Source organism: Odocoileus virginianus, chromosome 15, assembly GCF_023699985.2.
Source record: "Odocoileus virginianus isolate 20LAN1187 ecotype Illinois chromosome 15, Ovbor_1.2, whole genome shotgun sequence".
In the NCBI taxonomy this organism is placed as follows: domain Eukaryota; kingdom Metazoa; phylum Chordata; class Mammalia; order Artiodactyla; family Cervidae; genus Odocoileus; species Odocoileus virginianus.
The window spans coordinates 56,348,418-56,492,596 of record NC_069688.1 but is presented as its reverse complement, the minus strand read 5'-3'; the positions used below and the strand labels follow the sequence as shown (position 1 = coordinate 56,492,596).

The 144,179-nt window shown below is 37.2% G+C and overlaps 1 protein-coding gene and 1 long non-coding RNA gene across 6 annotated transcripts; one reads left to right on the top strand and one right to left on the bottom strand.

Annotated features, from left to right (window-relative positions):
* Positions 1 to 43,754: 43,754 nt before the first annotated feature.
* On the bottom strand, positions 43,755 to 143,775 carry TRIQK (triple QxxK/R motif containing). 5 transcript variants are annotated; one of them, XM_070477409.1, is made up of 6 exons: positions 143,649 to 143,775; positions 123,725 to 123,879; positions 89,260 to 89,367; positions 84,863 to 84,944; positions 52,083 to 52,168; positions 43,755 to 46,871 (listed from the first exon to the last, which is right to left on the bottom strand). In XM_070477409.1, exons 3-6 carry the CDS (start codon positions 89,302 to 89,304, stop codon positions 46,758 to 46,760), a joined length of 327 nt encoding a protein of 108 aa, XP_070333510.1. In that variant the 5' UTR covers positions 89,305 to 89,367; positions 123,725 to 123,879; positions 143,649 to 143,775; the 3' UTR covers positions 43,755 to 46,757. The 5 variants fall into 5 exon arrangements, with proteins under 5 accessions (XP_070333510.1, XP_020751969.1, XP_020751972.1 ...); XM_020896310.2 differs by lacking the exon at positions 89,260 to 89,367 and adding an exon at positions 86,946 to 87,149; XM_020896313.2 differs by lacking the exon at positions 89,260 to 89,367 and having other exon boundaries at positions 84,863 to 84,941.
* On the top strand, positions 104,925 to 116,436 carry LOC139038407 (uncharacterized). The gene is made up of 2 exons (XR_011491370.1): positions 104,925 to 105,070; positions 115,808 to 116,436. It is a non-coding gene; the product is annotated as an uncharacterized lncRNA (long non-coding RNA).
* Positions 143,776 to 144,179: the final 404 nt, after the last annotated feature.

Sequence of the window (144,179 nt, the reverse complement as noted above, 5' to 3'; positions counted from 1 at the left end):
ATCCCCATGGACTGTATAGTGCATGGAATTCTCCAGGCCAGAATACTGGAGTGGGTAGCCTTTCCCATCTCCAGAGGATCTTCCCAACCCAGGGATCGAACCCAGGTCTCCTGCATTGCAGGTGGATTTGTTTTTTTACCAGCTGAGCCACCAGGGAAGGCCAAGAATACTGGAGTGGGCAGCCTGTCCCTTTCCCAGCAGGTCTTCCCAATCCAGGGTCTCCTGCATTGCAGGCGATTCTTTACCAGCTGAGCTATGAGGGAAGCCCATTTGCAAAATATGCTGTCTAACTCATTTTCTAGTATGCCTCCTAAAATCTCCCTGTAGGCTTGCACTAATTCTCTGGTCCAGGAGTCTCCAAACATTTTTGAAATCTCACCACCATAATAAAAAGATAATTGAAAGACAAAAGTATTATATGTATATTATGTGTATATATATGTTAAGTAGTTAGAACAGGAAAAACAAGTTCACATTGGCGGTGGCTAAAAGACAAAGAAGGGAAAAACCTGTGAAAATAGAACAAAGGAAGGTCCAAGGACTGGAGTGAGGACCTCAGGTAAAACAAACAGCCCTCCTGGCTAGCACAGTTTACAATTTACATAGGGCAGGCTCAAGGGGAGGAGAAAAAACATATAAAATGAGGAGCCAAAGGGCCAGGGGCTTCTCTTCGTGTCTTTTGGGTCAGCCCACCCTCATGTCTCAAGGATGTATTTTCCTTTGCTTTCTAAATAATACTTTGTATGGAAATACAAAAAACCTCGAATAGCCAAAGTAATCCTGAGAAAGAAGAATGGAACTGGAGGAATCAATCTGCCTGACTTCAGACTCTACTACAAAGCCACAGTCATCAAGACAGTATGGTACTGGCACAAAGACAGAAATATAGATCAATGGAACAGAATAGAAAGCCCAGAGATAAGTCCACGAACCTATGGTCACCTTATCTTCGACAAAGGAGGCAAGGATATACAATGGAAAAAAGATAACCTCTTTAACAAGTGGTGCTGGGAAAACTGGTCAACCACCTGTAAAAGAATGAAACTAGAACACTTTCTAACACCATACACAAAAATAAACTCAAAATGGATTAAAGATCTAAATGTAAGACCAGAAACTATCAAACTCCTAGAGGAGAACATAGGCAAAACACTCTCCGACATAAATCACAGCAGGATCCTCTATGACCCACATCCCAGAATTTCAGAAATAAAAGCAAAAATAAACAAATGGGACCTAATGAAACTTAAAAGCTTTTGCACAACAAAGGAAACTATAAGCAAGGTGAAAAGACAGCCCTCAGATTGGGAGAAAATAATAGCAAATGAAGCAACAGACAAAGGATTAATCTCAAAAATATACAAGCAACTCCTCCAGCTCAACTCCAGAAAAATAAATGACCCAATCCAAAAATGGGCCAAAGAACTCAACAGACATTTCTCCAAGGAAGACATACAGATGGCTAACAAACACATGAAAAGATGCTCAACATCACTCATTATCAGAGAAATGCAAATCAAAACCACAATGAGGTACCATTATACGCCAGTCAGGATGGCTGCTATCCAAAAGTCTACAAGCAATAAATGCTGGAGAGGGTGTGGAGAAAAGGGAACCCTCTTACACTGTTGGTGGGAATGCAAATTAGTACAGCCACTATGGAAAACAGTGTGGAGATTTCTTAAAAAGCTGGAAATAGAACTGCCATATGACCCAGCAATCCCACTTCTGGGCATACACACCAAGGAAACCAGATCTGAAAGAGCCACATGCACCCCAATGTTCATCGCAGCACTGTTTATAATAGCCAGGACATGGAAGCAACCCAGATGCCCATCAGCAGACGAATGGATGAGGAAGCTGTGGTACATATACACCATGGAATATTACTCAGCCATTAAAAAGAATTCATTTGAACCACTTCTAATGAGATGGATGAAACTGGAGCCCATTATACAGAGCGAAGTAAGCCAGAAAGATAAAGACCATTACAGTATACTAACACATATATATGGACTTTAGAAAGATGGTAACGATAACCCTATATGCAAAACAGAAAAAGAGACTCAGATGTATGGAACAGACTTGTGGACTCTGGGAGAAGGCGAGGGTGGGATGTTTCAGGAGAACAGCATTGAAACATGTGTATTATCTAGGGTGAAGCGGATAACCAGCTCATGTTGGGTACATGAGACTAGTGCTCGGGCCTGGTGCACTGGGAAGACCCAGAGGGATCGGGTGGAGAGGGAGGTGGGAGGGGGGACTGGGATGGGGAATACATGTAAATCCATGGCTGATTCATGTCAATGTATGACAAAAACTACTGTAATGATGTAAAGTAATTAGCCTCCAACTAATAAAAATTAAAAAAAAAATAAATAAAAAAAAACAAAAAAAAAAAAAAAAAAAAAAAAAAAAAAAAAAAAAAAAAAAACATAATGAAATGAAATGAAATGAAGTCACTTCAGTCATGTCCCACTCTTTGCGACCCCATGGATGGTAGCCCACCAGGCTCCATCATCCATGGGATTTTCCAAGCAAGAGTACTGGAGTGAGTTTCCATTTCCTTCTCCATTACATGCATTACTATAGCATTATTTCACTAAGAAACTAAACAATGATTTAAATATTTATCATCACCTTTAATGAAATTATGTATAATACTAAGATGAGTTTCAAATAAGTTTAAATGTTAAGGAAAAAAAGGCTTGCTTATTAATAGATGCCTTAATTTAAAAAGTCTTTCTAATTATTAGTTTATATTATCATTAATATTTCAAGGCAAGATAAGGTTTATTAGTTAAATATAGTGGATGAAATCTACATATTAAATACTGTTCAGAATAGTTTCTAAATATTTTTCAAATTCTTTGGGGATTTAATTAGATTACCACAATTATTCTTTTGAATATGACCAACAAAACCCTGTCCTAACTTGTAAGAACTCTCAGCTTTGCCATTTTCCTATTGTTCACCTGTACTTATGCTACTAGGATTACTTTCGATTTTGGTTTTGTTTTTTTGTTTTTTTTGTTTTAATTTCTGGGCTTCCCTGGTGGCTCAGTGATAAAGAATCCAAACCTGCAATGCAGGAGATGCAGGAGACGCTTATTCGATTCCTGGATCAGAAGAATTCCTGAAGAAGGAAATGGCAACCCACTCCAGTAATCTAGCCTGGGAAATTCCACGGACAGAGGAGCCTAGGGGGGCTACCATCCATGGGGTCACAAAAGAATTGGACATAATGAAGCAACTAAACAATAGCACAACAAGGAATCTTGATAAGACACTTATCTGTTTTGTGGCAATGCTCATTTACTTAAAACAAGACAATATAGTCTTTAAATTTTTTTAATGAGGCACATAACAGCCCAATACATTGCAATACCTTGAAAGCAAATGAGAAAGTGAGGGCAAGGCTACAAGCCTCTCCATGTTTAGATGAACCCTGTATATTTACGGATAAATGACTGCCTGATATACAATACACCAAACAGAGGTGTACAAGGCAACCGTGTGTGACAGTGTTGAGTCCCATGTTAAATATTAATAAAGTTTCATATCTTGATCATTTTAATACAAAAAATACAAAGATGGCTTATAACATTTTCTTTGCAAACCCAGCAAATCATCTTGTGTACCACACTTTGATGACCACTACTCTAAATCACACCTATTTATATGGACAATTAGGGCAACTTATTCACCTCTCTGCATCTCAGTCATCTCCCAGTTAAAAATATAGTCACCCTTGTAGTTTCAGGTCCACATTACATAGTCCTCTTCTCCTTCAAAGCCTAATCAGTTCAGTTCAGTTGCTCAGTTGTGTCCGACTCTTTGTGACCCCATGGACTGCAGCACACCAGGCCTCCCTGTCCATCACCACTCCTTCAGCTTACTCAAACTCATGTCCATTGAGTCGGTGATGCCATCCAGCCACCTCATCCTCTGTCATCCCCTTCTCCTCCTGCCCTCAAACTTTCACAGCATCAGGGTCTTTTCCAACGAGTCAACTCTCCACATCAGGTGGCCAAAATATTGGAGTTTCAGCTTCAACATCAGTCCTTCCAATGAACACCCAGGACTGATCTCCTTTAGGATGGACTGGTTGAATCTCCTTGCAGTCAAAGGGACTCTCAAGAGTCTTCTCCAACACCACAATTCAAAAGCATCAATTCTTTGGCACTCACCTTTCTTTATAGTCCAACTCTCACATCCATACATGACTTATTGGAAAAACCATAGCTTTGACTAGACGGACCTTTGTTGGCAAAGTGATGTCTCTGTTTTATAATATGCTGTCTAGGTTGGTCATAAGCCTAACGGTAAGGAGTAGAACAGGGAGATAATTGAAAATCAAAGCCTCAGCCTGTTCAGGGATGTGCATCACCTCAAAAGTATAATAGTTCATAACAAAGATATATGATTGATAACCGAGGTCAACATGGCTGTCTCCTGCCCTCTCCCCAGCCCCAACCCCATGCCCACCCCTGACTCCCTGCCCAGGTCTAGACCTCAGAAACAGGAAGTAGTGTGGTCTGCAAACAGCCTCCAATACCTGCTCCATGTCTGCTGCTTGGAGAGCATCTCTGGCTCAGGGTGACAGCGGCGACGCTCACTATGTGCCTACAGGGAGCCCCAGTGGGCTCAGCGGAGCGCAGTGAGCTCTGCAACATGTCCTGGGTCTGTGAGTTCAAGGGCAGAGGGAGCTGAGGAAAAGCCTCATCTTAATTATCTCCAGCTACACAAATAGCTCAAGAGAACCAAGATGGAGTCTCTCTGCACGACTGAGGGGCAACCGTGTGTAAGTGTCGGGATGAGAAGCACTGTTAGCCTCTCCACAGGCCTGGAAGGAGCCAGTATGGACAGGAGAGAATAAACCCAGAAATGCCCCCCTTTAAAATTCCCCTGAAAGGCCCCTTCCATGGAAATATAAAAATAAAGGAGAAGGATTCCTCCCTGAAAAAACCACCTGGCAGAACTTGTAAAATGATTAAAGGAAGTGCACATGGAAAGCTCCTAAACGTGGTTATATACATAGCAGGTATTTTATAAAATTAGCTGAAAAAGTAAGAATAGTCCTTGAACTATATATCTGAACTCCAATGGGAAGAAGTTGCCAGTAATTACTAATAATGACTAATTTTTCCACAAGCACTTTAGTCATTCCTTGTATATTATTGCTATTATTAAGTACCTAACAAGGTTTGTTGGCATAGAACAATGCATTGCCTTGAATTGAAAATAGGCAGTAATTCAATAGAAAAAAAAAATTTATAGGCAGTGTAGAACCCCTTAAGTTGAATTAGATTCTTAAATATAGTACTTACAGTACCCTTGATGTAAGCTTTTTTAAAGCATTAGGGGAATCAGACAAACAAGGTCTATATTTTTGCATAGGGTGTTTTATGTTAAATGCTGCAATATTTATGTTTGGCACTATTCACTCCCTGGGAAAATATAGGCTGTGTGTCTTTTGTTCGCTTGATAGTTCAGACACACTGATACCCAAGGGCTTACTACACCCACAGATTTTGTCACAATACTTATATTTTGAAAAGGGATTTTTACCATTCAAAAGCAAGCCAAGACTAATTTTGTAATTGATGTATACTGTGAGATGTTATTATTTAGTATGTGTGAAGTACCTAGAATATGTGACATAACAATCTATTTTACACAGTAAAATGAGTTGCCAGGATCTGTTTTATCTCCAACCAGTGCCCAATTTAAAAACTCCTGTTTCTTTTTATTTTTCTTTCTTTTTTTGCCTTATTAAATTTACCATCAAAGAATCAAGAGCTTGGCTTATCTATCCAGTTCTCCTGCACCTATTTAGAACAAATGGATTCTGACTTCCTCGTTAATTTCAAAAGTTAATGTTTTGCTTATGGAACATTTAAGTATTCCTTTCTTCAAGGTATTCCTTTCTTAAAGCAACAATAGTGAAAGTCAATTAGCAATATTATTTCCTAGGGCTATGTAACACACCTGGAGAAGGCAATGGCACCCCACTCCAGTCCTCTTGCCTGGAAAATCCCATGAACGGAGGAGCCTGGTGGGCTGCAGTCCATGTGGTCGCGGAGAGTCGGACACGACTGAGCAACTTCACTTTCACTTATGTAACACATCAGTTTTTCCTCTCAGAAATAGCACAAGATAAGCACTTTCTTTTGCTTTTACTTGGGAAATGGAATGATGTTCAGTAGTTGAGAACTTAGAGCTGGAAAAAAGACTGTTTCCTAGAGGAGAATGCAGCACTCAAGGATCTATTGACCAAAGCTCAGATTCTAAGCAAAGAAGAAAGATGATGACTATATAAGGTTCAAGGCTTTCCAAGCATTCCAGAGTTGTACTTTCTCCACCAAACTGTGCTGGCATTATGTGTCAGGTGCTTTACAGATTCACCCAAATGCTTTTGCAAATAAAGAAACCAAAGCTCCTAGAGGTTAAGGATGTTAGTAATGTCGGGGGGAGTTTGTAATTTCCTTGGTTCTGTCTCACTGCAACAAAAGTTTGAAGTGATGGATGGACCAGTGTTACAGCCCCGTGTAATTTCCTCGGACAGACCAGTGTTACAGCTCAATTTTATTGGCAAGCAAAGGAAAATACATCCTCGAGGCATGAGGGAGGGCCGACCCAAAGACAGAAGAGAAGAGAAGCTTCCAGCCCAATTTTGGCTCCTCTTTTTATATGGTTTTTTCTCCTGCTCCTGAGCCTGCCTTATGTAAATTGTAAATTGGGCTAGCCAGGAGGGCTGTTTGTTTTACCTGAGGTTCCCACTCCAGTTCTCGAACCTTCGTTTGTTCTATTTTCACAGGCTTTTCCCTTCTTTGTCTTTTAGCCACCACCATCTGGACCCCTTTTTCCTATTTTAACTACCTAACAGAAAGATCAGGTAGTTCATAGATCATGCAGCAGGGACTCAAGTCAACTCATTCTATGCTTTTGCCACTAAACTATTATCATGTAAGAAAAAAGCTACACCCATCAAACCATCATTTGTGCTTCATTTTTACAGAAAGTCTAAGCTATTTAGATTCTAGTCCACTGCCACCTATCAGCACTGTTATCTGTAGGAAGGGATCACACTAATTTCAGTTCGATCATGCTGACTCAAAGGCATGCATGGGTTTATGATTACAAATACCTCTGTGATTCAAAAGGGCAATAGTTCTTCCATTTTTTCCAATCCATCAAGTTGACTACCTCAGAATAAAACACTCCTATATGACGTGTTGCATGCTGATAATAAGTTTTTAAACAACAACAACAGCAAAAAATGGAATTAACATTCATTATGCCAGGTCTTGTGCAAGAATTTGCTTTCATGATTCTGAAAGAACTTTATAGGAGGGTATATTAGGTCCATTTTATGGATGAGGAATTTAAGGCTCACAGACAACATGTCAGTTGACAAAGAACACAGAGAAGGCCAGCAGTCCAGCTCTCCTGACTGCAGAACGGTGGGGACACGGGCACAGAGGAGTGAGATAGTCCAGCTCTCCTGACTGCAGAACGGTGGGAACATGGGCACAGAAGGAGTGAGACAGTCCAGCTCTCCTGACTGCAGAACGGTGGGGACCCAGGCACAGAAGGAGTGAGACAGTCCAGCCCTCCTGAATGCAGAATGGTGGGAAAACAGGCACAGAAGGAGTGAGACAGTCCAGCTCTCCTGACTGCAGAACGGTGGGGACCCAGGCACAGAAGGAGTGAGACAGTCCAGCCCTCCTGAATGCAGAATGGTGGGAAAACAGGCACAGAAGGAGTGAGACAGTCCAGCTCTCCTGACTGCAGAATGGTGGGGACCCAGGCACAGAAGGAGTGAGACAGTCCAGCTCTCCTGACTGCAGAATGGTGGGGACCCAGGCACAGAAGGAGTGAGACAGTCCAGCTCTCCTGACTGCAGAATGGTGGGAACCCAGGCACAGAAGGAGTGAGACAGTCCAGCTCTCCTGACTGCAGAATGGTGGGAACCCAGGCACAGAAGGAATGAGACAGACTTAGGGTCCAGTCCTGGCAGTGTTCCTAACCACAACCTCGCCAGCCTCTGGACTCGGCATAGGGGGGTCAAGAAAGACTAAATTTCTCTCAATGGTTTTGCTTATGGGTAGTAGTTTCTTTGATGACTAGCTCTGTTGTGTGGCTTTTCAGAATCATTCTTGAGAGCTCTGCCAAGAGTCCATTTCCTCAGCTCTCAGGATGACTTTGTAACTCATCTACTCCCTGTAGAAAGTCCCTTCCTGCTTGAAGAAAATCAAGTGGATTGGTGCTCAATTAGAGAATTCTCATCAATACTCATGCAAATACAATGAGTTAGCAGAATTTGTGAATCAGACAGCATCATTTATACCCTTAGTACTTAATATTTTAGACTTTAGGCACTACAATTCATGAAAATGTGTAACCTTATTGTTGGTTTAATGGAGGGTCAGAGGGTTTGACTTTTCTTTAAAGGCAGAAAACCTGGTAAGAGATAGGACTAAATGGGGAAGAAAAAAAAAAAAAACCAAAGTAACAGATGCAGCAGCCCAGGATAAGATGGCAGCTCATGGATTATCTGCAGCAATTTTTCTTCTTGCTTTGTTTCATCTCTTTGCCATGTGTGTGAAAGAAAAACTAAAAAGTGAAAGACTAACAAAAAGAATGGGGAAGTCATGGACAAAGTTTTTTAAACAGAATAAAAATAAAGAAAAGAAAAATGCCATCAAGAAGTATTAGATAACACATCACACAGAAAGATTAAATATTGTTTTAAAATTATCTCTTGATGTTAGTTCAAGATTTACAAATGGATTATGAACTGAAGTTTAGAACACACTGGTCTAAAGAGATTGTGTCTCAAGGAGTTCCAATTCTTCCACTGTCTTTGGGAGATGCTTCTCTTTCCAAATTTCTGCCTTTCTAGCCTTCCACTCCCCCTGCCGCCCCCAGAGGCAGTCTTAATCGTGTGCTAGTAGTTGGAGTTTTGCCAATAAAATCAACCTGTCTTTCCAGCCCTATCTCCAAACTACCCAACCATTTAAACTTGTTGACTTTGACTTACCCCCAAGATTTCAGGAAACCAAATTATTAAACTAAATTGTGTCCAAACTCAATAAAGCAGCAATTCTTTTTACAATATCCCTGAAGAATAGCCATTAAACCTCTGCCTGAATAGTTATGTTAATGCTTTTGTTGCCTAATTAATTAAGAGAAGGAATTCAGGTCAGATGTGAAGAATAGTCAGGTATTCTTCCCTAAAAGCAATTAACCACTTGGTTTTAACGTTTATGCTCCTTGAAAACATTATGCTTATTTACATTGTTCTTCTTTATCTCCCTCCTGAATTCAGGTGTAAACAAAGTGATACAGTGTTTTCTGGTGCATCTGTTAACACAATATTAGCTTCGAACAGCTGAGGATGGCTGGACCTTAACCTCTACTTTATTTCCTCAAAATAACAGTTGTCAGATGCATACATACAGACATGACTATATAAATAAAACCTCAGAAATAAACATATGCAGAGAATCATATGCTCAAACTAAAATTTCTTAATACCACTCAATCAACTGATGTTTTAGTCTTTTCAAGTTCAAGTGATGATCAAAGATTTATGTCAATAACCTCAGATATGCAGATTACACCATCCTTAGGCAGAAAGTGAAGAACTAAAGAGCCTCTTGATGAAAGTGAGAGAGGAGAGTGAAAAAGATGGCTTAAAGTTCAACATTCAGAAAACTAAGATCATGGCATCGGGTCCCATCACTTCATGGCAAATAGATGGGGAAACAGCGGAAACAGTGGCTGACTTTATTTTGGGGGCCTCCAAAATCACTGCAGATGGTGACTGCAGCCATGAAATTAAAAGACACTTACTCCTTGAAAGGAAAGTTATGACCAACCTAGACAGCATATTAAAAAACAGAGACAGTAATTTGCCGACAAAGGTCTATCTAGTAAAAGCTATGATTTTTCCAGTAGTCATGTATGGATGTGAGAGTTGGAATATAAAGAAAGCTGAGCACCAAATAACTGATGCATTTGAACTATGGAGAAGACTCTCGAGAGTCCCTTGGACTGCAAAGAGATCCAACCAGTCCATCCTAAAGGAAACTGGTCCTCATTGGAAGGACATGTTGAAGCTGAAACTCCAATAGTTTGGTCACATGATGTGAAGAGCTGACTCACTGGAAAAGACCCTGATGCTGGGAAAGATTGAGGGCAGGAGGAGAAGGGGACGACAGAGGATTAGATGGTTAGATGGCATCACCGACTCAATGGACATGAGTTTGAGTAAATTCCGGGAGTTGGTGATGGACAGGGAGGCCTGGCGTGCTGTGGTCCATGTGGTCGCAGAGAGTAGGACCTGACTGAGTGACTGATATGAATTGAACTGAGGTCAGTTCATGTGGTCAACCACTTGCAACTACAACATTGCTGGGGGCCCTTGAGCGTTTGGGTATGCTAGAAACATATAAACTCACTTTTCTAGATTTGGAGCAGGAGTTACAAACTCAGAAGCCTACAGATGACTGAAATGAGTGACATGGTGAACAATGTCGAACTCCTGGGGAACCAGTGTCCATCTTAAGGAAGGCCCTACTACTCAGCACAAGCAAGGGTTTTCCATCAAAAGTGTCAGCTTACTTTTCTAGATTTTTCTACTTTTTAAAGAGAATCCAAGCAATTTTTTTAACAAGATCTATTTTTTAAATGTTGGACACTAGTGCAATTAAAAACACAAAAATAAAAGCAAACTATGGGCCAAACAAAATATATCTGCAGGCTCACACGTCTCCAGTTTGGTAAACTTGTTTTAGGCAGATGGGCTATTTTTCAGCTTCTTTCCTAAAACTGAATATTTATTTTCATTTATTTATATACTCAGACATGAGTAAGTTATTTCTCTAATGTTTTTAAAGCGCCTGAACTAAATTAGATGGAAAATGTCTTTGAGACAAATCATCTGAGATCAATGGCTGTTAGATACGGTGGTGGCATTTCTGCAAGATTGGGGTGCAATGGGGGAGTCAGAAAGAAAAGAAGTATTTCCTTATAGAAATTATTATTAAAGACAATCTTAGGGCCTCTGTCTTATAGGAGTTACTACAGTGATGGAAATATTCTATTTCTGCTCTGTCCAACACAAAAGTCACTAGCCACCATGATATGATAGACATTTGCCACTAGCACTTGAAATGTAGGTAGTACAAGAAGATAATTTTAAATTTTAATTCTACTTAAATTAATTTTAATTTAAATAACTCCATGTGGTTAGTAGCTACTGTATTGTACAGTATGGATCTAGATGTACATGTCAGTCTAGAATGCCTAGTTCAAAAGATACCACTCCTATGTACATCATTATACAAGTCTTCCCTCATAGCTCAGTCAGTAAAGAATCTGCCTGCCATGCAGGAGACCCAGGTTTGATCCCTGGGTCAGGAAGATCCCCTGGAGAAGGAAATGGCAACCTACTCCAGTATTCTTGCCTAGAGAATCCCATGGACAGAGGAGCCTGGCAGGCTATAGTCCATGGGGTCGCAAGAGTTGGACACAACTTAGTGACTAAACCACCACTATTTCTGCTTTATTGACAATGTCAAAGCCTTTTACTGTGTGGATCACAACAAATTGTGGAAATTCTGAAAGAGATGGGAATACCAGACCACCTAATCTGCCTCTTGAGAAACCTGTATGCAGGTCAGGAAGCAACAGTTAGAACTGGACATGGAACAACAGACTGGTTCCAAATAGGAAAAGGAGTACGTCAAGACTGTATATTGTCACCCTGCTTATTTAACTTATATGCAGAGTACATCATGAGAAACGCTGTGCTGGAGGAAGCACAAGCTGGAATCAAGATTGCCGGGAAAAATATCAATAACCTCAGATATGCAGATGACACCACCCTTATGGCAGAAAGTGAAGAAGAACTAAAGAGCCTCTTGATGAAAGTGAAAGAGGAGAGTGAATAAGTTGGCTTAAAGCTCAACATTCAGAAAACTAAGATCATGGCATCTGGTCCCATCTGCTACTGCTGCTGCTAACTCACTTCAGTCATGTCTGACTCTGTGCGACCCCATCCCTGGGATTCTCCAGGCAAGAACACTGGAGTGGGTTGCCATTTCCTTCTCCAATGCATAAAAGTGAAAAGTGAAAGTGAAGTCGCTCAGTCATGTCCAACTCTTTGGGACCCCATGGACTGTAGTCTACTAGGCTCCTTCATCCATGGGATTTTCCAGGCAAGAGTACTGGAGTGGGGTGCCATTGCCTTCTCCACTGGTCCCATCACTTCATGGCAAATAGACGGGGAAACAGTGGAAACAATGGCTGACTTTATTTTTCTGGGCTCCAAAATCACTGCAGATGGTGATTGCAGCCATGAAATTAAAAGACGCTTACTCCTTGGAAGGAAAGTTATGACCAACCTAGATGGCATATTAAAAAGCAGAGACTTTACTTTGCCAACAAAGGTCTGTCTAGTCAAGGCTATGGTTTTTCCAGTGGTCATGTATGGATGTGAGAGTTGGACTATAAAGAAAGGTGAGTGCCAAAGAATTGATGCTTTTGAACTGTGGTGTTGGAGAAGACTATTAAGAGTCCCTTGGACTGCAAGGAGATTCAACCAGTCCATCCTAAAGGAGATCAGTCCTGGGTGTTCATTGGAAGGACTGATGCTGAAGCTGAAACTCCAATATTTTGGCCACCTGATGTGGAGAGTTGACTCATTGGAAAAGACCCTGATGCTGGGAAAGTTTGAGGGCAGGAGGAGAAGGGGACAACAGAGGATGAGATGGTTGGATGGCATCACCGACTCAATGGACATGGGTTTGCGTAAACTCCGGGAGTTGGTGATGGACAGGGAGGCCTAGCGTGCTGCAGTTCATGGGGTCACAAAGAGTCAGACATGACTGAGCGACTGAACTGAACTGAACTGAACTGAAACCACCACCAACCACTAAATAAATTTTTGAACTGGTTTTATTGATTTATATGAATAAAATAATTTCATTTTTATAGTTTTCATAGTTTAAAATTAGTTTTCCATCCTTCTTCCGCAATTGAATTGTCAAAAATTATATTTGGTTAGCCAGATAAGTAATGATGGAACTTGATTCCTTCACTATTAATTTTCTTCATTATTAGTGAAGTTTATCACTTTATAACATTAAACATTTGGGTTTCTATTTTGAATTGTTCTGTTAATGTACGTTGATCATTTTTTTATTGAGCTTTTATTTTTTCTCTCTTCCTCATTCTTTCTCTACCCCTTCTTCCCGTCTTTCCTTCCCTTTTTCTCTTTTCCTCCTTCCTTCCTCCCTTTCTCCCTCTGACTCTCCCTGCCTCCTTCCCTTCCTTAATCATTTGTAGAAGTAATTTAAAAATTCTAGATTTTAATCTTTTGCATAGTATATGAGTTATGAACATCTTCTCCCAATCTATGTGTTGAATTTTCATTCTATTTATAGTGTCTTGCTTGATCAGAGGCTTAAATTTTTTAATGTAGTGTAATGTGTGTGCTAATCACTCAGTCATGTCAGTCGCTCAGTCATGTGCAGTTTCGTGAACCACAGTCCACCAGGCTCCTCTGTTCATGGAATTTTCTCGGCAAGGGTACTGGAGTGGGTTGCCATGCCCTCCCCTAGGGGATCTTCCTGATCTAGGGATCAAACCCATGTCTCCTGCATCTCCTACATTGCAGGTAGATTCTCTAGAGCTGAGCTATCAGGGAAGCCCATAAAAGTATGATATACCTAGCACTTATTTTACTGCTTGTGCAGTTTGTGTTTTATTGAAGAGATTTGTCTGTTGAATGAAATTTTTCTCATTATTTAAATTATTTTTTGTGGGTATTTAAAGTTTTAAAAAGTCATCTTTTACAGTCTCTGTTAGTTTGCCCTATTATTATAAATTTGGAGGAAATATAATACTTATTTTATCTTTTGTACATTTTTATTCCATCTTTCCAAGTATACTGTGTTTGAGAGCATTTAATTATCTCTGACATTTTAGAGCTAATATCTTTGAATATCTCTTAAACTTTCTATTTACAAAGATGTTTATTGATATTTCATGGATGTATGCTAAGTTGCTTCAGTGGCGTCCGACACTTTGTGACACCATGGGCTAAACCCTGCCAGGCTCCTCTGTCTATGAGATTCTCCAAGGCAGAATAATGGAGTGGATTGCCAGTCCATTCTCCAGGGGATCTTCCCAACCCAGGAAGCAAACCCAGGTCTCCCGCATTACAGGCAGACAATTTATAGTCTGAGCCACCATGGAAGCCAATGACATTAGCTAGTAGTAACTAGTAGCTGGAGAGAGATGCTAGATAGTTATGTTACTGCGTGCATGCTCAGGCATGTCTGACTCCTTGTGACCCCATGGACTATAGCTCACCAGGATCCTCTGTCCATGGGACTGTACAGGCAAGAATACTGGGGTGGGTTGCCACTTTCTCCTCCAAGGGATCTTCTCAACCCAGGGATTGAACCCATGTCTCCTGTTTGGCAGGCAGATTCTTTACCACTGAGCCACCTGTGAAGCCCAATTATTTACTCACCTCCATTTAGTTGAATGGGCTCCACCACTTCCTCATAGCTGACTGGTGTCTGTATCATGACCCCTTACACGTGTTTGGACATCAAGTCTTAAGTTCAACTGTGATTCTATTGTTCTATTCATCCCAATCCGGCACCTTCCATTGGTGTAATCGATGCCTCAGGCTCCATGACTCCTTAGGTATGTTCACGAAGTTGCATAATGTCTTTTTTTGCCTTTTACTAAAATGCTCCTATACTTTCATTTTGGCAAGGTTTTTGAAGCAAGATAATATAATGTTTACTTTTATGTTTTGGAAAGATAACTCCATAACTATGTGAAGAATAAGTGATGGACCAGGGCTGTACTTGAGGGCAAGGAGACAAGAAGCTGATGAGAGAGGAAGAGGGTCTGGGGAAGAAGAAATAAGGATGAAAGTTTGTGAAATATGCAATAGAGGCACTGAAAAGACTGCATCACCCAACTAACTGACTTATTTGATGTGAAACTCTAGATTTATTCACTTATGTAATTATTCAAAAGAACTAGACATGGAAAAACAGGCTGGTTCCAAATAGGAAAAGGAGTATATCAAGGCTGTATGTTGTCACCCTGCTTATTAAACTTATATGCAGAGCACATCATGTGAAATGCCAAGCTGGATGAAGCACAAGCTGGAATCAAGATTTCTGGGAGAAATATCAATAACCTCAGATATGCAAATGACACCACCCTTATGGCAGAAAGTGAAGAACTAAGAGTCTCTTGATGAAAGAGAAAGAGGAGAGTGGAAAAAGTTTACCTAAAACTCAACATTCAGAAAACTAAGATCATGGTATCCAGTCTCATCACTTCATGGCAAATAGATGGGGAAACAATGGAAACAGTGAGAGACTATTTTTTTGGGCTCCAAAATCACTGCAGACAGTGACAGCAGCCATGAAATTAAAAGACCTTTGTTCCTTGGAAGAAAAGCTATGATCAACCTAGATAGCATATTAAAAAGCAGAGACTTTACTTTGCCAACAAAAGGTTTGTCTAGTCAAGGCTATGGTTTTTCCAGTGGTCATGTATGGATGTGAGAGTGGGACTATAAAGAAAGCTGAGTGCCAAAGAATTGATACTTTTGAACTGTGGTGTTGGAGAAGACTCTTGAGAGTCCCTTGGACTGTAAGGAGATCCAACCAGTCCATCCTAAAGGAGATCAGTCCTGGGTGTTCATTGGAACGACTGATGCTGAATCTGAAATTCCAATACTTTGGCCACCTGATGGGAAGAACAAACTCATTTGAAAAGACCCTGATGCTGGGAAAGATTGAAGGCAGGAGGAGAAGGGGATGACAGAGGTGAGATGGTTGGATGGCATCACTGATGTGATGGACATGAGTTTGAGTAGGCTCTGAAAGTTGGTGATGTACAGGATAGCGTGGTGTGCTGCAGTCCATGGGATCACAAAGAGTCAGACATGCCTAAGTGACTGAACTGAGCTGGACTGATTTATTTTTGTTTTTATTTTCATTACTCTAAGAAGTGGACCAAAAAAGATCTGGCCATGATTTATGTCAAAGAATGTTCTGCTTACCTTTTCTTGTGTTTTACAGTACCTGACCTTACATTTGGGTCTTTTAAATCTATTTTGAGCTTATTTTTGTGTATGATGTTAGGGAGCACTCTAATTTCATTATTTTACATATAGCTGCCCAGTTTTTTTTTTGTTGTTGTTGTTGTTGAATAGCCTGTCTTTTCTCCATTGTATATTCCTGCTTCTTTTGTCATAGATTTGGTGACCATAAGTGTATTGGTTGATCTCTGGATTTTCTATGCTGTCCCATTGATTTATATTTCTGCTTTTGTGCCAGTGTCACACTGCTTTGATGATTATTGCTTTGTAGTACAGTCTGAAGTCAGGGAGCCTGATTATTCCAGCTCCATTTTCTTTCTCATGATTTCTTTGGCTATTCAGGCTCTTCTGTGTTTCCATACAAATCATATATATATATATCATATATCATATATCATCATATATATATGATATATATATATATATATAGTTCTAATTATGTGGAAAGTTCCTTTGGTAATTTGATAGGGATTGCACTGACTCTGTAGATTGCTTTGGGTAGTATAGTCATTTTGACAATATTGATTCTTCCAATCCAAGAACATGGTATATCTCTTTATCTATTTGTGTCATCTTTGACTTCTATCATCAGTATCTTATAGTTTTAGAGTTTTTATAAAACTATCTTATCGTTTTCCTTGTCACTTTAGTCAAGTGACAGGGGTTTAATCTACAAAATAGACAAATCCAGCTTATGTGGCTCAATATCAGAAAAACAAACAACTGAATCCAAAATATGGGCATAATATGTAAACGGACAGTTCTCCAAAGAAGACACAGATGGGTAAAACACACATGAAAAGATACTCAGTATCAGTAATTATCAGAGAAATTAAAATCAAACCTACAATGCAGTATAACCTCACACCTATCAGAATGGCCATCATGAAAAAATCTACCAGCAAAAATGCTGGAGAGGGTGTGGAGAAAAGAGAACTCTTCTACAATATCAGTGGGAATGTAAACTCATACAGCCACTAAGGAAAATAGTATGGAGATTCATTAAGAAACGAAAATAGAAGTACAATATGATTTAGCAATTCCATTCCCGGGAATATGCAAATCTGGAGAAAACCAAAATTCAAATGGACATTTTCACCCATGATCACTGCAACACTATTTACAATAGCCAGGACATGGAAGCAACCTCAGTGTTCATCAACAGAGGAATGGATAAAGAAGGTAATGCAAATCCAAAACTACAGTGAGAAACCACCTCACACCAGTCAGAATGGCCATGATCAAAAAATCTACAAACAATAAATGCTGGAGAGGGTGTGGAGGAAAGGGAACACTCTTGCATTGCTGGTGGGAATGTAAACTGATACAGCCACTATGGAAGAAAATATGGAGACTCCTTAAAAAGCTAGGAATAAAACCACCACATGACCCAGCAATCCCACTCCTAGGCATACACCCTGAGGAAACCAAAACTGAAAGACACATGTTCCCCATTGTTCACTGCGGCACTATTCACAGTAGCTAGAAGATGGAAGCAACCTAGACGTCCATCGGCAGATGAATGGATGAAGAAGCTGTGGTACACAGACCCAGTGGAATACTACTCAGCCATAAAAAGGAGCACACTTGAAGCTGTTCTAATGAGGTGGATGAAAGGAGTGAAGTAAGTCAGAGGAAGATAAATATCGTATACTGACACACGTATATGGAATCGAAAGAGATGGCACGCAGAATTTATTTCCAGGGTAGCAATGGAGAAACAGAGTACAGACCTGTGGACATGGGGGGAGGTGAGGAGGGAGAAGGGGAGGTGTGGAGAGAGCAACTTAGAAATATGTAAAGTAGAGAGTTAGTGGGAATTTGCTATGTGACTCAGGGAACCGAAACAGAGGTGCTATGACAGGTTGAAGGGTGAGATGGGGAGGGAGACGGGAGGGAGGCCTGGGAGGGAGGGGACATGGGTGTACCTATGGCTGATTCTTGTTGATCTATGAAAAAACCACAAAATTCTGTAAAGCTATTATCTTTCAATTAAAAAAAATTAAATAAAAAATAAAGATTTGGTATATATATTCAGTGGAATACTCAGCCATAAAAGGAACAAAATAATTCCATTTGCAACAGCGTGAATGGACTTAGAGACTGTTACACTGAATGAAGTCAGACAGAAAGACAAATAACACATGATATTTACATGTGGACTCTTAAAAAAGGGCACAAATGAACTTATCTACAAAAAGAAATTGAGTTACAGATGTGGAAAACAAACATGGTTATCAGTGGGTAAAGAGATGGGGAGAGATAAATTGGAACATTAGGATTGACATATACACACTACTATATGTAAAATAGATAACCAATAAGGACCTACTGTATATCACAGGGAACTCTACTCAATATTCTATAATCTATGTGAGAAAAGAATCTCTAAAAAGTGTATATATTTATTATATATGTACAAATTTCAGGTGTACACAAAGTGAACCAGATATATTGTCAATCAACTATACTCCAGAAAAATCATACCAAAACAGTGACAAAACCCACATCAGTTCAGTTCAGTCACTCAGTCGTGTCTGACTCTTTGCAACCCCATGAACCGCAGCACGCCAGGCCTCCCTGTTCATCACCAACTCCCGGAGTTTACTCAAACTCATGTCCATTGAGTCGGTGATGCCATCCAGCCATCTCATCCTCTGTCATCCCCTTCTCCTCCTGCCCTCAATCCCTCCCAGCATCAGGGTCTTTTCAAATGAGTCAACTCTCCACATCAGGTGGCCAAAATATTGGAGTTTCAGCTTCAGCATCAGTCCTTCCAATGAACACCCCGGACTGATCTCCTTTAGGATGGACTGGCTGGATCTCCTTGCAGTCCAAGGGACTCTCAAGAGTCTTCTCCAACACCACAGTTCAAAAGCATCAATTCTTCGGTGCTCAGCTTTCTTTATAGTCCAACTCTCACATCCATACATGACCACTGGAAAAATCATAGCCTTGACTAGACAGACCTTTGTTGGCAAAGTCAAGTCTCTGCTTTTTAATATGCTATCTAGGTTGGTCATAACTTTCCTTCCAAGGAGTAAGCATCCTTTAATTTCATGGCTGCAATCACCATCTGCAGTGATTTTGGGGAGAGTTAAATAAAGGACCAACAGAGGAGGCTTCTCTCTGAAAAATCTCTGGTCCTCCACACCAAGAGCAGTAGTGATCCTGTTGAGGAGCCCAGCCCAGAAAAGACAACTGAGAAACCTGGACTTGAAGGACAAATGTGAAGTCCTGACCTCCATCTCTGTCTTCTTTTGTCTTTGGACTTTCCCCTTACACTTATTTATTATTCTTTAAGCATTTACATGTTATCTTCTATCTAGGACCGGTTGTATGTATGTTGCCTTAAGGATCTGGTATTTAGGACCCACACCTCCTCCTTATAGCAGATCATCTGAGAGATTTTAGAAAAAGAGAATGAATCTCAAGAAGAAAATGTTTTAGTTCACAGTCTCAGAGATCTCAAGCAATGGATATGTTGGACAAGAGCAAAGAAGAATATTATTTTATAGTAATGCCTTTGACCAGCATACAGAGTGAAGAAAGAGAAATAGACATTTCCTGTTGCACAGCTGAAAATCATAACAGCTTTTTGAGGCGAACTACCTCACATTCTTTTGGTCCTATTTTCATTTCTCCATATTAGACAAATTTTTGAAAATATTGTTAGTTTGAGCTAGTTTTTAACATTTGCTTATCTTTGAATTTCTATTGCTAGAAACAGAAGAATGAAGAGATGGGGTTTTATTTCTTATTATACAGCCCAGAGTTTACTTTGATGTGAATTTGTGCAGGCAATAAAAACATACAGGGACATGATGGTAACCCAATATGTATTGTCCTCTGATCCATCTCTTTTGTCCTTTTCTGGAGTGAATAACAGGGACAGCTGCTTTTAGCACAAACTTGGCAATTCCCCCAGAAGAGGCTCAATTAGCAAAGGTGATTTTCTCTGCTGGACTACTGTTCCCCAAAGAGCAGTGGCAGCATTTCAGCTGATTTAGGTTATGACGGATGGGGATTGTCAGGTTCTAACTGTCAGTTCCTTGGATCAATAATATTGAGCTCTCCTTTGGGGTGTCCAAAACAGTGGGTGTGGCATAGATCTTCCATCCTTTTCTATAAGGAAGAAATGTCACATGCAACATTCCAGAACTCCCTTGCTTCGTTTTTCCATGGTCCTCAGAAATCTGGGAATTCAAACATTAAGTTTATCCTGTGCAGTGCAGAAAGCCAACACAATGAATAGAAGCTGATTCCTTCCTTAAAATGATGGCGTATCTTTTTAACAAGATAGTGAAAATAAATATCTTAGTAACAGAAAAATAAACCTATGTGTAGGCTATAATCTAGATAAAAGTCAAAGCTTAAGTTTATCTTATCTATGCATTTTTTAAATAGGAAAGGTGAATGACCAGGAGGGCTGTATACTTCTGAAATACCCTGAATAAGTCAAACTATAATTCTTTCTGGAGACGCACTAGTTATTATTTTTTTTTTTTTATTTTTTTTTTACTGGAGCTTCATCTGCTTTGTTCAGCTTCCCTGAGTCCAATGACCTTTTAGTGGAAACACTTGCAGCTCCTTGCCCAAAAGTTTCCCTGACCACAGAAGCATTCTCACACCATGGACAGGGCAGATTGGAAATGCTGAGTAATGATGATGGACAGCAGTGGGAAGGTGCAGAGCCTCACTTTCTCAGCCCCCTGGTGGGATAGCCCTGAGTAATACTCTGTGCAGTTTCCCAGCCATCCCAGGAGGACTGAGTCCCACACGTGGTTATCTGTTCACGAACACCTGTGTGGGCATCAGTCTCTCTCCTGTCTCCTTTCTGCACTCCCTGCTAGTGCTTCTTGTGGCTACTTCCTAAATAAACTACTTGTGTTCAAATCCTTGTTTCAAAGTGTACTGCTGGGAGAGCCAACCAGTGAAAAATAACAATATTTTTATGTTGTTGCTGTTTTCTGATGATAAAAATCACACTTGCCCACTGAAAGTAACTTAGAAGATGTAAGGTACAAAAAGAAGACAAAAACTGTCAGAACATAATGTAGGAGATACTATTAATTTTTTTTTAAATTTTGATGTACTTCAGTCCATATAAAAAATATAAAGTATTAGAGTTGTATTAACCATGCAAGTTTGTATCCTGACACTACCATCACCAAAAGGCATAATTTAGTAATAGATGTTTCACTTTTAGTAGTCTTAATTTTCTTATTGGTAAAATGTGTACACACACACACACACACACACACACACGCACACAACCAGATTGTTATAAAGGTTAAATGCAATAAAACATCAAAGTGTCTGGTGCAAAGCCAGTGGCTAATATCCACCGTTATAGTTGTTCTCCTTTTCAGGGATTTTCAGTGAAATAGGTGGTCTACCTCTGCTTCTCCCAGCCTATTTGGTGATCTCTCTTCAGATTCAAACTTTCCAATAGTTAAATATATATATATCAATGTTACCCAAAGTGTAGTTGAAAAAGTCACTGAGCATCAGAATTACCCAAAGAGTTTAATAAAAGGGAAATTCCTATAGTCTACCAAGTCAATCTCTGAAACAAGGCTCAGCATTTCAACAAAGCACCTCACGTGATTCTTGTTCCTGTCAAAGCATAAGAAGAAAATATTTAGGCTAAACTAATGAAAATGACTTGGGAGACCTAAGACAGTGCTCTCCCCTTTTTAGGAGTCAAACCCACCAGTGGACAGACCTGGATTGAGACTTTGCCTACTCTGAAAGATCATCACTGTTTCAAGTCTGGGTTTTGAAGCCAGGAAGACTTGAACTCAAGTCCTGGCTTTGCCCCTTACTTACTGTTAGATCTGGAGCTGGTTGCTTGGTTACTGTGAGCCTCAGTGTCTTCCAATGTAAAATATGTGTAATGATGGTAATTATTTCAGAGGGCTTGCGTGCGTGTGGCTCAGTCGTGGCCAGCTCTGTGTGACGCCATGGACTGGAGCCCTCGAGGCTCCTCTGTCCATGGGATTCTCCAGGCAAGAATCCTGGAGTGCATTGCCATGCCCTCCTCCAGGGGATCTTCCCAACCCAGGGATCAAACCCAAGTCTCTTATGTCCCCTGAACTGGCAGGCAGGTTCTTTAGTACTAGTGCCACCTGGGAAGCCCAGAGGTGCTGGGAGATGATTAAAGGTAATAATGATGTAGGTAAAGCATAACACCTCACCTAGAGGAAGTGACCAGTGAGTGGTTGCCATCTTCACAACTATTATCTGCCCCTGGGAAGGCACAGGCAGTATACACTAATAAAGCATTTCCTAAAAAAGTTTTAGCAGCTAATCTGTGGAAGCATCGGTTCCTCACTGGGACAATATAACTAGAAGATAAATCTTCGACTTCAAATTGGGGTGCCACAGAATTTACTATCAAGTTGTCAAATTTTTTCCAGGACAAATTCTAAAACCAATTGAATGCCTAGATATCAGCTGAAAACTGGGATCTACCCAGGTAAATCAGGAGACTACATGGTCGCCTTGCTTATAATTTAGCATTAATACTGCAAAAAGGCAGTCTTTGGAATGGAAAATCCTAATATTGCACAGTCTGTCATTTTCTTCTAGTATCTAAAAAAAGATGATTCCCATATCCCCCAATTGTTCAATAAATCAGTGCTAACCCTATGCTTTCTAATTCTGGATTAAATAAATTATTTCTTTGTTTAGCAGACTGTATTTGCCAAGAGGTGTTACTTTTTAGGTTATACTTCAATGCACGACAAATAATGTAACAGATACAATTGCAAAAATCATTTGTCAGCAGTTCATAATTTAATTCCTGTGACTGGAGAATGAGGTATGATGCCGTGGAGAACCATTATAAAAATTTAGGAGAGCTAGATTATTTGGGTTGTCATCCTGATGCCATCACCGGCTGGCTGTGTGATCACAGGGAAATCACTAAACTCTGCTGTGTTGCACAGTTCCATTAGCTGGAAAACGAGAAAAATGCCACTTGCCCTAAATCCTTCCAAGATTGGTAATAAGATCAAATGAGATGTCAGAGTAAGTGCTTTGAAAAAGTATGACAAAAGAACACTTAGTTTTAGTAAAGGATGGAGCCTCACTTTCCAAGAGAAAACACCCATATCTCCTTTTAAGCCACCAAATAGAATTGAAAGAGGCGATGTATAATTATAATAGAGCTCAAAAGATCTGGTCTCGTGGGCCTCATCCTCTCTGCTCTGCTATTGTTGCGGCAGATGATTAATCATCAGATTCTTGACTTCTCTCTTTGCTGACTGGCCACCCTAGGGTTGTAGCTACGTTTCAAATCCATCTTTGGGCTTTGCAGTGATGCAGGGCAAAAAGCCTTCCCTAGTGTTAGGGCATGCCAAAGCTGAACCTGGAACCCCCATTAGCCTAATTGACAGCATGACTTTCCCCTGGGGAGAAGAGTGATCATCTAGCTATTTATCTTGTCTGTAGGTTTATCACCACTGAGCTCAGGCAGAGATGCTTAAATATAAAAATGAGGTAAGGCACATTTTTGCCAGACTATGTGCCATTAAAGCCAGGTTGGGGGTCAGAAGCATGAAAGGGGAGCATCTGGGATCGCGGTCCTCTCTGTTGCCGCTTAACGTCTCAAGTGGCCTTGGCGTAAGGGGCTGCTCATGAGGGCACTAGGGATGTCTCTTTGTAATTGGGAGCAAGCTGGAGCTGCGTGGCCACTGCTACCCACAGAGCTGCTGCCTGCAAGCGGCTAGACTGCTGGTTTTCTGCGAGGCAGGAGAGGCCCATTAGAAGCATGGAGGGGCGGTTTAATTCTGCAACAAGATGTGTACAAATGTATGCCTCCTATTGAAACCCATGCAACAGCTTCCAAAGTTAATTAAAAGCTAATTTTCTAATGAGGTGGCAACACTGGCAACAACATGCTATCAGTATGAGAGCTGCAGCCAGCAGCCGGTGAGGGAACAGGCGGCCTCCTTCTTACAGGATGGAGCATCCTACCTGTACCCATTAATTAGCCTCCAGCTGTATTGCTTTAATACTAGACACCAGTATAGACACTCATAAAAATCATAAATTGCTTTGGCATTGCCAAGACATCATTGATACTTATTTTACAGTAGGACTCTTTCCAGCAATAACGTCACAAGCAGTGAAATCCATTCATGGAAGTATTAAAGCCGGGGGCAGTGTGAGAGCAACTCTGTTATATGACATGGGCATTTTAATCCCTTGGGCAATTGTTGTGTGTGAAACAGACTTGAAATTAGCTTTAATAAATAGAGAGAAAGTACCTTAAATTAACTGCACTTATGTTGATTTTGCCTCTTGTTTCGATTTCCAACACATAGCCAAGCAGGATGACTCGCGGTCATTATCCTAATGACATGGGCCTCCTGGACATAGTCAGAATGTGCCAGACACCTGTGGCCATTCCCTGCATTCCTCATAGGGAATGTATAATGATGTCATGCAAATAGATGCTGAGAACAACCAAAGAAAATGCTATGGAAGCGCTAGAATACTAGCTTGGTGGTTAAATTCTATCAAGAAATAATTGAAGACATACTTAGGGACTATAAGATAATCTAAGAAATTGAATAAACATGTATTATATACCCAGTCATGCTAGGCAGCAGGTATAACAATTTGCTTCGGATGTACTGCTGCTGCAGGAAGCTTCTTGCTGCCAAAGGAGAGTAATTTTTTAACATTCATCCGCTCGTAAAATAATATAGAGATTGGTCTTTTCAGCTAACTAGTCCTTATGTTACCTGGCTTCCCTGGTGACTCAGCCGGTAAAGAATCTGCCTGCAATGCGGGAGACCTGGGTTTGATCCCTGGGTTGGGAAGATCCCCTGGAGAAGGGAATGGCAACCCACTCCAGTACTTTTGCCTGGACAGTTCCATGGACAGAGGAGCCTGGTGGGCTACAGTCCATGGGGTCACAAAGAGTCGGACACGACTGAGTGACTGACTTTATGTACACAGTCCTTCCTCTTATTTCTGGACTCATTTTTATTCTCTCTCATAATCTCTCTTGTAGCTTCTGTCTCTCTCATTAACTTTTAGTCTTGTTTCTCTTTTTCTTCACTTTTGTTCTCTCATATTCCTAGCAGATGGTATGTCTTTAGTACTTATTTTTAAATTTCAGAGTGAATCATTACAAGGCAAGTCCAATATTGCATACTTTATTGAGTATTTAAGTAAATATTCATTAAGCATCTATTATGTGCCAGGTACTGTTCTAAGCCAGTGCTGAGGAACCACAATTAACAAAATCAGTGACACTCTATCTGTTGAGGAACTGACATCCTCATCTATTTCTCACCCATCAAAAAATGATCAATCAACGAAGTAGAAACTAATCACATTTAGCACATGGAAATACTGTAGCTTAGAGATATTAAGCTACCCTCTTACATTTTTGGAGCAGTTTCTCAGAGCTATTTGAAATGCTGTCTTTTCACCTTGCTTGTAGTTTCCTTTGTTGTGCAAAAGCTTTTAAGTTTCATTAGGTCCCATTTGTTTATTTTTGCTTTTGTTTCTAATATCCTGGGATGTGGATCATAGAGGATCCTGCTGTGATTTATGTCGGAGAGTGTTTTGCCTATGTTCTCCTCTAGGAGTTTTATAGTTTCTGGTCTTACATTTAGATCTTTAATCCATTTTGAGTTTATTTTTGTGTATGGTGTTAGAAAGTGTTCTAGTTTCATTCTTTTACAAGTGGTTGACCAGTTTTCCCAACATCACTTGTTGAAGAGGTTGTCTTTTTTCCATTGTATATCCTTGCCTCCTTTGTCTCTTAGGCTATAGTCCCGATTTTGTCCCAAATAAAACTTGACTCACAACTAACACATTGTGTGTTGTTTTTTCAGTTGACAAAAGAATTCCACATTGAAAAAGAAGAAGAAAAACTGTCACTGTTTGCAGATGACATGGTACTTTATATAGAAAACCTTAATGAGGCTACAAAACTATTAGAACTCATCAATGAATACAGAAAAAATTATAGAATACAAAATTCATATATGCAAATCTGTTGCATTTCTATACACAAACAGCAAGACTATCAGAAAGGGAAATTAAGAAAATAATTCTATTTATAGATGCATCAAAAAGAACAAAATACAGAGGAATAAATCTGAGGGGGAAGAAACTTGGAAAACTATGAGACACTGATGTAAGGAACTGAAGATGACACAAACAATATAAAGATATATCCTGCTTGTGATATGGAAAAATTAATATTATTATGATCATACTCTCCAAGGCAATCTGCAGATTAAAGAAATCTCTATCAAAATATAAATGGCATTCTTCACAGAACTTGAACAAATAACTGTAAAATTTGTATGGAAGCACAAAAGCCCCTCAACTGCCAAAACAATCTTAAGTAAGAAGGATAAAGCTGAACGTATCATGCACGCTGACTTCAAATTATACTACCGAGCTACAATAATCTATACAATATGGTACGTGGACAAAAGCAGACACATAGATCAATGGAACAGAATAGAGGGCCCAGGGCTAAATCCAAAATTATGCAGCCAATTAACCTACAAGAAAGGAGGCAAATATATACAATGAGGAAAAGATAGTCTCCCCAACAAATGGTTTGGGGAAAACTAGACAGCTACATGCTGTCAAAATCTAACTAGACTACTTTCTCACACCACATACAAAAATATACTAAAATGGATTAAAGACTCAAACATAAAACATGAAATCTTAAAACTCCTAGAAAAAACACAAGCAGCATGCTGTTTGACATTGGCCTTAGAAATATTTGCTTTTTGGCTCTGTCTCCTCAGGCAAGGGAAACAAAAACAAAAATAAATAGGACTATATCAAACAAAAAATCTTTTGAACAGCAAAGGAAAATAACAGCAAGACCTAAAGGACATCTATGCTTAGTTGGTCAGTCATATCTGACTGTCATCCTATGGACTGTAGCCTGCTAGGCTGCTCTGTCCATGGGGATTCTCCAGGCAAGAATACTGGAGTGGGTTGCCATGCCCTCCTCCAGGGGATCTTCCTGACCCAGGGATCGGACCCAGGGATCGAACCCAGGTCTCCTGCAATGCAGGTGGATTCTTTACCAACTAAGCCACCAAGGAAGCCCAAAGGTCCTCTACTGAATGGGAAAGGATATATGCAAATGATATATCTGGTCAGGGTTAAAATCCAATTGTACAAAGAATGTGTACAATTCAATATCAAACAGACAAATGGATTAAAAAATGGGTAGAGGAACAGAACAGACATTTTTTTCCCCCAAAGAATACATACAGATGGCCAACAGGTACATGAAAAGATCCTCAATATCACAATCACCAGGGAAATGCAAATCAAAGCCACCATGAGATATCAACTCACACCTATCAAAATGGCTATCGCCAAAAAGCAAGCGTGAGCGGTGATGTAAAGCAAAGGTGATAGTGCTGAACTGTTGGATGGGTATACAAATTTGGTGCAGCCACGGAAAACAATAGAGGTTCCTAAAAAAAATTAAAAATAGAACTACCATATGATGTGGCAATTCTACTCCTATGCATTTGTCTGAAGCAAACAAAAACACTACTTCAAAAAGATATATGCACACCTATATTCATAGCAGCACTATTTATAATAGCCAAGATATGGAAACAACCAAGCGTAAGTCACTCAGTCGTGTCTGACCCTTTGTGGCCCCATGGACTGTAGCCCACCAGGCTCCTCTGTCTGTGGGGAGTCTCCAGGCAAGAATACTGGAGTGGGTTGCCATTTCCTTCTTCAAAGTGCCCATCAATAGATAAATGGATAAAGAAGATATGATATGTATATATATATAGACACAATGTAATATTGCTCAGACATAAAAAATAATGAAATTTTGCCATTTGCGACAACATGCATGGATCTAGAGTGTATTCTGCTGAATAATGTAAGTCAGACAGAGAAAAATGAATTCTGAATGATTTCACTGATATATGGTATCTGAAAAATAAATGAACAAACACAACAGAACAGAAACACTCATCAATACAGAGAACAAAACAGGTGGTTGCCAGAGGGGAAGGGACTGAAGGAGATGAAATAAGTTAGGTAGTTTAAGAGAGACAAACTTCCAGTTACAAAATAAATAAGTCAGGAGTACGAAATACATGATGTGGGGAATATAACCAAAATAATGTGATATTTTGCATGGTAACTAGACAGCATGGTTATTATTTATAATGCATAGAATAGAAATATTGAATCACTATTTATATACCAGGAATTAACATAATGTTGAAGGTCGAAAAGCACAAATTTCCAGTTATAAGATAAATACATACTGAGAGGTGTAATATACAACATGGTTGATATAATTAACACTGCTATATGTTTTAAATATAGAAGTAGTTTAGAGAGAAAATCCTGAGTTTTCATCACTAGAAGAAGCTTTTTCTTTAATTTCATTATCTGTATAAGATGATGGATGTTTAAACTTATTGTGATAATTATTTCATGAGGTATGTAAGTTAAATTATTATGCTGTACAGAGACTTACATGGTGCTGTATATTAATTAGAAGGAAAAAAGTGAAAAAGTGAAATTATTTATATTAAATTTTCATTGCCTCAATACAATTATGATAGTCCTAATAAAGATAAAAATGAGAAAGTCTTTACAGATTTGAATCTGTAGGTGCATTATTCAAGGGAGGGGTGCCTCGAGCTTTCATCAGGTCCCCAAATCGTGTTCATTCAACTGGTCTAGAACCATCACTTTAGAAGTCACATATACCTTTAATGAGTGCTTTCTGGTGGATTTCAAAGCAAAAGGGTGCATTAAAAAAGAACAAATTGAGAGTAATATTTGTTCTTCTTTAATACTTCCTGAAAGCTCCCTTTAGAGGTATATGTAACTTCTAAAGTGATGGTTCTAGACCAGTTGAATGAACATGCTTCAATGCTACTCTGTCTATTCTTCCCACCCTCTCCTATACCAACGTGTCCTCAACTCTTTTCTCTAAGTCTGCATCTCCACTGTTGCCCTGTAAATAGGACCACCCTTACTCTCTGATGTGCCAGAAGGCTGCCTAAGTTGACTATTGTCAGCATGAAATATTATTGCCAGAAAAACTAAAGATATTTTATATCATTCCCTGGTTGGATTCGTTAAGCCGTAGGTTTTTCCTTTTGATGTTTACTATACAGTTTAACCATCTCCACTTGAAAAAATGCTACAATCATCTTTCTTCTTAAAACATTGTAAATATAAACAGGTTTTGACAATAAAAGCAAAGCAAACAAAAGTACAACAAAAAATTTAAAGAAAAAATTTGCTACCACAAATAAAGAACAGATATCAAAAAAGTAGCAGAGACTTTAAAGAATGCCATCAAGAAGTTTAAGTTCCTAAGTTCCTAAATGAATTGAAGTGAGAGCAAATTGATAAAGACAAATACAAAAAAGTTTCACTTATATTTCAAATAAGAGCAAGGAAGTTCCACATTGCCTGCTGCTCAGGTCCTAGTATATCAGTACTGACAGATGACAAGTAGAGAACAGACCTGGTAAAGGCTGACGATTTCTTTCTGCCTTAGTTGTCAAAGGAAGATGATCCTCAGATAGGAAAGCTGGGACAAATGCTTGTGAGAGGAAATCAAAGTCTGCGATCCATAAGAAGAATTTTTGTCTCAACTACATTCGTCTCTTAGTTTTCATGTATCACTTATTTAGAACTTTAAGGAACTTTAGTGTGAATTCGTCAGTCTAGTTTGGATATCCTTATGGAATCATGGGGCTTCTCTGGTGGCCCAGACAATAAATAATCTGCCTGCAAGGTAGGAGACCTGCATTCGATCCCTGGGTCTGGAAAAATTCCCCAGAGAAGGGAATGGCTACCCACTCTAGTATTCTTGCCTGGAGAATTCCATGGACAGAGGAGCCTGGTGGGCTGTAGTCCATAGGGTCATAAAGAGTTGGACATGACTGAGTAGCTAACATAGACACAGTGGAATCATGAAGACTTCCCAGATGGCACAGTGGTAAAGAATCCACCTGCCTATGCAGGAGACACAAGAGACTCAGGTTCCATCCCTGGGAGGGGAGAATCCCTTGAAGTAGCAAATGGCAATCCACTCCAGTATCCTTGCTCGGACAATTCCATTAACAGAGGAGCCTGGCAGGCTACAGTTCATGGGGATCACAGAGAGCAACTGAGCACACGCACGCACGGAATCATGAAGATGTGAAATTTGGGGAGACTCGAGGTGGACAAAAGGTCAGAGAATCTGACTCCAGTCAAGAGTCTAGGATGTGCTGTTTAAAAATGTATTTTGTGAGCACTTAAAGTGAAGGCAACATTGCACAATAAGTACCTATAGCAGGTTTATTTTCTTTTAAGCTAATGTTTCTCAAATAGAAGATTATGGAAATGCAGTAATCATATCTCATACCATAATGTGTTTAGTAAGTTCCTTATCTGGGAACACTTGCTTTTTCCTAGAGCAAACTACAGCATGACCTTATAGATGTTAAATATGAAAACTGGCAAACTCAATAGAAGTGGCATTGTTTATACGAATATGTCTTATTGACAGCAAAGATATTTAGAAGCTGAATAAACATGGTTTAAAGACTGGCTCTAAAATCAGACATTTTTATCTTGAAAACTTAGATTCATTATTTCCAGATCACGACCTTGAAAAATCACTTCACTTTTCTAAGCCTGTTTCAATGCAAAATGAGGATAAAAATATGGTTTACCTCCTGGGGTTCTGTAAAGATCAAAGAAAATGATACACATGAAGCCTACCAGTAGACTTCACTGGCAGAGTGTTCAATAAATGGTAGCTTTTATTGTTACTATTATAACTAGCTAGTAAAATATTCTAGTTTTGGTAGTTGTAAGCCAAAGCAATGCTTAAGGAAAAGGGGCCAATTCAATAACATGACAAATTTTAAAACCATCAAAAAAATTATCATATGAGGAATATTAGTAATAAGCCCTAATCTTCTCAGGTTAATATAATGCCTCATTAAATTGCTATTAGTAATCATTAATGTTAATTTTATTTCAGAGTGAGCTCTTCCAAGGTACTCAGATAACTGTGAAGTCATACATAATAAATGTGTAAAACATTATAAAAACATGTGAAATAACAGTATTGATGTACATATAAATAGTTCATTGAAAGTAACTGAAGAAAAGATAACCACTGTAATTTGCATATTTGTAAATTTGTTTTATATATTTTCTATATAAAAAATATATATATGTTTCTATATTTCCACATCTGGTTACTCAGAATATGAAGATAGCTACTTCTCAGGGATGCTGTGCCCTACCCATCACTCACTGAGTGGTTTCATCAAGCACAGTGTTTTCAACAGGACAGGAATTAATGTGCTCACTTCTTAATTTCAGAGTATGCTAGGAATTCAGGAAGTTGCTAACTAAATGGCATTTTCCTAGTGATTATTATTGTGCCATTATAATATCAGCCCATTTATTGAATCTCAGCTACCTAAGGCCAGGGCAGGAAAAGATGAATCAGTCATGTGGCCAGCCCACAGCCTGATGATAGAATATATGATGAATGCTAATTCTTGTTGGGCTGTGGTCAGCACCTTATTGAAGCTGAGATGCTCTGGGGAGAAAGGGACAGGCTATCCTAGTTGAATCTGAAAGGACTGGTACTACAGATCTGATAGTGGGTTGATGGTGAAAGCAGAAAAAGAATCCAGAAAGTAAGGACAGTGTGACCGAAGAGCAGAGAAGAAAAACATAGGCGAGCATTGGGGAATGAATGAATTCCATCCAATTTAATTAGATTGGAACCAGGGACTCGGACTAAAGACAGAGGTGTGCTGAGAGGATCATAAATGGCCCTCTGAGGAACACTGGCATTTTAAGGGCGGAGAGAGAAAAGGGAGGCTACAAAGAATCAGGAGAAGTGAAAAAGCAGGCTAGGGAGTGACCAAGTACAGTGACAGTTTAGAAGTGCTGGGGAGAGGATATGGCATCAGGTTGCAATTTTAAGTAGACTAGTTAGGGTCGGCCTCATCGAGAAGGTGTCATTTGAGCAAAGATTAGAGATGAAGGAAAAAGTCAAATAGACCTAAGTCAGTGCGAAGGCCCTCCGGTGGAAGTGAGTTTGGTCAAATCAAGAAGAGCCTGAATTGTGGCTCTGGTAGAGCAAGCTGAGTGAAGAGACGCTCCTTCTCCAAGCCCCTGACCTTCTTTTTCTCCGGAGCGCTTCTCGTCACCTGCCATATTATGTTTATATATTTGTACATATTTTTCATTTGTTCCTTTTCTATTTCTGCTCACCTACTCCTTCAGAATATGAGCTCTATGTGGACCAAGATTTTATTATTTTGGCTCACTGCTATATTTCCAGTTGCTAAAAAGTGCCTTACTTCTAGTAGAAATGTAGTAACTATTTGTTGAACGAATGAATAAATAATACAGCAATATGGTAGGCCTGTATATGTCTACATTTGTGCATCTTTTCATTACAGACAGCACAAATTTGGGTATTACTGTAGTCACAAGCTATTGAGATCTGAGAACAAACATATTGCATATTTTATAATATGAAAGTATAAAGTCTAGAAGGCTAAAAACTAATTAATGTATAGATATTATTAGGGTATATTTATGGATAATATGATTTTGGTTATTTTTTATTCATTTTTGTATTTTTCCTATAGCTATTATATATATATATATATATATATATATATATATATATATTCTAAACCTGTGATATTTGCTGAATTAACTTGAACTTTTGAAATAGAGAGAGGAGATCTGTGTATATTAAAGCCTCGCTTTGGGATCTTATTATAATTTTTGGTTTAGTGGATTATAATTGTAGTATACCTCCACAAGCCACAATTTAATGAACCTAGAGCTTCATTTCTAGCACCAAAGAGGATTGGAAAACCTGGAGCTCGATAATGCTGTTTTGTTTCATTAAATGTTCTCACTGCCTGTGTGGAAATAAATGTGAGTCGTCCCTGACAGATGATAAAAGGCAGCAGACATCATTAGTGTCCATCACAGGACTCCTGACACCTACTGGAGAGAAGGCTTCTGTTTGCTCATGATCAGAGGTAAAATCTTTCTACAGATTGATTTGAAATTACTTCTTAACTTCAGTGTTCAGATCTGGCCATGAAGCCGAGTGGCTTCCTATTCCAACCTTAAAAACCTTCTTCTGAGGTTTTAAATCATTTCAGCTCTATATTGCAGGATGTTTCAAGGGGCAACCATGCTCACAAAGGAAAAGGGCTCCATGAAATACTTTATTAGAATTTCAAAAAAGTGCCATCTCTTGAACTGCTCATTACTAGGAACAACCTGATGCCAAGCAATTTATGATTATTAAAACATATAATTTGCATTTAAATTAAATGAATTAATAAATAGCAGAGATTACAATAATGTGTTATATTTTCTTATTGTTTGCTGTTTTAATTTTTACACATGTTAAAATGAACAAAATTTATAGGTTTCCATTTATTTTTTACAGAGAAATTATTAAAAAAATATGAATTGGAGAAACTACTTAGTCTCTTATTATTTCCATCTTTTTCATGAGAATAGGTTATCATATTTGTGTTTCTTTTAAAACATGGCTTCTTTTAAAGAAATTTTCAAGATATTTTAAGAAATATCTTTTAGGAGATATTTCTCAGTATTTATCTAAGACATCTTTTTAAAAAGATGTATTGGAAACCCAAATATTTTGCTTGGAATTTCTTATATAAAAAGGTTTTCACATATTGATTAAATGATAGTTGCAATAACTAAACAGTTACTAGAGAAACTATTATGTGTGTGAAAAGTATACCAGGTACTATGATGAATATCAAAATTACAAGATCTCCCCCCTCAAATTATGGAGTCCATTTAGGAGTATACAATTAGAAGACACAAGAACATTTTAAAATTTAAAATATAATAAGGTCTATAGAAACCAAATCAAAGGTAGCTTTGTACATTTAACCTAGAAAATGAGCAATTTCAAGATTTATTTAAAAACCATGGGAATTGAGATAATGATATCCTCCTAAACTGAAATCTCTCACGTCCTCCACCCAATGATAATATCAAAATAAGAGTGAAAATACAATCACAAATGGCTCATGTGTTGAGCCTTACTAGGGAGCATAAAATTCCAGAATCAAGTTACCTGTAAATAGAAACATAAATACCACATTCCAACAGGCATCTTATGACTACTGTAAGAGACTGCCCTAGTGATACGGCGGTTAAGAATCTGCGTTGGAATACAGCGGATGAGGGTTGATCCCGGGTCAGGGAACTAAGATTTCACACACTGTGGAGTAACTAAGACTGCGAACCTCAACTACTGAGCCTGCACACTACGACTAGAGAGTCTGTGCACCACAATGAAAGATCTCACATGCTACAGCTAAGATCCAATGCAGTCAAGTAAACAAATATTTTTTAAAAGACTACTGTTAAGTCTGTGGGTTCCAAAATTAGGAAGCTTCAGTTCAGTCACTCAGTCACGTTCAACTCTTTGCGATCCCATGGACTGCAGCATGCCAGGCCTCCCTGTCCAACACCAACTCCCGGAGCTTGCTCAAACTCATGTCCATTGAGTCAGTGATGCCATCCAGCCATCTCATCCTCTGTTGTCCCCTTCTCTTCCTCTTTATAATCTTTCCCAGCATCAGGGTCTTTTCCAGTGACTCAGTTCTTCACATCAGGTGGCCAAAGTATTGGAGTTTCAGCTTCAGTATCAGTCCTTCCAATGAATATTCAGGACTGATTTCCTTCCGGATTGCTTAAGACAGACCATTTTAATGACACACCATTTTAACTTTTTAAAGTGGAGCACATCAACAAGTCATGGACCCCAGAGAAAGGAAATAATACTAAGTGCCAACATTTGAGCTCTGGTGTTTAGCACTTCACAGTAGCAGCTATAGGAGAAAGGTCTGAAAATGAGTAATACTGAAGAAGTTAGCAGTGTCAAAAGAGCATAGCTTCCTATAAAGAATCATAAAAGTAGAGAAAAGATTATGAGGAAGTAGCAGAAATGAGAAAGAAGGTAAAAGAAAAACTGAGGATCTTTCAGAAATGAAAAAGAAATAAGGCATGCCAATCCTGCCTGTCTCCCCTACCACTGAGAGCATTGATTGAAGAAACTGTCTTCAGCAGGCTGTTGTAAAGAGATGATCCTGGACTATAGACTCAACCCCTAAAATGACCAGAAATAGAGAAAAACTCAAGCGAACTACATACAAAGCTAATGGAAGAATAAAACAGAAAATTTAAATGAAAACACTTCAGCTGAAGAATTATCTCATACCAAAAAACAAACAAACAAACCAAAAATCAGAAGAATGCTAACACAATTTTTAACTGAACTAAATATCCTCAAATAAACATTTGGAAATTAGATGTAGATATGTAGATAGAGATGCAGATGTAAATGTAGATACAGATGTAAATGTAGATACAGGTATAAACTAGAAATAGAAAATTTAAAGCTTAAGACCACAGTGACAAAATGGGGAATAATGCAGTAGGAGCTGATTGATTTCAGCAAAGAAACTGGGAAAAAAAAAGCCCGACTCACAAATAAGAATTGAAAGGTACCCAAGGTATATAAGATTGTAGCAAAATTTACTGAGACTAGAGAAAAGCAGGAAAACCAGGAAGATAAAAGTGAAATCAAGTATTAAGTAAAAGGGTCAAGGAGAATATGGTGAAATGGAAGATGTGAAAAGAGAATTCAAAAATACACATAGTTGAAGTCTCTGAAGAAGGAAAACAAAACATTCTATAACTGATGTGAAAGTATAATCGAAGAAAACTTTTCAGAACAAAGAAAATATTATTTTTACATATTTAAAGGGCCCACTGTGTGCCTAGAAAACTAAAAAAGAGAGAGAGAGGGAGAGACACATCTTAGAAAAACAATTAGAATTCAGGGTATACAGGCAATAAGATCAAGTTACGCCCGTGGAGGGGGAATGGGGAAAGATGCCATTAAGCTTTTCAAGGGTCGCAACAACAACAAAAACAAAGCAGTCTGGGGCTACATTTTGAAGAAACTGAAGGAAAAAAATTGCAAGTCAAGTATTTGATAATCACCATATTGCCCCAAGTACAAAAGCAATAGGACAAAAAAAAAAAGGTTCATGGATCCAGGGAATACTTTACATATGAGCCCTTCCTCAGTTCGCTGAGCTTCATTCAACCAGGAGATAACACAGAAAACTTTGGCAAAAGAACTGATGAGTATTTCATATATTTTTAATTCTAGAGTTAAATTTAAGCATAAAGTATCAAAAAGGGTAGTGGCATGAGTAGAAGAATATGCTCTAGAAAAGTAGAAAGAAAACAACGAGAAATAGATGAAGGGAAAGACAAAGGAGAAAGCAGTCTAAGATTATTGACTGCTTTATAGGTAATAGACGAAGGTCAAGAATATCAGGTAAGCTTGACAGTTCACTGAGTAACAGATTATTTGTGAAAATGTATTTAAGTGTATTAAAAAATGTATGAATATAAGTGAAATCTCTAAATAAAAATACCAATGTTCAAAAATACCGAATTTTTTAGAAGATACATCAAATACAGAAATATATATATGTCAATACATTGGATTTATTTGCAAAATACAAATAATGTATATAAGTAAATACATTTGATTTATTTGTAAAATAAAATTATAAAATTATTTGCAGAGTGGATAATAATACTGAAAAAATGTGAATGGGTTTCACTCAGCTATTACCAACTTAAAATCCAAATAGGCTCATAAAACAAATCTGAACTCTACAACTGTAATTCTATGTAAAGGGCACACCTAACATACAATGATTCAGAAGGTTGAAATTATAGCTAGAGAAAGAACATATCAAAAAAACGAAGTTTGCAAGAATTGTGACATTTTTATAAAAAAACTGCAGAACTCAGACATAAAAACATCAAAGACATTCTATAATGCTAAAAGCCAAAATTCATAATCAAGATTTAATAACTTTGAATATCAATATACCAAATAACAAGACACCAGATAACAGAGCAACCATGCTCAAAAAGTAAAAACGACAGAAAATACAAGGTTGCCCTAGTCTAACTGATGGATCAACGAGTGGTCACATCTTCTTGATAACCTCCTCCAATAATAACAATGGCAGGAGGAGGTCCTGCTGGCATAGACTTGCATGTAGGGTAGAGTATATGGCTGAGCATCCTCCTTTTCTCAGGACAGGGCCCCACAACAGAATTATCTGGCCCAAACTGCCAGTGGTGCCAACACTGACAAACCCTGTTCTAGGGAATGGGGTGTAGTGTTCATTCATTTAAAAATATTTACTGTGGCAAAAACCATGGGTCTAGAGGCATTCTTGGCATTTGATATACAGCAATAAAACTCAGAATCTTCACTGAAAGACCTCAGAGTCTAGTTGGAGAATTATATAAATGAATAACTGTCATGGAATAAATTCTCTAAAAGACAGAATCATCACCTCACCTAGCCTTGAGTTGGAAGGGCTGGGGACTGGAAGGGGAAAGGCTGTAAAAATTGGGGAACAGAGAGGTCTTCAAGGATAGATAGGTAGGCATTTTCCAAGATTAAATATAAGGAAATGGTTTGAGGCAGAGGAAAGAAAGAAGGTGACAATGAGTACAAAGGGACATTAATAAATTACCTTCTCATTCCATCTACCTCATGCCCTCTATGCTCCAGCCACTCTTGGCTGCAACAGGCCAAATGCTAGTATGTCTTTATACTCTTTTATTGGTTTTCTCTCGCTTTAGAATACACTTTTCACTCTTTTGATGAAATCATCACCACTCCATCTCTGAAGATCATATGTCACAAAAGCAAGAGTATTGTTTTTGTTTGTTTGTTTTTCCTTTTAATGTTTATGGGTATGTTGCAAGCACAAAAACAATTCTGGCATGTAGCAAACGTTCATTTTCTTCAAATGAACAAGTGAATAAATCCCAAATTGTTATCAAGTCTAAGCTCATACCACTTGCCACATGACAGGCCAATAATGGAGACTCAAGTTGTTGGAGCAAGGAATAACAACTTTATCTAGAAAGACAGCAAACCAAGAAGATGGTGGGCTCATGTCTCAAAGAACCACACTGCCTGAGTTAGAATTTAGGCTTCTTTTATATTAAAAGGGTAAGGAGTAAAGTGCAATATTTCCTGATTTTTCATCAGCCCCCAAAAGGGATGTGTTAATTTCTTCTTCTCTCTAGTCATTCACAGGTGGGTCTGGTCAGGATGTTTCTTGTTGAGCTAAAATCTTTCCACTCAGTCGTGTCCGACTCTTTGTGACCCCATGGACTGTAGCCCACCAGGCTCTTCTGTCCATGGAGTTCTCCAGGCAAGAATATTGGAGCGGGTTGCCAATTCCTTCTCCAGGGGATCTTCTCAACCCAGGGATCGAACCCAGGTCTCCTGCATTACAGGCAGACTCTTTACCATCTGAGCCACCAAGGAAGCTATGAGCAAAGGTTAATTTACCTTAACATTCATTATCTGGGAGGCAGGATTCCCAAAGATGAGCCATTATGTGTAACTTAAGCTTATAGGCAATATCTTTAGTTATTAACTGGTAATATGATACAAAAGGTTCTTCCCTATTACAACATTAGTTCTTTTCTGAAATACTCTTTAATTCTTGCTAAATATTCTTCCAACACACTAAAACACATTTACAACACAGAGACATGTTCCATGTTCAGCTGCTTTGGTTGTGTCCGACTCTTTGCAACCCCATGAACCGCAGTCCCCCAGGCTCTGCCAGGGGGTTTTCCAACCCAGGGATCCAACCGGCGTCTCCTGTCTCCCGCATTGCAGGCAGATTCTTAACTATTGATCCACCAGGGAAGCCCAAGACATATACACATTCAAACAAAAGAGAACTGTATCACAATCACTTGTAATCATTTATAACTTTTTTGACCTCTCTCCATGTCAGTTAAGTATAAATACATGCTATTTTAGTGAATCCATCACATTTTATTTTATAGAAGTAACAAGACATTTAAAAAGACTCCTATATTGGACATATGAAAGAAAAGAAAGAAAGTGAAGTCGCTCAGTCATGTCCAACTCTTTGCGACCCCATGGACTGTACCCTACCAGGCTCCTCCGTCCATGGGATTCTCCAGGCAAGAGTACGGGAGTGGGTTGCCATTTCCTTCTCCAGGGGATCTTCCTGACCCAAGGATCGAACCCGAGTCTCCTGAATTGCAGGCAGACGCTTTACCCTCTGAGCCACCAGGGACATATACGTAGTTTTAATTTTTTGTTTCTTTGGTTTTTTTTTTTCGACATTATGAAGAATGCTTAAAGTATACATCAAATTAAAGAAGTTTTAAAGTACATTGCAAAAGTCCCTTCCAGAAAGTGTGTGAGATTACTATTCCCCCAAGCACTACATTAAAGAGACTGTTTCTTCACATCTTTAATTAACACTAGGTACTGTCTTGTGTGTTAGATTTTAATTTAATGTGTTATAAACCAACAGTATTTCCTTTATGGCTTCTGACTCATGAATCAATGCCCAGAAATAATTTCCCTACTAAGAGCTTCTAAAAATATCTATAATTTCTTCTAATACTTTTTGTCATTTCATTTTCACACAGAAATCAAATTCCGTCAGAAATTAATCTTGTTTTAAGTCATGGTTTAGGCATCTTTTAATTTTCAGATGGATATTCAGTTAGTGCATTTAATAACTAACTAATCTATCCTCATGGCTTATGGGAAACATTAAATGAATATTCATATTTTGATCTATTTCTGGACATTGCACTTTTTCTATTGGTTTGTCTACTTTTCCTTGACAATGATATTATTTTATGTATTATAATTTTATAATACACTTTAATATCTGATGGGTTAAGTTTCTCTTTTCTATTTCCAAAGTAGAAGACTATTTTTACTAATTCCTTTTTTAAAGTTTTATTATGTCACCCTGTAATGTTCTTTTATCCAATGAATCCTCTTCATACTTTTGCTGATTTTCTTCTAGATAATTCTAGAGTTTTGACTGCAATTGTAAAAGGTATTTTTATGCTATTATATTTAGCTAATTATTGTATAGGTAGTTAAAGCTATTGATTTTCACAAATATTTTTCTAAAAGAGCATGCTACATAAAACTTATTTTCTTAGTTTTCTAGTCAATCATATAATTTGCAAATATTATACTTATCCTCACATTTACTCCTTATTCCTGTTGTTTCTAAAATCTGACTAACTGGTTGTCACTTTTAGAATAACTTAAAATAGTGTAAAAGCATAAAGCTTTCATGATTTTAATAATATGAAGCATGATAACATAAATCTTATTTCAGTACTGAAAAGAACAAAGATTGCAATGGATTGAATCATATCACATGTGTAAAATCTATGCCTTTATAATGATAATACAAAAATAACACGAATAACAATGACACATCTTCATTGGCCACAGTTAAGAGTACTAAGTCATTATTCTGAAATTTGGATTTCTTTAAGCTGTTTAAGCTAACCAAATAATTGGTAAAAATTGTTTTTAATAATTTCACTTAACATATGCTAAAGGAATGTTGGAAAATCACCAGTTTGAAATGCCTAGTGATATTAATAACCTAGGCAACAATTATGAATGGATTAAAAAGCTTTAGGTAAAACCTTGATGTAAAACCTTATTTTGGAGGGAATCAGGTTACTAGCATATAAATCCAGTAACAAATTACAGCATTGCCATAAGTGAGACAAGCAGATATCATGTGTCTCATTAAAAAACAAATGACAACAACAAAATTGTCTGGATCTAATCTAACTTAAAACTTAACTTCTATTTTACAGAAAATAGGAAAACTAGAGGGAAAAAAATGAATAATAAAATGAAAAAGGCCAAATCTAGAAAGCTGAATATTCAAAAGGACCAGTAACTTGTTTTCTTCAGCAATCAAAGGCATGAAAGAAAGAGGGGTTTATTGCCGAATACAGTTGACTCCTGAACAATGTGGGTTTGAACTGCAGGCACCCACTTACATGGGGATATTTTTCAATAATAAATACTACTACACGATCTAAGGTTGGTTGAATCGTCAGATGTGGAGGAACCAGGAATATGGAGGGCTGATTATAAGTTATAGGCAGATTAGTCCCCATAATGTTCACGGGTCAACTTTATAAGAATTCAGGAGACATACAAACAAAGGTAGTACAGATCTTGACTGAAAACCTATCTTAAATAGATATCTTAGAGACAATTAAGGACATTTGACTCTTGCCTTGGTATTAAGCAATATGAGGAACTGATTAATATGATTAGCTTCCTAGTAACTAAAGAAAAAAAAAACCTAACAGAAAACAAAAACAAACAAAAATACCAAAGTACTTTCAGGAATGCATACTGAGATATTTGCAGGGAAAATGTCAGCATATTTGAGATTTGCTTTAAAATACCTCAGGTTACAGAAAAATGGGTGGAGTATATGAAAGAGTGGCAAAACACTGGTAGTTGCTGAAAGTAGGTGATGGGTGGACTGAGGTTCACTATACTCTTCTCTCTAGTTTTGTGTAATACATATGTTTAGTGACAGATAAAGAAAGCAGGTAAGAAGAAAGACAATAAAAAAAAAAGGGAAGGAGCAGTGATATTTCTAAGTAAAATGGTAGATATGAGAGGCAGTTAATATAGTACGCAGCAAGTTAAGTTAAGTACGACAAAGTAGAAGTGAGGTTCATACAAACAGAGAAGGAATGTTCAAGATTGCCGAGAATTGAGCAATTGAGGCAGATGGGGAGACGGTAAAGAGTAAGTGAACAAGAGAACTCAAATAAGATGCTGAGAAGGGCACTCACTATCGTGATCACAGATATGTAGGAGCTAGTGTAACAAGTAAGTTTTTAAATTCTGGGTTATTTCTCTTTGGTCCAACTCCTCTCACTTGTTGTTTTATGTACAGCATACTAATATGGGCTAAGACTATGACCTCCATCATTAGTCATTATACCAAGAATTATATTTGGTCATGTTTTATTTATAAAACTTTCTTTTAAAAAAACTGCTGCAATTTAAGAGAGTTTTTAAAATGCCTTTATCCTCACTTTATAAATATGAGAATAGGAAAGAAAAAAAAAAAACTCTGAATTTTATATTATCCTAGGATGTACAGAGAAGACAAGCCAGTGAAGACCTTGCCTTATCACATTGAATAGAGCAACTGCAGAAGCAATTTGTTACAAGCAGATGGATAGTTGAACACTGAAAAGGATGATAAACTAGAACAAAATTAGATATTGAAATCAATTTCTTTTAGGCTTACCATGAAACTTCAAATTTACACAAACAATTGTATTTGAAGAAGTCAGAAAAAAAAAATGCCATACTAAGATGGGTGCCCATGAAAACAGAACTTTACACATGCTATAGCCTTTATAGCCACCATTTACTTGGTTGGTCCAAATATTTATAGTTCATTGTTATGACTGCCAAAACTGGCAACCACAAGGATTGTTGTCTCAATTAGGACAGTAAACAGATTGTCTCTTTTTTTAATGAAAAAATCTAAAATGTAATACTTCACAGTTTAACATGTTTATTCATCTAAACGAGCTAAAAAATAATGGTGCGACATCTGTTCGAGAGGCATTGGTACCTCAAATTTTGGCTGCCTCCCCACCAATTTGGTTGTTGTTTTAAAAAATGAAGAATAGGAGGGGGTACTGTCATCAAAAAATCTTCTGGCATGTAAAGTATCTTATTTTTCTTGAAATAAGGATCTCATGTCTGCTGCTAGGGATAAAAAAAAATTTTGTTTAACAAGGAGGCACAATGCTGAATATGACAGCAGTTCAATTGTTTTAAATACATTTACTGACCCACTATAGATATTTCCACACTGGTACAGTTCTTTAAGCAACTCTCCCTGTTCCCTCTATATTTACCTGTATAGCTAAAACCTATACAAAATAGCAAAGTGTTTCTGTAGGCACTGGATTTATCTGCTACGATATTTTCTGTAGGCTGTACTGATTTTAGATATGGTGTCAGTGGAACAAAATCTAGCAAACATCCTCACCAGACTGCACTGGAGCAATTCTAATAAAAGAAGGCAGTGCTGCCAAGGGAGAAGGTGTGAATCTCCCCAGAGAAGCCTCAGGTAAGTGGAGAGAAGCCTCACTGCTGGTAACAAGAAAATAAAAGCTTATCTTAGATAGCCTCTGGCTCAGTAACCTTATTTATAGATGAAATAAGTTAACATTTAAAATCTGTTCAATTTCTAGAAGTTTATTTCTGAAGCTTATCTAAAGTATAACTTGATCTACTGAATTATCATGACTATATAATTTCAGAATCTGGAAAAATAAAGCATCTTCATTTTCACATAAATATAAGCATTATAATGAAAATTTAGTTTTATTTTCAGTAAGAGTGAAGATTTAGACTACGTTAATTTATAACAACGAATATGATTTTGAACAATGCTTAAGATCAGAATAATGTACTCCTGGAAAAGAGCAATATTTCTGTTTTACAACAGATCTAATGCTAGTTGTCTTGATCTTTAAGAAAACCAGGATTAAATGTATATGTGCCCCAATACAAGCAAAGATCATAAACGCTAAATGCTGAGTTGAAAAATATTGTGATTTTAAGTTTTATTTATTAAATGCAAATAATTTTAAACCATATATCACATGCAAAAACTGCACCAGGCTCTGAGAAGACTAAAAGAGATTAATTTTAACATGCATTTATTAAATATATGCAGATCACTACACTACTGAAATTACAGAAATGAATAAGAATATGTTCTCAGGACTTTGTAATCATCAGTTGAAATGGAAATATTTCTATTTTATGAAAAATTGAAAAAGATTAGAAAATCTTCAAGTATTTTGTCACCTTAAAACAACAAACCTCATACTAGTACTAAAATAGGCTTTTAGTACATTTGTTTCAAAAGAAATTCTAGATGAGGTAATATTTTTACATCTCCTCTCAGATGAATTTACATTTTCTTTATTTTGCATGCAAGATAAAATGCAGTAACCATTTTCACTTCATTCACAATATTTCCTAAGTTGTACGTTAAGTCCAGCTGCATTAGTTGAAATTATTTTTTCCTGCAGAAACAGCATGTTAAACAGATTCAAACATTCTGCAAAGTAATTACATTTTTCTGTTTTTGTCTTCTGAATTACTCTGAGTGATGAATTGTTGCAGGGGAAAAACCCACTCCTAAAATTTGTCTGGTGCCAGTCTCAGACTTACACCAAATACCCCTCACTATTCAAAAGTGTAGTGCCCTGAAGCTGTAGGCCGGATAACACCTTTGCCTTCAAAGATTCAAACTAGAATTCAACCTGGGATTTCTCTATAAAAAACTGCTGCTTTCTAACTTAGGTGAGTTTAAAAAATGTGGACTTCACAAAAATAGTGTTTTGTAAACATACACTGTCTCACTTTACCTGCTATTTATTAAAGTCAGAATTTAGCTCTTAGAACTTACTATAAGTCAGTCAGTCATACAAACAGACTAGCCATAGACTCAGAGTATTGGTAAAACTATGTAATGAAACTTGTCTATAATCATACTGTGTTTAGCCTAATATTCATTACTATCAAAAACATTTTCTCCCAAAGAATACCTCAACGGTAGAACAGGACAATAAATTATTTTTTCAGGGGAATGAATTTTCAAACATTTCTAAGAGTATAATCATGTATTTTAAATACTATAAATTCTGTTATATCTCACTTGGATAGGTATCTAATAAACAAGTATTATATATCCTTGCATTTAAATTACCACTGAAATTAGAAATAATCTTTATTTAATATGACTGCATTTAGCACCAGATGGGAGGGAAAATAACTAAATGAAAATTGTTCACGTAAATGTGATAGGAGTAAGGGAAAACAGTATTTCTTGACATGTGGCATGTCACTCAGGAAAGTAAAAGACCCATCATATCCAAAATGCCAGCTTGGATATTCCCTTGCCACCCACTTCACAAACAGACATACCACATGGCATTAAATGCTGCAACCTTTCCTAAAAATGCCACTTGGATTGGTCCACTATGGTGAGTGTATAGGAACTCTTGGTCTGTCTCTTAAGTTTGTGATTTCAAGGGGAAGAATCCAGTAAATAGCATTGGCTAAATTCTGCCCTCAGCTGTTTGACATAAAGGATCTATGAGGATACTGGATCTTTTGGCTGTTTTCACGCTGATGAAATAAATTATACTACTTGAAAAAATTCTATAGAACAAAATGCTATACAGCCACATTCAACTATCCCCAAAAGTCTCAAAGATATTTATCAAAACTTTGTTCTCTTGGTGAGTATGGCAACAATCTTAACATTTTATTTACTCTTTATAAATACACTATAAATCACCCTATGAACATGTTGCAAACTATTCATTTTCTATACATATTTATATAAGGTAGTAACTAATGACTCTGGTGTGGACACATACTTTTCCATTTTCTAAGCTTAATGCATTTGTGTGCTGTAAAAATATTTTAAAAATTGATTACCAGTAAAAAATATTGAATACATTAGTCATTATAACCCAACAAATGTAAAATACTTTGAAAAATCATATAAACAAAAAACTCCATATGCAGGTAATATAAGACACATATTTTCTTCTATTACTTTTCACAAAAGAGTCTTAATTGATTTAATTCCCAAGAGGCAAAGCACAATTTTGTAAAATAAGTTTGCATTGTTCAGATATGAGACAACCCAAGAAAGCGTTTCTGAGTAGGTAGGTCTTCTGCTATTACTGTTGTGTGAAAAAGACTGCACAATTAGATGACAGATTGTTACTCCCTAATAAGAGGGGCAAACTGATACAGCAAGCAGCCAGAACAACATAATTAAAAAAGGATTCCAAGTTTATATTAGTAGAGTAATAAGTTAATTAAAATCAAGATCAACTGAACTTTCTATTTACACCAGTTCAGACAGCCCAAGAGAAAAGGAACTCTATTTTAGAGACATATGTGACTCTTTGAGCTTCTGTCATCCAGGTGCCATTTCTGATGGAGCACATGTGCGCCGAACAGTTGGCAAAGAAAGAGAAAGATTACTGTAGATGTATGTGCAGATAGTCTAATGATATAAAATACGTCTGGAAAGAAAGCAGGGCTTCTTTGTAAAATGAAAAATTTCCCATGACTTTTCATTCCTTTTTAGGCGCTGAATGTGACTAGAGAATGCTTCTAGAAATGAGGATATATACGTCTACTCATGATATATACGGAACAAAATAGATTTGGTAATCTGCAAGTGATGGACTTATACACATAAATTGCCTAAGACATCCGAAGAATTTAGGATCTGTTTCCTATTTTATCAAAATGCACCATGAATAGGTTGCCTGTCAAAGTAGAAAGATTTATAAAAGTATCTAGTAGCACACATATTATACTACATTGCTAGGAAAGGTTCTTTTCTTGATATCCTACACAACTACTTAAAAAGATACTTCTGCAAACTGAAAATACCAGCAGAAAAAAATTCAAGATCTTGCCGTCTCAGTACTTCAGAAAGTATTGGTCCCTAGAGGTGCTTTAAAAAAATTATTTCCTTTTCATGCATTGATTGCTGCTCAACTAATCTTCATCTGGTTCCAGATCAGGGTCAACATCTGAGGACAGTCTGAGATAAAAGAAAGCATAGAAAGCCAGCAGGAGGGCCAGTATAGCTGCCAGCACAAGGCCAACTTCCTGAGGAAGGGAAAAAAAAAAGCAAATTTGAAATTCATGAAATGAGATTGGTTAACATTATCAGTTTCATGAGATTAAAAAAAAAGTTTAGAATGATCACATTCTTTTGTTTAATACTTTGTCATTAAGCGAAGAAACATTTTATGGTTGACAATACCTATAATAATGCCAAGACATCAGTGGGTGGGCTTCCCTGGTGGCCTGGAAAATCCCACGGACAGAGGAGCCTGGTGGGCTAGCAGTCCATGGGGTCACAAAAGAGTCAGACATGACTTAGTGACTAAATAACATCAGTGGGTATAATATGAATATATTCATACCTGTTATTACTTTCATTTAGCGTGTGTCTTTCTAATAGTAACACTAACATTTATAATTTTAATATATTTTCATAGTTTAGATATCAAACTGCTGGATGCAAGCAGTATAGTTTGTACCTACACAGTTTATCTTGCTCTGTATTTCTTGCTTCAACACATTTATTATTATTATAGCATTTGGATACAGACTCTAAAATGATCACTCCTTCTCTAATGGGAGGAAACAACTAGAACAAGTTTCTAGATTATGTCTCTGCACTAGTGCCACCTGGGAAGCCCACAGACATCCTTATTAAATATTATTTTGTTAAAACTCTTATTTTTAACTTCTAAATTCTATAGTTCACAACGTGGCAGAATGAAACTGAACACTCTTGGATCATGAAGCGTGATATGATACGATAGAATTATCACAACTATGAAGGATGGTCCTGGGTACTTCATTTAGTGATCTGATGCAGATTATATTGATGATGTTGAAATAATAGCCAAGAAGTTTACCACATACACAACAGCAAAATCATATTATTTTTTATAAAATCTATAAACTTTTTGTATTGATACATAGACATACCATGAAGGAATTTTCTCAATGTTAGCATATCACTTGGCTAAACAGAAAAAAGGACAAATAGTGCCAGTACAGTATCCTAAAGGGCTTAAATATTCCCTTCTAATTTTCACTTTCATATCACACACCTTCCTGACACTATTTTATGGAGAAACAATTTATTTGCACTTAATACAAATGTAGCTTTCATATGTCACTTAATAAAATTTTAAAGACAATAAAATCAATTTGGTTTATAATAAACATGTCATCTTTACCTGAATTTTGAAATTACAAGAGGATATTTTATATAGATTTTTAGCTTTATAATAACATTTTTTTGGATCTGAAAACTTCAAAAATAAATATCAATGAAAATCATGGGGTTGAAAGATTCAGTGTCAACTATTTTTGTAAGATTTGATTTCTAAATCTACTTTAATGAAGTCGAAACAAAACAAAAATTACCCTATCGATATAATGTCAAATCAAAGTGAATTTTCCTCTGTTGCAGTTGGAATACTTTGGCATCTCAGAAGGGCAGGCAGCAGCAGACAGGTTTCATTTATTTTCTTGTATCCACAGCTGTGCTCCCAGACCCATCTGGTTACACAGCTACTAATTTTAAGAGGATGTAATAAACAAGTGACACACAACTGCAAACTCCATCTGTTCCATGTAGTGGACAACAAAACTGTTCCACAGCAGTCACCATTCACAGTAGCTTAACACAAGAATAACGTTTCTACTCTCCATTGGAGGCCCTGGTCTTCACTCTCACTGATAATCACCTCTAATTGCTGCTTTTCAGCTTACAGTGTTTCACCCTCCTTGTACATTTTTAGAATATCCAGAGGCATAAAAGAGAGGTTTAAGGGTAGACAGTAGAGAACATTTATAGAACACAACTTCAGAGGATCTATTAATTCCGTTAAGCCTATTCACTACACTATGGTATGCAGGTGAGGCTCAAGAAGCGTTGGGTGAGGAGGCACAGCATTAGTTTTTGTCAAAGTGCCCTTTTCTGTTAAAGAGATTATCACTGTGGGGACTGCATGTTTGGAAGGTTAAAACCGTGGTAAAATTGGAAAATACTGCCTGCAGAATGCTGGTTATGCTAATCATAACTTATACCCCTAAGACATTTATGACTCTCCCCGCCCTTGGCCATTTTTAGCTTTAGATCAGAAATAACAAAAAAGGACAAAAATAATAATTAGAGGTGGCTCATGTTAGCAAGATTTGGTTGACATTTGAATATGTCATTTATAAAACAAATAAATCAAATTTTGATCCTTATTATTTTATTATAATTATTTTCTCAAATAAACTTAATAAACTACTAAATATAGATTATTTTTCCCTTATAAATACTAGGAAACAGGTATTCGTATTCTAAAATTTTTTTTTTACTAATTTGCAATTCTTGAAAAAAGTTTTCACATTTAACAGCAACCAAATAGCAAATATTAGTTGTGCAAATATTTTTTAGGTGGTACACTTTACTGGGTCATAAATTATTTTGTTTACATTGGTAAGAGACAGGAACCAAAAATAGCTTCTCAATAGAAATTAATTCCACACTTTGAAGCAGTCATATTCATGTCTTATTCTGAATCATTACTGTTCCTTGAATTTTTCTGTTGCTAAACATTCATTTATTAAAAAGCACTGGAAGCCCCTGAGGGTAAGGTCCCCTAATTTGCAATTTTTCTATCTCATATCCATGATTCCTCAATCAATACTGTTGATATTAGATGCTACTGAAATCTGGAAGTGGTTTCTTGCAAAAATTCCTCCAAAATCATTATGTCTTTTCTTTCCCTTCACAGGTTCTACAATATGGTAACACAATTTCTAAATAAATAATGAAGGATTGAGTCAGATTTATATAATTGATATGTAAGGTATATATTAAAATTATAGACTGCTTTGCAAACTTTACTGCAATAACATCCACAATATCTTCACAACAAAACCAAGAACACTTGGTAATATATAGTACAGTCACACAAGACAGACTTAGTTGAAGGAGGGGATCTTTAGGCCAATGACAAGCACCCAAGCAAAGTCTTATTTATGCAAACCAGTAATGGCTACTTCAAACCTATATTTATGTTAAGTGTTTTCATTGTATCATTGTATTATTTAACTCTCCCAACTATTCTGTGAGGTAAATGGCATAAAATCCATTTTACAAAGACTCTGCATCATTATTAACAGTAGAGGAAAGAAGCAAGTGATTCTAGGCCTCTTTATTCTGTGTTCAATTTTATCATTGCTCTTATTTTTCTATTCCATGCAGTTGTTCATATTTTCTATAGATTAAATTATTTGAAGAGCATAACAATGACTCCCTATAAAAACTAAGTAGTCAAGTGATAAAAGATAACATTACGGTCATCCTGTATTAACTAGGTAAGAGTCAAACATGTCTGATGTTCGTTAGTCCTTGGTTGCTTCTCTGACATTATCAGTATGGATAAATCACTCACTGGGGAAATTAAACAGCATTAAATGGCAATCCTGAAAGAAACTTCGTTATTTAAAATACTATGCTAAAATGACAAGGCAATCAAAGTTTGACAGGGCAAGCTAATTAGTATGCTAGACTTGAAATGTAAAACACCTCCATGGTTCTGATTCTAAAAAGTTCCCTGTCATTTTAATGGGCATTTCACATAAATGTTCAAGCAAAGTAAACAGTGTTTAAGGCTAAGGTTTTTGTTTTTCACAGGTTTACACATCAAAATGGTATGCTAGTTTATTAAAAAGGAGCTACGTTTCTGAGGTCAAAAACTTTTCTGTACATGCTTTAAATCATAAATGAAATCTAAGAACAATTTTTTTTTCATATAAGATAAATTCTACATTGTTTTGAAAAAGTACATTAAATGACTGCACTGTAGACTAGACTTAAACTAGAAATATGGTTATTTCCTCCAAGTAAACATAGCAAAAATTATAAGAGCAAATGACAAAGGAAGTGCATGGGAAAGTGGTATACATCAATAAATGCACGGCTGCACTGCTTTCCAAATTCTTATTTATAGTTTCTCATTATATTGTGCCACAAGTAGAGTGTGCTTCCTCAATATTTTTCTGACAAAACAAAAGCAAACTACTGTATTGTGAAAGATAAAAGCAAATGACACATAGCTTTCCTGGAAAATGACAAGACAATGCCCTCACTACAAAAGACAATCATCAGGTAACTAACTGCAAAATAAGGAAATAGGCACTGGTTTTAGAAAGTTTATGTCATAGAAATAAGTTTAAAGATGAATGAAATTTCATGTGAAATTAGAATAAAACTTCAAAAGATTAATCATCTCTCTTTTAAACAAAAAGGTGATTCACTATTTTTTTTTTCATTTAAAACCTACACACAGAACTAACTGAGGAGACTGTATTGTGAAAACATACCACAGCACACAGCAATGCTTGATCAAAATCAGCAATCAGGAGTAAAAAGAAGGCAGTGTTTTGTGATCATAATAGCAAATTCTGGAAGACAACCAAATATATCATCTGGCAGTTCAACAGCTGTTACAGCTTGGTAGTAATACCTTGGCATTTGCTATAAGCTATAACTTAGAAAAATTGATTTTTCATCTGCCAGATAAAAACCAAAATCTTTTAACATTTTAATGTTTAAATAAAATATATGTACTAGCCACTTTAATTTTACACATTTGACAGTGGAGCCACCAAAATAATTTTTCTATTTATAGTTTAATTTTACTCGAAATACTTGGCAGAGTTGACATGAGTAATAATGTAAATGTAATTTTGTCGAACTTCATTGTGATAGCACATTGGATTATCTGTTAACATCATTCTCAATAGCTTTTATCCTTCTTAAGCAGTTAAAACACTGGTTTTTTAAAAGAACATGTCTGAGAACATCATTAGAATTTCATCATCGAGAGTACTGACAACTAAACTAACACATGAGCAAAATTACGTATTTTAGTGATCTAAGTATATACAATTATAATTAAAATATAAACTACCATAAAATGAAATTTTCTGCAAATGAGAAAAGTTTTTAATCCAGGCCACATATATCATTGAAGTGAAACAGAAGCTACAGAAAAAGTAAGTTGCAACTTCAAGTGTAACTGGTTCTCTTAAGTGATATTGGGTCTTAATCTAAGACCTGATAAAATCGAAGGGTGTTTCTCATTAAGTAAATTCTTTTTAAAAGCCTCTAATTCTGGCATTTGACTTAGATTTTGAAATGTCATAAAACATTTAGAATTCAACATTTATGCAATCCATTTTAGAAATGAAGTGGCAGGCAATATATCAAATTTTAAAATTATCAAATATAGGTACCTTTATGCCAATTGCTGTTTTCTTTGCTTCTGCTTTTAATTTAGTTGCTCGTAAAATAGGTTTGGTTTTTTTATAATCCTGTTTACCTAAAAAGAAATAATTTCAGACAATGAGCTATAATTCAAGTTTCATAGCCATCTGAAATGTCAAAGAACTTTTAAATAGAGTAAACCTGCAACACAAAGTTGCAAAGTAATTCCCAGTTACAGAAACCATAAACTTTTCACCCTAAAAGGTCAACTTTTCTTTTTCCTACTTTTTCAGGAAGAAGACTTGACAGACATATTCAGTTTCCTGTGAAGTGAATATCAACAAAGATTAAAAATATATATATATATATATATCCCTTTAGAGAACAAAAGCAAAGAGCATCTGGAACATTTGGAGATAAATATGGAAATAAGTGAATATACATAAGATCCCATTAAATAGGTAAGGTTAACTGTCTTCATCCTGGAGAAGGGCATGGCAACCCACTCCAGTATCCTTGCCTGGAGAATGCCCATGGACAGAGGAGCCTGGCGGGCTACAGTCCATAGGGTCACAAAGAGTTGGAGACAACCGAAGTGACTTAACATGCAGGGAAACAATTTTGTCTTGGTAACTGAAGAGTAACAGTTTATTAGAAATTTTATTATGGATATATCAAATATTCAATAACCGATTTGAGAAATATCCTCAAGCTTTCTCTAGGTAAGATATTGAAGACTGATCTGTAAATAATTCACTTTCAATTCATTAGAAAAAAATAATTCTCTTTGTTATCAATGGAGGACAGAATAAATATGGCTTGATACATGATGCAGGGTAGCCATATTGAAATATTAGTTTCAATCTTCTTAACAGTTTATTAGAAATTTTATTATGGATATATCTCAATAATCAATTTGAGAAATATCCTCAAGCTTTCTCTAGGTAAAATATTGAAGACTGATCTGTAAATAATTTTCAATTCATTAGAAAAAAATAATTCTCTTTGTTATCAATGGAGGACAGAATAAATATGGCTTGATATATGGTGCAGGGTAGCTATATTGAAATATTAGTTTCAATCTTCTTTTCCAAATTTAACAACCAAAAATGAACAAAATTGAGTTAGAGTCACAAAATTCGCTTTATTCTGTGTACCATCTGGTGACCCCACTAATGAATAACAAAAGAGCTATTACACAGTCTGTGAGGAAAATAGGTTTAACAACAGTAACAACAAAAGCACTGACTAGAAAAATATACATTTTTTTGTTAACCAAACTCTTAGCTAAGAATTTAGTCAAATGAATGTCATATGTAAGCATATGTCATTCTGAGTGGGAATTAACATTTGACCATTTAATCTCTTTGAGTATTTTATATTCTTTTATTTGGCCACACTGAAGTAAATCTGAAAGCAGTTAATCTAAAGGATATCATCAAAGTGTAATGTGCAATATATTTCTTAATGAGTTTGCTAATGATTCAAAAGTATCTTTAAAATTCTATTAGATTTTTAGAATTAGAAATGGCAAGGAGAAGTGAGACAAATAGATTGGAATAATGAAGAAATGCCATATTTGTGTTTGTTAGATAAAAGTTATTTGTTACATAAAAATATTTGTTTGGCTGAAGAATTGTGTTTTTATTAAAGAAGAGTGTATGCTATTTCCTTAACTGTATGGTATAACAATCATTCTGGATCTATGAGCATCCAGAAGTCTAATAAATATTATTTGATGGTAGAGCTTAACGATCCAGAAATGAGCCAATTGTAAGAATGTATATCAAATGATCTAAATTTAAATTATGCAATGAACAAAATACAGAAAAATATTACTCTGACCCATTTTAAATTAGCAACATTTAATTTTGCTGAAAAAAAACCTTGACAAATATTCACTCTGATTTCACATCTCAATAGTCAAACTATTCATGTCATTATTCCTGCTGAGATATAAACAGTTCAGAACAATGAACCTGGTGACACATCAAATGTCTCCACTCATGGTTACAAAGCAAGTTTCTAATGAGAATCTAAAGAGAAATTTCATTATTATGGATATGAAGCTAAGGAGTCATTTCTTATATTATCTTATATATGCCCTATAATAAACTCTGGATGCAAGAGGGACAAAATAAATAAACAAAAAAGAATTACCTTAACGCATTTGTTTTTCATAGACATACAATATTTTGGATGATGTGTCTGTCATAAAATAGATACAAAAATGCCTAAAAGAGTCAATGTTAAAGTGGGATTTTATCATTCTACTTCACTTGCCATTGGTTAAATAATATTCTATTTCAATTCAACTCCTATAATCTCTTAAAGAATAATATTTATAGATTTATATTAAAGTTGATACAAACATTTGAAGCTATATTTATAATAAATAGTTTTAAAAATTATTGCACACCTCATACTTTAAAAAGTGCATCTGTCATTAATATAGCATTCTCTTTGCTGACTATGATATCCAAAAGTATATATTGCAAAATGTGGTTTCATTCTACTAAGGGAAAACATTTACAGGGACATCTGCTAAGTTCTTTGTAACTAAAACCAGATCTTTCCTTTATACCCAATTAGAATTTTAACATTTTAATTTTTTATTGCTTCAAAAAATACCTATGCCCACATGATCATAAAAATATAAAAAAAAGCTCTTGACTTGACTTACTTACACCTAGGAAAAAACACTTTTATATAATCTAGATTTTATATGTAGGCAAATTCTGAAATACAATTGGATCTGATTCTATCAATAACACAATTACCAAAGTAGCAACTTAGCAATTCCTCACTACATTTTATATGAGAGAAATTCAAGCCCATGAAGCTAATACAGGGTCTCAATCAGCTCATTTTTCTCTTCTCATTTTCACTAATCATCACATTTCCATATTTGAATTTCCCATGATATAGTTTAAGTAGCAAAAGTTTTCTCCCTCAACAAAAGCATCTCCATAATTTCTGATGGACTGATTTATGCCTTTTTCCAATATAATCCTACTATTTCTTTTTATTTTTAAATTATCATACAGTAAAGTCAACATTTGTTTCTTTTGGTGTACAGTTATATGAATTTTAATGCTTATATACAGATTCATGTAATTATTACTACAGTCTGGATATAGAAAATTTATATTGGGTTGGCCAAAAGCTTCATTTGTATTTTTCCATAACATCTTACAGAAAACTGACACTACCCTTCTACACCCTCCCTCTGACCCATAATTCCTGGCAACAACTGATCTACTGTCTATTTCTCTAGCTTGGTCTTTTCAATAATGTGGCAATAATGTGACAAGGGCTTTTTTATTCAGCATCAGTTCAGTTCAGTTCCTCAGTCATGTCTGATTCTTTGTGACCCCATGGACTGCAGCACGCCAGGCTTCTCTGTCCATCACTTACTCCTGGAGCTTACTCAAACTCATGTCCACCTAGTCGGTGATGCCATCCAACCATCTCATCCTCTCATCCCCTTCTCCTCCTGCCTTCACCCTTCCCAGCATTAGGGTCTTTTCTAATGAGTCAGTTCTTCCCATCAGATGGACAAAGTATTGGAGTTTCACCTTAAGCATCAGTACTTCCTATGAATATTCAGGACTGATTTCCTTTAGAATTGACTGGTTTGATCTCCTTGAAGTCCAAGGTACTCTCAAGAGTCTTCTCAAAACCAGAGTTCAAAAGCATCAATTCTTCAGCACTCAGCATTCTTTATGGTCCAACTTGCACATTTATGCATGATTACTACAAAAGCTATGGCTTTGACTAGACAGACCTTTGTCGGCAAAGTAAAGTCTCTGCTTTTTAATATGCTTTCTAGGTTGGTCATAGCTTTTCTTCCAAGGAGCGGGCATCTTTTAATTTTATGGCTGAAGTGATTCTGGAGCCAAAGAAAATAGTTTTTCACTGTTTCCATTGTTTCCCCATCTATTTGCCATGAAGTGATGGGACCGGATGTCATGATCTTAGTTTTCTGAATGTTGAGTTTTAAGCCAGCTTTTTCACTCTCCTCTTTCACTTTCATCAAGAGGTTCTTGAGTTCTTCTTCACTTTCTGCAAGGGTGGTGTCATCTGCCTATCTGAGGTTATTGATATTTCCCCAGAAACCTTGATTCCAGTTTGTGCTTTATCCAGCCCGGCACTTATGATGTACTCTGAATATAAGTTAAATAAGCAGGGTGACAATATACAGCCTTGACAAATTCCTTTCCTGATTTGGAACCAGTTTATTGTTCCATGTCCAGTTCTAACTGTTGCTTCCTGACCTGCATACAGATTTCTCAGGAGGCAGGACAGGTGGTCTGGTATTCCCATCTCTTGAAGAATTTTCCACAGTGTGTGGTGATCCACACAGTCAAAGGCTTTCCCCTAATCAATAAAGCAGAATTAGATGTTTTTCTGGAACTCTCTTGCTTTTTCAATGATTCAATGGCTGTTGCCAATCTGATCTCTGGTTCCTCTCCCTTTTCTAAAACCAGCTTGAACATCTGGAAGTTCACAGTTCTTGTACTGTAGAAGCCTGGCTTAGAGAATTTTGAGCATTACTTTGCTAGCATGTGAGATGAGTGCAACTGTGTGGTAGTTTGAGCATTCTTTGGCATTGCCTTTCTTTGGGATTGGAATGAACACGGACCTTTTCCAGTCCTGTGGCCACTGCTGAGTTTTCCAAATTTGCTGGCATATTGAGTGCAGCACTTTCACAGCACCATCTTTTAGGATTTGAAATAGCTCAACTGCAATTCCATCACCTCCACTAGCTTTGTTCGTAGTGATGTTTCCTAAGGCCCACTTGACTACCCATTCCAGGATATCTGGCTCTAGGTGAGTGATCATGTTTATCTTTTAAAATATTGCCAAATCATCTTCCAGTGTGGTTGCATTCACACCAGCAACAAATAAGAATTCTGATAGTTTTTCATCACCATTAGCACTTGGTATTATTGTATCTAGGTTCTCTCTTTTTTCAGTGTATGACTGCCCATAGTATTCCCTTATGAAAGTTAAAGTTGCTCAGTCATGTCTGACTCTTTGCAACCCCATGGACTATACAGACCATGGTATTCTCCAGGCTACAATACTGGAGTGGGTAAGCTGTTCCCTTCTCCAGCTCTCCAAGCTGGTTGGGGAGCTTCCCAACCCAGGAATTGAACTGGGGTCTCCTGCATTGCAGGTGGATTCTTTACCAACTGAACTATCAGGGAAGCCTATATTCCCTTACAATTCATGGTATAGTTCTAAGACTGATAATATACTGGTTTATTTTATTATTGGTATTGGTAATATTTTTCTTTTTTTTCCTTAATAGTCTAACTAAAGATTTTTCAATTTCATCAGTCTTTCTAAATAACAAGATTTGGGTTTTATTGATTTCTTTCTACTGATTTTCTTTTTGGTATTATATTTCCACTCTAATCTTTCTTATTTCCTTCCTTCAGATCCCTTTGAGTTCAGTTTGCTCTTCTTTTTCTATTTTTTTTTTAGATAGAGATGAAGGTTATTGATTTGAAACCTTTTTTATTAATATAGTCATTAACAGCTATAAATTTACATCTAAATACTGTTTTATCAGTATCTAATTAATCAGAAAAGAGAAGAAAAAATTATGTACAAAAACACTTGTAGATATATTTACCTATGCAGTCACTTTTATTGATGTTAGCTTATTTTTTCTTTGTGGATTCTAATTACCATCTTATGTATTTCGATTTCAGCCTACAGAACTTCCTCGAGTGTTTCTCGTAGGGTAAGTGTGCTATTGATGGATTTTCTGGCTTTGTTTATCCAAGAACACATTAATTTCTCCCTTTTTTAAAGGACAATTTTGCTTGATATAGAATTCTTGATTGACATTCCTTTGCTTTCAGCACATCGATTCACTGTTTATGTCTGACTTTCAACGATTTTATTATGTGTGGACCTCTTTCAGTTTATCTTACTCAAAATTCTGTGAGGTTATTGAATATACAAATTAAAGTTTTTCATCATATCACAGAAGGTTTTGGACATTATTTTTTCAAGTGTTATTTTTGACCCTCTCTCTTCTTCCTCTTATTCTAGAACTATTATGCGTAGACTTTTAGGCGGGATAGAGTCCTGCAGGTATCTGTGGCTCTATTCCTATTTAACTACATCTTATTCATTACTTTTATGTAATGTTTTTTAGACTGCATAATCTCAATATCCTCTCTTCATGTTCCCTGTGTCTCCTATAAGGTTAAACCTACTGTGAAGCCCTTTAAGTGAAATTTTTATATTTATCGTTATATTTTTTCAACTCTAGAATTTCTATTTCCTTATATACATAATTTACATTTCTATAATAATATTCTCTATTTGTTGAGACATCATTGTCATACATCAAGTCTTTAGACACGGTTTTCTTTAATTTTTTGAACATATTTAAAATGACTGATTTAAAGTCTTCGTCTAGTAAGTCCAAAGTTTGAGCTTCATTGTGGACAGTTCCTATCCTTTTTCTGTGTATGGACCATAATTTGCTAAATTTTTTTGTTCCATACTTTTTTGTAGAAAACAGATTTCTACAAAATAATGTTATGTGGCAACAGTTAAAAAATGTAAAATGGCAACTCTCAAAACATATCTCCCCTGTTAGTTTTTCTTTTGTTGGTCTTAGTGTTTGTCTGTTTGTTTAGCAAATTTCACAGGCTAATTCTATAGTCTGTATTCTTTGTCATATGGAGACACTTAGCTTAACATTCATCTAGAAACTGGATAGATATTTTCTTAAATGTCTTGAACCAGTAAGCCTTCCAGGTGTGTTGAAGAGATGTTTCATGCTTTAACAGGACATTATAATTTGCCTTAGCCTTCACTTCCTGCTAGCATCCTCAAGATCAGTAAGAAGTGAGAGTTTATAGCTTTCCCAGGTCTTTACTGGACATGGCATAGCCCTCCACAGGTTCATGACTTTCTAGATTCCCAAGAATCTGTATCAGGGATTTTCTTTTTTTTTTCTTTACCAGTATGTTATTTTCTTTTTTTCTTTCTTTTTTTTTCATTTATTTTTATTAATTGGAGGCTAATTACTTTACAATATTGTAGTGGGTTTTGTCATACATTGACATGAATCAGCCATAGATTATATCAGGGATTTTCAAAGACACTATGAACATTGCATTGCCCAGTCTAAAAAAAAAAAGAAAATTCTTTTTTTTTTTTTTTTAGCTCAGCCTCATACTAGTCCCAATTAGTAATGCTGCCCCAGGCAGTTGTGACATTAAATGCTTGCCATAGATTGTATTTCCCAAATGCCATCAGGAAAGGACACAGAATGAGCTATAAGGCAGGTCAAATAAAGATGAGTTCTGAGAATGGGGATATTCAGTGAGTTGCCAGACAACTCACTGTGGTCAAATAGTGACAGTTCTCAGAGGACAGGATTTGGGGTAGCCCCAAACCCACTCCACCTTCTACAGTGACTGCAGGATGCTATTTTTCATGACTATTATCACTGTAAGGTTGAGGAGAGAAAGATGGGACTAAGGCGAGTTGAACAAAACAAAGCTTGATGTTTTACTCAGAGTTGGCTACTTTTCTCAAATAAATATTCTCACACTGTTTTAAAATTTTTGTTAATTTATAGATTTTTTTTTAAAGTTGACTTTGACAATTTTCCCGATTATTCTGCTTTTATAGAAGAGCAGACTTTTTTAAATTTAATTTTTAAACTTTTTTACAATGTTTTGTTGGTTTCTGCTGTTCAGTTCTGTTCAGTCACTCAGTCATGTCTGACTCTTTGCGACCCCATGGACTGCAGCATGCCAAACCTCCCTGTCCATCACCAACTCACGGAGCTTACTCAAACTCATGTCCATGGAGTTGGTGATGCCATCCAACCATCTCATCCTCTGTCGTCCCCTTCTCCTCTTGCCCCCAATCCCTCCCTGCCTCAGGTCTTTTCCAATGAGTCAACTCTTCACATGAGGTAGCCAAAGTATTGGAGTTTCAGCTTCAACATCAGTCCTTCCAAAGAACACCCAGGACTGATCTCCTTTAGGATGGACTGGTTGAATCTCCTTGCAGTCCAAGGGACTCTCAAGAGTCTTCTCCAACACCACAGTTCAAAAGCATCAATTCTTCGGTGCTCAGCTTTCTTCACAGTCCAACTCTCACATCCATACATGACTACTGGAAAAACCATAGCCTTGACCAGATGGACCTTTGTTGGCAAAGTAATGTCTCTGATTTTTAATATGCTGTCTAGGTTGGTCATAATTTTTCTTCCAAGGAGTAAACATCTTTTTATTTCCTGCCTGCAGTCACCATCTGCAGTGATTTTGCAGCCCCAAAAAATAAAGTCTCTCACTGTTTCCACTGTTTCTCCACCTATTTGCCATGAAGTGATGGGACCAGATGCCACGATATTTGTTTTCTGAATGTTGAGGGCTTTTTTTTTTTTGAATGTTGAGTTTTAAGCCAACTTTTTCACTCTCCTCTTTCATTTTCATCAAGAGGCTCTTTAGTTCTTCACTTTCTGCCATAAGGGTGGTGTCATCTGCATATCTGAGGTTACTGGTATTTCTCCCGGCAATGTTGATTCCAGCTTGTGCTTCATCCAGCCCAGCATTTCTCATGATGTACTCTGCGTATAAGTTAAATAAGCAGAGTGACAATATACAGCCTTGACGTACTTCTTTTCCTATTTGGAACCAGTCTGTTCCATGTCCAGTTCTAAATGTTGCTTCCTGACCTGCATACAGATTTCTCAAAAGGCATTTCTCTGGTATTCCCCTCTCTTTCAGAATTTTCCACAGTTTATTGTGATCCACACAGTCAAAGGCTTTGGCACAGTCAATAAAGCAGAAATAGATATTTTTCTGGAACTCTCTTGCTTTTTCAATGATCCAGCAGATGTTGGCAATTTGATCTCTGGTCCTCCCACCTTTTCTAAAACCAACTTGAACATCTGGAACTTCACAGTTCACATATTGTTGAAGCCTGGCTTGGAGAATTTTGAGCATTACTTTACTAGCGCCTGAGATGAGTGCAATTGTGAGGTAGTTTGAGCATTCTTTGGGATTGTCTTTCTCTGGGATTGGAATGAAAACTGACCTTTTCCAGTCCTGTGGCCACTGCTGAGTTTTCCAAATTTGCTGGCATAGTGAGTGCAGCACTTTCAGAGCATCATCTTTTAGGATTTGAAATAGCTCAACTGCAATTCCATCACCACCACCAGCTTTGTCTGTAGTGATGCTTCCTAAGGCCCACTTGACTTCCCATTCCAGGATGTCTGGCTCTAGGTGAGTGATCACACCACCATTATTATCTGGGTCAAGAAGATCTTTTTTTGTACAGTTCTTCTGTGTATTCTTACCACCTCCTCTTAATATCTTCTTCTTCTGTTAGGTCCATACCATTTCTGTTCTTTATTGAGCCCATCTTTGCATGAAATGTTCCCTTGTTTTCTGCTGTACAACAATACAAATCGGCCATAATTTTATATATCTATATGTACCAATCACCTCCCTTTTGAACCTCCCTCCCTTCCCCACAACTCTCCCCTCTAGGTCATCACAAAGGGCCAGGCTGGGCTCCCTGTGCTACACAGCAAGCTAAGAGAAAGCTATCTTACACCTGCTAGTATATATATGTTGATGCTACTTATTCCATTCATCCCATTCTTTTCCTCCTGCACTGTGTCTACAAGTCCATTCTCTATATGTGTCTCCATTCATTCTATGCAATTAGGTTCATATATATATATATATATATACTATACCTGTATATCTGTTTTCCTCTTTCTGACATACCTCACTCTGTGTAACAGGCTCTAGGTTCATCCACCTCACTAAAACTGACTCAAATATATTCCTTTTTTATGGCTGAGCAATATTCCATCGTATATAGGTACAACTTCTTCACCCATTCATTTGTCAGTGGATCTCTAGGTTGCTTCCATGTCCTGGCTATTGTAAACAGTGCTGCCATGAACACTGGGATACATGTGTCTTTATCGATTACTGATTTTTAGGGTATGCCCAGTAGTGAGGTTGCTGGGTCATATTGTAGATTTATTCCCAGTTTTCTAAGGGATCTCCATACTGTTCTTCATAATAACTGTATCAGTTTACATTTCTACCAACTGTAGGATAATAAATGTATCAGCTTACAATTCCAACAACTGTAGGTTCCCTTTTCTCCACATCCTCTCCAGGATTTTGTTGTTTGTAGATTTTTTTTATGATGGCCATTCTAACCAGTCTGAGGTGATACCTCATTGTAGTTTTGATTTGCATTTCGCAAATAATTAGCGACATTGAGCATCTATTCATGTGTTTATTGGCCATCCGTATGTATAGAAAAACACACTTTTGAGGTCCTTACTTTCAATTCAAGAAATGCTTCTCTTCCATCCTTTTACCTTTAATATCATTATATGGGAAGTGAGTTTCTTATCTCCAGCCTATATTTAGGTCAGCTTATAAAATTTCGATCTGAAAATCCTCTGTCCTTTCATTGGTATGCTTAGAAGATACAGTTAATGAAGGGCTTCCCCAGTGGCTCAGCAGTAAAGAATCTGCCTGCAGGAGACACAGGAGGTACATATTCAATCCCTGGACAGGAAGATCCCCCAGAGGCGGGAATGACAACCCACTCCAGCATTCTCGCCTGAAAAGTCCCAAGGACAGAGTAGCCCAGAGGGCAGTCCATGGGATTGCAAAGAGTCGGGCATGACTGAAGCGACCGAGCACGAGCGTGAGCATTTAATGAAACTATTAACGCATTTTTATTTAGGTCTACCATTTTATTCTTCTTTTCTTTTCTTTCCTTTGATTTCCTTCTGTTGGACTGCTCATGCCCCTTTATGAATTATTTGAATATTTTTCAATATTACATTCAAATCATATATTGTATTTTGATATATCTCTTAGAATAATGTTTCAGTACCTTCCTAAGAGATTCTAAAATATACACTTATATTTTAAGAGTATAATTCAAATCAATATTTTATACAATTTCATATTTTAAACATATTATATATCATTAAAAATTTTAACATGCAATCCAATACATTCCATATTGTAATAAAATGTAAATAAGCAACACATTGTTTTGTAGTGCTAGATTTATTAGTTCTTTCCCCTTTTGACTTTTCTGTGCATGTATTTTATTGTTTTGGACATATGTCATAGGTTAGGAAAGTTGTTTCCATTATATGTAAATGACTTTTATTAATTCAAGCCTTTAAATGTCTGCAAAGAATTATACAAGTGAATATACTATTGTAGAACAGATGTATTTTCCTTAAAAATGCTAGGCAAGAGACTGGTGTCCCTGTTTGATGCATGTGCTTATTATAGCTTAACTGTTTTGCAATAAAAAGTGAAAGGCACATGCATAGTTACAACGACTATCATACTTGGTTACTGAAATTTTATGTTCGTGATAAAACCTGCAAGTTGTCCTTAGATAATACTTGTATTTTAGCTCTGGAATAAAATTTCTAACTACTCTTCTGTCAAATGTTGTATTCAGTTTAGTTGAAGAATAGCTTTAGCTAAATCTGTACTACTAAAAAGTTACATTATTCTCTGGGACAACCTTGAGGGGTGGGATTGGGTGGGTGGTGGAGGGAGGTTCAAGAGGGAGGCGACATATTATACCTATGACTGATTCATGCTGATGTATGGCAAAAACTAACACAATATTTAAAGCAATTATCCTCTAGTTAAAAATAAACCTTTGTTTTCTAAAGTACATTATTATTTTAACTATTTATTTATATTAAAAGAATTTTCTTGATATAGTAAAACCAAAACAAATGCAGGAATAAATGTAATGTTCAGGTTGATAAATGATGACAAATGCCACTCTTAATCCTCAATTTCAATTACCTTCATCAAAACAGCCATAACACTCTGTCTCGTTTTCTCTAAAGTAACTACATATTAAACTTATGAGATATATATATATATACTAATGAAATGTCATTTTTGTATGTTTAAAATAAAATTGTAAAACCAATATTCTAATAAAAATTCTATGACACGTAAAACAGTTTCTATGCCTTAGTAAGAATATAGATTCTATTATCCATTATGTATAATTCTTAAAAATAAATATTAATATATATTTAGATGACTATACTACTAATATTGCCAATACAAATAGAAAATTTCTCTGAAATCCTGACATTGAAAGTTAAAATTCCTTCAGTACTATCTGAAATAGAGTGTGTTTCTGTCAATATCTCATTATAAAGGTTTTCCTTTTGTATGTAAAATCTAAGATAATTATTAGGAAGAAATTAAAAAAGCCTTCCCCAAATATGCTAATGATATAGCTAAGTAATGTACTTGGGGCAATAAAACATTAACTTTCATGTCAATCACTGGACTTGTAGTAACTTATATAATGGGAAAAAACACTTAGAATATGTAAACTTTGCTATTTATGTTGCATAATAGAATTTAGCAATTTTCTTCAAAATTCAAAATAATCTGCATTTTAAAAATTAATCTGGGAATACCAGACCACCTTACTTGCCTCCCGAGAAAGCTGTATGCAGGTCAAGAAGTAACAGTTAGAACCCAACATGGAACAACAGACTGGCTCAAAATTGGGAAAGGAGTATGGCAAGGTTGTATATTGTCACCCTGATTATTTAAGTTATATGTAGAGTACATCATGCAAAATGCCAGGCTGTATGAAGCATAAGATGGAATCAAGATTGCTAGGAGAAATAGCAACAACCTCAGATATACAAATGATATCACCCTGATGGCAGAAAGCAAAGAGGAACTGAAGAGCGTCTTGAAGGTGAAAGAGAGTGAAAAGCTGGCTTAAAACTCAACAAACAAATATTGTATATTAATGTGTGTGTGTGTGTGTGTGTGTGTGTACATATATGGAATCTAGAAGGACGGCACTGATGAACCTGTTCTCAGAGCAGCACAGGAGATGCAGACATGGAGAAGAGACTCATGGACAATGTGGAGGAGAAGAGGGAGAGGGCGAGATGGGTGGGGAGTCGTATGGAAAAGTATACACCGACATATGTAAGTAGTGAGCCAATGGGAATCTGCTGTATGGCTCGGGGAACTCAAAGTGGGGCTCTGTAATAACCTAGAGGGGTGGGAATGCATGGGAGGTGGGAGGAGATTTAAGAGGGAGGGGACATATGTACACGCATGGTTAATTCATGTTGATGTATGACAGAAATCAAACCAATACTGTCAAGCAAACATCATCAATTAAAAATAAATATTAAAAAAAAAAAAAAAACACCTCAACATCCACAAAACTAAGATTATGGCATCTGGTCCCATCACTTCATGGCAAATAGATGGGAAAACAAATGGAAATAGGGGCAGGTTTTATTTTCTTGGGCTCCAAAATCACTGTGGACAGTGACTGTAGCCATGAAATTAAAAGATTTTGTTCCTTGGAAGAAAAGCTATGACTAAACTTGACAGTATATTAAAAAGAAGAGACATCACTTTGCTAACAAAGGTCCATATAGTCAAAGCTATGGTTCTTCCAGGAATCATGTATGGATGTGAGAGCTGGACCATAAAAAAGGCTGAGCGCTAAAGAATTGATGCTTTTGAACTGTGGTGTTGGAGAAGACTCTTGAGAGTTCCTTGGACTGCAAGGAGGTCAAACCAGTCAATCCTAAAGGAAATCAGTCCTGAATATTCATTAGAAGGACTGATGTTGAAGCTGAAGCTGAAGCTCCAGTACTTTGGCCACCTGATTTGAAGAGCAGACACATTAGAAAAGACCCTGATGCTGGGAAAGATTGAAGGCAGGAGGAGAAGGGAACGGCATAGGATGAGATGGTTGGAGGCATCACTGAAGCAATGGACATGAGTTTGAGCAAACTCCAGGAGATGGTGAAGGGCAGGGAAGCCTGGTATATTGCAGTCCTCGCCGTTGCAAAGAGTCAGATACAATTTAGTGACTAAACAACAATCTGAATTTAATGCTGAAAAATGGGCATTTCAAATAAGTAACATTAAAATTTTCATTTTCACACAGGAAATCTATATTATAAAACTTCTCTTTGAACAAATATTAGCAACTGATTATCAAGTCCCTATGACTGTACACATATATATTGAACAGCTTATTTTGGCTAGCAAGTAACAAAATATTATTATCTATAAGGAAATATAAAAGTTAAATCTGTATGTCTATATATCTATAGTATTTTTTAAATTTTTTCACCTGTATCCAAGTTCTTAATTACATGAAACATTATTTTTATGGTTAGCAGATAGAGTTGCTAGATTCTCTGAGAACAGTATTATAAATACTGTAATATCAGAACATATCACAATTTTTTTAGTTAATCTTATGCCAAAGAATAACTGACAATGTTCACAATTGGTCACAAGAACTCTTATTTTCTTAAACAGTGCTTTCATTCATTCATTAAAAATTATTTATTGAGCACTTACACTAGATAGAAACAGTGTTCAAGGTACTGAAAACAAAAGTTTGGCAAAACAGACCAAATGCCTGTTATCTTGAACCCTGTAAAAAGATGGATAATAAGCACATAAAAAGAATAGTTCAATTTGCCAGGTAATGAAAGGCACTAAAGAGAAAAACGCAGTTGGCAAGAGGCAGAAAACAACAGCAAAAGATGTACTGTTTCAGGTAGAGTGGTCAGGAAAGGCCTTCTTGATACAGCACTTGGCATTATCAGTTGATGTCACTTATCCAGATACTTGAACGAATTTAGGAAGTCATGTGGATACCTGTGGGAAGCAATTCCAAATACTGGCATATAGAGCTGTAAAGACTCAGAAAACAAGAACTTTTTGAGGAGGTCAAAATGTCACTGAAGGTTCTCAAGTCAGAAAGAGAACTTAATAGGTAATAAAATTTAAAAGTTCAATGTCTGATGTCAGGCTTATTGGTCAAATACCAAGTGTTAATATCTGAGTATACAGGCCCAAATAATGTCCTTGGAAATAGGCAAAATCTCCAGCTTGGTTCCCTGACATGTGACATGAGAGCTTTAGAAAGTAAGAGTGAAGTAGAAATATTATTCCCCTTGCTTACTAAAGTGGTAAATCAAAGGGAATGCATATTCCTGGAGAAGTTTCAGCAACTGACTATATCATGAAAAACTAAACATGCACTTACGCTGAGTATTCTCACAAATCTATTTATTTCCTCACTGTCTAGTTGGTCTTAGAGACTAACTGGGTAATCTTAAATCTACTATGGTAGAATTTTTTTTAATGCACTTGTTGTTTAGTCGCTAAGTTGTGCGATGTCGTGGACTACAGCAGATCAGGCTCCTCTGTCCTCTGTTATCTTCCAGAGTTTACTCAAATTCATGTTCACTGAGTCAGTGATGAACATGACTAACAATCTAACCATCTTGTCCTCTGCCACTCCCTTCTGCTTTTGCCTTCAATATTTCCCAGCCTCAGGGACTTTTCCAATGAGTTGGCTCTTTGCATCAGGTGGCCAAAGTATTGTAGCTTCAGCATCAGTCCTTCAAATGAATATTCAGGGTTGATTTCCTTTAGGATTGACTACTTTGATATCCTTCTAGTCAAAGGAACTCTCAAGAATCTTCTCCAGCACCCCAGATGGAAAGCATCGATTCTTCAGTGGTCAGGTTTCTTGATGGTCCAACTCTCACATCTGTACAAACAATTGGAAAAACCATAGCTTTAACTTATATGGACTTTTGTTAGCAAAGTAATGTCTCTGCTTTTTAACCTAGATACACAGTCTAGGTTAATTATAGCTTTCCTTCCAAGGAGCAAGCATCTTTTAATTTCATGCCTGCAGTCACCATCTGCAGTGATTTTGGAGCCCAAGAAAATAAAATCTGTCACTGCTTCCACTTTTTCTTCTTCTATTTGCCATGAAGTGATGGAACTGGATGTCATATCTTAGCTTTCTGAATGCTGAATTTTAAGCCAGCTTTTCCACTTTCCTCTTTCATCCTCATCAAGGGGCTCTTTAGTTCCTCTTCATTTTTTGACATTAGAGTGGTATCATCTGTGTATCTGAGGCTGTTGGTATTTCTCCTGACAATCTTGATTCCAGCTTGTGATTCATTCAGCCCAGCATTTTGCATGATGTACTACTCTGCATATAAGTTAAACAAGCAGGGTGAAAATGCACAGCCTGGTCGTACTCCTTTCCCAATATGGAACCAGTCAGTTGTTCCATGATCAGTTCTAACTGTTGATTCCTGACTCGCATACAGGTTTCTCAAGAGACAAGTAAGGTGGTTTGGTACTTCTGTTTAAGAATTTTCTACAGCTTTTGTGATTCACACAGTCAAAGACTTTAGCATAGTCAATGAAGCAATAGATTGTTTTCCTGGAACTCCTTTGCTTTCTCTATGATCCAATGTATGTCAGCAATTTGATCTCTGGTCCCTCTGATTCCTGAAATCCAGCCTGTATATCTGGAAGTTCTTGGTTCCCATACTGCTGAAGCCTAGCTTGAAGGATTTTGAGCATAACCTTGCTAGCATGTGAAATGAGTGCAATTGTATGGTAGTTTGCACATTTTTTAACATTGCCCTTCTTCGGGTCTGGAATGAAAACTGACCTTTTCCAGTCCTGTGGCCACTGCCGAGTTTTCCACGTTTGCTGACATATTGAGTACAGCACTTTCACAGCATCACCTTTCAGGATTTTAATAACTCAGTGGCAATCCATCACCTCCACTAGCTTTGTTCATAGTAATGTTTGTTTCCTAAGGCCCACCTGACTTCACACTCCAGGATGTCTGGCTCTAGGTGAGTGACCACACCATCTGGTTTTTTCAGTCTTTAAGATCTTTTTTGTAGTTCTATGTATTCTTGCCACCTCTTCTTATTCTCTTCTGCTTCTGTTAGGTTCTTACTCTTTCTGTCCTTTAATGTGCCCATCCTTGCATGAAATGTCCCCTTGATATCTCCAATTTTCTTGAAGAGATCTCTAGTCTTTTCCATTATATTGCTTTCCTCTGTTTCTTTGCATTGTTCATTTAAGAAGTCCTTATCTCTCCTTGCTATTCTCTGGAATTCTGTGCTCACTTGGGTATATCTTTCCCTTTCCTTTTGCTTCTCTTCTTTCCTCAGCTATTTGTAAAGCCTCCTCAGACAACCACTTTGCCTTCTTATTCTAGCAGAATATAAATATCCTTTCCATATGGTTACAACTAGCTAATTAATCTACCCAATGAGTTTTTCTAAATTCTGATCACAGATACCATAAGAGACTATATACCTTTACTGGAAGGAACAGTAGTATACTGTTTGTATACTAAATAAACTCTCCATCTACTGCTATAATCTAATTCTGAGGGTAACTGCCTTACCAACCTGCAGGACATCATGACACTGGTAAGACATAAGCCTTGGAAAAGATATGAAAACTCTTCAGATATATATCATTCATTCTTTTAAATATCATTCATATATATATACATTTATATATATATATATTTATATATATATAAAACTCATATATGGGCTTCCCAGTTGGCATTAGTGGTAAAGAAGCCACATGCCAATGCAGGAGACATAAGAGAAATGGGTTGGATCCCTGAGTTGGGACGATCCCCTGGAGGAAGGCATGGCAACCCACTCCAGTATTCCTGCCTGGAGAACCCCATGGACAGAGGAGCCTGGTGGGCTAGAGTCCATAGGGTCACAAAGAGTTGGACATGACTGAAATATCTTAGCATGCACGCATGCATTCATATATATGTGTGTTCATATATATATATACATATGAACATATATATGTGTGTTCATATATATATATGAACATATGAACATATATATATGAACACAGAAAACAGAGCATTCTATTAAAAATACAGAAGCTTGTCAACTAAATTTGATTCATGGAATTGCATTGATTTAGAACATATCAGCATTGTCTGCAAAAACTAAGTCAACTTGCTGCACTTGTGCCATATCTATCATTAAGAATGAAACATAGGCACAACTTCTTATAAAACTGGCATTACTTGATAATGTCAAATATCTATACATTTGATCCAAAGTTTTTCTACTGTGTATATATATTGCAGAGAAATTCTTGTGCCTGTGAACCAAAGAACAGACATGTCTGAAATTATTTATAGAAACTATAATATCATTCATAGAGAAAATACTGAGAATCACACAATTGTCAAAACCAAGAGAATAGGCTGGAAAATATTGGTATAGTCACATGATGGATTATTATAAGGCATAGACAATGAATGGACCATATCACCATTTATCAATAAGAATAAAACTCAAAAATATGATGTTCAATAGAGCAAGTTTTATGACAATATATACAGCATGATTTCATTTATGTAAGTTCATAAACAAAAAATACATTGTTTAACATGTACCTAGGTGGAAGTTTCATAAATGAAATTAACACAAAATCAAGAAAGTGGTTCTCTCTCACAAATACAGCGGCATAGAGGGTGTTGCAATTGGGTAAGTGCATAAAGTATATATCTGATATTTAACCTAGATAATGGATACATGGCTGCTTATGTAGTTGTCAAGCTTTTTAATCTATATGCATATTTTATGCATGGAGAGAACCTGAAAAGGTGCTAAGACATGGTACAGTAAAAGTTCTCTGGTAGATTGCTGTGCAAGTTCTTCTACCTCTTAGAACTTATGACATGGCATAGTCAGTGAAGCCTTAAGTGCATCTAGCTAACTGAGACATAGAAATAAGCCTTTAGTAGGTCCCAGTAAAAAAGAAGTGGCAGTCTCTAGGATTTTGAAACAATTCCATACACCCTTCAACAGGAAACAACTGCTATGAAACAACACCTGGATTGCTACCAAGCTCTGATGAAGACTGACTATCTGATTATGAGACTCAGGGACCATCTGGCCTGAGCTACCAGTCATGAATTGGGAGTCATCTAATTCAACAAAACATAAAGTTGTGTACCATTTTAGTAGTTTACAAAATGTATGTGGATGGTTCTTTAAAATATGCTGCACAATGGAAATAAACTGCTATTTTGGAGGTGGTCCTAAAACACTATCTATAAGGGAAATCCTCCTAGTGGCCAAAGTTTAAGTAGTACATTTTGTTGTATAGTTTACCTAGAAAGAGAGGTAACCTAAGAAAATACGTATTATTTTTTCCTGAATTGGAAACTGAGCCTTCTGCCTAATCAGTTTGGATTCTTCATGCCTATGAGTAAACAGTAAAATGGGGATTCACAGTGTTGGGTGGGGTAACATTAATTATTATAATAATGTTTGCTATCAAGGAAAAACTGATTTGTTAATACACAGTGACGGCTAAAAGAAACATGGAAAGCTGTGAAGGAACTCCTCGGTTAATTCTATGTATTACTATGACAAATGGTAGACTGTAATGACATAACTATACAGTCAACTGTAATCTTGGGCTTTTTAGGTGTCACTAGTTGTAAAGAACATGCTGACCAGTGCAGGAGATGTAAGAGACATAGGATCGATCCCTGGGTTGGGAAGATCCTCTGGAGGAGGGCATGGCAATCCGCTCCAGTATTCTTGCCTGGAGAACCCCATGGACAGAGGAGTCTAGGGGGCTACAGTCCACAGGGTCGCAAAGAGTGGAACACGACTGAAGCAACTTAGCATGCATTCTAACCAGGGCTTTCGTGATGGCTCAGACGGTAAAGTGTCTGCCCGCAGTGCAGGAGACCCGGGGTGGGGGGGGGTTCGATCCCTGGGTCGGGAAGATCCCCTGGAGAAAGAAATGGCAACCCACTCCAGTACTCTTGCCTGGGAAACCCCATGGACAGAGGAGCCTGGCAGGCTACAGTCCATGGGGCCGCACTGAGTTGGATATGACTGAGCAACTTCAGTTTCAGCTTTTTGTTCCTGCACAACTGTAATCTAGAGATGATTTAAAGCATACAAGAGGATGTGCATAGGTTATACACAAATAAAGCTGACCCTTGAACAATGTAGGGGTTGAGACACTGACTCTCTGCACAGTCAAAAATCTAGTACTACAAGTTGCAGGATATAAAATTAACACACAGAAATCCCTTGCAATCCTATACACTAACAATGAGAAAACAGAAAGAGAAATTAAGGAAACAATACCATTTACCATTGCAACAAAAAGAATAAAATACTTAGGAGTATATCTACCTAAAGAAACAAAAGACCTATACACAGAAAACTATAAAACACTGATGAAAGAAATCAAAGAGGACACAAACAGATGGAGAAACATACCATGTTCATGGATTCGAAGAATCAATATTGTCAAAATGGCTATACTACCCAAAGCAATCTATAGATTCAATGCAATCCCTATCAAACTACCAACGGTATTTTTCACAGAACTAGAACAAATAATTTCACAATGTGTATGGAAATACAAAAAACCTCAAACAGCCAAAGTAATCTTGAGAAAGAAGAATGGAACTGGAGGAATCAACCTGCCTGACTTCAGACTATACTACAAAGCCACAGTCATCAAGACAGTATGGTACTGGCACAAAGACAGAAATATAGATCAATGGAACAGAATAGAAAGCCCAGAGATAAATCCACGAACCTATGGACACCTTATCTCTGACAAAGGAGGCAAGGATATACAATGGAAAAAAGACAACCTCTTTAACAAGTGGTGCTGGGAAAACTGGTCAACCACTTGTAAAAGAATGAAACTAGAACACTTTCTAACACCATACACAAAAATAAACTCAAAATGGATTAAAGATCTAAATGTAAGACCAGAAACTATAAAACTCCTAGAGGAGAACATAGGCAAAACACTCTCTGACATAAATCACAGCAGGATCCTCTATGACCCACATCTCAGAATATTGGAAATAAAAGCAAAAATAAACAAATGGGATCTAATGAAACTTAAAAGCTTTTGCACAACAAAGGAAACTATAAGCAAGGTGAAAAGACAGCCCTCAGATTAGGAGAAAATAATAGCAAATGAAGCAACAGACAAAGGATTAATCTCAAAAATATACAAGCAACTCCTGCAGCTCAATTCCAGAAAAATAAATGGCCCAATCAAAAAATGGGCCAAAGAACTAAACAGACATTTCTCCAAAGAAGACATACAGATGGCTAACAAATACATGAAAAGATGCTCAACATCACTCACTATCAGAGAAATGCAAACCAAAACCACAATAAGGTACCATTACACGCCAGTCAGGATGGCTGCTATCCAAAAGTCTACAAGCAATAAATGCTGGAGAAGGTGTGGAGAAAAGGGAACCCTCTTACACTGTTGGTGGGAATGCAAACTAGTACAGCCACTATGGAGAACAGTGTGGAGATTTCTTAAAAAGCTGGAAATAGAACTGCCATATGACCCAGCAATCCCACTTCTGGGCATACACACCAAGGAAACCAGATCTGAAAGAGACACATGCACCCCAGTGTTCATCACAGCACTGTTTATAATAGCCAGGACATGGAAGCAACCTAGATGCCCATCAGCAGACGAATGGATGAGGAAGCTGTGGTACATATACACCATGGAATATTACTCAGCCATTAAAAAGAATTCATTTGAATCAGTTCTAATGAGATGGATGAAACTGGAGCCCATTATACAGAGTGAAGTAAGCCAGAAAGATAAAGAACATTACAGCATACTAACCCATATATATGGAATTTAGAAAGATGGTAATGATAACCCTATATGCAAAACAGAAAAAGAGACACAGATGTACAGAACAGACTTTTGGACTATGTGGGAGAAGGCAAGGGTGGGATGTTTTGAGAGAACAGCATCGAAACATGTATATTATCTATGGTGAAACAGATCACCAGCCCAGGTTGGATGCATGAGGCAAGTGCTCGGGCCTGGTGCACTGGGAAGACCCAGAGGGATTGGGTAGAGAGGGAGGTGGGAGGGGGGATTGGGATGGGGAATTCATGTAAATCCATGGCTGATTCATGTCAATGTATGACAAAACCCACTACAATATTGTAAAGTAATTAGCCTCTAACTAATAAAAATAAATGAAAAAAAGATCTAGTATTACTTTACTGTCAGTAGTCAGCCTCTCTGGTCCCACATCCATGGATCCACCCAACTCAGGATCCTGTAGTACTCTACTATATACTTATTGGGGGGAAAAAAATTCATGTAAGTGAACCTGAGCAGTTCAAACCCATGATGTCCAAGGGTCAACTCTATATTGCCATTTTATTTACATAAGGGACTTGAGTATCCATGGGGGTTCTAGAACCAATCCCCATGGGTAGCAAAGCCAACTATCTGTCTTTATAACAAGAAAAGTCACTTAGAACCTTCAGGAATGAAGATTTATGTTTCTCACTAAAGGTAAGGGACTCATCCAACTAAGAAGTTTGCTAAAATAGGAAGATCTAGAATGAATATTTGAGATTGGAGATCATAAATTAAAACCACTATGACCAGCTACAAGACTGACAATAATAACCTGAACCTGTAATTCCTTGCTTACTCCTAGAGTGTAATGCCTATCCTCTCTACACAACCAATTTCTAGGGAAAAAGAGCATTATAAACATTTAAATATTTCTTTCTCACAAGAAAGATAAAAGTCTAAATATAACTCAAGATCCTAGACTTGGAAAGTAACAGCCCCTGGCTTGGTTGGAAAATATCTGGGTAGCTTTAGAGAATCTTCTTAGATATTCTTAGGATTATTTCATGATAAAGAACAGAAAGTCAAATTTAAATAACATGAAAATGAGAGAGAAAGAAATAGAGGAGAGAGAGAGAGGATAATTGATTACTGTTGTTTCCAGGAGATAAGAAAAGAAGACTTTATTCCTTGCTTCAGTCTGGAGTCATGGCTATCTCTAGCCCTGACTCATTCTTACAAAACTAAGAGCAAAGTGGAATGGATACTTTTCCTTGGGATCATTTTAATAATCTGTATGCTCCGAAGGGTTGTCTCACAAGTTACGTCCAATGATGGAAAACTAAGATTCATTTAATAATATGTATACAGTTCCCAATTCAAGCAACTTTAACAAAGCAAACTAGTCTGTCTCTGATTTCTGCTGTTAAATATAAACTGAAAATTTATACTTGAAAACTCATCATATATAATCACCAGAATTTCCAGCTTCAAGTCTTAAAATAGGGATCACAAGTATCAACTAAAAGCAAAATAACTAAAAAAGAAAAACATTTATACCAAAGATATTTGAATTATGTATGCCTGAATTTTTCGATAGCAAATATGATGCCATACATTCTCATAAATTTTATTTATGTGTACTTTGCAAACAATCTGTGTAATATCTGCTTTTTAAACAGAATACTTTAAAAAGTCATTTTCATTTATAATCTGTAATCAGTAGGTGCTATGTATGTTAAAAGTTCCTTTCTTATTATTCCATATAATTAAAAAATATTTAACTTTAGCATGAGCACCATTTTTATAAAGAATCATAAGAACATATATTTAATAAAGATCATAAATAGTTTTGTACATCAACATTATCATTTACTATTCCTCATATTACATTAATTTAGGAAAGAACAGAGTAATCAATATGTTCTATTTAATTCAACATAAAAAGTTACATTTATGCCGTGAATTATTTTACACTTAAAGCAATAGTCAGTGTTAACTATGCCACAGTTTTACAGTCTCCTCAGTTTAATAAAAGACTAGATTAACTGCTTTTTGCTTTTTGATTCCTTCGTTTTGCCCAGAAACAAGACTGCATCTTTGCCCTTTGTTGGTACTGCTGTCTAAGCTCATTATCATGTGAATATCCGGTTATTGTTTTATAACTGTTCATTTTTCAGAAGCTCACCGCTTTTTCCCTTTCTTAGAGCAGGAGACTTTACACGAGCCCCACTCATTATCGTCGTGCGGCAGTACTGCTCTTCCTCTGCCTCTGCTGCTTTAAAAATTAATGCACTGTTATTTTCTGAATACTGCATAAGCTGCTTATGAGTACATTATGCTATCAAGCAAGCACATGCAGAAAAGCTTCCTAAACTGTTATTCTTTCAATGAAAATACAGCTGGTTCTGCTTCAAAGGCACATCTTTTCACCTGCAAATGGACTTGCTCCTACACTTATTCCTCAATTCATTGTCTTTTATTTGTGTCTGGAAATCTTTAATTGCCTTTAATTAGAAAAAAGTAAATTCAGTGCTTTAATCTTGCAAATACATTCAATCATAATTCTGTCTGGGATGAATACCAAGTTCTATTCACTGTCTGATCTCTATAACAAAGATATATAATTTATTGTCCATTTATATAGACCACACCAATTAAGATACAATAGAAAAGCAAAGAGATAAGAGTCAAAATATTTGAAAAGAAAAATTTGCAATCTAAATTTAATTACTCAAATGAATTATTAGAAGACGAGTTATTTACAGCATGCCAAAATTACTGACAAATAATAAAATTTGCTAATCAACAATAAATACTTTTATATTTCTTTCAACATTTTAAAATAATTTCTCATCAACTGCTCCAAATCCCTTCTCCCTTCCTTAAAAAAGCAAAAGGGTATTTGGAACCTTATTTTTTTCATATTATCAAAATTATACATAGAAGAACATTACAATTTGACATACAGTCATTTTCCAACTACTATAGGAACACAATTTTTAGTTATTATATTATGAATTACAAATAACTAGAAAATTCTTTGCAAAAACAAGGGTCAAGAGCCTTATGAAAGTCTATAGCAAGTTCCAATAGCTATGCCAGTAAACAAAACATCTACATTTTGATAGCTATAAGATTAATAAACTCACAAATCACATGATCACAAGCAAAATAACATTATAATTTTAATCAATCAAGTTGATAAAAGAAAATTATTACAAAAACCAGAAACACATAATACACAGATCTAATAGATTCTCCTCAGCACTGTATACCTTTATACTTAGCTAGTCATACAAAATGATGTCACATATTTACTTAAAGAAACAAAAAGAGGTATTAACTACAAAAATAATATTTGCGAAAAATATTTTTCTTTAAATTATTGAGGGATACTTGGGCTATACAGAGGAAACGAGTGAGTTCATCCTCAAAAACAAAATTCTCAGGCAAACTTTTGAAATTATATTACAGAGGCAACTCAAACAATGATAATTTTTCAAATTTTGGACAAAATAACTGGACATTAATTCTACATTGCAAAGGACATACCATTATTTAACGGCATTAGTACTAAAAAAACAAGCACTTTACTTTGGACTCCTACAAAGACAATGCAGTAAGTTGCTTATGACATATAAATTAACTTCCCAGAAAATGCATTAAAAATACTAACCAAGCAACAATTTATATGTGTAGGGGAGCAAAATTTACCACCCCAAATGTCTTTTTGGCATGCAGATCATTTGAGCTGAAAACAATCGAGGCCCAGAAACACTCAGGAAGAAACTTGGACCTTCTCCTACTTAAAAAATTTAGATAGAAGGTGTGCTCTAAGAATAGAGCTAGCACTAGAGGTATCCACAAAATACGTGGGGCAGTGTGGTGGGAGAAACTCGGTGGTGCCTGGAGATCAGAGTGAACTCTTGTGTTCCATTATCTCTGCCTGTCCGCCTGCTTAGTCGCTCAGTCGTGTATGACTCTTTGCGACCTCATGGACTGTAGCCCACCAGGCTCCTCTGTCCAAAGGATTTGCTAGGCAAGAACACTGGAGTGGGTTGCCATTCCCTTCTGTAGGGGATCTTCCTGACCCAGGGATCAAACCCAGGTCTTCTGAATCGCAGGCAGACTCTGCCTTCTGAGCCAGGGAAGCCCCCATTATCTCTGCAGGACCCAGAAAACATTTGTTTACCAAACCTTTGCTTTCCATCTTCATGTGAATTGCCTTCCTCTCCTTTGAAATCCGAAACCACCATCCCCAAGTCCTTCTTTATTTTTAGCTGAAGATGGTATTCAAGGTGAGGGTTTCAGCCATGTGGGTGAGTTAATTTTTCCCAGGTCTGTCCCATGTAAATGTGTTATTAAACTTTTGTTTGATATTTGTCCTGTTAATCTGTCTCATGGACAATATTATGAACCTCCATCCATAGTTATTCAGGTACTCTGTCTATCCAATATAATCCCTTGAATCTATTTGTCACTTCCACTGTATGGGATTTGATTGAGGTCATACCTGAATGGCCTAATGGTTTTCCCTACTTTCTTCATTTTAAGTCTGAATTTTGCAATAAGGAGTTCATGATCTGAGACACAGTCAGTTTCTGGTCTTGTTTTTGCTGATTCTATATTCATTGCACCTGAAGGTGAAAGTGAAAGTTTCTCAGTCGTATCTGAGTCTTTGTGACTCCATGGACTATACAGTCCATGGAATTCTCCAGGCCAGAGTACTGGAGTGGGCAACCTCTCCCTTCTCCAGAGAATCTTCCCAACCCAGGGATCGAACCTAGGTCTCCCACATTGCAGGCGGATTCTTTACCAGCTGAGCCACAAGGGAAGCCAGGCGCCAGAAGGTGGAGAGGCTCCATAATCAATCTGACTTTGGTGCTGACCATCTGCCTGTTGTCTCTCATGTTGTTGGAAGAGGGTGTTTGACACAATCAGTGCATTCTCTTGGCAAAACTGTTAGCCTTTGTCCTGATTCATTTTGTACTCCAAGGCCAAACTTGCCTGTGACTCCAGGTATCTCTTGACTTCCTACTTTCATTCCAGTTCCCTACGTTGAAAGGGACATCTTTGTTGGTGTTAGTTCTAGAAGCTAGTAGGTTCTTCATGTAGTTTTTTTAGTTTAGTTGCTAAGTCATGTCTGACTCTTGCGACCCCATGGACAGAGGAGCCTGGCAGGCTCCAGGGGATTCTCCAGGCAAGAATACTGGAATGGGTTGCCATTTCCTTCTCCAGGGGATCTTCCCAACCCAGGAATTGAACCCAGGCCTCCTGCATTGTAGGCAGATTCTTTACCAACTTAGCTACTTCATAGAACCAGTCAATTTCAGCTTCTTCTGCATTAGGGTTGGGGCATAGACTTGGATTACTATAATGTAGAATGGTTTGTCTTGGAAACAAACAGAGATCATTCTGCTGTTTTGAGAATGCACCCAAGTACTCTATTTCAGACGCTTCTAACTGTGAGGGTTACTCCATTTCTTCTAAGAGATTCTTGCCCATGGTAGTAGATGTAATGATCGTCCAAATTAAGTTTGCCCCTTCTCGTCCATTTCAGTTCACTGATTCCTAAGATGTTGATGTTCACTCTTGCCATCTCCTATTTGAATACTTCCAATTACCCAGATTCATGGACCTAACATTCCAGGCTCCTATGCAATATTGTTCTCTACAGCATCAGACTTTACTTTTGCTACCAGACACATCTACAACTGGGAGTTGTTTCCACTCTGGCTCAGCCTTTTCATTTCTCTGCAGCTATTTTTCTGCTCTTCTTCAGTAGCATATTGGGCACCTATGGACCTGGGAAGTTCATCTTTCAGTGTCATATCTTTTTGCCTTTGCTTACTGTTCATGGGGCACTCAGGCAGGAATGCTGAAGTGGTTTGCTATTCCCATCTCCTGTGGACCACGTTTTGTCAGAACTCTCTACCATGACCCGTTTGTCGTGAGTGTCCCTACATGGCATGACTCACAATTTCATTGAGTCAGACAAGGCTGTGATCTATATCATCAGTTTGGTTAGTTTTCTGTGATTGTGGTTTTCATTCTGTCTGTCCTCTGATGGATGAGGATAAGAGGCTTGTGAAAGCTCGCTGATGGGAAGGACTGGCTGTGGGGAGACCTGGGTCTTGCTCTGGTGGGCAGGGCCATGCTCAGTAAGTCTTTAATCCAAGCTTCTGCTGACTGGTGGGGCTGTGTTCCCTCCCTGTATCTGGCCTGAGTCCAAACTATGGTAGGGTAATGGCGACCTCCTCCAAAAGAACTTATGCCAGATGCCGCGCCTGCCAGGACTGCTGCTGTCAGTGTCCCTGACCCCACGGTGCGCCACTGCTGACCCACACCGCCGCTGGAGACGCCTGGCTCAGCCCTCTGTGGGGTCACTGCTCCTTTCTCCTGGGTCCTGGTGCACACAGGTTTTGTTTTTGCCAAGAGTCTCTGTTTCCCCATTCCTGTGGAAGTTCCATAATCATATCCCACTGACTTTCAAAGTCAAATTCCCTGGGAGGGGAGGGTGGTTTCAGTCTCTTTGCTGGATTCCCAGGTTGGAAAATCTGTTGTGGGCCCTAGAACTTTCACAACAGTGCAAGAACTTTTTTAGTCTAATTGCTCTCCAGGTCACGGGTCACCTGCTCAGTGACTATAATGGCAACCTCCTTCAAGAGGATGTATGCCCTACACCACACCTCCCAGGATGGCTGCAGCCAGAGCCCCCGCGGCCACGGCAGGCCACTGCTGACCCACGGCTCCACAGGAGACACTCAGACACCCAAAGGCAGGTCTGGCTCAGTCTCTTGTGGAGGCCCCCGCTCCTTCCCCTGGGCCTTGGTGCACACAAGGTTTCACTTGTGCCCTCCAAGCATCTCTGGCAGGTATGACTTTGATTTTACACTCAGTTGCACCCTTCCTACTATCTTGTTGTGGCTTCTCCTTTGCCCTTGCATGTAAGGTACTTTTTTTTGGTGGGATTCAACATTTTCCTGTGGGTGGTTGTGAGTTAGAAATTGCTAGGCAGTCAGTGTAGAACTCTGAGACCTAGGTCTTGTTTTCAGTACACATCTCCCTCCATTAACCTAAAATTATATCCTTTGTCCTGAGTTCCTGGAATGTGTCCTTGGTCAGATAAATTATCAGCACTCAGATCCAGGGAAGGGGAGTAATTAACTTATGTTCCATATGCCTGAGGGAAAAACAACTGGTGACCATTAATCTTAAGCTCATATATCTGGTCCATTATAAAATGGCCAGGGGAGGGGGGGCACTTAATCTGAGGATCATGAGAAGATATAGAGATGCTAAGCATCTTGACCTTTAAACTGACTGGACAGAAATAACTTGATTTAAGAACGGGAGCAAACCAAAAATGTACAGATTAATACTGGTAAAGATATAAAACTGCTGTAATCCCTGCCTTTGGGGGGACTCTGTACCCACTCTCAGTGTCTTTGCTGAGAGCTTTGTACTTTCCTTCTCTCTAATAAATCCTATTCACTTGCTACCATGAGTGTTTGCATGTTCGTGGATTCCATTCTCAGGCTCCACAAACAAGAACTCAGAATTCCCATTCCAGTTGTTCAGCAGCTAGTTGCAATCTGGGTGTTCTCCCAGGAGAAGATAAGCACACATCATCCTTCTCTGCCATCTTAAAAACCAAGTTCTAAAGATTATCAAGGACAGATAAGGAAGCTTTCCTAAGTGACCAATGCAAAGAAATAGAGGAAAATAATAGAATGAGAAAGGCTAGTGATCTCTTCAAGAAAATTAAAGACACCAAAGTAAAATTTCATGTAAAGATGGGCTCAATGAAGGACAGAAATGGTATGGACCTAACAGAAGCAGAAAATAGTAAAAATAGATGGCAATAACACACAGAACTATACAAAAAATATCTTAATGACCCAGATAACCACGATGGTGTGATCACTCATCTAGAGCCAGACATCCTGGAATGCAAAGTCAAGTGGGCCTTAGGAAGCATCTCTAAGAACAAAGCTAGTGGAGGTGATGGAATTCCAACTAAGCTATTTCAAATCCTAAAAGATAATGCTGTGCAAGTGCTGAACTCAATATGCCAGCAAATTTGGAAAACTCAGCAGTGGACACAGGACTGCAAAAAGGTCAGTTTTCATTCCAATCCCAAAGAAGGGCAATGCCAAAGAATGCTCAAACTACCCCACAATAGCACTCATCTCAAATGCTAGTAAGGTAATACTTAAAATCCTTCAAGCTAGACTTCAACGGTATGTGAAACAAGAATTTTAAGATGTTCAAGTTGGATTTAGAAGAGGCAGAGGAACCGGAGATCAAACTGCCAACATCTGTTGAATCAAAGAAAAAGCAAGGGAATTTCAGAAAAACATCTACCTCTGACTCATTGACTATGCTAAAGCCTCTGACTGTGTGGATCATAACAAAGTGGAAAATTCATAAAAGAGATGGGACTATCAGACCACCTTACTACCTCCTGAGAAACCTGTATGCAGGTCAAGAAGCAACAGTTAGAACCAGACATGGAACAACAGACTGTTTCAAAATTGGGGAAGGAGTATGTCAAGGCTGTATATTGTCACCCTGCTTCTATTCCAGGGTAGATGAAGCACAAGCAACAATCAAGATTGCCTGGGAGAAATATCAATAACCTCAGATATGCAGATTCTAGTGTTCTTGCCTGGAGAATCCCAGGGATGGGGGAGCCTTTACAATTATGTTACTGTCTCTGTCTTATTTGTTCTTTGCTCTTATACGTATGAATAGAACTAAATCAAAGGAAAAGTATGCAATGACTATGCGCACAGAGTCGGACAGGATTGAAATGACTTAGCAGCACCAGCAGCAGATATGCAGATGACATCACTCTCATGGCAGAAAGCAAAGAGGAACTAAAGAGCCTCTTGATGAAGGTGAAAGAGGAGAGTGAACAAGCTGGCTTAAAACTGAACATTCAAAAAACTAAGATCATGCCATCCAGTCCCACCACTTCATGGCAAATAGATGGGGAAACAATAGAGACAGTGACAGACTTTATTTTCTTGGGCTCCAAAATCACTGTAAGTGGTAACTGAAGCCATGAAATTGAAATATGCTTTGCTCCCTGGAAGAAAAGCTTGACAAATCTAGACAGCATATTAAAAAGCAGAGATATCACTATGCTAACAAAGGTCTGTGTAGTCAAAGCTATGGTTTTTCCAGCAGTCATGTATGGATGTGAGAGTTGAACCATAAAGAATGCTGAGTGCTGAAGAATTGATGCTTTTGAACTGTGGTGCTGGAAAAAACTCTTGAGAGTCCCTTGGACTAGCAAGGAGATCCAACCAGTCAATCCTAAAGGAAATCAGTCCTGAATATGCATTGGAAGGACTGATGCTGAAGCTGAAGCTCCAATACTTTGGCCATCTGATGCAACGAATTCACTCATTAGAGAAGACCTGATTCTCAGTAAGACTGAAGACAGGAGGAGAAGGGGCTGACAGAGGATGAGATGGTTGGATGGCATCACCAACTAAATGGACATGAGTGTGAGCCAACTCTGGGGGATGGTGAAGGACAGGGAAATCTGGCACGCTGCAGCCCATGGAATCACAAAGAGTCGGACAAGACTGAGTGATTGAACAACAATAATGCATAACAGAATCCTTAGAACAATTTAGTATAAGAAGAGGAATGAGACTTTACAATTATGTTACTGTCTCTGTCTTATTTGTTCTTTGCTCTTATACATATGAATAGCACTAAATCAAAGGAAAAGTATGCAATGACTATAGAACAGAATACTTTAGATTTTTAGTATGTTTACTCTTTAAAACTGATTATTAGACATAATTCAATTTCAATAAAAATCCTAGCAGATGCTTTATCTTTTCTATTATCAATGATGACAGAAATCAGAACAGTGGTTGCATATGGGAGAGTGGGATAGAGACATAGGAACTATTTGAGAGGATGGAAATGTTCTGTATTTTGATTGGCATATGTGGTTACACGGATATATACACTTGTCAAAATTCTAACAATTGCTTAAGAGTTGGATATGAATTGTTCCTGAATATGTCTATTCTTTATTCATGGGGTTTCTCACATCCTATTTGATCAAACTTCAACCTGGTAAGTCAATCCTTCTCTCTAAATACATAAATAACACAACAACCCACAGTATTACTGATACAGCATCCCGTAAGTGAAGGGAGGCTACAGTCCATAGGGTTGCACAGAGTCGGACACGACTTAAGCAACTTAGCATGCATGCATGCAGGGTTTAATCTTTTAATCTTTCTACATGTAAAATTCTAACTGGTTCTAAATTTTAAATATTTTCCCTTTGCCTGCATCTCCTTTGTTTTGCAGAAATATCTTCTCCTTTAGGAGTATACGTCATGTATCATATTTACAAAACAGGTATATAATCTTTTGGTACCAATTACTTCAACTTATTTTGACTTGTAACTTCTTTGTTTATCTGTTAGTTATTTAGAAGAATTTCTTAAACTATTTATTATTATAATTACTTTTTAATTTCCAAAGGGATGGGAACAGGTTAGAACAGGAAGGAACATGTAAGAAGAGAGGGTGATGGGGGGGCATCAAAGTTAACTTTTTTACTTTTAACTGGTTTTTAATTTACCACACTGTTCAAAGTTGCAGCTGTAGGATATCGCTTCTATAAAATCGAGGAGACTTGGTCATGACCTAGTATGTAGGTAATTTTTTGTAAATGCTCCATGCATTATTGAAAAGATTGGGTAGGAAATTCTGAACAGTCTAAATCAGAGACGATTCCTTTTATCTTTCTATGCTGATGACTGGACTTCTCTCCAGTTCACCATTTTACTAAGGTTAAATTTTAATGGAGAATTTTGAGGCTATCATATTATTGCCACTAACAGTCAACAGAACTGAAAGATTTCACAAGGATAAAAATAAATAAACATGATAATATTAAAATTACTGACTACATACAAGCATACAGCCTTAAAAATAAAAATAGAAGTCTTTTTGCTTTTACCAAATCGATAAAAACTGTAAGAGCTTTGAAAAATCCTAAGTACAAAAATATATTTCTTTATAGATAAATAAGGCTGTGCTTTTGTTCCTTAAAACCTCTGTGCATTCCCTTGTTATTCATATTCTGTGCATCATATGTATGAGAGAAAAGCTATTTTGATAATATCACACACACAATTGCTTTTATTTCTTCATCTTAATTCACAAGAATGTATCAAAGGGAATTCATTGCTTACCAATTTGCTTTCTGTACTGATCAACAGGAAGTTTTATAGTGGAGGCATCTTTTCTGCCCATCTTTGATCTCCAAGATGCCTGCTGCAAAGAAAGAAAATAATTATGATGAAGTCCTAAAAAAATCAAAAAGACAGTTTAAAAGCTTCAGGAATAATTTATTTCATAAAATCTGTTTTTAAAGCAATGGGTAAAAATTCATTTGACATATTCCCATTCAGTTCAGTTCAGTCGCTCAGTTGTATCTGAATCTTTGCGACCCTGTGGACTGCACACACCAGGTTCCCTGTCCTTCACCATCTCCTGGAACTTGTTCAAGTTAAGTACATTTAGTCAGCGATGTCATCCAACCATCTCATCCTCTGTCATCCCCTTCTCCTCCTGCCTTCAACCTTTCCCAGCATCAAGGTCTTTCCCAACAAGTCAGCTCTTCTCATGTACAGGAGCTTCAGCTTCAGCATCAGTCCTTCTAATGAATATTCAGGATTGATTTCCTTTAGGATTGACTGGTTTGATCTCCCTGCAGTCCAGAGGACTCTCAGGAGTCTTCTCCAACACCACAGTTTGAAAGCATCAATTCTTCAGCACTCAGCCTTCTTTATGGTCCAATCTCATTCACATCCATACATGACTACTGGAAAAACCATAGCTTTGACTAGATGGACCTTTGTCAGTGAAGTGATGTCTCTGCTTTTTAATACACTGTCTAGGCTTGTCATGGCTTTCCTTCCAAGAAGCAAATCTTTTAATTTCATGGCTGCAGTCACCATCTGCAGTGACTTTGGAGCCCAAGAAAATAAAGTCTGTCACTGTTCCCAAAATTATTCCCATTGAGTGAGTGAAAGCTGCTCAGTCATGTCCAACTCTTTGCAACCCCATGGACTGTAGCCTGCCAGGCTCCTCTGTCCATGGAATTCTCCAGGCCAGAATACTGAAGTGGGTAATCATTCCCTTCTCCAGGGGATCTTCCCAAGCCAGGGATCAAACCCAGGTCTCCCACATTGCAGTCAAATTCTTCACCATCTGAGCCACCAGGGAAGTATATTATTCCCATTAGATAATGGGAAAAAATACAAAATTATTTCAAATAAATTATCAAAAAATACAAAAATTACAAAATTATTTCGAATACAATTGCTGGTAATTAAATTTCCCAAATGCTTGTTCTTGGTAACATTCATTTTATCAAATACTATCAATGCAATTAAACCACACTGTTATAGAGCTGAATATGGTATTTAAGTTGAGAGTTTCAGCCATTTTGGTGAGTTTACTCAGTTTTCCTGGGCCTCTCCCATGTACACATGCCATTAAACTTTTGTTTGATTGTCTCCTGTCAGTCTGTCTCATATTAATTCTTAGACCAGAAAGAAGAACCTGTAAGGGTAGAAGAAAATTTCTTCCTCCTGTACTCTACATTATAGGCCCTGCTTGATTTAATCCATAACATATCTTTCAAGTCCTATTCTTGTTATTGAATTTAAATATTGTAGCACAGAATGCAACCTACCAACCAAAATCCATATTCTCCTTTTCTTCCTGGCACTATATTTCCTAGCGTCAAGTCAAACATTTCATTGAATTATTGTCAGTAGAATATGAACGGAAGTGATGCGTGCCACTCCAGACCTGCACACTAAAAAAATCTCCCCGTGTTCTTTTTCCCCTTCCAATTGGCTAGACAGGAAACAATCCCCAAACAAACCCTAGGGGTATATTTGTAAGGACACAGAATCTTGATCTGCTTGGGATGGAGGAGGGTATTCTCTCATTTACATACTACTATTGTAGACTGAAAAAAAATGCATAATCTACAAATTGAGAGTTAAGACAACATATCAAATAACTGGGAGACTCCTCCAAAAAGGCAAGGTGGGAATCCAAGATATATAGAAGTTTTTTTGTGACAAAAGACCAAGTTGGAACATAACAGGATTATTGTTAATAAAAGAAAACCAGATATGTCAAGTTTAAGAAATTTAGCACTTTTCTACGTAGGGGAAGATGCAAGAGGCTGAGTTCACTGAAATCATTCCTTTGTTATGCACTTCAGCTATCTGGGGCCAGCACCCCGTGTTTGCTCACCCAAGCTTCCTCAGGTACACCATTGGGGCGGCTGCAGTGGCTGACAGCTATGTGGGCTTGGCAGTAGGCAGCCCATTTGCCTCCATCCTGAGTTCCCTCAGGGCTCACCATCCGGGGCTGTAACGTAATGACTTGATGGCTGCATTATCCTTTGTTCACTGACATGGCAGGCAATATTTTAGTTCTCACCCTCACTGTACTCTACTGAAAAAGAAATGAAATTCTATTGAGACCGAATCATGTATGTTGGTGGGGTCTATTATAGACGTTAATGTTCCCCAGAGTGGGGCCTGGAAGTTGTTCCTCACTGCTTCCAGGAAGGAGCTACAGGATAAAGATGAAGTCAGGTAAGAACTAGCCAGTTAACAAGCAAAACCATGAGGGATGAGAGGGCTCAGTAATTTGGGAACGAGTGTGGAAAAGGTGACTTCTAAATACCAAATAGGAGAAAATAAAAATTAATGAGGTCTTGAAGAAAAAAATGCTCATTAAGATCTCTCAGTTTTAAAATGGAGGAGGGGACCAAGAGTAGATCAAGAATGTTCCTTTCTGACCTGAATCTATTGATCCAGATCACCTGGAGGCAGCCTCTATAGAAAGAGAGACACAGGAGGTCTGATGTTTACACAGAAAGCAGACTTGAGAACCACTTCTAGGAAAGAAATTGCAGTGTGACTACTGGCATATGGAACTAAATGGAAACGGTAAGAATGTTACCAAAATCTGAGGGAACTGTATTTACAGGGAAACCAGAAACTTTGTTTAAAAAAGTCTGTGAAGGAAAACCAATCCTTGGCCCTCTAAAGTTAAACCAACAGTGTTGCCACCAAGAAGGCAAACTAATGCACTGCACATGTGACCAGGAAGAGCAGTCATCCAGAAGGCAGAGAAGGGAATTTCTCCAAAAAGACCATAATTAGAGGCTAAGCAAGAAACGCCTACTGTCAGTATAATGGGCCTTCTCAGTGGTATCCTGTACAACATGGATCAATGATCCCACTGTGTTTCCCATCTTTCCTTTCTAAATGGGAACAAATATCAGAGATATGAAGCAGTTATCTGTTGCTTCACTATTATTTATTAGAAGCCAGGTGAGGCTGGCGGACAGTAGGTAAATTTCATTACCTATAAACCTCAAGGAACCACTGACTGGGTACTGGCTTGAGAACCATGACTTTGGAGATGGGAGAATGTTAGGATTTCCCTACTGGGAAGGCAGGAAAAAGGATATGCATGGCTAACTCATAATCAGAAATGTGGAATTTAGGAAAAGCTATTTATTAAATCGCATGTTCTCCTTTTTTTCTTTCCTGGTCACACTCAATTACATATTTCAGCTTCCTGTGGGCATGTGACTGAGTTTCAGTTAATGGAATATAAATAAATTAATCTCCTGGAGAAGGGAATGGCTACTCATGCCAGTATTCTTGCCTAGAAAACTTCATGGACAGAAGAGCCTGGCAGGCTACAGTCCATGAGGATGCAGAGTTGGACATGACTGAGTGACTAACACATGGTCACACAGAGCAATAATAACAATGATCACATGTTATACAGTAAAATACATCTCCAAAGTAATAATTTCTACCTATATGTAAGAAAATCATAAATTCACCTAAAATTACTTTTACATTCATAATAATCTTCAGATTTAATATTACAGTAATATCTAGGAATGTAGACATAGTTAAACAAAAAGTCAAATAAATTGTCTTCATAACTCATAAACCATGTAGTTATTACATCTAAGAAAACACATCCTTAAAATTTCAGAATTGAAACCAAGACATCACCTAACCCTATATTCTCACTTGGTATAATTCAGAACATTAAAAATAATTCTAATAATACAAAACCCATAAATAACGTCAATAATTTCATTATAGTTTATTCATATAGCAATCTATTTGCATAGTGTTTTGCATTTGTTAATTGTAGATAGGACTCAAGTTATTTTGATCTTGATTGCATAAGATTAGACAAGATAGCAATACATTTGGGAAGGAAGTTAGTTTAAATGAATAGAGGCACCATATATTATTTCCTCCTTAATTTTTTTTCCCCCCTTCATGGAACAGCTTAAATGTTTAAAAAGCAAGTTACTGAGGCTACTTACCAGCACAGTCACTCACTATGTTTCCCTCAAATCTTTCCTGGTCATTTAAACAAACATCTAAACAAACAGAACACTTTGGGCTTCTCTAGTAGCTCATACGGTAAAGCATCCGCATGCAGTGCAGGAGACCCAGGTTCGATAGCTGGGTCGGGAAGATGCCCTGGAGAAGGAAATGGCAACCCACGCCAGTACTCTTACCTGGAGAATTCCATGGACAGAGGAGCCTGGTGGGCTACAGTCCATGGGGGTCACAAAGAGTCAAATAAAAATAACACTTTAGAGGCCAGTAGTTTCTTCATTTATTACCTGGAGTAAATTTTTAAAATGTCAGGAACTCATAGAGACTATCTTTTCACCAAAGTAAATTGAACTTTATTTACTTTAAAATGTACTTTAAATAGAAAAAAAAAAACTATACCAAAAGTTAAAAAGCTAAATAACCTAAAGTTTTATCAATGTAAGGGCCTATACTCTATGAATGATACATTTTAGGTATATAATAAGCTGTGAATATAAAAACTTTAAAAGAATTTCAACCTAGGGGAGACATTAAAGAGGAACTAGTTTTAAATTTATGTCCCTAACTATTTAGGTGATCGGTAATCCCTATGTAAAATTTCAAAAATTTAAACTTTATTCTTGTCTTTGAAATTATCTTCTATTTTTTAAGCAAGGTTACATTTTAACAAATGTTGAAACAAACAAAAAATGCCTAGAGGACACACACATGTGCAAATGGCTCACATTTTTATCAATATTAGCTGCAAAAATGCAAGAAGATGGGAAATATTTTACTTTCCTAATAAACGCATTGAGCTATTTTAAAAGACCTATAGGGAAACCTATCCATGTGTATGGTGAAACTGTCAATGTCTCACACATCTAGAACCTCTAAAATGCTCTGACTTTCTTTGTTCTTCAAAGCCTTGCAGTAATCATCATTCATTTCTATTGCTTTGATGGTTAGATAGCAAACTCCCAAGAAATCCAGGGAGACATTAGCACACAGCCACAATTTCTAATAAGACAGCTATTTGCATATCAGATCAGCCACAATTTAAAATGTGTTGTGATAGATGTGGAAAGGGAATAACAGATTTATATTAGCATGTACAATACCAAGATTGTTTTCACAATTTAATTCCTTAGAGATTACATCTCATCACCTTCCTTCATAAAGAAGACTACATTCCCTGAGGAATTAACTTGCTCTGAGATCCAGCTAAACTAAAATATGGATTAATAAGATAATATTTATTATTTATGAATTTTGCTGTAGGAATGATTTCAGATTAAATCATCAGAGAAGTTTTTAACATTCTTGAAACTTGATAACACATTTTTAAGGAAGAAAAAAATGCTAATTTTATTTAATGCCTAAATTGCATATTAAAACAATTCATAATTAACTTTACTTGATTAAAACTGCATGTTCTTTAAGACTTTTAAAATTAAAGAGAATACTTAGTTTTTAATATCTTTTCTTAACCTGAATTTTGCACTGTAATTTACTATCTGTATTTTTAAGCATAACATGTGACCTTTAAAACAAAGATAATGTTATATCCAATCACATTCCAATGAACTTATTGTATTGCTGATTTATACCTCTCTTATGAAATCTAGAAAGTACATGTAAATAAATAAGAAACATGAAACCTTCACATATGTCTCTGCTTCCAGAAAAAGAATTCAATCCAGACCGTGACATTTAAATACAGATTAAAACATAAGTTATTAAAAATATTCAACCCATGACCACAAAAAAATAACCAGCTCAGTTATTAAGGCTGTGAGATAGAACTTAAAAACAAAAACAAAAAACCCTCTTACTTAAGGATGAAGTTATAAAGAGGCCAAAAACGTTTGGCTGACTTGATCAGAATTGAGAACCACTTATAAAAATACAACATTATGCTGGATGCCGGAATGAAGAAGGATAAATATCCCTGATCTAACATTCCAGGGTAATATTATAAAAATTCAAAACTGATCATGTAATTAACATACTTAAGTCATCCAAGTGATGGTCTTTTTCCCTATATAAAGCAAAACTCCTTAGTATAAAGAACTATTGGTTCAAGTTATCATTTGTTCCCTACTCATGTTACTGTGCACTATCAAATTCAGCTTTTAGGCCCATGATTTTGACAAGGTCATTCACTCTACAATTTACTTTAAATGTCATTTCCATATCTCCAAAATCATGGAAACTATATTTTATTTTATTTTATTTGGAAACTATATTTTAATATTTCAAACAAGGGTACCTGATTCAAATCTCTGGAGATAATTCTCCACACTTAAGGATATGAAGTTCAGTTCAGTTCAGTCACTTAGTCGTGTCTGACTCTGTGAATGCATGGACTACAGCATGCCAGGCCTCCCTGTCCATCATAAACTCCTGGAGTTTACTCAAACTCATGTCCATTGAGTCAGTGATGCCATCCAATTATCTCATCCTCTGCCTTCAAGCTTTACCAGCATCAGGGTCTTTTCAAATGAGTCAGTTCTTCATATCAGGTGGCCAAAGTATTGGAGTTTCAGCTTCAACATCAGTCCTTCCAATGAACATTCAGGATTGATATCCTTTTGGATGGACTAGTTGGATCTCCTTGCAGTCCAAGGGACTCTCAAGAGTCTTCTCCAACACCACAGTTCAAAAGCATCAACTCTTCAGTGTTCAGCTTTCTTTATAGTCCAACTCTCACATCCATATATGACCACTGGAAAAATCATAGCCTTGACTAGAAAGATCTTTGCTGGCAAAGTAATGTCTCTGCTTTTTAATATTCCATCTAGGTTGGTCATAACTTTTCTTCCAAGGAGCAAGTGTCTTTTAAGTTCATGGGTGCAGTCACCATCTACAGTGATTTTGGAACCCAAGAAAATAAAGTCAGCCACTGTGTCCACTGTTTCCCATCTATTTGCCATGAAGTGATGGGACCAGATGCCATATATGTTCTCTGAATGTTGAGCTTTAAGCCAACTTTTTCACTCCCCTCTTTCACTTTCATCATGAGGCTCTTTAGTTCTTCTTCCCTTTCTGCCATAAGGGTGGTGTCATCTGAATATCTGAGGTTATTGATGTTTCTCCTGGCAATCTTGATTCCAGCTTGTGCTTCATCCAGCCCAGTGTTTCTCATGATGTACTCTGCATGTAAGTTAAATAAGCAGGGTGACAGTACACAGCCTTGATGTACTCCTTTTCCTATTTGGAACCAGTCAGTTGTTCCATGTACAGTTCTAACTGTTGCTTGCTGACATGCATACAGACTTCTCAAGAGGCAGGTCAAGTGGTCTGGTATTCCCATCTCTTTCAGAATTTTCCACAATGTATGATCCACATAGTCAAAGGCTTTGGCATAGTCAATAAAGCAGAAATAGATATTTTTTCTGGAACTCTCTTGCTTTTTCAATGATCCAGCGAATGTTGGCACTTTGATCTCTGGTTCCTCTCCCTTTTATAATTCCAGCTTGCATATCTGGAAGTTCACAGTTCATGTACTGTTGAAGCCTGGCTTAGAGAATTTTGAGCGTTACTTTACTAGTGTGTGAGATAAGCGCAATTGTGTGGCAGTTTGAGCATTCTGTGGCATTGCCTTTCTTTGGGATTGGAATGAAAACTGACCTTTTCCAGTCCTGTGGCCACAGCTGAGTTTTCCAAATTTGCTGACATATTAAGTGCAGCACTTTCACAGCATCATCTTTCAGGATTTGAAATAGCTCAACTGGAATTCCATCACCTCCACTAGCTTTGTCTGTAGTGATGCTTCCTAAGGTCCATTTGGCTTCCCATTCCAAGATATCTGGCTCTAGGTGAATGATCACACCATCATGATTATCTGGGTCGTGAAGATCTTTTTGTATGGTTCTTCTATGTGTTCTTGCCACCTCTTCTTAACATCTTCTGCTTCTGTCGGGTCCATACCATTTCTGTCCTTTATTGAGCCCATCTTTGCATGAAATGTTCCCTTAGTATCTCTAATTTTCGTGATCTCTAGTATTTCCCATTCTATTGTTTTCCTCTATTTCTTTGCACTGATCACTAAGGAAGGCTTTCTTATCTCTCTTTGCTATTCTTTCGAACTCTGAATTCAAACAGGTATATCTTTCCTTTTCTCCTTTGCTGTTCACGTCTCTTCTTTTCACAGCTATTTGTTAGGCCTCCTGAGACAGCCATTTTGCCTGTTTGCATTTCTTTTTCTTGGGGATGGTCTTGATCCCTGCCTCCTGTACAATGTCACTAACCTCAGTCCATAGTTCATCAGGCACTCTGTCTATCAGATCTAATCCCTTGAATCTATTTCTCACTTCCACTGTATAATCATAAGGGATTTGATTTAAGTCATACCTGAATGGTCTAGTGGTTTTCCCTACTTTCTTCAGTTTAAGTCTGAATTTGGCAATAAGGAGTTCATGATCTGAGCCACAGTCAGCTCCCAGTCTTCTTTTTGCTGACTGTATAGAGCTTCTCCATTTTTGGCTGCAAAGAATATAATCAATCTGATTTCAGTATTGGCCATCTGGTGATGTCCATGTGTAGAATCTTCTTTTTGTTGTTGGAAGACAGTATTTGCTATGACCAGTACTTTCTCTTAGCAGAACTCTATTAGCCTTTGCCCTGCTTCATTCTCTACTCCAAGGCCAAATTTGCCTGTTACTCCAGGTGTTTCTTGACTTCCTACTTTTGCATTCCAGTCCCCTATCATGAAAAGGTCATCTTTTTTTGGTGTTAGTTCTAGAAGATCTTGTTGGTCTTCATAGAACTGTTCACCTTCAGCTTCTTCAGCATTACTGTCGGGGTATAGACTTGGATTACCATAATATTGAATGGTTTGCCTTGGAAATGAACAGAGATCATTCTGTCATTTTTGAAATTGCATCCAATACTGCATTTCAGACTTTTGTTGACTATGATGGCTATTCCATTTCTTCTAAGGGAATCTTGCCCACAGTAGTAGATATAATGGTCATCTGAGTTAAATTCACCCATTCCAGTCCATTTTAGTTTGCTGATTCCTAAAATGTCGACATTCACTCTTGCCATCTCCTGTTTGGCCACTTCCAATTTGCCTTGATTCATGGACCTAACATTTCAGTTTCCTATGTAATAATGTTCTTTACAGCATCAGACTTTACTTCCATCACCAGTCCCATCCACAACTGGGTGTTGTTTTTGCTTTGGCTCCATCTCTTCATTCTTTCTGGAGTTATTTCTTCACTGATCTCCAGTAGCATATTGGGACCTACCAATGTGGGGAGTTCATCTTTCAGTGTCCTATCTTTTTGCCTTTTCATACTATTCATTGGGTTCTCAAAGCAAGAATACTGAAGTCATTTGCCATTCCCTTCTCCAGTGGACCACATTTTGTCAGAACTCTCCACCATTACCCATCCATCTTGGGTGGCTCTACACAGCATGGCTCATAGTTTCACTGAGTTAGACAAGGATGTGGTCCATGTAATCAGACTGGTTAGTTTTCTGTGACTGTGGTTTTCAGTCTGTCTGCCCTCCGATGGACAAGGATAAGAAGCTTATGGAAGCTTCCTTATGGGAAAGACTGACTGAAGGGGGAATTGAGTCTTGTTCTGATGGGCAAGGCCATGCTAATGAAATGAAAATTAGCTAATTAAAAGACTATCAAAACTATGGTTTTTCCAATAGTCATGTACAGATGTGAGAGTTGGACCATAAAGTAGGCTGCATGCTGAAGAATTGACACTTTCAAATTTTGATGCTGGAGAAGACTCTTGAGAGTCCCCTGGAAAACAATCAATCTTACAGAAAATCAACCCTGTATATTCACTGAAAGGACTGATGCTAAAGCCGAAGCTCCAATACTTTGGCCACCTGATCCAAAAAGCTGACTCACTGGGAAAAATCCTGATACTGGGGAAGACTGAAGGCAAAACAAGAAGCAGGTGACAGAGGATAAGATGGTTAGAGAGTATCACTGACTCAATGGACCTGAAATTCAGCAAAGTCTGGGAAACAGTGGAGTACTAAGGAGCCTGGCATCTTGTAGTCCATGGGGTCACAAACAGTAAGACATGACCTGGTGACTGAACAACAACAACAACAAAGACTATCGAAGTGTGACATAGCATTCAAGCAGACCGTTTACACTTTGACATAAGTGTAATAGTGAGACAGGTCTGTTTAGAACACATTCCTACTGTATAAAGCTGGAGAGTTTAACAGTGGTCTTGCTAATATTTTCAGGCATCAAAGTGACCATTTCATCTTTACTTGCATAATTTCCTTTGTAGCTGCAGAAAGAGCATGTAAAAACTTGAATGTGTGAAAAGGTGATTTCTAAAATGGTGATCACTTGCCAACATTGACATAAAAATTAACAAGAAAAGTAACTATAGGACAGTACTCCATATGACTCCAAAAAGTTACATTCTAAGAAAGAAATCTTAGTGGTTGGGACTATCCTTCCACTACACTTAGAACTAAAGTGATTACAGTATCAGCAAATGGTGCTGGGACGACCGTATATCCTTACAGGAAAAAAAAAGAAAAAGAAAAACAGAACCCTATCTTATCACACACAAAACTCACAAAAGATATAAATAATAAAACAACAAAGCTGCTAGGGAGAAAATGAAGATTATTTTCATGACCTTGGGGTAGGCAAATAACACTTTAGAGAGAACACAGATAGTATGTCGCCTTGAAGGAAAAAAATAGGAAGTACTGGACTTAATCAAGTAAGAAAATAAATAGGTGAGTTATATATGGGAAGTAAATATTCATTATACCTGTATATGACAAACAGAACTTGTATCTAGATTGTATAAAGAACTCTAAATAATGTAAAACATACAAACCAACAAAAAATGAATAAAAGAAACTTCACCAAAGAAGATATGCATATGATAAATAAGCACACAAAAAATTTCTCAACACCAGTAGTAATCAGCAAAATGTAAATTAAAATTAGAATTGAGATATCACTACACACCCACTAGAATAATTCACATAAAGATTTGCTCTACAGAACACTGGGAGGATGTGGAGCAACTAAAACTCTCATGTGTCTAAGTTGTAAAATCATACAAACATATTAGAACATTGTTAAGCAATTTCTCATAACATTAACTACTAATAATTCTTCTCTTATGCATTTATCTAAGAGAAATAAATACATATGCTCACAAAGAAAGCTTCATGAAAGGATATTCATAGCATTTTTATTCATAATAGCCAAAAAATGGAAATAGCCCCAATGTTGATAAATATAAAAACTGGAAAACTGTGGTTTATTCACATAAAGAGATACTACCCAGGAAAAAACTACTGATAATATGCAACAATGAAAATTAATCTCAAAAACAGTATGGTGAGCAAAAGAAGCAATGACCCTTTTGGACCTAATTTGAATAGGCATTTACCATTTCATTATAAGTGGCCTTATAACATGATTTAACCATTGTAATCCCTGCTCCTTCCCTGACACATACACTTAAGTATAATTTCTGCAGGCTGAGAAATATGTATGAGGTGAGAAAGCACAGATCAGAAGTCGAGACAAATCTATTACAAAATAAGTAAAGGAAGGAGAGAGAGGACAGTGAGTAGAGAGGAACTAAGGTGTAGGGAGGTTTCCTATTATGCCTTGTTTTGTTACATTTGAGGGCGTGTTTGTTTTTTCTTTAGGTTTCTTTCTGTTTTCATTTTTTATACTCATTTACATACTTAGTTTTGGCTATCCCGGGTCGTCTTTGCTGCACACAGGCTTTCTTTAGTTGTTGTGAGTGGACACTACTCTCTAGTTGTGATGCATGGGGCTCCCAGTGCAGAGGCCTCACTTACTGCAAATAACAGGCTCTAGGGTACATGGGTTTCAGTAGATGCAGCACACCGCCTCAGTATCATGGTACATAGGCTTAGTCTCCCAACAGCATCTGGAATCTTCCCAGACCAAGGCTCAGACCCATGTTCCTTGCATTGGTAGGTGGATTCTTTACCACTAAACCACCATGGAAGTCTGGGATGTTTGTTTTTGAGAATACATGGAAATTTGAGTTGGTCTAAACAATAACTGGAAGGTACCAGTATAAAGTAAGGAGGTGAAGATACAGGGGAAAAAACTAGAAAATCATGGAGGTTGCCAAGTAGATAGGAAGGGACAGAATTCAGAGTACAATGAGGGACTAATCATAGCAGATACTTACTTACTTACTTCACTTCAGCAGGAAAGAGGAAAAACAGTGAGTAAAATTATATATAAGTTTTGAGGTTTGGTAGACAAAAGTAGAGGGAACTCTAAACGGTAGTTCTCCCTTCATATGAATTAGGAGGCAGGTTATCTCCTAAAAGTTAAATGGGAGGTGAGAAGTTTGGAAATTTAACATTGCAAAGGCTGAAATTTCTGTTGTGGAGAAATGGAAAGAGGTGTCCAGGGAAAATAGGATAAATCAGTAACATTATAAGGCCACATTAATTTGGTAACCATGAATCCACAGTAGCAGCAAACTACATGATTGCAAATAATGTATTTCTGAGTGCTCAGCTGTGCATTGCTGGTTTAGGGGAGGGGTAGACAGTTGGATTAAGCAAAGTTTCAGTTTTCTCTGACAGGCATAACAGAAGGGCAGTAGAGCAAAAAAGACCAGGATGCTATATAAAGTAGGGGAAATAATGTACCATGGAGTTTAAAGATAGAAAAAGAAGTGGAGATTGATTCAGAGTAGCAGAGCATAAGGATGTGCACTATCCTGCAAGAACACAGAAATCACAACTATCTGTTAAACAACCATTGACAGGCAGATACTGGAACCCACCAGATGATACCCTGTGTCCAAAGACAGGAGAAACTGCAATGAGATGGGAGGAGGGGCACAATCATGATAAAATTAAATCCCACACCCACTGAGTGCATCCTAGACCTAGAGAACAGATCACAGAAGCTCACTGTTGTGAAGATTCTGAGGTCCATGTCAGGCTTCCCAGCCAGGAGTCCTACAAGGGACTAGGAAATCCCAGGCAATCTGACTTTGAAGGCCAGTGGGATTTGACTGCAGGTCTTCCACAGGACTGGAGGAAATAGAAACTCTACTCTTACAAGGCACACACAAAATCTTGTGCAAGTTAAGGCCCAAGGCAAAGGAGCAGTTATCTCACAGAAGACTGAAGACCTATCTGCTGGTGTTGGAGGGCCTCCTTCAGAGGCATGGGGTAGCAGTGGCTCACCACAGGGACAAGGCACCAGCAACAGAAATCCTAGAAGTACCTGTTGGCAGGAGCCCTCCTGGAAGTCACCCTACCACAGAGCCTGCAGACTCCAGGGTTGGGTAGCCTCTGGTCAAACAACTAACAGAGAAGGAGAATGGCCACATCTATGAGCAGACAAGCAGATTAAAGTTTTACTGAGTGTGGCCCTGCCCACCAGAACAAAACCCAGTTATATCCACTGTTGGTCCCTCCCATCAGGAATCTTGCACAAGCCTCTTAGCCTCATCTACCAGAAGGCAAACAGCAGAAGCAAGAACTACAGTCCTGCAGCCTTCAAGCTAAAAGCACAATCACAGAAAGTTAAAAGAAAATTCAGAGGATTATGTCCAAAATGAAGGAACAAGATAGGATCCCAGAAACACAACTAAATGAAGCAAAGGTAGTCAATGTTCCAGGAAAAAAATTCAGAATAATGAAAGTGAAGATGATCCACCATCTCAGAAAATAAATGGGGGCAGACTGAGAAGATACAAGAAACGTTTAACAAAGATCTAGAAGAACTAAAGAACAAACAGAGATGAAACAATACAATAACTGAAATGAAAAATACACTAGAAGGAATCACTGAGAGAATAACTGAGGCAGAAGAATGGATCAGTGACCTGGAAGAGAAAATGGTGGAAATTGCTGCCTCAGAACAGAATAAAGGGAAAAGAATGAAAAGACATGAAGACAGTTTAAGAAATCACTGGGACAATATCAAATGCACCAACATTCACGTTACAGGAGTCCCAGAAGAAGAAGACAAAGACAAAATGTTAAAAACAGTAATGGAAAAATGACAAATAACATAGGGAATTAACGCCAGTTTAACAACTGACTTCTCAGCAGAAACTCCAAGCCAGAAGGGAATGGCATGATATATTTAAAGTGATTAAAGCAAAGAACTTACAACCAAGAACACTCTAACCAGTGAGGCTCTCATTCAGAACTGACAAGAGAAATCAAAAGGTTTACAGACAAGCACAAGTTAGGAGACTTCCTAACTTTTGGAAATCACAGCACCACCCAACTGACACTACAACAAACTGAAGGAACTTTTCTAAGCAGGAAATACGAAAGAAGAAAAACACCTACAAAAGCAAACCAAAAACAGGAAAATGGAAACAAAAACATACATATTGAAAAATCACCTTAAATGTAAATGGATTAAATGCATCAACCAAAAGATATTCACTGGATAGGTGGATACAAAAACAAGATGTGCCTACTGGTATGCTGTCTATATACGCTGTCTACAAGAGATGGACCTCAAACCTAGGGACACGTACGGACTGAAAGCTGGAGGATGGAAGAAAGTATTCTATACAAACAGATAATACCAAAAGAAAGCTGGAGTAGAAATACTCACATCAAACAAAATAGACTTTAAAACAAAGACTGCTAAAAGAAACAAAAAAGGACATTATAGAATGATCAAGGAATAAATTCAAGAAGCTATAACACTGTAAACATATTTGCACCTAATATAGAAGCATCTCAATATGTAAGGCAAATACTGACAATCATAAATGGAGAAATCAACAGTAATACAATAATAGTGAGTGTCTTTAACATCCTACTTTCATCAATGGACAGATCATCCAGACAGAACATTAAAAAGGAAACAAAAGACTTAAATGACACATTGGACCAGATGAAGCTAATTTATATTTATAGAGCATTCCATCCAAAAGCAGTAGACTACTTTTCAAATGCACACAGAATATTCTCCAGGACTGATCACATTCTAGGCCACAAGGTGAGCCTTGGTAAATTTAAAAAATTAAAATCATATCTAGTGTCTTTTCTGGTCATAACACTATGAGATTAGAAATAAACTACAAAGAAAAAGACTATAAAAATATCTAGTAAACAATCAATGAATCACTAAAGGTATCAAAGAGGAAATAAAAATACACTTTGAGAAAAATGAAAATGAAAGCATAATGATTCAAAACTTATGGTATAGAGCAAAAACAGATTTAAGAGGAAAGTTTATAGCAAATATAATCTTATTTCAAGAAGCAAGAAAAGTCTCATACCTGAGACATACAACCTAACCTCATACCTGAAAAATACTAGAGAAAGAAAAGAAATCAAAGTTAGTAGAAGAAAAGAAAGCAAAAAGATTAAGAGCAAAAATAAACAAAACAGACATAAAAAAAAAACAACAAAGATCAATGAAAGTAAAAGTTTGTTTTTTGAAAAGATAAACAAAATTGATAAACTTTTAGCCAGATTCATTAAGAAAAAAGGGGAGAAAATTCAAATCAATAAAGTAAGAAATGAAAAAGGAGAAGTTAAAACTGACACCACTGGAATACGTAGGATTATGAGAGATCACTACAAACAACTTAATGCCAATAAAGTGGACAACCCAGGAAACTGGAAAAATTCTTAGAAAGATACAGTCTCCCAACACAGAATCAGGAAGAAATACAAAATATAAGCAGATATAATCACAAGCACTGAAATTGAAACTATGATTTTAAAAATCCCAACAAACAAAAGTCCAGGACTTGATGGCTTCACAAGCAACTTCTATCAAACATTTAGGGAACAACTAACATCTATTCTTCTCAAACTGTACCAAAACACTACAGAGAAAAAAAAAACTCCAAAACTCATTCTCTAAGGCTGCCATCCCCCTGATACTAAAACCAGACAAAGATACCACAAAAACAGAAGATGATAGGCCAATATTACTGATGAACATAGATGCAAAAATCCTCAATAAAATATGAGCAATCTGAATCTAACAATACATTAAAAGGATCATACACCATGATCAAGTGTGAGTTATCCCAGGAGTGCAATCATTTTTTCATATTTACAAAATGATCCTGACAAACTACATCAACAAATTGAAGAATAAAAACCATATAATCATCTCAATAGGTGTAGAAAAAGCTTTTAACAAAATTCAGCACCCATTTATGATTAAAAAAAACTCTCCAGAAAGTGGGCATAGAGGGAACACACCTCAGCATTATAAAGGCCATACAAAAAACCTACAGCTAACATCATACTCAGTGGTGAAAAGCTGAAATAATTTCCCTTAAGAAAAGGAACAAGACAAGGACATCCACTCTCACCACTTTTATTCAACACAGCTTTGGAAATCCTAGCTACAGCAATCAGAGAATAAAAAGAAATAAAGGAAATCCAAACTGGAAGAGAAGAAGTTAAATTGTCAGTGTTTGCAAGTGACATGATACTGCTGTACATAGAAGATATTAAATGTGCTACCACAAGCCTATAGAACCCATCAATGAATTTGGTAAAGGTGTAGTTTATAAAATTAATATACAGAAATCTGTTGCATTTATATATACTAACAACAAAAGATCAGAAAGAAAATTTCAAGAAACAATTCCATTTATTATCATATCAAAAATAATGAAATACCTAGAAATAAACTTACCTAGGAGACAAAAGACTTGTACTCTAAAAAACTATAAGATGCTGATGAAGGAAATCAAAGAAGAAACCAATGGAAAGATATACCATATTCAGGGATTGAAAGAATCAGTATTGTCAAAATAGCTATACTGCCCAAGGCAATTTACAGATTCAATGCAATTCCTATCAAATTACCAATGGCATTATTCACAGAACTAGAACAAAAAAAAAAATCTTAAAATTTACATGGAGACATAAAAGATCCCTAACAGACAAAGCAATCTTAAGAAAAGCAGAGTTAGAGGAATAGATTCCTGGCTTCAGACTATTCTACAAAACCACAGTCATCAAAACAGCATGGTATTGGCACAAAAATACAAATATAGATCAATGGAACCAGACAGAAAGCCTAAAAATAAACCCACACAATTGATATATAGCAAAGAGGGCAAGACTACACAATGTTGTAAAGATAAGTCTGTTCAACAACTGGTGCTGGGGAAACAGCTATATGAAGACCTAAATGTGATACCAGACACTATAAAACTCCTAGAGGAAAACAGGTAGAATACTCTCTGACATAAATCACAGTGTATCTTTTTCCATCCATCTCCAAGAATAATGGAAATAAAAACAGAAATAAACAAATGGGACCAACTTAAACTCAAAAAGTTTTTCACAGAAAAAGAAACAATAAACCATGTGAAAAGACAACCCACAGATTGGATAAAATATTTGTAAATGATGTGACTGAGAAGGGATTAATCTCCAAAATCTACAAACAGCTCAGAGGCTTAACATTATCATAACTATCAACCCAATCAAAAAATGGGCAAAAGACATAAATAAACATTTCTTCAAAGAATATACACAGGTGGCCAAGAAAGCACATGAAAAGATGTTCAGCACTGGTAATTATTAGAGAACTGCAAATCAAAATTACAATGAGCTATCACCTCATACCAGTTAAGATGGCTATCTCAAAAAAATCTATTAAATAATAAATGCTGGAGAGGGTGTGGAGAGAAGGGAACCCTCCAACACTGTTAGTGGGAATGTAAATTGGTACATCCAATACAGAATTTGGTGGTACCTTAAAAACTAAAAACAGAGGTACCATATGACCCTGCATTCCCACTGCTGGGCATATATCCAGAGAAAAACCATAGTCCAAAAGTATACATACACCCCAATATTTGTCACAGCACTGTTTACAATAGCCAAGACAAAGAACAACTTAAATGCCCACTGACAAAGGAATGGGTATAGAAGATGTGGTACACATATACACTTGGATTTTATTCAGTCATAAAATGAACAAAGCAATGCCATTTTCAGCAGCATGGATGGACCTAGGGATCGCCATACTCAGTTAAGTAAGTCAGAGAAGAAGAAATATATGACATCTTTCATACGCAGAATCTAAAAAGAAATGAAAATACACTCAACAGACTTAGAGAATGAACTTATGGTCACTACAGGAGAAGTAAAGGTGGAAGGGATATTTAGGGAGTTTGTGACTGACATGTAAACAGTGCTATATTTAAAAATGGATAACCAATAACTCCTACCATATAGCACAGGAAACTCTGCTCAATGTTATGTGGCAGCCTAGATGGGAAGGGAGTTTTCAGAGAATGGATGCATATGTATATGTATGGCTCAGTCCCTTTGCTGTCCACTTGAAACTATCATAATATTGTTAATTGGCTATACTTAATACAAAATAAATTTTTTTTAAAAAATTAAAATAAAATAAACATTATCTTAAAAAAAGAAGTGGAGATAGCAGCAATTCAAGAGTTACGAAGAAAGCAGATTGATTTTTGGACTTAAAAGATTTGGATGAGGCCAAATTACCAAAGTCTTATTTCACTCAAGAAGAACTAAAGGTTATTAATAGAACAGGTGAGGTGATTTATGTTATCATTGAGTTGGAGTAGGTTATGATAGAGGGTGACTAAAATGATAGAAAAACATTTTGGCTGATAAGGAAAGGTGAGACCAGAATAATACATACTTCAATACATATAAATAATGAAGGCACCAGGAGGGTGGTACAATTTGAGCTAGGATGGAAAGAAAAACTAAGATAGGGAGACTCTGTGCTTTGAATGTCCACAGATAACAGCAAAGAAGAGTGGTAAACAGCACTACAGTCTAATGGAATGAACCACAAAGGAGTCAGGATTTTTGTTTTACTAGTCACTCTCATATCCACAGAAAGGAAACAATCTGGAAGTTGTAATAAAGAAATAAAAAGGTAAAAACTGACTCTTAATCCAAGGGTATGTGGAGGGTTAAAGAAAGAACAGCCTCCACTTTAAAAAGCTTCAGGAAAATGGTGTCTATGACAAGAATAAGGTTTCAGTTAACATCGAGAGGTAAAAGTATTAACTGCTTGAGAAAGTACGGGGTTCAAGAGGGACACAAGGAGAACTATAGGGAGGCAAGGAAAGAGCGAAAGACCGGCCCCAAAAAAGAAAATCAAAAACAAATAAGCCACAAAATAACGGGATGCATATGTGTTAAAGGGAGGACAAATGGTCAAATGGGTCATCTTAAACAGTGAATGAGGGCTTCCCTCATAGCTCGGTTGGTAAAGAATCTGCCTGCAATGCAAGAGACCTGGGTTCGATTCCTCGGTCAGAAGATCCCCTGGAGAAGGAAACGGCAACCCATTCCAGTATTCTTGTCTGGAGAATCCCATGGACTGAGAAGCCCGGCACGCTACAGCCCATGGGATTGCCAGAGTTGGACAAAAATTAGCAACTGAAAACACCAAATGGTGAATGAAGATACCAGGAATGTGGAGTATACTGAACCAACTCATCTCAAAATTGCACGGAGTACTCAGGCCTCCCAGCAGTCAGCTGACACCTGGGTAAAAATGGGAGATCCCGTACTGGTGGGAAGTATCTGCTGCCCAGACCTGAGGATCTCAGTTCCAGAGAAAAGGCTCGGGTCTCAAGTCTGACTAGGCACACAAATTCACCAGGAGCAACTAGAGGCTCTAGGCCAGTATTTCCCAAAATGTGTTCTATCACCAGCAAAAATGTAGATTCCTGGGCCCCAGGAATCCCAAGGGCTAAGGTCCAGGAATCTCCAGGGGTTTTTTGTTTGTTTGTTTAGGCCATTAATGTTTGAAAGACACCAGTGTTCTTTTTAACCAGCTCTTGGGTAATTCTCCTCTGTGCGAGCGTTTGAGTAACACTGCTAGAAGTAGATGTGAAGCCTGCACCAGGACCATGAAACCTTTTGGCCTCTTAAGTAGAGGCCAAGTGGGCAGTCTGCCTTGTGGAAGCTTTTCAAGACAAGCTGAAACCTCAGGCTTTTCTGAATTCAACAGGAAGTTATAAAAGGGTATTGTGCAATGTGGTGAGTAAATCAGACATTTTTTAGTGATATTAGAGAGACTAGAAGGTTTGAACATAGTTAATAAGCTTTTAAAAAGGCCAAATTATGTTCAAAGGCAACCCACTAAGGGAGGAATGCAGCAAGTGGGTAGGAACTGACAGTTTGGTATTCGACTTTAAGACTACGGTAGGAACACCCTGGATGGGGGCATGAGGCAGAGGAAATGCGGAAGCCAACTGTGCTTTAAAAGTAGAGTCATAATTAAAATACAAAGTCCCAGGTCACACTCCTCAGAGATACCTGGTCAGTAACGTTGGGGAGGGGCCAAGGAAGCTGCATTTTAAACAAGCACCAACTCTATGTCAGAGTTTTCAAACTCATGTGGTATGTGGACCATACCTGGCAAAATACTGGGTTAGAGATATGATACCATCATCAACAAATAGGTAATATAGTGGAAGAAGTCGGTATGGGGTAGGTGATGAGGGCAGAATATTATTATAAATTCATATTATAAAATGTTTCAAATGGTTATAAGAAAACAATATACTTGTTTTTCCTGAACCCTAATAGAAATAGTTAGTCCAAACATAATGCACCACAAACTCACTGGTCTTCATAAAAAAAATACCAACAAATATTTTACTTACTTTTATTTTAATGCCTTTCTAATGCACAGATTGTTGTGGCATCTGGACACATGACATACTTGAAAACAACACATTAAATTTATACTGCCCAGAATAGACAAAAAAGCTGCCTTGCATGTACCATCAGCAACACTCATCATTTAGGGGTAGGGAGATTAGTTACATTATTTTTTTAATTCTGAATTGCATAAATATCAAAGGAATAGGCACTTCAAATCTGGGAGGGATTTCTATCTATCTGGACCATGTTCCTAAGCAGAGGAATGATCATTATGATTTACAAGGTTTAAAATCAGCAAAATGGGAAATGTATTTTAATTTCCTGTACTACATTTACAAAAGGAGATGTGTTAATTAAGCTAGATTGGCCTAATATATAACTTTTAATAGTTAATAGAACAATCATTAATGACACACATTATACTGTCTTTCAAATAAAGGGGGTTTTCTGGGTGGCTCAGATGATAAAGAATCTGCTTGCAATGCAGAAGTCCCGGGTTCAATCCCTGGGCTGGGAAGATCCCCTGTAGAAGGAAATGGCAACTCCCTCCAGTATTCTTGCCTGGAGAATCCCTTTGACAGAGGAGCCTGGCCTGGACTACAATCCAGGGGTTGCAAAAAGTTGGACATGACTGAGCAACTAACACTTCAAATAAAGGTTATTTTGAGTATAAACTGTACTTTTAAAAAGTTTATGTAGGTTACCATAATATGGTACCAAATAATACTGCAGACCCTGCTTTTACTAATACAAAGTAATATATACGCTGATAGACGAAGAGAAACGTACTCAACCACGTTAAAAAGAGCAAAGACATCCACAATTCTAATATAAGTCAGTAAGTTGGGCAGTGTGTACACTGCATGCTACAAGCTACTAACAGTAGCTCAGAATGAGAGATACCAAGGCTATCTTTGGCTTCAGTGACTCGAAGTAAAGAAAAGGCAGTTTCACATCTTTGACCAAAACACCTTCAGACCGTTTTTCCTGATGAGACAATGAGTAATTAAAAATAGGATTCTAGTTATAAAGATCACTAACTGATTTTTCAATACTTATAATCCCTTTAAACTAGGTTATTTTAAGACAATTTTATGAAACCCAAGATTGTTTCAATTATACCAACAACAAAAAACTTTATTCTATCCAGATGGTACCAAAAACTGGTGGCTAAATGATGAGGGAAAACAATAAGCTCTAGATGCAAACATCTCAGATGGCATCTATTCTTATCTCTGAAATTCCTAAGTAAACAGATATATGTTTATTTTATGATAATTCTTCAATATGAACTCCCTTTTCTTGGCTGTGAAGTAATATTAGCAAATTCTTCTCAGAGCTTTCAATAAGTTACCTGAGACACAGGTTTCTGAGCAAAATGTACACTTGTTATGTTTAGTCCAAATGTTACACATTTGACTGGAAATTTATAAATAATATACCTGTATAGATGAAATGTTCTGATTCACTCTAAATCTATCAAAATCACTATTTATAACCAAGTTTGGCTTATTTCAAAGTTAAAAATCTTCTTTCTTAATTTACATGTATTTTACATTGAAGTAAACATGAATCACGTTACCAAAATGTTTTAGGACAATAAAGTAATAAGTCTGGCTTTACTGAAAAGCTTCACTGAGTCTCTATTTGTGCCTTGTCAATCTCTAAGAGATTTGAAAATGCCATGTTTCCAATGTTACTTGTCCAAACTTTTCAAATTTTGCACATTATCACCCTATAAAACTTCTGTTTCACATAAAGTTTGGTGAAATAAAGGGATTATCAGAAAGCTGATTTAGGATTATAAAGGAAGGGAATAAGCATCTGGTTAATGAGTAAAAGTTATCAAGAACTGGTTAAGAGACACACTTACCAACCAGCTTCAGATGTGAAAGAAATACTGTCAACAGAAACCTAAAATAGGGTGACTACACAATTTACCATCCCAAATCAGGGCACTTTTGAGGTCTCATGTCAATGAGGCCCTGTGACACCGGGTCAACAACTGTAAACCCGGGCCCGTTGGTATCACTCTAACCCCAACCATGCAGCACGCAAGAGCAAGTCACAACACACTGTGGCTCAACTGGCTTGTCTTTCACAAGGTGTAGCAGGGTGAAGGTTAGAATGGCACATCTTCTGGAATATTTACATTTCAGGAAAAAGATGACTATTTTAGACAACATAAGCTGCAGATATGAGAATACCACAAGATCAGGTTGTGCCACAGGACAAACAGTTCTTATTTATGAAACCTCTCTCTTGGTGATATGTGGCACTTCTGAGCACAGCTGTTCCTCAGTACCCATGAAGAGGTTAATTCTAGAATCCCCAAGGATGCCAAAATCTTTCATGTTCAAACCCCTTATATAAGATAATACAATACTTGCATAGAACCTATATAGGAGTAGTGTTAGTCACTAGTCTTGTCTGACTCTGTGACCCCCTGGACTGCAGCCCACCAGGCTCCTCTGTCCATGGAATTCTCCAGGCAAGAATACTGGAGTGCATTGCCATTTCCTTCTCCAATATAACCTATATACATCCAGTCATATACTTTAAATACTTCCCTTATATACTTTTATACTTCCCTTGACCAGGGAAGCCCTTATAATACCTAATACAATGTGAATGCTATGAAACTAGTTGCCAGTATGTGGCAAGGTCAAGTTTTGCTTTTTGGAACTTTCTGGAGTTTTTTCTCTTTTTGAACCATTTTGATCCATTGTTGGTTGAATCAGTGGACGCAGAACGTGAGGATATGGAAGGCCAACTGTACTTAGTATTTAAACTCCTAGGCATTATTTTTCAAGTCAGTACTCGCCTGATTTTCCATCACCTTGATTTCTTGCTTGCAACCATCATAAGCACTTTTTCCTCAGTCTGCTTGTTAAATTCTTGTGCCACCACAGTACAACGGGGCTTTGCTGGAGGCTCAGACGGTAAAGAATCTGCCTGCAATGCGGGAGAGCTGGGTTTGATCCCTGGGCCGGCAAGGTCCCCTGGAGGAGGGCATGGCAACCCACTCCAGTATTCTTGCCGGGAGAACCCGCATGGACAGAGGAGCCTGGCGGGCTGCAGTCCATGAGGCTGCAAAGAGTCGGACATGACTGAGCAACCAAGCACAGCATAGTACAGCCATTCCATATGTGCTCTCCTTGGGTACCCCATTCCTTCAAAGATGTATTTATATATCCCAAGGACCTGTATCCCTGACCCTCACCTAAGGGATCAATGCAAAGAAATAGAAGAAAACAGTAGAATGGGAAAGACTAGAGATCTCCTCAAGAAACCTGATGATATCAAGGGAATATTTCATGCAAGGATGGGCACAATAAAGGACAGAAACAGTAAGGACCTAACAGAAGCAGAAGAAAATAAGAGGTAACAAGAATACACAGAAGAACTATAAAAAATGGTTTTAATGACTCAGATAACCATGATGGTGTGGTCACTCACCTAGAGTTCTTCATAGAGTTGTTCAACTTCAGCTTCCTTGGCATTAGTGGTTGGGGCATAGACTTGTATTACTGTGATGTTGAATGGTTTTCCTTGGTACTGAACCAAGATCATTATGTTGATTTTGAGACTGCACCCAAGAACTGCCTTTCAGACTCTCTTTTTGACCATGAGAGGGCTACTCCATTTCTTCTAAGGAATTCTTGCCCACAGTAGTAGATATAATGGTCATCTGAATTAAATTTGCTCCATCCCCCTCCATTTTAGTTCACTGCTTCCTAAAATGTCAATGTTCACTCTTGCCATCTCCTATTTGACCACGTCCAATTTACCTTGATTCATGGACTTAACATTCTAGGTTCCTATGCAATATTGTTCTTTATAGCATCAGACTTTACTTTCATCACCAGACATGCACACCTGGGTGTCATTCCTGCTTTGGCTTAGCCTCCTCATTCTTTCTGGAGCTATTTCTCTGCTCTTCTCCAGTAGCGTACTGGAAGCCTACCAATCTGGAATGCTCATCTTTTACTGTCATCTTCTTTTTGCCTTTTCATACTTTTCATAGGGTTCTCAAGGCAAGACAGTGATTTGCCATTCCCTTCTCCAGTGGACAATGTTTTCTCAGGCCCAGAGTAGCAGGGACATGCCCTTTAGCTGTTCCACGTAGCCGGAGGACGTGCCCAGATACTGGCTGCCCCACTGCTGATCCTCTTGAGTGTGTAAACATTCACTGGTCTAGGAAAGGAAAGATATACACATCTGAGTGCAGAGTTCCAAGAATACAAGGAGAGGTAAGAAAGCCTTCCTAAGTGAACATTGCAAAGAAATAGAGGAAAATAATAAAATGGGAAAGATCAGAGATCTCTTCAAGGAAATTAGAGATACCAAGGAAACAATTCATGCAAAGATGGTCATGATAAAGGACGTAAATGTTATGGACCTAACAGAAGCAGAAGATATTAAGAAGAGGTGGCAGGAATACACAGACGAACTATACAGAAAACATATTAATGATTCAGTTATCCACAATGGTGTGATCAGCCACCTAGAGCCAGACATATTGGAGTGAGAAGTTAAGTGGGCTTTACAAAGCATCACTACAAACAAAGCTAGTGGAGGTGATGGAATTCCAGCTGAGCTATTTCAAGTCCTAAAAGATGATGCTGTGAAAGTGCTGCACTCAATATGCCAGCAAATTTGGAAAAATCAGCAGTGGCCACAGGAATGGAAAATGTGTGTTTTCATTCCAATCCCAGAGAAGGACAATGCCAAAGAATGTTCAAACTATCAGACTATTGCAGGCATTTTACATGCTAACAAGGTAATACTCAAAATCCTTCAAGCTAGACTTCAATAGTACATGAACCAAGAACTTCCAGATGTACCAGCTGGATTTAGAAATGGCAGAGGAAACAGATATTAAGTTGCCAACATCCACTGGATCATAGAAAAGGAAGAAAATTCCAGAAAAACATCTACTTCTGCTTCATTGACTATGCTAAATTCTTTGACTGTGTAGATCACAACAAACTATGGAACACTCTTAAGGAGATGGGAACACCAGACCACCTTACCTGCCTCTTGAGAAACCTGTATGCAGGTCAAGAAGGAACAGTCAGAACTGGACATGGAGCAATGGACTGGTTCAAAATTGGGAGAGGAGTACATCAAGTCTATATATTATCAACCTGCTTATTTAACTTGCATGTAGAGTGCATCATGTGAAATTGCAGGTTGGATGAAGCACAAGCTGGAATCAAGATTTCTGGGAAAAATATCAATAACCTCAGATATGCATGACACCACCCTTATGGCAGAAAGTGAAGAGGAACTAAAAGAGCCTCTTGATGAAGGTAAATGAGGAAAGTGAACAAGCTGGCTTAAAACTCAACATTCCAAAAACGAAGATCACGGCATCCAGCCCCATCATTTCATGGCAAACAGATGGGGAAACAATGGAAACAGTGACAGACTTTTGTTTTCTTGGGCTCTAAAATGTGGGTGGTGACTGCAGCCATGAAATTAAAATATACTTACTCCTTGAAAGAAAAGCTATGACAAACATAGATGGCATATTAAAAAGCAGAGATCTTTGCCAACAAAAGTCTATATAATCAAAGCTATAGTTTTTCTAGTAGTCATGTATGGATGTGAGAGTTGGACCATAAAGAAGGCTGAGCACCAAAGAATTGATGCTTTAGAACTGTGGTGTTGGAGAAGACTCTTGAGAATCCCCTGGATTGCAAGGATATCAAACAAGTCAATAGAAAGGAAATCAACCCTGAATATTCATTGGGAGGACTGATGCTGAAGCTGAAGCTCCAACACTTCACAACACTGATGTGAGGAGCTGACTCATTTGAAAAGACCTTGATGCTGCGAATGATTGAAGGCAGAAGATGGGGTCCACAGAGGATGAGATGATTGGATGGCATCACCAATTCAATGGACATGAGTTTGAGCAGAGTCCAGGAGATGGTGAAAGACCGGGAAGCCTGGCGCGCTGCAGTCCACACATAGGGTTGCAGAGTGTTGGACATGAATGAGCAACTGAACAACAACCAAACCTTTACTGGCTACTGGGTGTTGATCAACGTGCCACCCAGGGGTCTGAGCAAAGGCCCTGCTGGATTTTTTGACTGGAGCTGAATGATGCTGGAGGATGCCCAGGAGGCCTGGGGTCCCTGGCCTCCCCACTGCTGCTGGCTATCCTGGGACTGATCCGCCGCCCAGGAACATCAAAAAGCAGAGGGCTCCACAGCCTCACTGTTGAAAAGACATGTGAATATACCTCAACTTATGAATTAGAATGGCAGTGTTAAAGTCATGGAACCTACCTTAAATATATTAAAGGCAGGAGCTGAGTATAACTAGCTAGCATATCAGTTTATTTATTACAACAGAATCACAGAATCAGAAGAAACATCAGAGATTAAATACATCTGTTTGTTCTTAACCTGTTTACTTTAGAAAGTCCAACAAGCCTTATCAGAGAACCTGAATTCAACCCTACACTGATCCTACTAACAATAGCAAAAAATAATAACAAAATCTTTGTCTAAGAATATCATGTAAATACTAACCTCAGATTCTGCTATTACAGTAATCATGTGAAAATAGACAATTGGTTTTTGTCTACCCTGGTAAGGAATATTGACCTGGTTGAATATTCATATTTGAAAAGCAACACGCCCACAAGATTAATGTCTTTCAGCAAAACTCTAAGACTCAACTAACAAAGAATGTCCAAAGGAATGTTATATAATTTTAATTACACTTGATTAATTTCCCCATCTTTAAAAATAAAAAGCACTATCTAAATTTTGAAAAGACTATCTGAGAACCACAGCTGGTAAAGAATCTGCCTGCAATGCGGGAGACCTGGGTTTGATCCCTGGGTTGGGAAGATCCCCTGGAGAAGGGAAAGGCTACCCACTCCAATATTCTGGCTTGGAAAATTCTATGGACTGTATAGTCCATAGGGTCACAAAGAGTTGGACATGACTGAACGACTTTCACTTCACTTCACATCTGAGAACAAAGGAGGATATTCTATGTAAAAATTAAACTTCATAAACATTTAAGGAGTTCTAACTGTGACCCACATCCTATCAAAGATATATTTACATATTACAAATAATCCTTAAATATTATTTAAAGACTCTTAAATATTCAAAGATTAAATTATTTAAATACTTTAAAGACTCAACTTCTTTAAAGAAGTTGACCAGATGCAATCACTACACAACATTCTATGTTAGGCCCAACTTATGTATTTTCCCATATTCACTGTCTCCTGGATGCTTAGTCACTTGCCCAATGAATAGCACCAGCAATTACCCACAACTAATCTAATAGTCCTGGCTGATGTGGCTTCCTCTGGGGGTGGGTGAAGGTAAAGGTGAAGGTACAATTTCCAACACCACCTCCACAGCTACAGCAATACCTACACCTGGATCGATAGGAAGCTTAGCTTCTCCTACCACTTCCAAGTCCCAAGCCCCATAGCCCAAACACAATCTGAAAAGTACAAGAATAGAGCTTTGACCAATAAAAAAATAAGTGACAGGAAGATGTTAGTAGATAAATTTCTTTCTCTTCCTCAATACAACTAATTGGCTCTATACAGCCAGCCTGGAGATGTCCCACATGACCAAATAAAAGTCTATATTTTCTCTTACACTGTGGCCAGTTCAGTAGCCACCTTATATTTGTTTTTCCTCCTTATCTAGCTTTTTTTTCTTCTATTTTTCACTCACTCTTATTTCCCTAGTATTGCCTCCAAGTTTAAGCTGCACCTCAGAATCTGTTGTCTGGGGAGCCTGTGGTAAAATATATAATTTATTACTCTTATTTCTGCCCTATCAATTCCTAAATACAATATAGCTTTTTGCAATTAACTGTGTTTTCTCAAAATAGTTTTGAATGACCAAGAGAGACCAAGAATAACTCTCCATAGGAATTCATTAGCTGCTTTTTAAAAGTAGGAATCTCAATGTGTGGGTTCCTATGTCTCATCTGTTCTAAACACAGATAATAAGAAAGTTATAATAATAGCAACAGACATGTAGAAAGTAGGATGTTAGATGTAAATACAAAAATGGTAAGTAAGTAGAGAAAGAAAGAGCTGGTATTAACTACAAAAATAATGAGGCAACCCTGGAGCACCCAGTAAATTAAAAATTACCCATACATTATACTGATATGCAATGACTATATCAAATGTGATTGGTAGAATTCTAAGACTGTCTCCAATATGCAGTTCTTTGCAAATTTCTTCCTCACCTAGAGTGTGGGTAGAATCTGTAAATATGACAAAATATAACTCCTAAGATTATGTTAGATTAACAGCGAAAGGGTTTCACACATTTAGTTAATATTCTACATCAGTTGACTTTAAAATAAGGATGTCATCCAAGTGGTACTGATCTAATCATATGAGCATTTTTAAATCATAGTCTAGAGATCAAAGTAAGAGAAATCAGAGAAATTCAAAATAATTTGATGTATGAGAAATTCTCCATTGATGGAAAGGTCCATGTAGCAAGAAATAAGGGTGACATGGAGAAGATCAGTCAACCAAGAAGGAAAGGAGGCCTTCAGTCCTACAACCACAAGAAATTAAATTCTGCCCACAACCTATAAGAACTTAGAAGTGGATTATTTCACAGAGCCTTGAACAGTTTGGTTGGCATTCGATTTCAGGCTTGCAAGATCCCAAGCATAAAACCTATTCAGACCATGTTGAACTCCTGACCCACAAAATTGTGAGCTAATAAGTGATTGTTGTTGTAAGCCACTAAGTTTATGGTAACGTATTATGCATTTATAGAAAACTAATACATATCTGGAAATGAATTAGCTAGTACCTAGTTTATTGAATCAGTTAAACATAGTTGTTGGTTATCATTAGTAATTATTTATTTGTGTGTGTGTGTGTGTGTGTGTGTTTTGTTTTGTTTTTATGGCAGCACCACACAGCTTGCAAGTTCTTAATTCCCCAACCAGGAACTGGATCTGGTTCCCACAGTGAAAGCACTGAATCCTAACCATGACCAGGGAATACTCACTAATTATTTTTAAAGACAAAAAAAGAAATGTGTCAAGTTTGTTAAGATGCTCTCTAAGCTACATTCTTATTAGGAAATTAAATTGTCATTATACTCTACTAACATATCCTTTAAAGGTTTCTATTTTATAATCAATTTTTATTCTCTATAAATTGGCATTACTACTTTGCAAGTTTTCTCTCTTTCCCACTGGTCAATTTTCAACAGTGCTAATTAAATCTTCCTTCACATAAGCTAACATTTTATCTCAGAATCAGGTCCTCTAGAAGAATATTTCAAAAAAAAAAGAGGGTGATTATTGTGAGCAGTGTGCTATTTTTCCCATGAACTAATAGAATAATGATTGCTGATATTCAAAATGAAAGGCTACAAGCCTGGGAAATACATAAATGCTTCTAAATTAAAAATTCAATTATTTTAATATAGTTTATAAATATATATTTACATCACTTTCCTTTATGCACTGTTACTCCTAATATGACTAAGCACAAATCTCCTTCAGCCATAACATATAATAAAATAATGTATTTTATTTCTGTCTTAGCCATTGATATTTGAACTAAATGTTATTCAGATGTCTATAGTACTAATTGAAAAAACATCCTTTCATCTTTCTTATTTTTATTATTTTCAAAGAATTTGAGAAACATACACTTTGGATCTTCTGGTTAAAGAAGTAGAAATGAATATAGACAACCTCAGGTCAATGCTCTTTAAGTGCTCACTCACATGGTATCCATTGGGAACATGAGCAATAACAACAAAATCAGGAGTAGTGAGGGGCAAGACTTTTGTTTGCACAGTTTCACACCTCTTATAGAATCATGTGCTTTATTACATGGTGAGAGTGCAGAGTAATAGAATATTAGCAAGTTTTACTGAATGTTTCAAGTCAATTTGTTTATTATGAGAATTCCACTTAAATTTTTACTAAACCCACATTAGGCAAGGAAAAATGGCATTTATAAAATGAACTAATATACTAGAGTGAATGGAATGATAGATGGGTTTAAAATTGGAAAAGGAATACATCAAGTCTGTATATTGTCATTCTGCTTATTTAACTTCTATGCAGAGTACATCATGTGAAAAGCTGGGCTGGATGAATCACAAGTGGGAATCAAGATTGCCAGGCGAAATATCAACAGCCTCAGATAGGCGGATGATACCATTTTAATGGCAGAAAACAAAGAGAAACTAAAGCTCCTTGATGAAGGTAAAAAAGGAGAGTGAAAAACCTTGCTTAAAACTCAACATTCAAAAAACTAAGATCATGGCATCCAGTCCCATCACTTCATGGCAAACAGATGGAGAAAAGGTGGAAATAATAACAGACTTTTATTTTCATGGGCTCTAAAATCACTATGGATGATGACTGAATCAATGGAATTGAAAGACGCTCACTACAAGGAAGAAAAGCTATGACAAACCTGGACAGCATATTAAACTTACAATATCATATGTAAAATATTAGATAGCCAATGGAATTTTCTGTATGACTCAGGGAACTCAAACAGGGGCTCTGTAACAATCTAGAAGGGTGAGATGGGGAAGGAGTTGGAAAGGAGGTTTAAGAGGGAGGGAACATGGGTGTGTACCTATGGCTGATTCTTGTTGATGTCTGACAGAAAACCACAAAATTCCATACAGAAATTATCCTTCAATTAAAAAATAAAGTGGCAAAAAAAAAAGGAAAAAAAAAAAGCAGAGACATCACTTTACAGACAAAGATTCATATAGTCAAAGCTATAGTTTTCCCAGTAGTCATGTATGAATATGAGAGTTGGACCATAAAGAAGGCCGAGCACCAAAAAATTGATGCTTTTGAACTGTGGTGCTGGAGAAGACTCTTGAGAGTCCCTTGGGCAGCAAGGAGATCAAATCAGTCAATTCTAAAGGAAATCAACACTGAATATTCATTGGAAGGACTGATGCTGAAGCTATAATACTTTGGCCACCTGATGCAAAGAGCCAACTCACTGGAAAAGACCTTGATGCTCGGAACGATGAAGGGAAGGATGAGATGGGGGCAACAGAAGCTGACATGGTTGGATGGAATCACTGACTCAGTGGACATGAGTCTGAGCACACTCAGGGAAATAGTAAAGGACAGGGAAGCTTGGCATGCTGCAACCCGTCAGGGTCACAAAGAGTCGGACATGACTGAGTGACTGAACAACTAAGTGAATCCTTACAAAAAGATAGGTAGAGGTGATACGCCAACAAATAGCTCATATACTCTTCACTTAGCACATTTAACTCTGGTTATCATAGCACGGGAATCTCAGCGGATGACTGTGGCAACCTAGACGGGTGGAATGGGGGCTGGGCTGGGAGGGAGTCCACGTGGGCACGGATACATGTATACTGCAGCTGATGTGCTTCCTTGTGCAGCAGGAACTAGGACAACATTGTAAAGCAAATATACTCCAATGAAAGAAAAGAAATCAATCCAGAGTAAAAAAGAAAGAATAAAGGAAGAATAAAAGGAGGTGTGGAATAACCTGAACTGATAAACGTTCTATGAGATTAAAGACAGAAAGTGATTACTTTATGAATCAAAGATTGACATTTAAAGGGTTTATTCAGAAAACAGCCAGAGACTCCCTGGAAATAAACTGCTTGCTACTAGTAATGGTTGAAAGTGAAAGTCACTCAGTTGTGTCCAAATCTTTGTGACCCCATGGACTGAACAGTCCATGGAATTCTCCAGGCCAGAATATGGAGTGGGTAGCCTTTCCCTTCTCCAGGGGATCTTCCCAACCCAGGGATTGAACCCAGGTCTCCCGCATTGCAGACAGATTCCTTACCAGCTGAGCCACAAGAGAAGCCCAAGAATACTGGAGTGGGTAGCCTATTTCTTCTCCAGAGGATCTTCCTGATCCAACAATCGAACCAGGGTCTCCTGCATTACATGTGGATTCTTAACCAGCTAAGCTTTCAGAGAAGCCCACTAGTAATGGTTGGGCTTTTATAAATTTAAGCAATATGCTGGTCTTCATAATACTAAATCAAATAGATTAACTGTAAGTATTGACAGACAAAAACTTTTTTTTTAGACAAAAACTTTTAAATAAATGTTTTAGTTTTAATTATTAAAAAGGAAAAATATATACCAGACATAATCATAATTTACATAATATTTTATACTCAGGAAGTTATCTATATGTAAACAGTGGGGCTTGCTCCAGTTTGACAAGCAAGTTATGTAATTTATCTCCACTTATATCAATAATCACATTTATTCACAATAAATTAATATATCTAATGATAAAATATCCTTTATTATGGAAAACTGTATATGTAGGTACATAATCATAATACATATTAACAAAGATTATGTTTGTGTATAAGCTTAGATATTCACCTAGACAGCATATTAAAAAGCAGAGACATTACTTTACCAACAAAGGTCCATCTAGTCAAACCTATGGTTTTTCCAGTGGTCATGTATGGATGTGAGAGTTGGACTCTAAAGAAAACTGAGCACGGGCTGGTGCACTGGGATGACCCAGAGGGATGGGATGGGGAGGGAGGTGGGAGGGGGTTCAGGATGGGGAACACATGTAAATCTATGCCTGATTCATGTCAATGTATGGCAAAAACCACTACAATACTGTAAAGTAATTAGCCTCCAACTAATAAAAATAAATGGGAAAAAAAAAAGAAAGCTGAGCACCAAAGAATTGATGCTTTTGACCTGTGGTGTTGGAGAAGAGTCTTGAGAATCCCATGGACTGCAAGGAGATCCAGTCAGTCTATCCTAAAGGAAATCAGTCCTGAATATTCATTGGAAGGACTGATGCTGAAGCTGAAACTCCAATTCTTTGGCCACCTGATGTGAAGAACTGACTCATTGGAAAAGACCCTGATGCTGGGAAAGATTGAAGGCAGGAGGAGAAGGGGCTGACAGAGGATGAGATGGTTGGATGGCATCACCGACTCGATGGACATGAGTTTGTGTAAGCTCCGGGATTTGGTGATGGACAGGGAAGCCTGGAGTGCTGCAGTCCATGGGGTCACAAAGAGTCGAACACTACTAAGTGACTGAACTGAACTTAGATATTCATTCCAGCGGTATCATGTTCCCAAAGAGACAGTTCCATGTATTAAGTTTAGAGTATAAAATACAATTAATTTTGTATCAATTGTATACAATTAATACAATGAAATTATAAAAGGAAGTTGCTAAGATATATATGTTCAGAGAAATAGCATTTACAACTGAAAATAGAGAAGCAAAGAATAGAATAAGAAAGAATATCACACCTTATAAAAAATAACATAACTATAAAAAAGGACAGAAAACATTTATTTCCCAGTGAAAAATATACTCACTCTGGGAAGAAAGAAAATGACTAATATCAAAATGAAAAGTCAGAAAAGTTTAATAATAAAGGCTAACTCAGTGAAAATCTACTACATTTCCTAGAATACTTTGATGATAGGAAAATGATGAGCAAATTATTTCCCAAGTGCGATATATCTAGGAAATAGATCAGTGAAACAAAAAGAGTAATATCATCACAGCATACAAACAGAAAATTCACATATAGAAGCAAAAAAATCACAGTTTACATTGCATTCTTTAAAATCAAACATCACTTTTTCACATTCTGAAAATCCCCCCCAACCCCAAATATGGAAAGAAAAACAAGCCAGGATTTAATATATTTTTTTCAACCTGGAACAGCTGCAAAAAACAAATCTTGCTGGAGATAAGCTTGGTTATAAATATCAACATTCCCTTTAAATAAGGGAGTCCAGTTTTCATACCATCTGCCTCTTTCTAAAAGTTAAAAAAAAAAAAAAAAAATGAAAATCGTAAACCAGGACATTCTCTTTCAAATTAGGCATTTAGAAATGAATGTCATAAAAAGGCTGTGAACTCTTCTAGGCCCCTGTCTTTAAACTTGCCCTTTTAGGTTCATTTTAGAAAACGGGATTTTATGAAAGTAAACAACTGAGTGCACTAATAAACTGCATGAAGCCATTAATAAAGAAAAAATACAATTTTTCAACTGTTCAACCCAGGAATTGAAACAGAGTCTCCTGCATTGCAGGCAGACTCTTTACCAGCTGAGCAGCTACCAGGGAAGCCCAAAATAAAAAATAATTGTTCAACTTTTTCACATTATTGACCATAATCAAAATCTCTGGCCCAAACTTCTCTGATGAATCATATTCCCTTACCGTTTACTTTTTAACTATAATACATTTGTCACTTTTGCTACCCTTTTCCAAAAATTTTTTATAACCTGTTCCAAAGACTTACATGTTATCTCTTTCAGTACAAAAGTCTAGTTACTACAGAACCAGACTTTCAATAGAGGTTCTATCTCTGCAAAAATCTCTCCTATGCCTCTCTCAACACAGTGGTGTTTTCATGCTTGAATTTCAAATTTACCTTAAAACCTCCTTTCATCTTTTGCCTTTAATTATTTTTCATTCTTTGTTAATGACCTTGTGATTGGAACACTTCAATTTTTCACTGTGCCACATTATTATATCTTCAATAATGAAGTTCATAAACCATATCCATTTTTTAACTCCTTAAAGCATTCACAAGAAAGAATAGATGCAAGATGATCTACCAAGCAGAGACAGTCAGAGTGGTATAGTAGAGACATCTACATAAAAGAATATCCACTACAGTAATATGAGACCACTTGAGAGAACATAGAGGGAACAGAGAACAGAAAAAAATGGTATCTTGTATTTTAATGATAAATGTCAATGTTTAGTCAATTCCGTGAATTTCAGTGGTAGGATTCTGAAAAGCTACTAAAAACAACACACCTAGGGAGCCTGGGCATAATTCATTCTCATTTTCACATTTATTCTTCCCTTCCTCTTTTTCTCTATACACACATAAACACACCCCTATATACTGCAAACAAAAAGAAGACTGAATCTTTAATCATTAGCATTTGTAGCTATTTTGATGCTAAAATGCACTTAAATGTGTCCTTCATAGGAAAAACATGTCCTGAGACTTCTCACTGTCATTCTGTTTAAGCCACAGACCACCTAGGTCTGTAATTATAGAAAATAAAGTTCTTTTACAAATGACATTTAATTGCTCTCTTGGAATGCTGCATCTTCAGTATACAAGAAGTGAGGAGAGAAGAGATTTCTTCAAAGTCATGGTCAATAATATTTAAAATAAATAACAATATTATAGCAATCAATATTTCATTTCTTCATGATTTGATGCAAGCATGACAAAATATGAACAATTAGATGATCAGTGTTGCAACAAGAAAGTTATTTTACCTTCAACCTATCAATTGTTACTTTTAAAAGGTTAAAAAGTTCTTTTCATAATAGTCCATTTTTTATTTTGACTTCCCTTCAGTAGAATGTTTGTACAATTGTTTGTATACTAAAAAATCTCAAATAAATTAGGACACTGGATACTCAGTACATTCTTGAACAGATATTTTCCAGAACTATTACGTTAACTTAAAACATCCACATTTCATGCTTAATTATTATAAACTTGATTTTAAAAGCTTTGAATTTTAAATTACTGTAAGTTCTCTTTTATAAGGAGATAAGTCTGATAAAGTATGGGTTAACTCTTCCTTGCTTTACCTTATTTCCTTTCTGGCTCTGTCACTTTTTAGTTGTTTACTGAGCTAAGCTCGTTTACCATTTTTCAAACCAGTACAGTAAGAATTCCTATCTCATGGCTGCTGTAAGTATTAAATTAAATCGCTAGTTCATTTAAAGTACTTAACATGGTGCTCCCCACACAGTACGTACTGGATAAATGTTGTTAGCATCGTTCCATCATACTGACTTAATCACTTACTCACTGCGGAGTCACCACACACGCCAAATAAGCTTTTTCAGGGAAAAAATGAATCTGAACTTGAAGACCTTACATTCATGCAAAAAGTCACTGAGATATATAAAGAAAAAAAGAAAAGGATGGTCTCATAATATCTATGTGTAACTTAATTACATATAAATAGTACCCTTTCTGCTATCATGTGGTCTCCTAACCATCTTCTATCATCAGCTAAGTGGCTTCAGCAAAAGTATCTTTGGATAACTCAAAACAGCAAATTACATATACGGTCTTCTGCTTAATGTGTTGAAAACTTTGGATGAATAGATTATCACTTATATGCTTACAGTTTATGTACTTAAGGAGCATTCCAAAATACTTTCTAAAATGGAAGGCTTCTGAACAACAACAAAAATCTTGAACACTGGTCCTATTTTTTAAACTAGCAATTTAATCTTTGTCAGAAATCTCAAATTATTCTCCAGTCTAAGAAAAGAATCTTCTCAATTCAACACTTGCACTAATTCTCTGTTATTCCTTCCTCAGGAGTTCAGGAGTTGTAAACCCTTCATGTTATTTCTAAGTCTATATGTCACAATTTCTCTTACATATTCATACTTGCATTAGGTAGGTCAGTATGGTTCTTTTTACTAGAGCAGTGGTAATTAGACATTAGATAAAACTGGTTCCATCAATGATCAAAACTTGAATTTGCAGTACCAAATTTAGCATTCCAAATGTTAAAAATGACCCTACCTCTAACATAAAATGCTGAGTAAGAAATACAGTTTTAGGATATCCTTTAAATTACAGTCCATTCCAATGTTTTCCAAAAAAACCTTTAAGAAAAATACAATAATATTCAAATCACTTCTCTATTTTACTTTTGAAAATTAACTTCACTATAACATACTATTTGTTTCAAGGTCCATCATAAAAACGATTTTATAAAAGCACTTGATAACTACCTCACTAATTTTAGAAATCTTTCCCCTACTATTGGGTCTTTATTATTTTAACCAAAATTTGGGAGCAGGGAATAGATTACATATCATGGGCCCTTTTAATGAAAATACACAGAGTTCACTTAAAATGTTTATTTTCAAATTATTACTGAACTCTGAACAATTTAAAGAAAAAAAGCAATTGAACTTCTCAAAGCAATTTTTACAGTAAAATGTGTAACCTGATTTTGCACAAGTACAGAACACTGCCCAGCAACCTCTGTCCCAAATTGATCTCATCTCTTGTTTGATTCAGTCGTAACTCCAGGTTGTGTTTCTCCTGAAACACATCTTCATCTCAGTCTGGGCACATGAATTTGTTTCCCAAATCACAAAAATATAGATCTTTAGGTAAGGTCAACTGACTTAGCAAGTTCACTCTCACTCTCTCACACACACCAAAACACACATTTACACATACACCAAACAGACAAAAATCCGCATACGTGTGCTCAGATAGAAACACTGATCATGTCAATACTTTGATCTCAGTGTAGGAAGTGTCCCGTCTCCTGCAAGTATAAAAAGTGTTCTACTTCCTTTGTGCCCTGGAGTTTACATCACAAATATATGGGGAACCACTAAAGAGTTATGATTAGAATGAGGAGTGGAAGAAGAAAGCAGAAGATAAGGTCACATACATAATAGGGGCCCATTTTCTTCCATTTTATGACAAATTTCTTCTCTCTACAAAATTTATGAGACATCAACATATCAATTAATCAAGAAAGATTTAAAATAATGTTGAATAATAGATATTTTATTATCTTAATTTGTTCTATGAACTTAATTACTTATTATGCAGGTACATTGATTTTAACCAATGTATAATTATCAAATTACAGTAATGTACCAAAATATCATAGTGTACCAAATATCAAGAGAGATCAAATATTTTAATGTGGCAACAAATTCTTACAGGCAATTAATAATACTAAGTGATTTAACAAATTAATCAGATAAAAGTTTATAGTTTTATAGATCTCACTCTGTTTTTTTGGATTTGTCCAAAATCACAAAATAAATTCAAGTAAAAACATTTCCCCATCATAATCCTGCCTCCCGTAAGAAAGAACAAATTCCAAACTCAAGTTCATTGCCAAAAGCAAACAAAAACAAGAAAAACAAAGTGAAAGAAAACAAACCACAAGTCAAAACACCTTTTGCCAAATGTTAAATCAAATAAACACACCTTGTGCTTTGTCCTTGAGGCTGCCAAGTCTGAACTCTGGAATGCTGCCAAGAGGTAAGACGTTTCCAAAGGCAAGATCTTTACTGAGGAAGCTGTGCTCGCATTCCTGGCAAATTCAGTTCCACCAATAATAATATTCTGATAGCTTTTTCTTACTGGAATTCAAATAGAGTATATGGAAATATTAAATGGATGATCTCCACTTCCTTAGTGTATGCAAAATAAAATCACTGTAGTAGCATTTTCCATGTTGTGGTTCATGGTTTGCTAACTCTATCATATGTTCATTCAAATTAAGTTTTTATGCCAATATATACTTGAAAAACACTGCATTCTATTCCCCCTTTACACAAGATACAATTTCATTAAAAGGCTCTGAGAAGTCCTGTAATAGAAAAGCCTATTGAAATTTATTTGAACCGAGGTGTCCCAAATTTATTTAAGTAAACACCCTTTTTCACTATAATCAACAGTCACATTACTTCTGCAGATCACACTTTAAGAATGATTCATTGTATAGTGATTGTCTGTAAAGCAGTAAGAGATGTTTCCACTATATTTTAGACTTAAATATGAATATAGAGACTGATTTGAATTTTATTTTCCATTAGTGCAATTTGTAGAATTGATCTATAAATATAATTATATTTATTCAACCATAATTCGTTACGTACATGTTACTTTCTAAGCCAAATTTTCATTAAAAAGTAATAAATTAAAAAATGTACAGTTTATTAATTTTGTTCAAAAAAATATTTACTAAATATTTACTATGTTCCAGGAACTGAAGTTCTATCTAGCTTTATGTTCCAATTGTTCTCACATAAATAAGAATGTCAAATTTAAGTGGCTCCAAGCTGCTATATAATAACAAGCAGCTCAAAATGTAACTATAAGTATTTGAGAATACAATTTTTACTAATTATAGTCACACAATTAAAAACTTCTTGCAGAGGTGGCCCAGATGATGGAGTAGGAGGACCATGAGCACACCTACTCCCAAACAGATACACTAAAATTACACCTACTTACAGAGCAATTCTCCATGAAAACAACATTAAGACTAGCATAAAGAATCTTCTACAACTAAACACATAAAGAAGGGAAAACAAGGAGATGAATATGAGAGGGAGAGATGCCATATAGTCAGAATCCACTTCCTCAAGTTGTCAAACCACAAATGAAAATAATATCAAAATCTTAAGAGTTGCTCCCCAAGGACTAAGCGGTCTGAGCCCCACACTAAGCTCCCCAGCCTGGGGGTCCTGCACCAGGAAGACAAACCCTCAGAACACTTGGCTTTGAAAACCAGGAAGTCTTGTGTTTGGGAAAACCAGAGAGCTGAAGGAAATAGACTCTCTGCTCTCAAAGGGCATGCCCAAACCTCACAAGCTTCGCCTCTCAGCACAAAGGCAACAGTCTGAGAGCAGCCTGGTCAGATCCACTTGCTGACCTCAGAGAGCCTCCCAGAGAGGCAGGAAGCAACTGGGGCCCCCACAGGGACAGAGAATCTGGCAACAAGCATTTCTGGGAGCTCACTCTACGGCAATAACATCAGCATTGTCGATTCTCATTTTGGATTCTTGCCTCGAGCCACTAGTGGGACAGCAACAGGCCCACACCTCCCTGGGATGTGCCGCTGCTGCTGCCACCGCTGAGTCGCTTCAGTCGTGTCCGACTCTGTGCGGGCCCACAGACGGCGGCCCACCGGGCTCCCCACCCAAAGCTTGGCTCCTCTCTCTAGTAATAAATACCAACCGAGTGTCCCCCTGGACCATGCACACAGCCATGTTAGGACCCAGCCCCAGACCCAGCCCCACCCAACAACAGGTGGGAGGCGGTCCTGTTTCCCCAGGCCGTACAACCAACTGCACGGGAAGCTCATTCTACCCCTAGGTCTACAGGTAACATGCAACACATGACTTCACAGTCAGCCCGGCTGGGGCCAGCCTCGCCTACCAGCACAAACGTGGCAGTTGGCCCCGCCACACAGAGAGCACATGCAGTCCACACAGGGGACGCTCTCAGAACATACAGTTCTGGTGCCCAGAGCAGAGGACACCATTGGGCCACCCAAGATGTCTATTACATAAGGCCACTTCAAGAATAAGAAATGTAACTGACCGATCTGATAAAGACAAATAAACACAGAGAACTGGGCAAAGTGAGGTGACACAGAAATATGTCGTAAATGAAGGAACAGGTCATATCTCAGAAAAAGACCCAAACAAAGGTGACATAAGCAATCTATCCAATAAAGAGTTCAAGGTAATAATCATAAAGATGCTCACCAAATTCAGGACACTGGATGAACACAGTGTGAATTTCAACAAAGAACTAGAAAATATAAAGAAGACCCAAATGGAACAAAAATTACAATAACTGCAATAAAACATTTACTAGCAGAAATCAATAGTAAATTAGATACAGAGGAACAGATAAGCCATCTGGAAGATAGACCAGTGGAAATTAACCAAGCTGAATGGAAAAGAAAAAAAAAAGAATTAAAAAAAAATTAGGATAGTTTAACAGTTCTCTTGGACAATATCAAGGGAACTAACATCCACATTATAGGAGTCTCAGAAGAAAGAGAGGAAGGAACAGAAATAATAGCTGAAAATGTCTCTAACCAGGGGAAGGAAGCAGACATCCAAGTCCAGGAAGCACAGAGATTCCAAAACAAGATGAACACAAAAAGGTTCATTCCAAAACACTTTATAAATAAAATGGCAAAAATTAAAGATAACAAGAGGATATTAAAAGCAGTAAGTTAAAAGCAACAAGTTATACAAAGGAACTTTGCTAAGGCTATTAAAAGCAGCAAGTTAAGTTTAAGGAAACTCCCATATCAGCTGATTTTTAGCAGAAACTGCAGATGAGAAAGTAGTGGCATAATATGATGAAAGGGAAAAACCTACAACCAAAAATACTTTCCCTGACATGGCTTTTATTCAGATTTCTTAGCGAAACCAAAAGTTTTACAGACAAGCAAAAGCTGAATTCAACACCACCAAACTCAGTCTAAAAGATAGATTAAAGGGACTCCTCTAAGAAGAAAAGGCCACATTAGAAATATGAAAATTATGAAATGCAAAAAAAACTCACTGATAAAAACGTAAACATACAGCAAAGGTAATAAATCACCTACTTATAAAACTAGTAGGAATATTAAAAGACAAAAGTAGTAAAATCATCTATATCTACAATAAATAGTTAAGGGGCACAAAAATATAAACATCAAATGTAGCAGTGGGGGAATGAAAATATAAGGTGGTCAGAATGCCTTCAAACTAAATAGATCATAAACTTAAAATAATCACACACACACATATACATATGTGTATACATACATACATAGGTTGCTATATATGAACCACACAGTAACCACAAATCAAAAACCTAAAATACACACACAAAACTGCAAAAAAAGAGAATCTAAACAACACTAAAATAGTCATCAAATCAAAATGGAAGGAAAAGAACAAAGAAAGAAAAAAGAGCTACAGAAAAAACCCCAAAACAATTAATCAAGTGACAATAAGTATATACATATCAAATAATTACTTTAAGCTTAAATGGACTTAATGTTCCAATGAAAAGGCATCCAGTCACTGAATGGATTAAAAAATTAAGACCCATATATATGCTTTTTACAAAAGATTTATTACATATCTAAAGACACACACAGACTCAAAGTAAGGAAATGAAAAAAAGTACTCATGAAAATTGAAACAAAAAAGGCTGGCATAGCACAGACAGATGAAATGTTTTTAGAAAAAACTATAACAACAGTAAAGAGTGTCATGACATAATGATAATGGGATCAATCCCACAAGAGGATATAATAATTGTAAATATAAATGCATTCAGTGTGGGAGTGCCTAAATGAAGCAAATAATAACCAATATAAAAGGAGAAACACAGTAATACAATAGTAGTAAAGGATTTTACCACCACATTTACATCAATGGACAAATCATATAGACAGAAAATTAATGAGAAAACACTGGCCTTAAATGGCATATTAGAGCAGATGGAATTAGTAGATACACATGAAATATTCCATCTCAAAATATCACAATACACAATTTTTTCGAGTGCACATGGGACATTCTCCATGATAGATCACATACTAGGCCACAAAATACACCTTAATAAACTTAAGAAGACTGAAAATATATCAAGCAGTTTTTTCTTACCAAAATGATATGAGACCAGAAATCAATTACAAGAAGAAAAAAAAAAGAACTACAGAAAATGCAAACACGTGGAAGCTAAACAATATGCTAGTTAAACAACCAAAAGAGGAACAGACCAAAATTAAATGAAGTAAAAAAATACCTGGAGACAAGTGAAAATTAAAGCACAACAACCCAAAATCTTTGAAATGCAGAAAAATTAGTTCTAAGATGGAAATTTACAGTGATAAAAGCCTGTTTTGTTTCAGGAAACAAAAAATATGAAATAAACAATCTGATCTTACACCTAACAGAACAGAAAATAAAGAACTAACAAAATCCAAAGTTACTAGAAGGAAAGAAATTAAAAATATCAGAACAGAAATAAACAAGACAAAAAAGGTGTGAGAGGGAGCGAGGGAAAAGTTCCATCAAACTAAGAGTTGGTTTTTGGAAAAGACACACAAAATGGATGACTATCTAGCCAGACACATCAAGACAGACAGAGACGGCTCAAAACATTAAATCAAAATGAAAAAGGAGACATTACACCTGATACCACAGTTGGCCCATAAGAGATACTATAAGCTATTATGTGCCAATAAAAGGCTCATAAGAGATTACCACAAGCCATTATGTGCCAACAAAATGGAAAACCTAGAAGAAATAGATCAATTTCTAAAGATATAGAATTTCCCAAGACTGACTCAGGAAGCATTAGAAAATATGAAGAGGAAAAATTAAGAGTAATAAAATTTAATCAGTAATTATTAAAAAATAAATACTCTCAACAAAGTCCAGGCATAGATGGCATCATAGAATTTTACCAAACATTTAAAGAGTAAACATCTATTCTTCTCAAACTAATCCAAAAGTTGAAGAGGAAGGACCATTTCTAAACTAATTCTACAAGGCCAACAGCACATTGAATACCAAACCAGAAAAAGAGACCACAAAAAAAATCATAGGCCAATAACATTAATAAACATATATGCAAAAATCCTCAACAAAATATTAACAAATCAAATCAAACAACATTTAATAGAATCAAACACCATTTTCAAGTGAGATTCATCCCACTGACATATCCAATACTCATAAATCAATTTGATATACTATATTGTCAAACTGCAAAAACATGCCCATCTCAACGGATGTAGAAAAAGAGTTTAATAAATTTCAATAGCTGTTTATGATAAAAACTCTCAACAAAGTGGGTATAGATGGAATGTACCTCAACTTAAAAAAGACCATGTAAAACAAACCCATAGTCAACATTACACTCAGTGGTGAAAAGTAGAAACAATTTCCTCTAAGATCAGTAACAATATAAGGATACCCACACTTGCCACTTTTATTCAACATAGTATTAGAAGTCATATACACAGCAATCGAACAAGAAAAATAAATGAGAAATCCAAATTGGAAAACAGGAGACAAATTCACTATTTAGAGATGACATGAATATATATATGTGTGTGTATACTATATACATGCATATATATGTAAAATATGTATATACTATATAATTTATGCTGGGCTGCGCTTAGTTGCTCAGTCACGTCCGACTCTTTGCAACCCCATGGACTGTAGCCCTCCAGGCTCCTCTGACCATGGGGATTCTCCAGGCAAGAATATTGGAGTGGACTGCCATGTCCTCCTCCAGTGGATCTTCCCAACCAAGGGATCAAACCCAGGTCTCCCACATTGCAGGCAGATTCTTTACATCCAAACCACCAAGAAAGCCCAAGAATACTGGATTAGGTGTCCCTTCTCCAAAGGATCTTCCTGAACCAGGATTTGAACAGGAGTCTCTTGCATTGCAGGTGGATTCTTTACCAGCTGAGCTACCAGGGAAGCCCATATAATTTATATACATATACAAATACATAGAAAATTCTAAAGATATAACCACAAAACTGTTAGGACTCCATGGTTAGGACTCCTCAATGAATTCAAAATGTTAATATACAGAAATTGTTGCATTTCTAGACACTAGCAATGAACTATCAGAGAAATTAAGAAAACAATCCCATCTATAATTGCATTAAAAAGAATAAAATACCTAGATATAAATCTAACCAAGGTTGCAAAAGACCTGTACTCAGAAAACTATGACACTGATGAAAGAAACTGAAGCCACACAAATAATTGAAAAATATACTGCACTCATGGACTGAAAGATTATGGTTAAAATGTTCCTATTATTCAAGGAAATCAATAGACTTAAGCAATTCCTATCAAATCCCAAAGGGTTATTTACCAAACCAGAACAAATAACTATAAAATTTGTATGAAAACACAAAAAGACCTTGAAGAGTCAAAGCAATATTGAGAAAGAAGAGCAAAGGTGGAGACATCTACCTCCCTTACTTCAAACTACACTACAAAGCTACGGTAATCAAAACAGTATGATAGTGGCACAAAAAAAGACAGGAAACAATGGAATAGAACTGAGTCCAGAAAGAAACATACACTTTCATGATCAATTAATCTACAAAAAAGGAAGTAAGACTATGAAATAGGGAAAAGACAACCTCTTCAATAAATGGTGTTGGGTAAACTGGACGGTTACATGTGAATGACTCACATTGCACTACTTTTTCACATAATATACAAAAATAAACTGAATGGATTAAAGACTTAAATGTAAGCCATGAAACCATAAAACTCCTAGAAGAAAACATAATATGCTCTTTAACATTAGTCTCAGCAATATTTTTTTGGATTGCCGGCCCAGGCATGGAAAATAGAAGCAAAAATAAACAAATAGGACTACACTAAATGAGAAAGCTTTTGCACAGCTAAAGAAACTATGGCAAAATGAAAATGCTGCCCACTGAATGGGAGAAGATATTTGCAAATGACAGATCTGATACAGAGTCAATATTCAAAATATAACAAAGATGCATACAACTCAGCTTTTACAAAAAAAAAAAAAAAAAAAAAAACCACCCAAATACAAAATGCACAGAAGACTTGAATAGACATTTTTCCAATGACATATAGATGGCCAACAGGCATATTAAAAGATGCTCAAAATCATTAATCATCAGGGAAATGAGATATTAGTTCATACTTGTCAGAATGGTTATGATCAAAAAGACAAAAATTAACAAGAGTTGGCAAGAATGTAGAGAAAAAGGAACATAGGGAACTGTTGCTGAGAATGTAAGTTGGTATAGCCACTATGAAAACAGAATGGAGGTTCCTAAAAGAATTACAAATAGAACTACTATATAATCTATTAATTCTATTTCCTGGCATTTTTCTGAAGGGTATAAACACTAATTCAAAAAGACATTGGATCACAGAAAAAGCAAAGGAATTTCAGAAAAACATCTTCTATGACTTCTATGACTTCTACTGACTATGCTAAAGCCTTTGACTGTGTGGATCACAGCAAACTATGGAAAATTCTTCAACATACGGGAATTCTAGATCACCTTACTTGTCTGCTAAGAAGCCTATATGCAGGGCAAGAAGCAACAGTTAGAACCAGAAATGGAACAATGAACTGGTTTAAAATTGGGAAAGAGTAGGTAAAGGCTATATATTGTCACCCTGCTTATTTAACTTGTATGCAGTGCAGATCATGCAAAATGTCAGGCTGGATGACTCACAAGTTGGAATTAAGATTGCTGGGAGAAATATCAACAACCTCACATATGCAGATGATATCACTCTAAGTGCAGACAGTGAAGAAGAAAAAAAAGCCTCTTGATGAGGATGAAAGAGGAGAGTGAAAAAGCTGGCTTAGAACTCAACATTCAAAAAATGAAGATCATGGCATCTGGTCCCAGGACTTCATGGCAAATAGGTGGGAAAAAAGTAGAAATAGTGACAGATTTTATTTTGGGGGGCTCCAAAATCACTATGGACAGTAACTGCAGCCATGTAATTAAAAGACGCTTGCTCCTTGTAAGAAAAGCAATGACAAACCTAGACAGCATATTAAAAAGTAGAGACATTACTTTGCTGACCAAGTTTTGTGTAGTCAAGGCTATAGTTTTTCCAGTATTGTGCTGGAGAAGACTCTTGAGAGTCCCTTGGACAGCAAGTAGATCAAACCAGTCAATCCTAAAGGAAATCAGTCCTGAGTATTCATGGAAGGACTGCTACTGAAGCTCAAGCTCCAATACCTTGGCCACCTGATACAAAGAGCCAACTCATTGGAAAAGATCCTGATGCCAGGAAAGACTGAGGGTAGGAGAAGAAGGGGGTGAGAGGATGAGATGGTTGGACTGGCATCACTGACTCAACAGATGTATTTGAGCAAATTCTGGGGGACAGTGAAGCACAGGGAAGCCTGGCATGCTGCAGTTCATAGAACTGCAAAGAGTCAAACACGACTTATAGACTGAACAAGAAGAAGAAGGATGGCTATACCAAAAGACAGGCAATAAGGAGTATTGATGTGGATGTGGAGAAACTAGAACCTTCACATATTGCTGGTAGGAAAGCAAAATGGTGCAGCCATTTGGGAAGGCAGTTTGGCAGCTCCTCAAAGTCTAAACAGAAAGGCCATGTGACCTAGAAATTCCATTTCCAGGTATACATGTGACAGAAATGAAAATATGGTCACATAAAAATGTGTACACAAATGTAAATAGAAGCATTATCCCTATAGCCAGAAAGTGAAAACAATCCATGATGAATAGGTAAACAAAATGTGGTATAACCATACAATTCAATATTAATTCAACATAAAAAGAAGTAATGAAATATTGATACATGGTACAACATGGATGAACTTTGAAAACTTTATGCTAAGTGAAAGAAGTCATTTACAAAAAGTCCAATTAATGCATCATTCCTGTTTGTTCTCTTTATATATAATATTCAGAATGAGAAAATCTACAGGGACAGAAAATAGATTGATAAATGGTTACTTAGGCTGGCAGCTCAGCTGGTAAAGAATCCACATGCAATGCAGGAGACCCCAGTTCAATTCCCAGGTAGGGAAGATCCTCTAGAGAAGGGATATGCTACCCACGCCTATATTTTGGACTTACTTCCCTGGTGACTCAGCCGGTAAAGAATCTGCCTACAATGAATTAGACCTCGGTTCAACCTCTGGGTTGGGAAGATCCCCTGGAGAAAGGAACAGCCACCCAATCCAGTAGTCTGGCCTGGAAAATTCAATAGACTATACAGTCCATGGGGTCACAAAGAGTCAAACACAACTAAGCGACTTTCACTTTCACTTTTCATGGCTGAGGGTGACAGCAGAAGAAATGGGGAACGACTAATAAAGGGTACTTTTCGAGGTGATAAATATATTCTAAAATTAGTGATGATCATACACCTCACTCTGAATATGCTAAAACCACTGAATGGTACAGTTTAAAATCATAAATTTTATGACTGTGAATTATATCTCAATGAAGCTGTTATTAAAGGAATCATAATATAGATCTGTAGTTTTTATCTAAAATGCTTGGGCTAGATGTGTCTTGGAGACTACAGAAAGGAACTATGTCTCATAGCTACTATAATTATATAACACGTATGGGGGCAGCATAGCAATACTTCACAGCAAAATCTTATCAATACTGACACTGACTAAAAAAGTAAGTACTATATCAGTCATCCCCTGTCACTTCAAGGCTGATTTGCATCAAATGAATTTGTGAAAATCTTGGGAAAAATAATTTTTCAAAACTTTGGATTTTGAAAATGTGAATAATGGGTGTTGAACCCTTATAATGATGATGATGAACATTAGCAATAATAAAAATATCAGCAGTTTCCATTTATTGTGTTAATCATGTCACATGCATTATCAGAAATTCTCATAATATTCCCTGTGGGATAAATACAATAAAATCCAACTGGGAAAACCAGGGTTTCTAATTATTAAGTGAATTTTTCAAGCATGCACAGTTAACAAAGAAAAAGTAGAGAATTGAACTCAAATCTATCTAATCAAAGAACTCACTCACTTTCCTTTACAAGGAAGAGCTGTGTTCAGATCATTTATCTGAGATATAGATTTTACATCTGTAAAATGGAAAAAAGACATTGGGGGATTGTTTGTATAACTCCCTCAAGGAAGAACCGTTATAAATAGAATATAAATGGGTATATCTCAAGGCAACTTATGCCGCATGAAATTACAAGTCATAACATTGGAGAATTTTCAGTTCAGGTCAGTTCCGTGGCTCAGTCATGTCCAACTCATTGCAACCTGATGAATCACAGCATGCCAGGCCTCCCTGTCCATCACCAACTCCCGGAGTTCACTCAAACTCAAGTCCATCGAGTCGGTGATGCCATCCAGCCATCTCATCTTCTGTCATCCCCTTCTCCTCCTGATCCCAACACCTCCCAGCATCAGGGTCTTTTCCAATGAGTCAACTCTTCACATGAGGTGGCCAAAGTATTGGAGTTTCAGCTTCAGCATCAGTCCTTCCAAGGAACACGCGGGACTTATCTTTAGGATGGACTGGTTGGATCTCCTTGCAGTCCAAGGGACTCTCAAGAGTCTTCTCCAACACCACAGTTCAAAAGCATCAATTCTTCGGCACTCAGATTTCTTCACAGTCCAAATCTCACATCCAAACATGACGACTGGAAAAACCATAGCCTTGACTAGATGGACCTTTGTTGGCCAAGTAATGTCTCTGCATCTTTTAATTTCATTGCTGCAATCAACATCTGCAGTGATTTTGGAGCCCCCAAAAATAAAGTCTGACACTGTTTCCACTGTCTCCCCAACTATTTCCCATGAAGTGATGGGACCAGATGCCATGATCTTAGTTTTCTGAATGCTGAGCTTTAAGTCAACTTTTTTACTCTCCTCTTTCACTTTCATCAAGAGGCTTTTTAGTTCTTCTTCACTTTCTGTCATAAGGGTGGTGTCATCTGCATATCTGAGGTTATTGATTTTTCTCCCAGCAATCTTCATTCCAGCTTGTGCTTCATCCAGCCCAGCATTTCTCATGATGTACTCTGCATATAAGGTATATAAGCAGGGCGACAATATACAGCCTTGACACACTCCTTTTCCTATTTGGAACCAGTCAGTTGTTCCATGTCCAGTTCTAACTGTTGCTTCCTGACCTGCATAGAGGTTTCTCCAGAGGCAGGTCAGATAGTCTGGTATTCCCATCTCTTTCAGAATTTTCCACAGTTTATTGTGGTTCACACAGTCAAAGGCTTTGGCATAGTCAATAAAGCAGAAATCTATGTTTTTCTGGAACCTCTTGCTTTGTCAATGATCCAGCAGATGTTGGCAATTTGATCTCTGGTTCCTCTCCCTTTCCCAAAACCAGCTTGAACATCTGGAAGTTCACAGTTCACGTATTGCTGAAGCCTGGCTTGGAGAACTTTGAGCATTACTTTATTAGCGTGTGAGATGAGTGCAATTGTGAGGTAGTCTGAGCATTCTTTGGCATTGCCTTTCTTTGGGATTGGAATGAAAACTGACCTTTTCCAGTCCTGTGGCCACTGCTGAGTCTTCCAAATTTGCTGGCATATTGAGTGCAGCACTTTCACAGCATCATCTTTCAGGATTTGAAATAGCTCAACTGGAATTCCATTACCTCCACTAGCTTTATTTGTAGTGATGCTTTCTAAGGAAAATTTTGGGGAGGGCTATATTTGAAAAATTTAAGAACCAATATCTAAATATTATTACTACTAATCTGATCATGTTTCTCTACAGTTCAAACACCTGAAATGGATCCTCATTGCCTACAAGATTAAGACTGTTTTGCATGACATATACTAGGCTTCTTGGCCTGGACTAGCAGGTCTTTATTGTCTCAACTCCAGCCACTATTTTTCCAAATTCTGTTCCAGCTACAGAATTTCATTCACCTTGAATTTACAGGCACCCTTCAAAACTGCGTTTCAATGCCACTTCCTCTGAAATAATTCACCTATACTTGCTGGAAATATAGGCTGATCAAATGATTGATACACAACCAACTTATTAAATGTGGTATGTGCTTATCTCTAAAAGCACGTATGATTTTGGCATACCATAGTAAAGTATTCATTTTTTTCTTCTTACAGCAGTATTAAGTGACTTTTGCCTGTGGAAGTGATATTCTAAATCTTTACATGAATTTTGTTTCATTTAAAGCATGGAGATGAAAAAGAGAAAATCTAAGTGATTAAATATACAGAATACTATACCTGGTTTTAACCTTAGTCCATATAAGACCAAAGAGATGCTACAGTAAGTAGCATATTGAAGGGCAATAGCTGAGTAAATTTGGGTACTGTGGACTGAAATCAAAGTCTCAGTCTTACACACCAAAGTTCATATGCATAGTTTAGATTAGGAGTTGCAAAGTTTCTCTGTAAAAGGTCAGATCAAAAATACTTTAGGCTCTTCAGGTGAAGAGGCAAAATCAAATTATAACTCAGTTTTGTCCTTTTGATCTGCAGTGCTCTGAGAAGCAGTGCAAAGCAAGGATAGCGCCACATTTACATCACTGTTGCAATGACTCACAACTGCTGTTTTAATGCAAAAACAGCTACAGACAACTTGCAAGCAAATGAGCGTTAACTGTGTTTCAATAAAACTTTATTTATAATCAATAAGACTGGAATTTCATATTCCTTTCACCTTGTAAAAATTATTGTTTCAATTTTTTCTCAACCGCAAAAAATGTTTTTGGTTCCTGGATTCTATAAAAACAAGCCAGATGTGGGTGGGCCTGGGTCACAATTTGCTGGATGTATTTTTTTAATTTATTCATACTCTTGAATTACCAGGTTTCATCTCTGGTATAAATAAATCAGAAGATTACATATTTTATTTAAATCTAGATTATTGTTGCTGAATAAATTTTTATATTATATATCTTCTCATGTAGTTTTTTCCATTTAAATTTTTAATTAGACTTAATTATTTAAAGCCACTCTATATTCTAGAAATCTATGATATATCATGCTTTGATTTTTAATATACCATTGCTTTTGCATTTATATTGTATCATCTTCTTATTATCTTTTTCCCTCCAGAAGTAAAAAGTAGATTAGAGGTTTTATATACTTAAGAATGGTTTTCTGTTGCTGTGTGTGAACAAAACAAATGGCATGGAATTTTGTTTTTAACTCTAAAAATATTTCTCTGTTGTCATCTAGTATTTAAAACTACAGAAAAAAAGTCTGCAACTATATTAAGTTTGGTTTCCTGATAATAATGCACTAACTTCTCCTCTCTCCCATATATAGGAAGGATTTTTTTCCTTTATCATTATGAGTTGAAAAACTGTTGACATTGTGTCTCTGAGTTGTCATATCTTATATAAGAAATATCCTTTCTGCATCTATTGATCTTTTTTAGCTCAGAAAATTTTATTTCCTGCTATCTCTGTTTATTGAAAATCAAGCTCCAAATGAAGAAAGTAGATCATTCAGGTATGACCTAAATCAAAACTCATGAATATACCAAAACTCTTATGAATAGATTCAAGGGACTAGATCTGGTAGACAGAGTGCCTGAAGATATATGGACAGAGACTTGTAACACTATACAGGAAGGGGATACTAAAACCATCCCCAAGAAAAAGAAATGCAAGAAGGCAAAGTGGTTCTCTGAGGAGGACTTACAATTAGCTAAGAGGAGAAGTAAAAGGCAAAGGAGAAAGGGAAAGATATACCCAACTGAATGGAGAGTTCCAGAGAACAGCAAGGAGAGAGAAGAAAGTCTTCTTAACAATGCAGAGAAATAGAGGAAACAACAGAATGGGAAGGACTAGAGAGCTCTTTAAGGAAAGTGGAGATTTCAAGGGAACATTTCATGCAAAGATGGGCACAATAAGGGACAAAGATGGCAAGGATCTAACAGAAGCAGAAGAGATTAACAAAAGGTGGCAAGAATACACAGAACTGTACAAAAAAAAAGCTCTTAATGACCAGAGAGCCATGATGGTGTGGTCACTCACCTAGAGCTAGACATCCTGGAATGTGAAATCAAGTGAGCCTTAAGAAGTATTACTACGAACAAAGCTAGTGGAGGTGATGGAATTCCAGCTGAGTTATTTCAAATCCTAAAAGATGATGCTGTTAACATGCTGCACTCGTTATGCCAGTAAATTTGGAAAACTCAGCAGTGGCCTCAGGACTGGAAAAGTTCAGTTTTCATTCCAATCTCAAGAAAGGCAATGCCAAAAATGTTCACATCACTATACAATTGCACACATTTCACATACCACCAAGATTATGCTCAAAATCCTTCAAGCGAGGCTTCAGCAGTACATGAACTGAGAACTTACAGATGTATAAGCTAGATTTAGAAAAGGAAGAGGAACCAGAGATCAAATTACCAACATATGCTGGATCATAGAAAAAACAAGGAAATTTCAGAAAAACATCTACTTCTATTTCATTGACAATGTTAAAACCTTTGACTATGTGAATTACAACAAACTGTGGAATATTCTTAATGAGATGGGAATACCAGACTACCTTACATGCATCCAGAGAAACCTGTATGCAAGACAAGAAGCAAAAGTTAGAAGTGAACATGGAATGACGAACTGGTTCCAAACTGGGAAAGAGTACATCAAGGCTGCATACTGTCACCCTACTTATTTAACTTATATGCAGAGTACATCATGCGAATGCTGGACTGGATGAAGCACAAGCTGGAATCAAGATTGCTGAGAGAAATATCAACAACCTCAGATATGCAGATGATACCACTTTAATGGCAGAAAGTAAAGAGGAACTAAAAAGCTTCTTGATGAAAGTCAAAGAGGAGAGTGAAAAAGATGGCTTAAAACTCAACATTCAAAAAACAAAGATCATGGCATCCAGTCCTATAACTTCATGGCAAATAGTTGGGGGAAAAGTAGAAATAGTGACAAGTTTTATTCACTTAGACTCAAAAATCAATGTGGACGGTGACTGCAGCCACAAAACTAAAAGACACTTGCTCATTGGAAGACTAGTTATGACAAACCTAGAGAATGTATTAAAAAGCAGAGACATCACTTTGTTAACAAAGGTCCATAAAGTCAAAGCTACGGTTTTTCTGGTAGTCAGGTATGGATGTGAGAGTTGGACCATAAAGAAGGCTGAGCACTGAAGAACTGATGTTTTCAAACTGTGGTGCTGGAGAAGACTCTTGTGAATCCCTTGGACAGCAAGGAGATCAAACTAGTCAATCCAAAAGGAAATCAACCCTGAATTTTGATTGGAAGGACTGATGCTGAAGTTCCAATACTTTGGCCACCTGATGCAAAGAGCTGAATTATTGGAAATGACCCTGATGTTGGGAAAATTGAAAGTAAGAGAAGAAGAGGGCAACAGATGATAAGATGATTGGATGGCACTACTGACTAAGTGGACATGAGTTTAAGCAAACTCCAGGAGATAGAGGACAGGGAAGTCTGGTGTGCTGCAATTCATTGGGTCGCAGAGTCAGACATGACTTAGCAACCAAAAAACAACAATCTCTTTGCTTATTACATGTTTCTGAAATGTTCTGTTCTCTTCTTTAGGTACAATTATCAGAAATTCCAAGTGCTCATATAATGGACTTCATTCTTTTTTCTCCAAACACAGTTTTCTTTTCATGCATTCAGTATTTTAGCTAGGGTAACTTTTCAAGTCTGTTCTCCACATTAAATTTTCTATAACATCAGTTCTACTCTTCACTGCCTCAAATATGGACTTATTTAGTATGTTACTGTGGTAGGCAGGATAATGTTCCCCCTCAAAGATGCCCAAGCTCCAATTTTTAGAACTTGCAAATGTGTTACCTTATACTGCAAAAGGAACTTTGCAGATGCGATTCAATGAATAACCTCCTGGACTATCTAACTGAGTCTCTAAATGTTTTAAGTTCTCCTAGTTGTGGTCATAAGTGTATTTGACTACAGAAAAAAAGTCAGATGCAATATTGCTGGCTCTGAAGATGGAGGAACCATCTTCATAAATCAATGAATGTGTGCAGCCTCTAGAAGATGGAAAAGGCAAGGAAATGTCTCTCCCAGAAGCCCCTGAAAAGAAAGAATTTCTGCCCATACTTTGATTGCAGTTCAGTAAAACCTATATCAGACTTCTGAAATATAGAATTATAACATCCTGAATTTGTGGTAGTTTGTTACATCAGGAATATAAAACTAATACAATTCTCACATTTTTTTCAGTTTTTTCATCCTCTTTTTGTTCTACCTAATCTTCTTTCCACTGTCACTTAATCATGGCTCTTTTTACATACAGTTCTCCTCTCTATGTGTTAGATATCAAAGAATTCTATCAAATGTTCTTCCTTACCTTAAAATTCTTTTCAGATTTTTCATAGGTACGCCTATGAATATTCTGCCAATTTCCTTTTTCCTGGCTTTGTGGGATTTTTTTGTTGTTGTTCCACTTTATTCATTTCAAATGCTATATTTATCCAGAAAAATTTGGCATTGAAAGAGCCTATATAGATCATTTCTACATAATCCAGTGTTTTCCAAATGTGTGCATGTGTGGAGATTGAGGGAGATACTGAAGAAAGGAGAAGAGAATAAACCTCTATGAACAGACAAAATGAAATCAGGACCTGGGAGAACAGACAAAATGAAATCAGGACCTGGGAGATTATTGTTTAAATTATACCTTAAAAAATCTAATATATCCCTGCCCAGAAAGATTCAGTGCTATAGTTAATCACTGTGAATAATGAGAATTTTCATAATACTCAAGCATAGTCTTCAGAAAAAAATGGTAGAAAACCAACAAAAATCTTCAACTCTTTCTATTCTCAAATAAGGAACTTGATGCCTGAAGACATTATAAAATCTAACGAATGATGTATCTACTGCAAGAAGCCAGGTCTGAAGCTTTCAATACAGTGCACTTTCTACCTGATGGAGGTTATAAACTGCAATCCACCATTAGGATTCTGTCACAGGTATCCATATAATTTTTTATATAGATATATATTTGAATATTTTAAAATTCAAAGTATGTAAAAAAATGCTTTGGGATTAAACTACCTTCATCTTCGCCAAAATTTTAAGGTGTTCAATCTAACTGGTCTGCTGCTTTTGCAACTTTGATCTGTGTAATACCACTACAGAAAAACTAAGCTACTTTATTCCTGCTTCTTTCTCCATGTTTAATGGCTTAAAAATCATGAAACTGATACAATCCTCTCATTTAGGGAACTGTCTCCACCTTCTGATTCAACACAACAGAGCTTGTTAAACCACTAAGTACAGAGGATTTACCTTTCTATCATTGTTTTTTAACACTGCAAAACTAAAAAGTAAGCTATGTTGATTTAGTGGCTAAGTCATGTCCCACTCTTGTGACCTGCCAGGCTCCTCTGTCCATGAGATTCTCCAGGCAAGAATACTGGAGCGGGTTGCCATTTCCTTCTCCAGGGTATCTCCCCGACCCAGGAATCAAACCCAGGTCTCCTGCATTGCAGGCAGACTCTTTACCAACTGAGCTACAAGGGAATTAGTAAGAAGTAAGCTAAGAAGCCACCTTTTCTTTTTCATGAAAAGATATACCTAATCACTCTATTGTTGCAAAGATACTTAACACTTGAACCATATAAGAAAGGATTAAATGTACATAATAGGTGTGACCAAAACTTAGGTCTTAGGAGTCTATGATTCTTTTATGTTCAATAAGGATATATTTAGTCTTAAAAATATCAAATATAATTAAATATATATCGCTATTTTCCACTAACATAATTTTAGTCATTCCGAAAGAATACCAAAAAGTAACCATATTCTAAGCAGAATTTTTAAGACCTTCACACTTAGAGTCAAATCTATTGATATCAAAAACAAGGTACATACTCAACAGATGAATGGATAAAAGAGGTGTGGTATGTAAACATAGAAGCTTCCCAGGTGGCACTGTAGTAAAGAATCTGCCTGCCAATGCAGGAGATGCAAGAGATATTGGTTTGATTCCTGGGTCAGAAGATCCCCTGAAGCAGGAGATGGCAACCTGCTCCAGTATTCTTGCTTGGAAAATTCCATGGACAGAGCAGCCTGTGGGACTACAGCCCATGGGGCTGCAGAGATGTGGTGTGCAAGTATATATATATACATATGTATATATAAAACAGAATACTATCTAGACATAAAAAGAATAAAATCTTTCCATTTGCAATAATACAATGGCCTAGAAGGTATTATTCTCAGTGAAACAAGACAAAGACAAATACTGTATATTATCACTTATATGTGAAATCTAAAAAATAAAATGAAAATAACAAATCAGAAACAGACTCACACAGAACAAATTACTGGTTATCAGTGGGGAGACTGGAAGAGAGCAGGGCCACGATAGGGGTGGGTACCAAGTGGCATAAACTACTGTGTATAAAATAAATATATCACAAGGATATACTGTAAAGCATCGGAAATATACCTAATGTTCTATAATTAATTTAAACGGGGCTATAATCTACAAAAATTCTGAATCACTATGTTGCATGTGTGCTTAGTCACTTAGTCGAGTCCAACTCTTTGTAAGCCCATGGACTACGTTTTATAACCAAAGGGCACGTAAGTATCTTCACTTCCCAGATGAGAGAACAGTTATGAAGGTTACTGCCCAATGGCAAATGTTTCTTAACAGGTAGATTCCTGATATTTAGGTCAATCTTCCCAGTGAACAAGCAGTACAAGCTTCCTTCTTGAGGGTTATACAGTAAACCTAGCACAAGAAAGTAAAAGCAAACTTTTGGTTCCTTTGCGTTTTCTCTGTGGAATGTTTGTTCTGCTGAATCATTTGGGGCCAGCTTGATGGGGGCAAAGAAGAGATTCGTGAAATGAATGGTTATCTATGGTTACTATCTCACAGTTAATCATTAAATAGGACAGTGGAGCCAAAGAGGGCTTCAGTCACTTAGTACCAACCACCCTTCTCCATAAGCGGGTCTCAAAGGGAGATCATACATTATTAGGACCTGTCCAAAAATGACTTGCTTCAACTTCAGAGAAGCTCCTTGAGCTCAGACAGCAGCAGCAATCAAAATGACTTCCAGGTGGAAGAAATCACATCTCCTATCTCCCTCGTCCTAGTCATCCACAGGGGCACCAGTACCTTGTGGCTTCAAGCATTCACCAAACCCCAGGAAAAGGCTCATTCCCGCCCCACCATCCTGGCAAATAAAGCCACTTCAGGCTGCCTGAAACGCTTCTCTGAGCATGTTCTGGTCTGCAGATCCTTGTTCAATTTGGAAGGAGAGGAGCTGAAAATGAAAAGTGTGGAGAGGAGTAACATGGAAGAGGGAGGCCTGAGTGGGAGCTCTGCACCCACCACACCGGAGAGCAGGCCAGCGAAATCAGGGGACGCCACTTCACTGAGGCCACAAGAGGGGCCGGCCCCAACCCGAGAGGAAGGCCGCAGGCAGGCGGCCAGAGTCCCGCTTCGCAGGGCCGGGCTGCCAGGGCCAGACACGCTGGCAGGGCGGGGCCCGCCGTTCCTTAGCAACCGCGGCGGCCACGCCCACCCCGCGAGCCCCGTGCCCGCCGCCCCACCCCCACCGCGAGCGCCCCACGCGCCCGGAAGGTTCCTCACGCCACGACCGTTCCTACGGGGTTTCCTGGGCTCTGGGGCCCTCCACTGCCAAAGCCCCCTCCCCGCCCACCTCCGCCCAGCCAGCCCATGTGCGGCTCCCAGGGGTGGACCGAACGTCCCCTAAACGCACTGGGGGCCCACTGAGGAACCGCTTTCACCCCCAGACCCCGAGCTTCCCGGGCAGGGCCTCCCCAACCCCCTCGCCACCCCTGCCTGACACACACACACACCACACACACCTCAGTTCAGCCAACGCAAGGGCCGACCAACTACGTGTCCGGCTGGAAATGTTGCTGTCCACGGTCCTGTCACTCAGGGGAGGGGGCGGGACGAGCCTGCCGGACTCCCAGAGGGCGGCACGGGGAAGAGGCGGGCTCGACGGAAGGGGGCGGGAGCAGCCCTAACCTGCGCTCCGATTGGCCAGGCTCTCTGTCTATCCTCCGCGAGGGTCCCCGACGGAAATGCGCGGGCGATGTGGGCTTTCCTCAAGGTTTAACGCGATTCTCAAGCCCTCATCCCTGTCTCCAAACTGACTCTAGAAATTGAAAATAAGGACTGCCACTTGTTTTTAAATATAAGACACAGAAATACTTTCTTTGATTGTTGAACTTTTCTCATCTCTCTCTCACACACACATCCCCATCCAAACTCTTTGGGGGACATCTCTGGAGGGAAAGATGAACTGTCTAGGAAAGCAATGTTGTTTGCAGAATCAAGCTTTTAACAGACTGATCAGTTTAGGAAAAGTAGTTCCTGAAACCTAACATTTA

What these genes read in the sequence shown, in the direction of transcription:
- TRIQK (XM_020896310.2), bottom strand. Translation starts at nt 87,056, where the DNA reads ATGGTGAGCCCTGAGGGAACTCAGGATGGAGGCAAATGGGCTGCCTAC. An exon ending in GTGTACCTGAGGAAGCTTGG is followed by an intron (nt 84,945 to 86,945) that starts GTGAGCAAACAC and finishes CTTTCTTTGCAG; the next exon opens with CAGGCATCTTGGAGATCAAA. An exon ending in AAACAGCAATTGGCATAAAG is followed by an intron (nt 46,872 to 52,082) that starts GTACCTATATTT and finishes TCCCTTCCTCAG; the next exon opens with GAAGTTGGCCTTGTGCTGGC.